Source organism: Helicoverpa zea, chromosome 10 (assembly GCF_022581195.2).
Source record: "Helicoverpa zea isolate HzStark_Cry1AcR chromosome 10, ilHelZeax1.1, whole genome shotgun sequence".
NCBI lineage: Eukaryota > Metazoa > Arthropoda > Insecta > Lepidoptera > Noctuidae > Helicoverpa > Helicoverpa zea.
This window is the reverse complement of record NC_061461.1, coordinates 1,499,937-1,612,142: the sequence shown is the minus strand read 5'-3', so window position 1 is coordinate 1,612,142 and position 112,206 is coordinate 1,499,937. Positions and strand designations below refer to the sequence as shown.

At 36.2% G+C, this 112,206-nt stretch overlaps 3 protein-coding genes across 3 annotated transcripts; 2 read left to right on the top strand and 1 right to left on the bottom strand.

The window, feature by feature from the left end:
- The first annotated feature begins 14,612 nt into the window (after positions 1-14,612).
- Positions 14,613-21,301, top strand: LOC124633898. The gene is made up of 5 exons (XM_047169268.1): positions 14,613-14,817; positions 18,921-19,107; positions 19,485-19,642; positions 19,967-20,056; positions 20,251-21,301. The coding sequence occupies exons 2-5, from the start codon at positions 18,942-18,944 to the stop codon at positions 20,332-20,334; spliced, it is 498 nt and encodes a 165-aa protein (XP_047025224.1). The 5' UTR covers positions 14,613-14,817; positions 18,921-18,941; the 3' UTR covers positions 20,335-21,301.
- Positions 21,302-32,224: 10,923 nt separating this feature from the next.
- LOC124634009 (cuticle protein 64-like) lies at positions 32,225-33,444 on the top strand. Its single transcript, XM_047169404.1, has 3 exons — positions 32,225-32,259; positions 32,831-32,897; positions 33,051-33,444. Exons 1-3 carry the CDS (start codon positions 32,242-32,244, stop codon positions 33,359-33,361), a joined length of 396 nt encoding a protein of 131 aa, XP_047025360.1. The 5' UTR covers positions 32,225-32,241; the 3' UTR covers positions 33,362-33,444.
- An 11,814-nt stretch (positions 33,445-45,258) lies between these two features.
- On the bottom strand, positions 45,259-99,320 carry LOC124633815 (muscarinic acetylcholine receptor DM1). Its single transcript, XM_047169166.1, has 4 exons — positions 98,518-99,320; positions 58,934-59,042; positions 50,333-50,508; positions 45,259-49,768 (listed from the first exon to the last, which is right to left on the bottom strand). The coding sequence occupies exons 1-4, from the start codon at positions 99,249-99,251 to the stop codon at positions 48,985-48,987; spliced, it is 1,803 nt and encodes a 600-aa protein (XP_047025122.1). The 5' UTR covers positions 99,252-99,320; the 3' UTR covers positions 45,259-48,984.
- Between the last annotated feature and the right edge of the window lie 12,886 nt (positions 99,321-112,206).

Sequence of the window (112,206 nt, the reverse complement as noted above, 5' to 3'; positions counted from 1 at the left end):
TTAGAAAATTGGCATGTGAGCAAAAAGTTCATTAAGTAAGACTTTAGTACATACTTGAATACTTGATACAAAACTGGTTATTATAGGGGGTGTGTGCAAAATACCACCTGCCTTTTCAGACCCACCCCACTAATAGGCCTTCTAGTAAATATTTATCTGAGTACACTATGTAAGAATTATCTTCAAGAGTAGCAAAAAGTGTACATTCTCGCATCTTGTATCAATATTATTGGAGCCCTAATGAAGCCTGCTTTGTATTTATTTTTACTGTACTTAAGCGTATGATAGTTTCGTTAAGTTGAAAGTAGAAGAATTATGTATTGGAGTATTTTTGTTTGGTAAAAGGCAGCTGTTTCTTAGTAAATTGTCATGATAGTGATGGTTTAATTAGTTTTTTTTTTTTTTGGAAGAGACACATTTTATGAATATTTAGGCTTGTGTGTGGTCTTCTAAATTGTATTTTCTTGAAAGCGATGTAATGAAATTGTTTTGTTGGTTAAATATGTAGCGTGAAATAAGTGTTCGTGTTTTGCTTAAAACTGCAGTTAAGTATTATGACGTTTCTTTGATGAATTGGCAGTGAGAACTTCAGGGTAAAAATTAATGTGTAATGGGGAAAAGTGGCGCCACAAATTCTAGAGCAACAAAAGCAACAGTCATCATGTAATGTACATACGGTGACAGCCAAACATTCTGACAACCAGTTTTACAGGATTGGTAAGTGATTAGGTAAGGTAATTGGTCCTTGTAGTACTCTGGTACTTAAATAGCTTCATCAGGAAACATTGGAAATCGATCCCAAGTTTGCTTTATTCACGATAATGGGGTTGAAACTCTAGAACCGCTGGATCCGAATGCTCACCTCCTTTAAAGATGAAGTGCCTTATTAACACTTCCTGTGATATAAATGTTGGATTTTGTGCAAAGTCGGATGCGCCAGTGCTGCCAATCTCTTGGATCTTGAGACTTTCGAACAAAGGCGAATTTTAACATTATCATATTTCAATCCATAATTGTTATGTTTTAATAACCTTTATGCAGTAAACAAAGCGTGTATCTGTGCCACGCCATCCCGGCTAGTCCTCACAGCTGCGATTAGCAGGCGCTCCGCAAGCAGCCCCGCGCGTGCGTCGATCAGCTTACTTTACTTTCGTCGTCCGCCGGATACGGACCGTTCGATGCATGTATGGTCTGTTGCGGTTTCCGTTGTTTTTGTTGGGGAATTTATTTTGTTCTAATAAATAAAGGTGTTGAAATTAATTTTCTTTCCTAGAATTGGGTACAAGCTCACAAGCCTTATCTTACAAGCAACGAAAACTAGGCATCCTCTTTACAATTAATCAATAAGATATGATAGATATCTTAACTCTTTCTGTTCCTCCTTACCAACTAAATAAGCTAAGGTTCAAGTTCACTGACAACATAAACGTAAGTTTTCATAAAACAACTGTTTACTTCGAAAATTGATTGTGAAAAATAGTTAGAAGTAGTCTTACGAGTATATCGGCGAACTTGAGCCTAAACATTTAAAACCTTGAACTTGAGCCTAAAAAAACATTTCCCCGTTTGGGGAAACTCATCTCCAATAAATCTCAAGACCGTCAAATCAAAATAATTTATTACCCAATAAAAAACCGCCAACCAGTAACAACCCAAAGCGGCGCGTGCGCACATCAAGATGGCGATATTGTTATGCAATTGAACTTGAGCCTAAACATTTAAAACCTTGAACTTGAGCCTAAAAAAACATTTCCCCGTTTGGGGAAACTCATCTCCAATAAATCTCAAGACCGTCAAATCAAAATAATTTATTACCCAATAAAAAACCGCCAACCAGTAACAACCCAAAGCGGCGCGTGCGCACATCAAGATGGCGATATTGTTATGCAATTGGCGCGAATGTAACTGTCAACTACCTTCCTGTGCCACCGGATATTGAAATAAATAAGTTTTAGTGCCATTATAGTGCCAATCACGTGGTAATACGTGCCCATGAATATTTGATTGACATTGAAAATTTATAATTTGGTATGAAAGTACCATTAGGTGGTGATAGGTTTGTATGTCGGTTTTATGTTGATTAGTGTAGGTAATAATAATAATAAATAATAATAAATTCGTTTATTGATCCACAGTTACATTCGCAAATCACTTCTTAATGTTATGAGGTAGATTACAATAAAGGTAAACTGTAACTATATTACGAGAGTCATTTTTATCAGTTCTGTGGTCCCCAAACTAGGCTGTGCCTGTATCTTGGGGACCTAGTAAGTATGTTATTTACTCTAAGTACTAAGGTCCTCATGGAACTTCAAGCTACAAGCACTATACACAACTTTATTTTAGGTACCAATCTGCAGATTCGTGAATGTGGAAGATAGGTTCATATCGGGTATATCTAGGACGGAGGTTGAAGGAAAACGTCTTGAGAAACCTTAGGCTTCCAAATCTGAAATCGTCAGTCTGTTTTCAGCAAGCGTAGTGGTTACAGCTCATTCTTTCTTTGTATTTGAAAAGGCCTGAGCCTTGTGTGACTGATGATCTATGATAAGCTTGGATTTATGATGTGTGATTGGCAGTACATAGGTAACTAAGAAAGAAAGAAAGAAAGAAAGAAAGAAAGAAACATTTATTTGTCGGAATCGAAATCAGTTGTTAGGTGTGGTTATAAGTTCTAACCATACTCTGCCATGATTAGGCGTACAAATTTTTATTGTTAAGTGTTTAACTTAAATCTACTCTAACAAGATACATAACTACACTCGCTGCTTATACAATTATTATATCACAGTTTTATCGTTTAAATATTCTTTCACACTATAGTAACATTTTTCTAGAAGTAAAATAAATAATTTCCGTTTAAATAGGTTCAGACTATTATTAATATGAGAGAATCTGAGCTGAATCTCCCTTTTATGAAAAGAACATGATTTTTTGGATGGAAAATCTTCGAATAATACAATACTACTTGGTGCATTGTGGTGTAGGAGAAATTGTAACGTGCAAACTGATTTAAAGTAATTTAAGTCCCTTTCTATTGTGTTTCAGAACCACGGTAAATTTTTGGAAAATTCTTCAGATACATTAGTACTGAAACCTTAACGAGTCACATGAGTACCTACAGACAGTATTTAATCAATATGAGATTATTTATGTAAAGCATATATCACGCAATCAGAGTCCGTCGCGTCGGCGACTGATCATTAGGCCTACAAATAATATTTGTGCCAATCAAATGTCGTGTGTATTTACTTAGAAGCTGTTTATACAATCATTAAATTAAAAAAATATATTTTCGATGAAAATTAGGGCCATATGAAGAAATATGAGGAAATCTATTAAGACTTAAAAAATAACCTAAAAGAACAACACCAAAGTAGGTTAAAGGTAGGGTACAAAATAATAGGTTTTGTGGTACAGACACTGATTGCACCAGATTTTTTATGACGGGTGTGGCAATGATGATGAAAATCAGGGACGCAGGCACATATTTATAAGTGCAAACTTGGTTGTGAGTAGGCCGTGTTCTAAATAAAACAAAACAAAACCATGACATTATCATAGCAGAATATCAAAAAATATTTTATTTAGCAGAAAATATTTTAACATATAAATAAAATATAGAAGAAAAACAAAAGCGAATATATCGAAAACCGCTGTAACTACCACAATTCCACTATCAAGCTTGAAACACACTACAAAAGCAAATAATTGTAATATTGACAAAACAATTGACAACTACGTCCACAGTGTCAACTGCATTTGTCAATAAACTTGAGGTTTTAGATGTAAATTATATGATAATAAGAACTTCCAAGGATAAGGTGATACAAATTATTAGTTGTTAGCATGAAAAGCTGTTGAAAAACTTTGAATGATCTTGGAACGTCACAATTTATTTTTAGGAATTTTTTACCTACTTAGCCTTTGGACAGCAACCCCGTTAACTTCAGTACTGCATGTAAGAGCTACTATGACATGACAATATTTAGTACGTAGAAATATTCAGTAAAGCTCTGACACTCTCCCGTTTGGGAGAAGGTGAGAGGGATTTTTGATTATTTCCCAGCCTAAAATAAATAATGATATAATACACCAGTCTTCTGCGTCCTTAAAACTCCACCAAATTCTTCCTCTACAAACCACAACATAACCTTTGCCCACTCCAGCAAAACAAACAAACTTTCTCATAGCAACATTTGGACAGCACCATATCTACCACAATTAACGCTCGCCATAAAACTCTGAAGACAAAAAACGTGTTTGAACTTCAGTTCATTCATAATAATATTACGTAACAGTACCTTTTGCTGTCGTACCAAAAGGAAACTCAGAGTGCTAAAAAGAGCATCTTAAGCGATCACTTTAGGTCCCTACCTTACATAGATGGATGGCTAAATATGCGCTGCTAGTGTTGGGCAAGCGTTCTTTTTTCGATTCGATCGTTTTTTTTTTCGAGGTGTTGGGTGCGAAAGAGTTTTAAGGGCAAAACGTGAGTTACCTACAGTGATTAAAACAGAACTTAAACAGTAAAGTCTGGTGGAGATAGCGAGATGTATGATTAAATTGTTGTTATTTGTAACTATAATTACATGTTTTGTCTATGTACCGTACATAACGATAAAAACATACGTTCGCCATATTCAGTCAAACAATTCAATAAATACTCACTGTTTGCACAGAAGATACACCCTCTGCGAAGCTGCAGGCTTGTACCTGAAACAACTAATTCAGAATATTTTCTTCTTTTACAGTTTTGCATTTCCACCGAACTGCTTTGTTAGAAAATCATACTTGAACTCTTTAACGAATCTCGAATGAAGCAGCCATTTCGCACTACATAATTTTCGCACACACTTCATCGAATCGCTGACTCCCCATCACTAGTCGTTACTCAGTAACTGGAGTAAGTCAGCGACTCCGTCCCCTTGGTTATGGATTGGATCCAAAATTATGGTTCGTTACTAGTATGGAAATGCACGTGGTGTCTCCCGTGGCTGTCTGGTCTTTTCTCACATTGTCCGTCATAGAACTTCGTCACAGTGAAATTAAAAGTGCCTCCCTTAACCGTATTTTTTGGAGATGTTTACATGTCGCTTATGGATCGAACTTCCTTTATTTGTCCAGTTTTATATAGATATATGGATTGCTACTTTCGATTGTATAGGCCTTGTGTAATAGTGGTTGTAAATTAAATGTAGGTCGTGGTTTTAAGGAAAACTCTGTATTTAGAACAAGCAAAACATCCAAATATATTATATTTTGTGACGCATATTAATTTTACGATATGTGATGTAATAATTTAATTTCGTTGGAAATGTGAATAATTATTAATAAGAACACAAACAAAACTGACAAAAGATTTTTCATTTATAATATTAATTAATAAAACTTACTAAACTATAATATTTATATAAAATTTCAGTGAATTGCACCAATGGAGTGGATTTTATTAATCAAATATTGATGAAAGTTAATTGAATTATTTTTTGCAGTTTGAATTGAGATAATATGGAGTTTCAGTCGAATTTCACTGTTACGTATTACACTTTTATTTAATTACTTCAGTTATTTATATAAATTATAAAGTACAAACTTGAAACTTATATTCAACCGACAGTTCGTTTGGAGTCATAAATCTATATGAAGATGAATGGTAGTGCGCACATTACAAAACCAGTTATTTTGCCTGTATCAGAGTAACTGATAACTATGATTAGAATAAAGATTTTCTTAAGAAAAAATATTTTGCTAGCCATCGGATCTACTTATCAGCAGACTATTTAAGTTTATTTGTATTTTATTGCAGTGTGGTATTCTAATTGTTTCACGAGCTTACTGTTTCACCTATATGGTCTTGGAACTTCGAAGATCATTTACTAACTTCTTCGTATGTATATCCAAAGGTTTCAGCTGTTATCAGATATTAAAGTGTACCGAATAAGTTTCCGAGATAGCGTGACAGATAACGAGTTATTTTCGTTGACTTAATACAGCTTTAAAAGTATTTTTTACTTTTCAGGTTTTTTTTTGGGAGCAGAGTTATATTTTGTATTAGTCGTTTATTTGTTTGTTTGCACGCGCTAAGCAATGTAAGTACTTGTCCCATTGGTATTTGTAAATCTTTCAGTTTCAGATATACCTTAATTTTCAAGAGAGTTTATTTTTATCCGTGAAGTAGTTCCCTCGTGTGTTATTCTGATTCCCTTGGATCGAATGATCCCTCGCCTGAAACTGTTAGCAGAAGTTGATCTATATCTCATAGCAAAGAGAAAGAAGGGAAAATCAACACATTATTCATAGCAATTAAAACAAATTGCATTAACTGAAACTTTGGCCACTTTTCCTCAAGCGTCTATTTAATAATTAACACTGTATATTCTCGTTTATTCTCCATTCTGGAAACTCGATAGCTTAATAAGGCATTTCTTTGAAATCTCAACTGCAAACTGTTGGAGCCATTAAACTGATTCATTCATCTTTTTTATTTCATAGAATTTATAACTTAATTGAACGTATGATTTATACATTGTTACATGGAAATGGACTTTCTCGAATTTAGTTGTATTAGTTAAAATTATTTGTGAACTTAAATGATTAACCATTTCTCTTAATTGCTTTTGTTGTTTTGAATAGAACGAGGATAAAAGGGAAATGCTGAAAGTTGTAATATTTATTTATAACCAAATATTTATTTTGTGGCCTAAATAGCTAGAATCCATGAAGTACGCGAAAATTATCTAAGTTCTTTTTTTGTATTTCATTTTTCGAAACAAAATATCCATGCACCCACAGTATTGTTAAACCTTTTATAAACACAACAAAAAAGTTAATTTAAATGACAAAAAAATATATACACACCTAGTACCTAATAATAATAAGGTCGTGCTAAAAGACTATCAATTTAAATACTTATCTATTGTCCACGTTTCAATGTAATTTTTGTTTAAAATGTCGCATGTCCCGTGTATATAACATTAAATTGTGAATTGATACGGTGACGAACTTACTGAAAACAATTCTATTTTTCTTTGAAATATGACAATTGGTACGATCATGTCATTTTGCCCACACGTTCTGATTTTTAAATGTCATTCATTTGTTAAATATTTTCATTTCTATGATGATTCACACAGGACATTGCACAACGGCGCAGAAAGAGGTGCTGTTAAGACTATCGATCGACCTATTTATTATTAGGCGAAATTTAAATTTGTATAGTCAATACAAATTTAAATACTGCGAAAAGGTAAACTGTGAGGATTAACAGAGGTGATTAAATTTCCATATACATACGGGAATACTGTAAATTTACATCAAAAAGTGGATGCAAAGAAAGGTTTGTCAAGAATACGGAGCGGCCAAAAGCTTGTCACTGCAGTATTTCTAACTCATTTTTCTTCGTCGCTCTTCGTTCTAATTCCAAAGTGTCATACCATAACACTAGTTTCTCAAAAACACCGTCACAAACAAACAAACCTATTATATCCTTAGCATTACGTAACAAACTTACAAACTTAACATTTGGTCACCAATTCGCGTCACCAAATAGGTAAGTTCGTCATATTTGTGTTGGTCATTTGTGGCACCTTGTGGTACCTTATATAGGAGGGTACCTTTTTGAGCCACACCACTAATTTCACTTACAATAATTATGTCTAGTTTTGGTATGTATTTGTTTGTTTTCCAGTTGACAGAGTTTATTTAAAAGTTATGTTTATATTACGTATGTAAAATAAATAACATACATGTCTACGTCACACTGTTGTATGGTTATTTTTAACTATCGTCGAATTCAGAAAAAAACATAGGTAAAAAACGTTGAAAAATGTTTTCTATTTGTTGCAATACTCTAATCTATTTTTTATGAATTTTTGATTTACCAGTAAACATTATTATAGTATTGTTTAATTAAGAAAATTCTCCAAATTTTCAGCATAACCCGCAAAAAAAAACAGTTACACTCTGATCTCATCACGCTATCAAAGACCGTTATTTATCAATCTAATTTCCCTAAAAAAGTGATTTTCTGCGACCCAGTGGTAGAAAACAATAATAAATTACCGAAAAAGGGTATCGGTGCCCATTGTCGGTAGTCCAATCAGTGAATGACTGCATAGTGATACTGTTTTGGTTATTTTAACGGTTTCTGCAACCAAGTTTTGTGGGGTAAACTGGTCAGTTGTGTGCTTAGGAGAGATTACATTATTTGCAAATCCTAACACTAATAGTTAGTAAGACGGTTATAAGGTCACGAAACAGGTATATCTAGCTCTACACGAGTTTTGTTTAAAACAATAAAAAAAGAACTTATTCTGAATCAAAACTACCTAAGTATGAATTTAAGTCTAACTTAACGAAATACTCAAACGTTACCTAAATTTAAGTTCTACTTAAAAGTATATCCGTATCAGCAAATGTAAATGTTACACAGAAAGAGTGATGTTTAAGCAGTGCTTAAAATTGAGTCGGCGTTCCAGTGTTTGGCCGTAAGAGTTTCAGTACATAATAGAAATTGCGCAATTCTAACTTGATACTTTTATTTACAAAATCAGAATTATGAGATTTAATGAAATTATCTAATTACAGATCTACTAAACTACACCATCTACTAAGACTGCAATAGTTTAAAGTGGTCTGTCATGCCCAGACCTCCTTATTACAAAACTTCTCACTCCCGAATGAGTATGACTTGAGCTGAGCTGCTGCGAACGTTGAAATTTTCACTATGAATTATACATAGAGCCTGTGAGCTCTGGTTACTTTACAAATACTGTACAAATAGAGTTTTCAGCGAGTTCGTGTTGGACATTTTACATTTTGGAGGTTAAGGAGTTTTATTTTTGGTTGGATATGAGCTACTACTGCTAGGGAAATATCGATTTAGTATTTAGAAAAGTATGATGTAATAAAATTTTTAGCTAATTGCAAGAGCGACGCAAATTCTTCGTAAACGTTGTAGCTAATTTAACGCGAAGTACGAAACTGAAGCCTTTGACGTGTTTTCATACTTCATGCCCAATACACGTTCACTGTAATTTGAAGAGTAAAATTAAAGTATATAGGAAAATTCTTCTTTTGCAAATATAAGAACAAAAACATTAATACAACGTAATTCTAAAATTGCACCTTCGGGAGATGCAACTTCAAACTTTACCTACCATCACAATAGTTCCCACAATAATTCAACCAACCAAAATATGAAAGCAGATAATTTGTGACTTCGCCCTATTATTGTCGCCGATTCACCGTTTTACATTAGTATTAATAGGCCATTGACCTCTCGTCCATGCCCACAATCGGGCTCTTTACCCCAATCTCTTCCTTTTTCGAAAATGCGTGGTCGATGTTTGCGAATCCGATTTAGCGAATCGAATAACCGAGTTTGGATTGGAATCGATTAGATCGGATCGACTACACTATCGGTTTGCGTTATCCCAGATTTAGTTTTGGTGTTCTTTTTGTGAATCGAATTTTTAATAACTGTTTCATATGAATGAAGGGCGAAATTAAGAAAAAAAAACAGTGTTTGATAGACCATTTCCTGAAGAAGGCTCTTTATATCAGGATGCGCGGAGCATTTTCCTGGGGACGCGGGTGAAACCACTGGCAAAGACTTAGTACCTAGCTAATTAGGTAAATACCTAAGTATTTTTATATGAAAGCTAAGTATAGCTGAATAATTGAAGACTAGTCATTCTTTTATACTTATTCAGACCTCATTTTTTAACACCTGTTTGCTAGCCTAGTTATAGGCTTAAAAACCTTTCCAATCATGCTAGGTCGTGTCAGTTCAGCCTAGGTCATCGGCCTGCCATTGTAGACTGAAAACCTATCAAATATATAACTATTTTCAACTTGTAATGTAGGTAAACTTTCCATGTCAATCGATTTAGTTAAGTATTTGTCCAAAAGATTTTGAAGGGTGTATTTTTAAGTATTAGATTTATTAGATGTGGGAGGTAATGAGTTTTTCCATTGGTTTTGTATCGAGGTGTTTTTCCATTTCCAGATATCGATAATGAAGCAAAAGTAGAAATCTAAATATGCAGGTAGATCTAGATATTCATGGACTCTTAAGGTATGTAGATATGTCCTAAAGTTATTTAGCAAGTTAATAATATTCGCAAAATAAAAAGTTAAATGCAATTTATTAAAACGAGGTCATAAGTTATTACGCTAAAAATAAATTAAAACAAAATACAAGGTGTTTATTTAATTACATCACTCGCGTTAATCAAGTTTATATACATATTTACAACACAAAAAAAAATCTTTCCTAGTAGAACAAAAAATATATATATATATATATATACACTATATCTAAAAGGCGTCAAAAAATTCATCCCCATCGCTGTCAACTGGGAGCGTACCCAAGAGGCTGGCAGCATTACCTCGTTGGATGGCCATGCTGATCCTTTGTCCGAGGTAATAGCCAGCCTTTTGGTCACGAGAAGCGTCAACCAGCCGCCTAGACAGGTCTTTAAATAGGGTGAGCGCATTCGGACCCCACGACCCGAGGGTTTCAACCCCAAACGGTTCGAAAATATAGTTGCCGACAAGGCCACTATATTTCCGCCGCTTGAGGTTCTCCGCAGCCGCAGCGGCAGCAGCAGCACAGCACGCAGAACTTGGAAGATGGGATGGCGCAAGAGTATCGACGCAGGTTGCGTCCCATACTAAAGGCCTACCCATCTTCCAAGGGAATAAAGACATGCCGTCTGGTCTCTTACCGTCGTCGCGTGCCAGGCCATTTGGTTCCAGTACAGCTGGCACCCCGACGGCAACAAGAGCCCGACGTATAATGTCGTTGATATTTGCGTGCCGCGCAATACGGCCCGCACTACGGCTGCACGACAGGCCGTGGTGTCCGAGGCTGGTGACAGCCTCACCACAGTGGCAGCGATGAGGGGAGCAGCACGGTGCTCCTAAACGTAAACAGGTAGCGAGGCGGAAAGTTGTGTCGTCAAACATGGTGCCAATGTTTGACGACGGTAGTGCCTGCAGCCAAAGTCCCGACTCCCATCTACCCACAGCCAGTAGGCGCGCTCGCTTAGCAGGAGTAATTGCCGTTTCTATTAAATTATTCCGGGTTACTCTGCAGAGCGGCTCATCCCACTGTCTCTGGGAAGACGGGTTGCTGGGTAGATTTTCATTCGGGCAAGTAATTTTCCATGCATCCATAGCCTCGGCTATGTGCGGCATCTCAAAGTCAACCAGTGTTGAAGCAAGAATATTCCTGGCTAACTTCTCGGTGCCGTGAACCGAGGATATGAATGCCGGTAAACTAATACTGGTAATTTTGCGGACGCCGAGACCTCCCATCCGGATGGGTAATGTGGCTTGCTGCCAGGCTCGGTCGTCCAGGGCCACATTGAGAATGGAGCTGAGGGTATGGCGGATAATATTATCAATTGGGTCCAAAAGGTGTCTATGTTTAAAGAGATGAGAAGAACGGAGGTAATATGTAAATTTAGGACCAAAACAGCAGTGTCGAATAATTGTGATGGCCGAATGCATTGTAATTTTCTGTAGGCGTACCGAAATATCGTTGAAATTATCAATTTTTTCCGAAATAAATGTAGAAAAAGATTGGTCTAGGATGGGAGCCCCAAGGAGAAAATAAATACAAGTAATAAAAATAACAAAATTAAAAGTTTGAATTGATACTAAGAGCGCCATCTATCGAGCTTTCGTATCAACGAAACACACAAAATCAATGAATCACGCACGTGTCGAATCGATGTGATTCAGCTGCAACGGTAGTTTTCACGGTCGTCGATAGATGGCTATTATATTTTATTATATTTTCAAAAACAACTTTGTGCAAACAAAAGCTTTTCACTCAAAATATTTTCGAAAATATGATTTGGTTAATCAATACATAACAATTTTACAAAGCGCGTAGGCTACTAAAAAGTTCCGACAAAAAATAACTAGAAACAAGATAACTGGGCACCAATGAATTTTCTGAAAACAATTATGACACAACCATATACAGCAGTCAGTTTCAAATTGATTACTTGCTGTTGAATAAACAATTTTCAAACAAAATAAAATCCATTTTTTGAACAGAACGTTATATTTATGTTAGGCTTTTGACGTGCATTGCTGCAAACTGGGTCAAATCTAGCAAAACCCGGATAAAACTCGATTCTATCGAGATAAAACTGCAAATTGCATGCGATTGTTTTTCTAAAATAATTGAAAACCTGACAGAAAAATGAATTAAGTTATAACTGGCTGTGAAATAGTCAAAAACAATGTACAATGTAACAAAGAATCTTTTTTTCATTAAAATTCAAGATAGATTTTCATAAGCAACACTGAAGTATATTATGTAGTCAACCAGTAGTAAGTTGTTTTATATGCCTATGCTGATGAGATTGAAGAAGAACATATTTATACCTAATTAAACTACGAAAACGCAATGGTTCTTATCATAACACTTACCTATCTGTCCTTCAATTCCATCTTAATCGCTTCGGCTGTTACTTTCCCTCAAGATTCTTCTACGGTATCGAAGTTAAGAAGGGTAAAACAAACACCCCCAAACTATTGACAATCAGCTCAAAAAAAGAGTCCAAGTGGAATCGCGACACACCCACGGGAGCTACAACCATATAATTATTAAAATCGATTCGAAATTATCGACATGCATACTACGACCAACATATCTTGATCCTTGGGCTCACCATTGTTAGGTGGCTGGTGGATTTGGGCTTCGTGGTTCGGGGGTCAGGGTAGCTGGTTGGTGGATAATTTGAGGCCAAGGGGGTGGGGTGGTGTGGGCTGTCTATGCATTATGTAGCGGCAATCAATGGTAGGTGTTGGTGATTGTTCGCCCCGATGAGTGACGACTAGGCTCATGTGGCGTGGAGTCGATTTTGGTGATAGGAAAAATTTTGTCTGCTTCAAAATCAATGGACAATTTTAATTGATAAAGGTAAGAGGTGAATTATTTTGAATGATTTTAAAACACTTGTTAGGGGGAAACTTTATTTACATAGTTATATACATAGATATTTACAACACAAAAAAAAACTATCCTAGTAAAACAATTAAAAAAAACATATATACATACACTATATCTAAAAGGCGTCAAAAAATTCATCTTGTTAGGTAATTAATTTTACTTTAATATATTTAATTAAGACAGGAGCAAATTCACTTAAAGGTGTTGCTAAGAAAATTCTAAAAGGCGCCTAATTCAAATATAGCCGTTCGCAATAATCTATCCGTCTGACGTTTGTTCTGATTACTGTAGATAGGAATTTGGTATTATTTGTACGGGGCTAATATCAAAATTGAATCTCTAGTAACCAAATTAACAGATATGCACGGTACCTACCTATTGAGCGTTTGAGTTCGTTAGATAGTTGACGACCATCATTGAATTGGCAGACATTACAAAAATATGAAATAATCTTTATAATGCTGCCCAGTATTTGCACTGACCAACCCGGGAATCGAAACCAGTCCTTTGCAAATGTTGTCAGCAATATACCGCCCACTACAGAATACATTTTTATCAGGCGCCAATGTTATTTCATTAACAAGCTTTCCACACATAAAATATTCAATCGCCTGTTTATTCATAATCAGCAAAATAAATGAACACAACACATTAATAAATTAACTTACTTTACGTATTATGTTGAGTTCCTACCACAAAACAACAATATCGGTTTTATACATATTTAAGTCGCGCTGATTTCGATTTGTGATTAATGTTTAAGTTGTATTATTTCTATATTGTGTTTAAATTATGGTACCATGTTATTAATATACTGTATTTAATTATTTGCAATTTAATTAATAATGTCTTATATTTAATCGCAATTATGTTTTTCATATTCTGAATAATCACAGAAACACTCTTGAAATTAATTTTGGTATAACTGCATATTATAGACTCTTGATATTTATCACATTCATTTACTTATTCTAATTTAAGACATGCCAATTATGCCAATTAAATGTTACAGAGGCCATATTATTATTAATACTCAGATAATTTGTCAGTATTTTACGTCCAAAAGTGCGACTCTACAGCTTTCCATAGCTGAAAGGTAAAAGGGGTTCGATGCGAGCGCCAGTAATTTCTATGTAAGCATTGTTACAGTCCTGAAACTGAGCACGGTACGTGTTTTGATACTTGACACACATAGTGTTGGCTATTAAAGTGCGATTAGTTGGTTAGCTGCTGGTCAAATATAATTATTTTCATTCATTCTGCAATTGCCGTTTTACCCGACCTTAGTTTTCAGGGTTCCTACAACCCACATCTCATAAAAAAGTCATCTCAATAGATTTAGCATAACAAACAAACCATTTTCCGCATTTATAATAGTTGTACAGATTCCGTCTATAACTGGCACTAGAAAGATTTAACTAAGCAATCAGATCAGATCACAGCCTTGTTTAGTTTTGTAACATATTTACTTTTAAGTTTAAAAAAATGCACCTAATTATTTCCTAATCACAAGTATCAAAACTATCCAGTCGCACTACATAACGTATGGAAAAAGTGTAGTAGTTAGAATAAAATTTGTATTAATCGCGCCTGATAGTAGTGTCGACGATGTGGCGGCGATCGCACGGGTCGCCCGTTCGACTCCCGGTTGAGGCTAACACATAAATAGGTTATCTAGCAATTACGATGGTCGTTGTTAGTTTAAGTGCGCCTAGGGAAGAAGAAATAACTTAAAAAAATATTACAGTCAATTAACGTTATTTTTAGTGTTGAACTTACATATTTGTGGAATTTTAATAACAAAATAATAAGTTGTCAGTTTCACTTTCTTTACTTAATAGGTAAGTATTTTGTTTATAACTAGTTTCCGCTAGCGGATTCACCTGCATCCCGTGGGAACTATTTCGCCCATCCGAACAAGAAGTAGCCTAGAGAGAATAAAAAGAGATATAGGTATGCGTTCAAACAAACTTTTCAACTTTATTTGTTTTACCTACCTAATTATTTCCTTAAAGGCATTATCAAAAGATTCTGTTTACTTTTTTAAATGAAATAATCAAGTTAACTGTGAGTGTGGTTTTTCGTAGAAACTGAACAGAAAAGCCTTTAAACTATTACAAACTTCTGATTGCTAAATATTTTAAAAGTACCTAGTTATTCTCGAGTGTAGCCGAGTTCGTGTGTAAGGAAAAACTAAAAATATTTCTACCTAAGTAATTAATATTATAAATATGAAAGTTTGTAAGAATGAGTTAGGGGCCCATTAAACGGAGGTAGTTTTAAGCTCATCTCTTTATAATCATGATCAGCCTTTTGATACCACTGTTAGGCACAGTCTTACACAGAAAAGGATTGAGTATTACTGCTCAATTATTGCTCAATGCAGTTGGTGATTTCAGGCTAAATATTAATATGTGTTCGTATCGGTGTCCAAGATATACTTAAGAAGAAGACGCATTGAGATATTGGTGCTCTATCCACCAGGCCACCATGATTTACAGCAAGTTTTTGCCGGGTGCGTAAAGTAGGCCCCAGGGAAACTACGAAAAAAAAACTATTTTATAAATGTATGATAGATAAGCATGGAACGTTCACGGCGCGTGTGACATTAATTAATATTGTGAGTAAACAAATCGATTTCCTAGGAAAACATGATGTTATAATGATGGCGTTTGGAAAGGTCTTATCAGTAAAGATCTCCACGTGGGTGTTTCGTGTTTTTACCTGTGTAATATCATGTTGACATTATTATAAAGAAACATAAAATACCCAAGTATTCCGTTCTTAACGTTTGACTATGATCCTGGTGTGCCTATTTCATACACTAACATGAGATAATGAGAAGCATAGCCTTTGAACTGTCTATATTATGTCACTTATTTCAATATCCTTTAAAATGTTTAATATACATAAGTAAATCTGTCTGTCCCAACCTCTATACACCAAAATTGTTAAACCGATATGAATGGCATTTTATATAGATAGTCTGAACTAACTGAACTGGACTTAAAGTCCTTACATGTCCTTGCTAGTCCTTGCGCTCAGGCATTAGAGTCTAGTAAGATTATTTACCCGGGTACGGGAACAATTTCTTAGGGACGCAGACGGAACGACGCGAGGGGAAACAATTAGTACCTAATATGTCTTATAATACAGGCCACACACCAAGCAAAACCCTTCCGAATTTAAAACAAATAAAAAACAAAACACAAGTGGCCACCGACAAAAAAAATCTGCTCATTTTTTTAATGCAAGCAAACGTAACGAGGCCATACAGCCTTTCATGCCTGGAGCCAACAAACGGGCGGGATATAATCAGGAAATATTGCTAGCAATCCATCGCGTTTCCCCTATCCCAGGCGCGATCGGGGTAAATAGCAACACCGAGCCCACGGTGTTACCAGATTGAAAAATTGCTAAGCATCCGTTCAACGTCCGCCATATTGATTTATTTTGCTTTTTTTCACTTAACGGATGAGTTGACATAAATATGTTTATTTTTGGTTTCCGAGGTTGGTGCGCTTTTGTGATTCTTGGTGTTCATTTGTATGTCATTAAATCTTGAAATATGCACTTTAAAATGTGCAAGTTTATTCATTGATACAGGGCATTTACCTAGTTTGTGGCTGGTCACTTTAATATATTATATATTTACATTTACAACTTTGAGCAATATTTAGATAGGTTTTGGTTTCTTTTGGATAGCTTCAAAAGGATTTTGTAAAACTTTAATATATGTTTTAATTGATAATTACAACAGAATTATTTTACTTACTAAAATAACACAGTTTTCCACACTCTAATAACACTAAGTTTATTTATTTTAACACAAATAATATTTTTGCAAAAAAGGACAGTCATCGTGACCTGTGTCACAATAAATCAATAGTACTAATTGAAAAAATACTGCCTTCCTCAGTTTTCAATGTCAAATGATGCATATTGCATTATTGTGAGAAAGCAACAGCCGTTGCAACGTATTGCAAATTAATACTTGGCAGTTCTGACTACCCAGTATGATTGGCTCGGCTGGTGGAGATACATTTTGGCTTAGTTGTAGTGAAGTTTATTCAAATGTGTCTGTTTGGACTTTAGGACAGGTGTTTATTAAGCTGAAGTGTGCTGGTTTGAAAGCAAGTTTTTTTACGTATGTGTTCTTTGAAAGTGTATTAGCGAGATTACCTACCGAGAGTACCTACGTACGTATTAGCGAGATTCCATCAAACTTTTTCGCGAACAAAATTCTGTGAAAGCGTCGCTCGGCGTGGTTGCGGTTCAAACACAATCGAACACAATCTTTTAATATGCAAAAGCATATACTATATCTATGCAGGTACTATCGAATTAAAAACAAAACATTTTTAGAAAAATACAAGTGTCGTTCACAAAAAATTATCACATTTTTTAATCCACCTGAATTCTCCCTCAATTTTATCAGAGGCCATCGGAATGCAAAAGATATTCAAATATTTGGTGACGAATTATTCCTATTAAGCGCACTTTTCAACAATATTGGACCTTTCCGATCCAGTGCTCGTTATAAAATAATAATAAATGTTCAAAATTACATTTGCTTAGTCACAATCACGACTGGGAATGAGTTCAATCCAAAAACAAACGGTTTACGAGGAACTAATGAGAGCGCATTTAATTCACGGCTTCAAATCGGATTAATATTTCGACCTCAGACAATGGATAAGTGTATTTAGAAAGGTTCACTGCAAACAGTTTGCTAAATAAATCTACAAGATCGAGAAATATTTTTAGCTTAGCACATCCTCGATGAGACCATGTATCCAGGGAGACTAAAGGTTATTTATTATCCAGGTGCGTGAAGTAGTTTCCACGGTATGCGAGTGAAACCGTTGGCAGAAGTTATCTACAAATATGTTGCCCAATGTCAATTGCAAGTAAAAATACTACGAAACCAACTTTCTTTTTTCAACTTCGTAGCCGCTCGTAGCAACCAGCTACGCCGTAGCAAACAGTTGACCTTTTGAGCTCACCTACATAGCGCCAATGTTTCTATAAGTAGCCTTTTAAATGATAAATGACCAGCTTTTATCATGCTAGACAGTGTGGCATTTCTCAAAAACCCCCTGAAAGGGCAAGGGGGGTCTAATTTGATTACAGCTAGGTTAATGGAATCGATTTATGGGAATGAGGTTAGGCCTTTGGCTGTCTTTGTTTAGTTGCCTGAAAAGGTCATTGGACTAAGTATTGGTTTGGACTAGATGTAACACAAAGGACCATTAAAGGCTAAGCAGAGGTGTACCGGATCATAAGAAATTCACACTTCTTTTAATATAATAAGAGAATAAAGGTCTTGAAGAAAATCACGGATTACCACATTTTTCATTAAGCTTCAGTAACAGATATAAAATAAATAACACATTATTTTTACAAACAACGATAAAACTTTAACCTAGTATTATTTTGAACTCTATACCAACGTGAAAAAAGTTCATATTTATTTAACACTTCCAAATCAAAGCGTATTTCGCGCGTATTCTTTACGGCTCTTCAATAGATTTGATTGACCTCAATGCCTTACTAACCTCAATCGCTATTGGCAGAATCATTCAGGTATAATTAATTGCACGAGCTATTTCATGATATTTTTTAAACAAAGATAAAACAACAATATTAAAGAAACTTGTAATACTGAATCTTATATTGTTAAGAAATCTTTATCGTTCAGTTATAATTTGATCTGATACTAACGCACTTCCCGCGGTACGTATTTTTCTTCTTTAATCATTCATCAATTTTTTTTTAATCTATCTCCAAAGTATAATTTTCTATCTATATACTCCAAACGCTTGAAAGATACGAATCATAATTTTCAGCACATAAACGCTAGTATGAGTGACCCTAAGAAAATTAACAACAACTTAATTCACCACAACTTTCATCAGCATAAATCCCAATTTTTACTTTACAGCTAAAAACATTAAAGTTCAAAATGGGTTGCGGCTCCTCAAGCACAGCCGTCCCGGTCACCGAGGAGACGTCTAACGGTGCTGCTAAGACTGCTTCTAATGGCGCTGGAGTGAAGAACCACCACCATGATGATCCTGACGATCTGCCCACTGTGGTGCTGCCTGAGACGCCGGTTATACCGAAGCCACGTGAGTTTTAATAAAAACTATTTGTTCGTCTTCGACTGAATATTTTAATTACTGAATATTTTTAATAGATTTGAAGAAACTTGCCAGGTTTATTGTATGAGAATAATACATAGGCTAGTTTTATATATCCATAAGCGGGAAGGAGCCATGAATTACAAAATATTTATTTAAACTTTGATACGTGCATTAGCAGTTAATATTTTTCCATATTGATGATTTCTAAAGTATGCGTAAAGTATAGCATTTTAAAATCACTAAAATAGTATCGAAAACCTACTAGGCCCCTTGACGACTAAACATTTCAAAAATATGTATTCAAAATTGCATAATTTGTAAACTTATAGGCACAATTATTGACCGTCCCTCACAATTTCCAGCCGTGGCCTTCGAGATACCGCTAGAAGAGTTTGACGCAGCCAAGAGGCCGTCCACCCCTCCCCCTCACTTGCAGAGGCTGCTGCAGCCAGTACAGCCGGAGATCAGCCTGCCTGACATCGAGGAGAAGTTGGCTGAAGCTGAGCAGAGGAGGCTATCTGTAAGTAGGCTTGAAATAAGTCGAACCACCAAATACATACTTTTGACAATATAAGCTGTCTAAGCTAGATCGGTAAACATTTGAAATGAATCATTTGCAATGCGAGACTTACGTAATGTGAGACATAGGAGACGCTTTTAAAAGGAAGAAGCTACCGATTATAGCATCCACTAGCATTTTAAAACATGACACCAGTTTTACAAATACAACGTAGAAATCACTAACAAAAGCGAGGAATAAAGGGTTTAAGAGTTCCGATTGCATTTTTGCGGACGTCTATACTTTTAGATATTTTTTGATATCCTTAAATTAAGTACGTTACAGATACTGCAAGCGCGAGCAGCCTCTGCGCAGAAGAGGACGCAGAAGATTATGAAGAACGTACAAGAAATGGACATACTTGACTCCGAGCATGTGAGTACCTATGGCAAACATTATTAACTAAAAACTTCATGTCGGTTCAGGAATTGATTCAGTTTTATATTATTAGCTTTTGTAGATTCTCTTGAGAACTTTCTCAGTTACTGCCCAGAGTAACTAAATATAAATTATTTATCATTAGATAAACATATTAATCACTGATTTGAACCTATTTTTTTCTGTTTCAGGAACATACGGAGCCTACAAAACACGTGACGAATAGTCTGACGATCCCTCCAGAGCCAGGGGTGTGTGAGGACAAAAATATTTGATAAGTCACTGTCGATAAATACATAAGTTAAAGTAAGCTGTGGATTAATCAATATTAAACCATTTACTTTAGGTCGAATAATGAAAACTTATACATATTTAAAGTTCAATTACTTAGTTGACTGTCTGTCTATTTTGATTTCATTAGCAAAATGATGACGAAGGAAGTCGATTACAAACCAGAAAACGTTCTGTATTTTTTTTAGAAATAATTAATTAATAAACATCTCATTCTAACGCATAAAAATAAGTTTTAACAACGAAAAATAAAAAGTGTAAATAGTTTAAACATTGTGCAACTTTCTGATTTAATTTGCTTCGAATCACATTTCATAGTAATTCGAAATATTATTAAGTTACTTGTAATTTAGCTCTTAAATAGCTTAAGTAACTGTTTAATCGAATCATAAAAGTCGTCACTAAAAAAGAAAATTTAATAAAGCCTACAAATCAAATCGCTTTCAAATACCTTAAGAATAGGTAATATTGAATAGTAATAAAGAATATTCATAGACATTTTAGCTATAACTAGACATAACGATATCATATTTTATACGAGCAATTTCATCCAAATTGGCTTTAAAAAGTGCATAAAAATTCTTTGGCAATATAATTTTAAAAGCAGAGCGCTTCTTATTGGGGTTACTGACCATTTGAAGATAGATTTTACTGAATTCAATCTGTTTTCAATTCTATTTAGTTTTGAACTGACTTCTGCCAACGGTTTCACTCGTGTACTATGGAAACTTCACGAACCCGAATCAAAAATAGTAGATATTCGTTGACAAATGAGTTATCTAAAAGACAGAGGCTTCAAATAAGTATAGGTATCGCTGTAAAGATCATGCTTCTTTTAAAATAAATCAATTCATGTAACAAATAAATAATTGTATAGGTTTCAGTGGTTTGTGCAATGTCTCATAACTTTTATGTGATACTTTGTGATTTTCAATAAAAACTTTTTAATTATTTTGTAGTTTTTTATTCATACAACCGATCATGATAATTTAAATAGATTATGTTAAATATCTCATCACACTACACCCCAACAAACACATAATTTCTTCATCCGTCCATCACACAGTACAATGATAAATCTGTTAGCACACGCTGTCAGGCTGCTACATAATTAGTTCTGTCTAACGAGTTAATTGCTCCACCGCCGGGAGAGTTGCTCGAGCTACGTCATATCTTATGCGACGGTAAGTTTGCCCGGGTGAGGGTGTGGTTATATTGAGATTTTAGCTTTAATTTTATGAAGTGTGAGTTAAATTCTTGTCAGCACACTATTCAGCCTCAACAATCACACACACAAACACATAATTTCTTCATTGTCCATCACTCAGTACGATTACATTGGTAAATCTGTTACACTCACACACACACACTCATACACACATACTCAAACAAACACATAATTTCTTCATCCGTCCATCAGACAGTACAATGATAAATCTGTTAGCACACGCTGTCAGGCTGCTACATAATTAGTTCTGTCTAACGAGTTAATTGCTCCACCGCCGGGAGAGTTGCTCGAGCTACGTCATATCTTATGCGACGGTAAGTTTGCCCGGGTGAGGGTGTGGTTATATTGAGAGATTTTAGCTTTAATTTTATGAAGTGTGAGTTAAATTATTGTCATCACATTATTCAGCCTCAACAAACACACACACAAACACATAATTTCTTCATCGTCCATCACTCAGTACGAGTACATTGGTAAATCTGTTACACTCACAAACACTAAGACAAACACACACACACTCATACACGCATACTCAAACAAACACATAATTTCTTCATCCGTCCATCACACAGTACAATGATAAATCTGTTAGCACACGCTGTCAGGCTGCTACATAATTAGTTCTGTCTAACGAGTTAATTGCTCCACCGCCGGGAGAGTTGCTCGAGCTACGTCATATCTTATGCGACGGTAAGTTTGCCCGGGTGAGGGTGTGGTTATATTGAGAGATTTTAGCTTTAATTTTATGAAGTGTGAGTTAAATTCTTGTCATCACACTACTACATCTTCAACACACACATACACACACATAAATTTCTTCTTCGTACAACACACAGTACAATGATATGACAGATTTTAAGTTTTGCTTTGTGAAGAATGAGTTAAATTCTTGTCTTCACACTACATCTTCAACAAACACACACACAAACACACAATTCTTCGTTTGTCCATCACACAGTACAATGATAAATCTGTTAGCACACGCTGTCAGGCTGCTACATAATTAGTTCTGTCTAACGAGTTAATTGCTCCACCGCCGGGAGAGTTGCTCGAGCTACGTCATATCTTATGCGACGGTAAGTTTGCCCGGGTAAGGTATGGTTCTATTGAGAGATTCTGAGTTTAACTTTATGAAGTATGAGTTTTTAAGTTTAGTGCGTTTTTATGGTAGCTACTCCTCCGAAAACATGGTCATAGTAATTATACGTAACTTTCGTATCAATCGTTAGATTTAACAAAGATTGAGCTGAGTAGTCCGTTAATGGATGACCGTCTTTGTTATGACGAGTTCCTTCGTGTTTCGGAACGCACGTAAAAATTTAAAATGAACTGTTGAGGGGATCAGATAAGGAGTACCTCCATGAGACACACAAGTACTCGTAAGTTGGGAAAAGGTAACAAATTGATTTACTTAACAGTAGTTTGGCTCCTTTAGAATAGAAATAACCAATGCTCCTTAGTTTAGAAGCGTTCAGTGAGACCACGTCCTTAAGGTGAGATTATATCATGAAGTCGGCTGTAATAAGTCAACAGGTATAAAATTATGAGGCGAAAGTTACTCTATCTGTCTGTCTCGGTTTCACGCCAAAACTACTGAACGGATTTAAACGTACGCAATTGGTACGCAAATACATAGTACAGAATCTGGGAAATGAAATAGGTTATCTTTTTTGCTGGAGCCGTTGGAAACAAGTCTAATCCAATAAGTGAAATTAGTATTAAAACGTGAGTGTCGTAGTTTAACAACCCAATAAGATATCCATTTTTAGCTATAACTGAAATACTAAAACACAATAAAGCGTTCATTTTGTGGAATTGTTGAAAAACCAGACAAATGTCAATCTTTTTACATATGGTCGTAAATTCCCTTCGATTTTAACAAACCCTGATAATCATAATATTTGCAGACATCATCACAGTTCCAACTGTGAACTTCCCACGGTTTCAAATAGAATATATTTCATGGAGACTCGTTTTAAAAGCATTTTTATTTGCGTTTCCTCGGTAATCATGCGAAATGGGGGCGATAAAGCGATCGTTGTGGAAATTACATGGCTCCATAGCGAATTAATAGTTAAGTTGGATCGTGTTCCTCGGAAATGACATGTATTCGGAATAGTAAAGACCATTAGGTATTTTCTAATAATAGTATTGAATAATAATATTAAAAAGGTTTTCTTAAATGATGGGATCGATGGTAGTTTGATTTAAAAGCTGGCACTCGTAAGCACACAGGCTGAAAGTTGGACTCATTTATCCGATCGAACTTTTAAGTCTAATACGTACCTGATTGTTATACATAATGTGGGCACTATCATTCATGTCCATACTGTTTTATGCGCCTGATATAACTATCGACCAACAGTTGATTGTGACAGTGTTCGGGCTCTCATACTACAATTGTTCAATTACATAAACATGCCTGTATTTTAGAAGGGACATAAATGTCAAAAATATTTACGCTAGATAATACTTTCAATTAAACGCCTCTTGGGATTATATCCAACTTAATAATCAGCACAAATAAGTTTATTAAAAACTTCACACGTTGCACAATTTTATTTCCTCACCTCGCAGACACAATAAAAATAAAAACTGCATCACTCTTTGTCCCGTAAGTAGCTCATAAGCTCATAAGGCTACTAATTACATCACGTGTCCATTATAACGACACTGGAGATAAACTAATGGTCCATGGTGGCTGATCTCATCACTGCATTATGGCGATCTCAACGAGTTTATCATTTATGGAAAAATGGACGCTCATTTTTGGTTCAGTATATTAGTAGCGGTGTTGATGATCGGAATTTACTTAGTTATATTATAACTTGATTTTTGCAATAAAGATACCTAGGTACATAAAAGTAAAAATATAAAGTCGGGTTAATCGGGCATTTACCTAAAGTTTACTACTACAGCCACGGGGAAAAAATAGTTACGTACGCATTACAATGCATAGCGCACGTAATATAAAAAGGTGTCTTCCGAATTGTAATTAAAACTTTTGGAAACAGTCTCAATTTGTTTACCAAACAGAAAATAATGGTGGATGTACTGGTGGCATATTGGATTTACTGGCAACAAATGAGTATATTTTTATCATTATAAAAACATATTTAAGTGACACCATGATTTTAAAAAGACAGAAAATTATACAGTTCACAATTCAGATTGTTTCACGTTTTGTATCCAAAATAGCTCTCACGAAACTATGCATACCGATTTTCCGGAGTTGTTTTCACACTTTTGAGTGCAAGCGAGGCGAGTAACAGAAAAAAACAATCGAAAAGAGAAAATGTGTGAGAAAACAAAACAAAAACAGTTGCTGCCAGGAATCATTTGCAAAAACAAAGGGAAGGAGCAAAAACTGAATGTTTGTAAAGCGAAGGATCCGGCTGCAACCGGTTATGACCAGAATTTAATGGATATTGCATTTTGGAAAAAGACTAGTTTGATCCGATTATTTGGTGAGCTGTTCATTTTTGGTTGCGAATGTTTGAAACTTTGTTCGAATGAAGATATTCAGATGTTTTTGGTGAAATTGTTTAAGCTCTTTGTTCTAATTGTTCTGATTCAGTTATTAAATTAATGTTTGCTTTGTTCGAAAAAAACATTTTATTTTTAGTTTTTATATTTTATTTTTTTTCTTTGTGCTAATCGACACAATAGTTATTTGTTATACAAGAGTGCAAAGTTGCTTTTTAACCGCGGGCTCAATTTTGATGACCGAGCAAGCGAAGGATTCTAAAATTGAAACACGAGCGTAGCGAGTGTTTCAATAATTAGAATCCTGAGCGATAGCGAGGGAATCAAAAGAGCACAAGGTGAAAAATATTTGCACTCGAGCGTAACACGTAACTTTTCATCCCACCTCATCGAGGAAATTACTAAATGCAAAAAAACAAAATGGCGCGCACATATGAGTATCAAATTAAAAAGAAGTACCTATTAATTAAAGTTCATTTATTTGAAAACTCAGTTTAAAAATGAAACGAGGTTAACAATCTATGTAAAGACAATAATAAAAATTACTTAATTAATTGAATAATTATTTTAAGCAGTATTTTATTTGTTTAATATGTATTTTTTTGAAAAGTCTTATCAAGATTGTCACAAATGGACACACGATGTTCTAAATTCAAATCACTTTGCCGCTCTATAGGATAAAAACGGCTTTTGCGCTCAAATATCAAAGGGTAAAACTACCCTTTCCGAGATGGTGGGATGAAAAATATATTAACGTGTTTAATTTAATGTGATTAGGTACGACACACCTCGTATAAGGAAGTACATAAGGGCAATACATAAGGAAGTACATAAAGGGAGTACATAAGGGTAACACATTAGGAAGTACATAAAGGGAGTACATAAGAGTAATACATAAGGAAGTATACCTATATAAAGGGAGTACATAAGAGTAATACATAAGGAAGTACATAAGGGGAGTATATAAGGAAGTACATAAAGGGAGTACATAAGGGGAGCATATAAAGGACGTACATAAGGGGAGTACATAAGGAATTTTATAGATAAGGAAATATAAAAGGAAGTACATAAGGAAGTATATAGGGGAGCACATAACGGGAGTACAGTATGTTTCAGATTAGAATTAGATGAGAATATGGAAAAGATCTAACAAACTTCTAACTTTAAAATGTTTACTTTTAATTGGTGTAAACGTTTTCATTTCATATGTATAATGTTTAAACAATTTATACATAAATATAGCATTAAATAAAATACAACCGTAAAACGACAAAATATTTCCCGAACACTCAGCATAAACAAACCGAATGCAGTTTAAAATTCCAACCGAATCCAGTTACGTACGGTTATGACCAGTTATAACCGGATACACCCGGATATTTTAATGCCAATGCTATGTTAATCTGGTTAGTGGTCGAGCTTAAATATTATTGTTTGATATTTGCTATTCGTCACTGAAGTTGCTATCTGTTTTATTGGATTTTATGACATTTTTGTATTAAAATACTGAAAATTGACAAATTGGATTTTGACAAATAATGTTGAAAAATGCCCTTTGGATTTGAACGATGAATCATTGGACAATTGTTGGTATACATTTTTTTTTGGTTCGGTGATCAAATAAAGCGCTTAGCTGGATAAAAAAATAAACTGCCCGAGTACCGAAAACCACCATATTTAAAAAAAAATCCGAGTATTTATTTGCTATCTAAAGAAATATTTACCTATTAAAAATGTTTCAAAAAGAACTTTCACATTTTAAAAACTTACATTAAAAGGCCCTTAATACTTATCCAGTCATAATTTTTTCAAATCCTCATATCCCATACACTTTATGAAAAAAAATAAGAAGCCTTGCGAGTATTTTCGCGGAAAAACACATCCACTAAATGAACAAAGTAATAACAAATACCGAGGTTATTAAACAAAGAATCGTATGTAAATGAATGACTTTAAACGCCAGCACGAAAATTAATTGTTCTACAATTATCTAATTACATACGTTTCTTCTGACACACTAAAATATTTCGCGAACTTCGAATAACTTTCATGCTTCGGTGGTTAATATTCGTGTTTTCCAACTGCACGGTTTTTTTTACACTGTGTCTATAATTTGATAGATATTGTGAGTGTCAATTACACAGTTTTTGTGTGTTTTGTTAATGTTGGAACTTGGAACATATTACAAGTGTGTAATAAAGGAGTAATCGATTCAAAATTGTTATGTAAGATTGAATGTGTTATGGATTTGTTCATTGGCCTGAAATAATAAGCATCATGGCTACTATAGGCCCCGGCTGTTATTTGCCTATCTTTGGCAGACGTTACAGGTAGTCATGAGCCAGTAAGTCTGACAACCAGTCTTACATAAGGATATTGCCCAGGTAACTGGGTTGAAGAGGTCAGGTAGGCAGTCGCTACTTGTGGAACTGCTACTCAGCTGCATCCGATAATACTGGACACCACCACAAAATAGTTGGGAAAAAACTAGGCAGATGATGATCAAGGCTGCGTCGAAAATATCGAAATCATCATTGATTTAAGTTATTCCTATATTTCAGGTAACCAGAGCCCATGGGACAAAAAAACTACAGCACCTATTTACATGAAATCTCCCTGATAGTCTAGCTAGAGCCTTCAAAAGGGCATAGGCCTTTTATCTAGACGCGGGAAGTTGTTCCTCCAGGACAGGGGTGGAACCGCGGCGAATAGCTAGTACCCGTAAGTAAACAAGCAAAAGGTGTGAACACAAAATTGATTGATTTATTAACTCGCAACCTCCGAGTGCACGCGATATTGTGATAATTGTTTAAACATAATACAAGCTGTTGATCTGCATCCGTGCCATAGTCAAGGAGGTTAAAATTAAATACGTAAATAATCGATTTGAATTACGGTAGGTGGGAAAAAGCTAATATGCGCTGCTTTTTTTGATGTTGTAATTTCATGGTATTTCAGAATTTAGCCCACGGTTAAACACAAATCATAACAGAATTGCCCCGCGGCCACAGTGTGTGCGTGATGGCAGCTATGTGTGCGTAGACAGAGAAAACTAATGTCTACGTGTGTGCGTGAGTGTCGATGTGTGAGTGTCTTATCTACGACATGACAGCGCGAGCGCGCGAGCGAGCGAGACCGAGTGATACGCGATAGCAATCATTTTACCTAAAGTTTCGAAAATCACCTTCATTATTGTCATTAACTTCGTTTTACTTTACTTACTAATTTTTGAGCATAAATTTAACACAGATATCTTATTAACTACAGTAATAAGCAATACTAGTGCGCGAAAGAAAGTTCACTAACATGTTAACAGCTGATTGATAAAATGTTCGTTTTGCTTTATCTTTCAGCATAAAGTTTTCGCAGTGATTTAGTTTTTATTTTTGAATTAAATTGGTTAATAATTAGAAATTTTGCTTCCTTCTTAACGGTCTTAGGACCTTGGAACACGGAAATCTTATTAATGACGTAATACTAGTGCGCTAAAGGAAAGTTCACTGACCTGTTAACAGCTGATTGATAACATTTTCGGTTTGCTTTAACATTCAGCGTAAAGATTTCGTAGTAATTTTGTTTTTACTTTTCGATTAAATTGGTGAAAGATGTGTTAGTTAAGTGTAGGCACGAGGTGATTCTTTCGGCTCGTAGGTATTATTGGCGTGGTTAAGAAATCAACTTATTTACACTAATAAAATTGATTAAGCTGACTACGTATTTACAAAATGTACAAATAAATAAATTACCTAGTTTAGTTACCCGGAGGTACTGTTCAAAGCTGTCACCTTCACACTCTTGGCACAATCGAGCACGACGAAGTAGCTGGTTGTCCTTCAGCTAACATAACACTATCACATTCGTTTTTAATGTGTCGAAAGCACTAAGTTAACGGTCCTAGCACATAAGTCTGTCACATGACCAGCATGACCCTCCGTGATGAGGGTTCCCGGTCGGTAAACATTTCCCGGAACATAGGTAGGTATGTACGGCTGTCATTGCACATCCTTGGCAGTCGTAACGGGTAGTCAGAAGCCAGTAAGTCTGACACCAGTCTAACCAAGGGGTATCGGGTTGCCCGGGTAACTGGGTTGAGGAGGTCAGATAGGCAGTCGCTTCTTGTAAAGCACTGGTACTCAGCTGAATCCGGTTAGACTGGAAGCCGACCCCAACATGATTGGGAAAAGGCTCGGAGGATGGATGGCTGTTAGTACACTGTTGTCACTGATCGCATACAGGCGGACCATCGCCACCAACTCGTGTTCGTGTAGTTTTCCGTCATCTCGCACTTTGTACCTACACGTCGCGGAATTCAAAGCGCACGTACGCAGCAGCGGCGGCGACATCAAACACACTGCTTGCCGTCGGCGCTTGTTTGTTCCGGCTTCAAGGGCACGCGGGGAGCGGCGAGGCGAGTGTGTGGGAGTACTCGCACTGTGATTGGGTGAATTTGGGTAGGCTGGATGATCTACGATTTTTATTGAACGATCGTTGCGTATGCTTTGTGCATGTATCGTTTGCGTTTGTGTGAGTGCGCAGCGCGGTAGTAAGGCTAGTAACACACGCGCCGAATTAAAGTACGGCTGGGTTACACTGACGGATATACGTAAATAAGAAAAAAACATGAAAAAATTACCTACCCATTTTTTCGTTGATTTGGGTCGAGAATCATTAGCATATTTACGTCCTTGACTATGGCACGGATGCAAATCAACAGCTTGTATAGATAAGTGAGGTATGCGCTTGTTTCCAATTGTTGAAGGAAATAATAAACTGCAGTTTAATAGTTGGTTATTGCTGTTGTATGCAAATCTTACCTAATAGATATGTAATTTATAGTTTATTTATTTTTTACTAACAATAGCTGTTTAAGGAGTTTCGTTTTTAAGTACTAACATTATATGGATTTTGTCTGAAATAAATGCATTTATTATAATTAATTAGCTGGTACCAATTACTTATAGGTAAGGTATTTATTTTAAAGATTTTTTTTACTAAGACACATAATAAAATGCAGAACTTACGATGTACTAAAACACAATTCATATTCAATGACGGTGAAAGGGATATACAAAAATACGTACCATTTGAGCAAAGTCAAATCATTTATTTCATTTAGGCCTTCACAAGCACTTATGAACGTCTAAAAATATAAATAAGGTTGATTCTAGTTGCCCATTCCAAAGGTAGCTTCCTATGGAGAAGAACGGGCAAGAAACTCCATAGAGCAACAAACCACCTCTTTTCTTGGAAGCCATCTGAAAAAATTAAAATGATGTCTTTAAAAATTGGAATCTATACTAATACCTCCCTATGATAAAGAAGAAACATGTTTTGTTTTGTTTGGACCCTTAAGGCTTCGAAACAACTGAACCTTTTTCAAAAATCCTTTCACTGTTTGAAAGCTATACTCTTCCCAAGTAACACAGGCTATATTTTAGTAGTAGTTTCCATGGGTTTCGGGAGAAAACCCGGGGAAACGGCTAGTTTTTCGTCAGCTAAAACCAATGTATTTAACAAACGCCTGCTTAAATTAAATCCTCCTGAATAACAAAGGAAAGCCGCTTAGCTATGCATTTGAAGTGCAACAATAAACTTTCAGTATCAGACATAGGAACTCGTTAACAGCCATCCGACCAGTTCCCAGATAACTAACTCTGGCAGCTCGCCAGACAACTGTTACTTAGCTGAGGGTTAAACTTGGGGTATGTTACTAGTATGCACGATTGTACATTCTCAGTACCTACATTCATTCGTTAAAGAACCATTTGAATAGTAATAAGGAAGTCAAGACCAATTGCCTTCTAAGGCGGCTGATCTTGAAGGAGCCAGCTGCGCAGGACATTTTATAGTGCACAAGCATTTGCGCAGACACGGGTGTTCTCTCTAATACTTCTCTCTCATAGCCCGACGGGACATAACCGACATTTACAAGCTCTCTGTTGCACGGATGTATTAATCACCAACTTTTAGACTACTTTGTAAAACTTTCTAAAACCCTCAAAGCGATTTCGATCCGACTCGGGAATCGAACCCGATTCTACGTGCACTGCAGTCCTAACTTATCTAATACCTGGTACCGTATAGCAGTATCAAAATCTTTTTTCCATTCCAGCATCCGTATTATTTTATAAAAGGTCAGCGAATCAATTCATCATCTAACCTAATCTATAAACAGCAATTTGTACGTCGAAATGATGAAGTGGTCCCTTTGTGCGAACCGGATTGAACCAGAACAAATGTTTGAGCTGCCTACAGGTATTTACTCAGTCCAATGCAAGCGGTTTGTGTAATGCTCCTTACGATACATGAACGCCTGGTATCTTTGCTCCGTGTGAAATGTTTGGTATTGGTTTTCTGTTAGGGAAAAGCTATTTGTTTTGTATTGCTTGCGTTTGGGAGATCGGGGGAAATATAAAATAGGTACTTTTAAAAATACTGGTGCAACGAACGAATTTAAATAATAAAACTATGTGCACGAATCCAAAGCACTTGTCACTCGCTACAGTCACTACCAACTAGCTACTTACCACTTTTTGGATGGTATTAGACTGCCCGCATACTACAGATTAAACAGTCGACCGAGACTAGAGAATTTCTTACTGGCAATAAAGGGTTTAAAATGTACTGAACAGATTTACTTATATAACTACCTACCTGATATTTATAACTATTAACTTTAAGTACAATTCTGTCAATGGTGTGAGAAAAGTGGCATGACAGATCTTTTTTAGGGATGGCAAAAATCATCAAATGACTCCTTTCGCAGTGGGTTAGCAGCGTGAGGGAGTGTCAGACTCTTACTACACCCTTCATGTTCCTTTGTAGGTTGTGTATATACCACGGCCGGACGGTAACTCTTTCGAACAATCCCGCAACCCCAGTAAATGACAATGACCCGAGGTAAGTATGATATACCATATAACCATATCAATGGATATACCTGAATACAGCTCTCTCTATTCTTCACATACCTTCACAGATCCCTTTCAAGACGGATAGAGGCTAATATATTCACCGTTCCCAATCCTGCAAGGATGCTCAATGCAAATGTCTGACGAAACGCAAGTGCGTGCACAGACAGGCGGTATCCGGCCATATTTCAGCGGGACCTGCTGGTTGGTATAAAACGGCTGGTTACGGCAATGTCGACAACACTTCGTCTGAAGTAACAGCCACGATGAACACCTACATAGCTGTAAGTTGTTGTTTTGTTTTTTTTTGTGTTATAGTGTTTCTTATCTTAATTCATTTGTTTTGTCTTAATTTTATCTGGCACCATTTATCATAGGTAGATAGATAGATCATAATTGTTGTCCTGTCATAATCATACCTTTTTTAGGATTCCTCTTTCCATATTTCCTATTTCTGCATTCAGCTGTACCTGTAGGTACCTGTATTATGAAGCTGAAGAGTTTATGTACTTGCTTGTTTAAACGTGCAAATCTCAAGAACTACTCACTAAAGATTTCAAACCATTTCTAAATCAACATCATTTTATAATTAGGTTCCCTGGATCATTTAAAGGGTAAAGGGAAATGTCGAATTATCCTAGTGTTGAAACAAATTAAGTCAAGCGATTGGATATTGATTTTTAATGTTGATTTATTAATGTGTGTAATAATGAACACATATTCATTGAACTATACCACTTTTTATACACCTTGTGATATCGTGTTTATTTCAACGTAAGAATTGATTAAAGGGAACACTTGGTTAGATTATTGTGTAGAGAATATAGTGAAATTAATGTGTTTTTATGTAAACAGTTGGCTTGCCTTTTGGCCGTCGCTCATGGCAGCGCCATTGGCGGTTTGGGCGGATTGGGAGGATACGGTAAGATGAAATATCTTAATTATCACTAGATTTACTGTCAAATTCGTTCATCAGTTCTTACTGTTCTTATAATGAAAGCTCACAGATTCACCGAGCTGAACCTCTGGACTCAATCTGCATTTCAAAATTTAACGATTGCATACATTTTTCCAGGCCTAGGATATGGCTACGGAGCACCCATCCTGGCAGGACCCGCGATTTCCACTGCGAACCTAGTGAAAGCCGCTCCCATCCCCGTCATCAAAACCGCTATTGCCCCCGTTGTTACTGCCCCCATTGTGACTGCCCCCGTCCTCCGCACCGTCAGTGTTGCCGCCCCCATTAACGTCGGCTACGGGCTTGGAGGCCTAGGCCTTGGCGGGTACGGGCTTGGCGGTTGGGGAGGCCTTGGCGGTCATGGACTTGGCGGGTGGGGCGGCCTCGGCTGGGGCGGATGGGGCGTCGGAGGCAAGCACATCGGCTAAACCTCAGACGAAGTTAATCTCTGTCTTTAAAACTTAACTCTTCTTCAATTGGCTCTGCACAGTAATAAAGCATTCACTCTTTATGATGTTGTTTTATTCATTTGTTTTGTGTGCAATTAAAAAAGTGGGCGCTGTTATTTTAATTGCTATCATGAACAGGCGTTTTATTTAAATGGTTTTATGACTTAGCTCTCGTATACATAAGTTATTTGAATTGCCATTGTCATCAGTAGCTGTTAAATATTTGAGTGCTTGGCTTGGGCTTTTTTAAAGGACCGCCAGCCTTTACTGGACTGTTGCTATGTTATGACTACTGCTTATGCTTTACTGACATGGTCTTACACATACTTTTACTGCTAGTATCGTCACATCAGTATAAATCGAGGCATACTAATATTATATAAGTCGTGGTGGTTAGTGGGTACCAACCTCTCGAGTATGAGGGTGTGGGTTCGATTCCAGTTCAGGCAAGTACCAATGCATTTTTTCTAAGTTTGTATGTACATACTTTCTAAGTATAACTTTAACACCAATTGCTGATAAAAAAGGTGAAGGAAAACATCATGAGGAAACCTGGACTGTAATGACTGAAATCACCAATCCGCATTGAGCAAGCGTGGTGATCAATGCTCAAACCTTCTCCGTGTGAGAGGAGGCCTGTGCCCAGCAGAGGGACGATAAAAAGGCTGTAACAGTAACAGTACCTATACTAATATTAACGGTTTATTTTTGTGTTCACTTGAGCGTGTTCAACCGCAAATAAGGAACTACTGGTCTAAATTGTAAAAATCTGTAGGCTTCTTTTTATCCAAGTGCCTGATATAGTTCGGACGGCACTAGTTCTAGTGTCTCAAACTACCTAAGATCGAACAGACCTATCAAGGAAACGTACAATCAAACGATAAACTACTAAGTTCAAAGACTTTAACAATATTGCATTTCCCTCTATAACTTCTAATTCTACTTCAAATTGATTGCTAATTTAACTTGAATATCATTGTTAATTCCACGTCATAATGCCTCCAGTGTTTGGGAGGCAAACTATTAAAGTCTAGAGATGAAACTTGGCCGCTTGGCGGAAATTTGTTGAGAACTAAATATACTAATACTTGGGTTAAGTGTGCTGCAGAAATTAAGGCTTTGGAATAAAGGGGAGGAAAATTGTATTGCATTTTGTAAGTTTAAAATGTCAATTTAATATATTGTAGCGTCAAAAACAATGCAATACACATCTTTTTTATCCAGGTTCGGGATGTAGTAATTTTCTTGAGAAATAGGTAAAACTGCGGGCTAGTAATAAACATAAGAAAGTACTTGTTATACTATAAATAACTCAAGAATTTCTGAACCAATTTTACAGTCAATTAATACGGAAGTAGCTTAGAAGCGGGAGACGAACGCAGGATACTCGTTAGCTATCCTTGTACTAGACAAAGGTCCCCAGTGTACATCATGTCACATCTTCCCCCAATACTTGCAACACCAAAAATCCCTGGATTCACACTAGAAAAAAATGTAACAATCAGGTTGTTGATAACCACAGTGAGTAAGAACAAGTGCGTCCGAGTGTCGCGACTCACTCGCTAATGCAGTTATGCTCGTCTGAGTGTCGGCGCACGACGCCTCACCAGAACGACACGCAGAAGAGGAAGTAGGCAGTAAATTAGTAACTTAAAATACATATGAGCATCGTGTTTTTCTAAATAACAAAAAAAGATTTTAATCTGGTTTGTTTCATTGAGTATTTCTTTGGTAATTTTTTAAGTGGAACAACATATTATCCCCTAAAAGTTTCTATACAAAAATCCATTGTTTTATACTTAAAAAAAAGTGTAACAATCAGGTTGTTGATAACCCCGCTTTGTTAACAGCGAGTAAGAACAACTGCGTCCGAGTGTCGCGACCCACTCGCTAATGCAGTTATGCTCGTCTGAGTGTCGGCGCACGACGCCTCACCAGAACGACATGCAGAAGGGGGAGTAGGCAGAAAGTGTGTGAATAGATAACATTGGTTTTTTAAATATAATTTCAGGAAAAATACTTAATCTAAATAAATGTTTGAAAATTACAGTTTTTAAATAGCATAATCAATCGACCAAAAGTATCAAAATACGAAAGAAAGCTATTCATACTCTAAACATTTCTAGCATATGCTAAGCTTTGTCCACATATGTCCTTCTAAGTATAAAGTAAACTTTTCGCATGTTTACAAGGATCTAAAGATACCTATTCTTAATTTTATAAAAATAGGTACATGGAATATAAGGGACTAAGTTCAGATTTAGCCACACTTCACCACCAAGAAACCTCTTACCACAATCCTTCACCTTCATCCACATTTTACCCCAAACCTTGCAAAATTTAAAAAAGAGTATCAAGCACAACGTCATCAAAAAAGGTTCGTATCTACCCATCTATTCTTTGATCAGTCCATTACGCCTTCACGAATAGGATCGCAAGAGACCCTCCGTCAGCGTTAATTGAAAAAGCAATTAAAACCTCCCCCCCCCCCTCTTCACCCCCTCTCCCCGGGGTGCCAAACATCAGCAACTATCCGGCAGATATTCGCCAATCATATTCAGTCAGTTCAAATGAGATTCTACAAGTTAACCTTAAGATTGTGATGAAGAATTCCAATTGTAAGTTGAGTTTTGATTCAAGCGTTTTGAGCAATCTTTAGATAAATGTTTTTGTTTAAAAAGTATTCTTTTTAAACCGGTGCGAACTATATTATACCTATTATGGAATAATATACTCACGACGAAAAACAGCTTATCTAAAAAGTTATCTTGACCTACTCCATATTCAGGATTTTTAAATCATTTTAAAGCTTTAAATAAGTGTTGTAAAATTGTTTTGCAAAGTCCCACGTTGGGCGCCAACACCAAACGCCGAACTTCGTAATTTTTAATAACACAATAATTACCTATAATAATAATCACATTACTGTAATTGACCACAAAATTGAAATTAATAACAGTTTCGATATTGGATCAATTTAATCAGGCTATTAATAAGATATTTAGTAAAACATCATGTTTCCTCATGTAAGTTAGTATTACAAGCTATATATTTAATTATATTTGCAGTAGGTTGAAAACTAATTAATATTGCAACATGTTAATTAATAAACTGTTTACTTTGTTATTTGTAATTATCTTTATGTAAACTTGCTTGTGTTTCCAGCTTATTCGACGTAATTACATGCTAGCATTTGCTTTTGCATCATAATGTTATATATGTTGATTCTTGTCCTATCAATATTACCCATACATGCAAAACTTTGTAAAGATGTATGTTGGTATTTTTGTAACTCTTTCACGCTAAAACTATTGGATGGATTTTAAGGCTGGCAGCAATAAAATATATGTAAAAACATATTAAACGAGTGCTTGGGTGACGCAAAAAGGAAGCTTGTTATTTAATGAATGTCATCAACCGTATCATCATCCACAAATCAAACACGGAAACCATCATTCAAAAATCCGCAAAACCATTAAAAATCGCTAAAAAATATTTAAAATTGAAAGCAAAATTCACCTCGTAATCCATCAGGAACTCTCAAGTTTAAGGTGCGCGCGCCAATTGTCGGCAGTGACAAATTGCACCGGATTGCGATCGACACTGGCAGGTAAGTTAATTATAGCGGTTAGGTGCCCCAGATAATATCGGAAATTGGCAGGATCGGTAGATAAATGGACGATAAAATTTTGAATGTTATGATGTTTTTGTAAACTGAAGTGGGACATGTCTTGAGGATTTCGTCTTGTAGTGTAATTTGCTTTTGGTTTGTTTACAAAATGTCTAATTCCAGCTAAAGTACAGCTATGTGTTTATTTTCTCTTGATCTTAATACAATATTTTTATCTTTGATCACTATTACGATGGAACTGGTTGAAATGGTTTATATAGAATTTTATATAAATATGTCAAATAAAATATCGGGAAAGACACGTGATATAGAACTATTTTCTCCATTTTCAATCATAATAAGGAAAAATAATATCGTATCAAATAAATGACGTTTCTAGTCTACGCTATTTGGTAACCCTACTAACTAAAATAGCATGTACAGGTCCACAGTAGTGGCTGTGAATTTGTCACAACTTACTTTGTAACTTCATAACTGACATAGTAGTTAGCTGCAAAAGCGACGAAACTAGCCGTTTGAAGCGACAATCTTGTTTACTTTCACACTCCGTAATACTTACGTGGAAATACAATTTTGAACAAGTAAAATGTTGGTAAAATCTATGTTGCTTTGCGTGTTGTGTGTGATTTGTGTGTGATTATTGCATCATAAATGATGCAATAATCACACACAAATTAACACACACACCTGGATGTAATATCGCTAAACATTTTTACTGATTTAATACTTTTAACCACCAGTTACCAGTAAAAGTACCAGTTAAAGTTACAAAAAGTTACCTTCCTAGAAAAACTACCAAGTTGTGTTAAAACAACCACAAAATACCTCTAAAAACGAACTATTAAGCGTCTGTCTGAATATAAATCCAGACACTTAACTTAAAGAAATATAATCAAAGCATTTACTTTAGAAGAAATTAAGAAGCGTCACGCCCCAAAAACAGTGAGGTAGGCGTCAAGTCGCCTCGTGACGTCATAATGGGTAACATAAAACCAGAAGGACGATAATTGTGGTTCGCACCTTACTTTAAAATGTCATCGTTCATTCAATAATTAAAACAATCGACCGATGTCTGCTCCTTTTTTAAAATGTCGAAATAGTAAATGCAGATAAAAAGGTACCTAGGTACTTTTTTTTGGTTACATATTTGAGAAGTGACCAAAGTTTTTTGACCGTAGGTTAATGACCTATGGATCGTGAAAATATGCTGATAAAGGTTTTGTTTTTAACCAACTTCCTAAAAAGGAGGAGGTTCTTAATTCGGATATGTATTTTTATTGTAACTTATCAACTTGGATAATATCTGCACCCGCGTCCCGTTGGCGTTGGTACTATACTGCCCTTACCGAGGTATATTATAGCCATTATAGATATGTATGTTACGCGAGAAGAGTGAAGCTTTCCAACAGTGCTAGATTAAATCAGTTCAATACACATAATTAAACAAAATAATGTTTCCTCTTCATAACTATAGAATATATTAACTATAGAAGCACAGATAACGCCTCAAAAATACTTATCTACTAAACCAGAAAACGCTGTCACATGAAAAACTTTTTACTAAAATACTTTTTGAAGCAACCGTAGCGAACGTAAATAGGTGTTTAAAAATAAAACACGGAGCTTGCTATATGTACGTGGAGGTTCCTGAGGGACGCTTCCAACGGGAATTAAATGTTTTTTACTAGACGAGCAACTTTTGAGAAACTGTTGGGCCGATTAATAGTTGTTAGGTTTTGGGTTTTAAATTTTTTGTGTTATCGGTTTTTGATTTTGGTCCGTGTACTTACAGTAATTTTTATGAATTAGATTTATCATCTCTCAATTCAATCGATATTGGTATATTCTTTATACCATATTATAAAACGCGGTATCAAAATGAGAGTAATATAAATTAATATAAAGTCGTCATATATTATTCAAGAAACTTTGCAGAACATAACTAATTATCTTCTAATTGCTGAATATAAATAATATTGTATACTCTTATATATCTTAGTATACAGTTTTGTATCAATGTTTTAAAATAATTGTAGGTTACTGTGGCTCGTCTACACCGCGCCGACCCATTTCTTAATATCCTGCCAGGCTCGTGTGAAGTACTTTTCAAAGTTTCAAAACTCCAACATTTTGAAAGAGAAGGAAGTGGGTAATCAAAGGAAAAGCCTTTATGTGTCAATGGATTACCACCTTTCTGAAAAGAAAATTGAAAAAAAAAACATTTGAGGGTAATGTAATGTTAATTTTGTTTTTTTTTTTTTTTTTTTACCATAAGACTACTTTTTATCCAGACAGTCTTTCGTTAATTTTAAACTTTTTTATTTATTTAATGTTCCACAGTTACACAGTTTCTTATTATAACCATATACATCACTCTGTAAGGTTTACTATGTTATTTAACCTCGCGAGTAATGCATTTTCACTGTAATTGAAGGAACCAAGAAAATGATCCGATGATACCTTATAAAGTGAAAAAATGTTTCACTTTTAAGTAAGAAATCTAAAATCCTATAATCACAGATAAACAAAAATAACGCCAATACAATAGGCAAAGGTCAAAATCCATACAGCCTTTATATCCAAAATAACGCAACAATTTGAGGATATCGTCGAAAATCAAACGCGTTCGGTACGTGTTACTCATAGCAATAACACGAGCCGTCTGTTTGTTTATTTTACGAACATTTTCTATCTATATAAATATTATAAAGAGGAAAATTTTTATTTTTATTTGTAATGGATAAACTCAAAAACTACAGGACCGATTTTAAATATTCTTTCACTTTTGGAAACCTTCAATCTTCCCGAGTAACATAGGCTATATTTTATCCCGGTACAGGTAGTAAAATCCGCGGGAAAACGGTTAGTTTTACATATTGTCAACTCAACGTTTTGTCGTCTCAAAATATTGTTTTAATCGTCCACCGATCCGTGGATAGGCTGTATGTACATAATATTTCCTTTGCCATTTGGTTGTTGTTATCTGTGTAATTTTGTACGCCATCTTGTGTGGCGGTAAATTTAAATAGTTTTATTAAATATAAGTATATTCATTTATCTTCGATTTTACTTTCTCTCGTCTGGGGTAGATTTTTGTTCTATTATAATTGTGTTAAAGCCAGTTACTGATTCATACTCACCTAAAAATTACTTACCTAATTATTCAAATCGCAAATTGTGGTATCTTTCCGCACCAGTAGAACTTCCTCTTTGCCCGTAGATATGGCAAGTTCACCACGTAGGTAGAAGTTGAGCCGTTAATATTCCAACTCCATGGATTTATGGGGCCCCTCTAGGGGCCTATTTCCGGGAAGATTTTGGTTTTTTAATTTAGACAATGTTGTTGTTGGGAATTGATTGAAGTAAAAGTGAGGACTGGTTTTTTACATAATTATTACTAGCTGTTTCTTTCTCCTGTGCACCGAGCAAACTCTTTCCCTTACGAGGAATAAGAGAAGATTATACATATGTTTTTTATGTAAGTTGTAAATGTTCCAAGTATCATCAAAATACAGTAGTTTTCTCGTGAAAGAATAACATACGTACATTTGTCCTTTATCGCATAAAATGTTAGTTAGAGACTGTTTTGATTCCAGCTTGATTATCTGTCGGTTTTTCAAATACTTATACATATGTGATAATGGTAATTGCATATTTACTTACGTCTTCAGTTTTGAAAATCTGAACCTTTTACTTAAGCCCTATACTTTTCACCAGCCAACATTCATTTTCACCACTCCTTGTTAAATTGTTATCCATCAGCTTTACCTAAACAGTCTTTGTTATCTCTACACAAAAGCCTTGTATACTACCATATAAAGCTACCTATATATATATAATTCAGTCAGCTATTAAGTTTGTACGTCCCACGCAAGATGCGAGCGATCTAGATAATATTCCCCAGCGAGGCGAGGCGGGCCAATAACGTAGCGATTAAATTTTCATGCTAAATGTAATTTAGAAGGTTCTGTAGGGACTTTAACTAGTATGTAAGAGTGTGTTGGTGTGTTTCAAATGTAAGGGATTTTACGGATACCTACTTAATATGCAAAGTAATAAGTATTAATATAAGTAATAAAGCATTCATAGATTCGTTTTCAGCGCTACATTCCTTCTTAACATACCTCTGACGAATTGTCAGTACTGTAGAAACTAGAGCTTATTTAAAATTCAACTTTCAATAGTTTTTAAGTTTGTGAATCCCTTCTCTAGTAATCAGTTATATTTCATTCCTTATATACTTTATTGTGTACTCCCCTTGTGTACTTCCTTATATACTCCCGTTATGTAATCCTCTTATGCACTCCCCTTATGTACACCCCTTACGTACTCCCCTTATGTACTTCCTTATATACTCCCTTATTTTCTCTTATCTATCAACTTCCTTATGTACTCCCCTTATGAACTTATGTACTACCCTTATCTACTTCCTTGTATACTTTATAATGTATACCCGTTATGTAGTTCCTTATATACTTTATTATATACTCTCGTTATGTGAGAATACCCTCTCTCTTTATTCCCTCCGTTTACCTAGTAGTAGTAGTGTCCCTCTATCGGATTTCTGTAATCCAATTGACGTGAGAGATAGGCTGATTAACCTACTACCAATTAGGTACACATCTCTAAGCTTACATCTTCCTAGATTTGATTTGGATTCAATTAACATACGAACGTTAGTGGAACGATGTCTGAATGAGTAGGAAATAATAAACAAATTGAAATAAAAATAACAATAAATTATACTCAATGATATTTTACATGTTTAATGAATTTTATTTTAATCAAATAAATCAATAATTCCATGCACTCAAAATAACAAACACAACCTTTTTTTAGTTAAATTTTTATTGTCTTTGGTTATACAAAAACATTGATTAATTTTTAAAATAACTTACAAAAAACCACATTTATTTATTTCTTTATTAATAAATACATCGTGAATGACTAAACTTGTACATTGATAATAATAAATCCTAAATTTTAAATTGCAATATTTGATTTCGTTCGTCAAACACACTTTCTGTCATATCTTCCCACTCGAGAACGACAAAGGAGTATTTGGTCGGGTTTTAAAAACAACATGTCTTAAAGACAAAATAACACTTAAAACACTAAAAACAATAATTTATATTGCACTCTTGTTACATAAATAACATGAACGAACCAGTGAACTTTGAAATTGAAGCAGTTCGTGTATTAATTGAACATTTCGAATATTAATTGAACACACAATAATTGGATTCAGCTGCGGAATATTTTAACGGAATTTATAGCGATGTTTGTCATTTCACATTAAACTTGGTAATTAGTGTCATCTAACTGGAAACTGCAAATACTACTCGATAATTTCTATTATCATTAAAATAAGATGACAACAATTATACCTAAATACAATAACCATTGAGATTATAGTGCAGCAATCAGTGCGAAATTAGGTTGAAATCTAGTAAGAATGTGAAAAATAGGATTGATTTTCAATTTATTTTAAAATATTTTCACGTCAATCAAATCGGCCACTTTAAGCCCAACATAAAATTAGGATGTTACGATCCTTCCCTTTCAAAGGCCTGGCTCGTTAAATGATTAATTAATACAATCAAGAATATATTTCATAAAGGAAAAAAATATTTCCACCATTTCTCGGTAAACGGATCCAAATTATTTTCGTCATGAATTTTTCGAATATTTCCAAACTGTTCTAAATATCTTATTTCATGCAAAATCCCATCAAATATCTATCATACTTATTTGCTGAGTTTATTTTTCATTATATTTTATTTTACAACACTACAAATATTACATGACAATACTTTTTAATTAAATATTTCAGTTCGTTTTATTCCCTTGTCATTATTTTAATGATTTTACAAAATCGACATCTAAAAATGTTTTATAATAATTACTGGATTCGTTAAAATATACGTACGTATCTCAAATATTTTTGTACTCGATATATTTTTTTGAAATCATTCAAGTATGGTACGTTCTTTATAATGTAGCAAAGCGTCTCGATTTATTTGAGTTCCTTTTTTATTCATTTTAATGTTACAGGCAGCTATCGTCAACTGTTTTCAAATTATTTTTATAATAGAATTACCTATTCTTATTTGGCAGTTTATTTGGCTTATTATAAAAATAACTAAATAACGCCACCTCACACTTTCTATAACTCATCTTCTTTTTTGACAATATCTGAAAACATGAACGTTATAATTGCAACTTAATTTGTATTTGACTGCCTCGTTGGTCTAGCTGTCGCAAGTGCGGCTGCTGAGCACGAGGTCTCGGGTTCGATTCCCGATTCGGGCCGAAATCGCTTTGTGGGTTTTAGAAGACTTTCACATAGCAGCCCGGAGCCTGGAAGGTGGTGATTGATACACCCGTGCATCGGAGAGCACGTAAATGTCGGTCCTGCGCCTGATCTCTTTCCGGTCGTGTCGGATTGCCGTCCCATCGGGCTATGAGAGTTAAGGAATAGTGAGTGCACCTGTGTCTGCGCAAATGCTCGTGCACTATAATATGTCCTGCGCAGTTGGCTAATCTCCTTACATGAGAACAGCCGCCGTAGCCGATAATCGGCTAGGAGAACATCATCATCATCATCATCATCATCAATTTGTATATGATACTTTCAAAATATTTGAGATACGTAACAGCTTACAATTACAAAAAACTTGATGAATATTAAGATAAAATACGATTTACATGACATCCATTAAATAAATTAATCACAAAATAACATTTCCATATAATTTATTCACAGCGGGCAACCGACGTATGATTCCGGGAAAATAGCAAACGTACGTACTGTATATTTAATACTATTAATTTCACTAGCTATGTACTCGTTGCGCCAAATGATAATCGCAACATGAAAACTACGTCCGTCTGTCTACATACATTTAGCACAACTTGAGCTGTATTTTCTTACTGTAAACACTGACTCTATGGCACTCAGACGTCACTAACGCATTAAGGTCACGACTGATTTCACATTTATATATTTATTTTCACGACAAAAATTTGCACAATCTGAAATACAATATAGGCAAAAAATTTAGAATCTTGTAAGTCACTATCTATTAATGTTTCTTATTAAGGTATTGCCTCAATAATTTATTACTTATATTTTATGACGGGGTGTTATTTTTTAAACATGATTAAAAATAAGTGACAATTGCAAATAAGGTTCTAACTTATGTTTTGAGATATAAAAATTATTAACATCGAGATGTAGTACTAAATTGTCTAGTAATATACAAGAAGTCTTTAAGACTCTCCTATGATAGCTGAATATGCAATTATTAACACAACACGCTGCAAAACAATCACTACTTTAAAAAATTAGAGCGACATCATAAACATACATACTGACATTTCATAGATATATTTTTTATAGGAATATTTCTTATATCAATAAAAGAAAACTAAAATGATAATTAAATAAATAATGACTATTATTTGTATTCCAAATAATAAATATAACGTCAATTTTATATGGTGTCGCTCTATACAGAATGTATAGAAATAATAACGAGACCGAGTCTAAGGTTTTTTGTTGGAATGTATGGGCTATATAGCCCGGCTTTGTACTGTCAACTATCATTATGTACACAGGGCTTTAAATGAGATGCAATATTATAATTTTGAAGACATACTCGTAAATGTCAGTTCTGATTTTTTGAAATTCAACGATCGCCGAATAGAAGGTCAAAGAAACTGAGATGAAAAATTTTCAGAAGTATAATTATAAATCATTGAGGACCTATAGATGTCTAGCTACAAGAAACGTGAAATGTTCTTTCAGGAAAATTTTACTTGAATTTAATATTTCTAAAAGGGTTATTTTTAGGTAGGTACTCTATCTGAGATTTATATTTGTAATCAGTCCCCAAAATTATAATATTGCATCTTTCATGGAATGCCAAAAGTGTTAAACTACTAAATTACCTACAAAACAATTCGGACTAGGAATCTAATTCAAGGGACATCCACAAAAAATAAATTTAAACTAATTTTACTGTGCGCATTGACAATACTTTTTAGGAATTAGAATTACTACCTACCAAGTGATTACAAATACAATTTATTTATTTTTATAATTTTATTTAACTATACTTAAACAAATCAATGAACAGGATTTAATTATATTTCGGGATATAATAATATTATTTTAAAATCAGGCAAAAAATTCTCACTTGCAAGATAGAATACGTCAGGTAATTCTTATTGGCTAAACTTATTTCTATGCAATTCTACTCAGACTATTGGTCTATTTTGATGAATTTAAAAAAAACATGTAGGTAGGTATAGTTTAGTCAAATCAATGGAAAACAAAAAATAAGCAACATTGATACTTGATCAACTAATAATTTCTAAAATAAAAACACTTTTTTAGTTCAACTTGGTGACATAATACACAAAACTTAGAGGGAATAAAAAGAATCATTAAAATTAAAAATGGTACAATTCGGAATAAACAATAATTACACGTTTATTGAATAAACAGTTTTTATTAAATAAAACAGTTTCGGTCAATAGTCACTGGTTTGTTGAGTTGCATCACCAATTGTATTTGTAATTGTATTTGTAAGTCAGTTAGTCTTGTCAGCTTGAATGATAGAATTACGCATTCTTATGTATGTTTTGTAATGTATTGTACTAAACATGCAAATGTACATTTTGCACACCTAGATCTAGAGGGTTAAGTCAAAAAAACCCTTTTCAGAAACGACGAAGAACCGATTCCTTCTGATGTTGATGTTGAAAAATGCACCCTTTTTCACGCAGTTAGAACATATTTTAAATCTGTTCTGTTGGTCGACGGGTATTCGTTTAAGGATTTTGATGGTATGTGTTATTGAAAAAACTATTTTTTTAGTTAACCCTGTTTAGATCTAGGTATTCGAGTTCTTTTTATGCCCAAGTTCATCGACAACAGAAACGTCAGTTCTTTTAAAACGAGTCTTTACTATGAATTTCTAAGTTCAAGTTTCAAAATAAACAGTTGTTTTAATAAAACCGGACATTTATGTTGTTGGTGAAAATAGGCTTTAGCATGCTGTACTGTATATAACAAAAATATTTATTAAGATAGAAGTATGTTAGTGATGTCCTTTTTTTCGTATTTTGTGATCTTACAATTTTTTTTGTGGTAAAATAGTCGCACTTTAATTTATATTTTGGAGAGCTCAATATTACTAGGTAGATTTTAACTTAATTTTATATTGTGATCACTCTAGTTTTGGCACATTTTTGGCTGTCTCGTTTTTTAATTCAGTATCAAAAGTAATCTTCACCTATTTTTATACAGAATGCTGTCCTTGGAGATTCATGGAATATTTTATTTTTCACTGTTTTAAGAAAAATGCGTAATTCTCGTCAATTTTGTATAAAATTTGGTTTTATTCAAATCTAGGACTTAAATGTAAATTGCATTGATATATAATAGATTTTCTATTTCTACACATATATAATTAATAATTAGGTTAATAAAACCTCATTCACAACAAAGGAACGTTGTACAACACTCATAGATTTGATGTATATGTTACATTACCTTAATTACACACACATTAATTGTATAATACATATATATTCCTATTTATAGTAATACTGCCGATACAAATGTCATAGACTTAATATATCGAATGTTTTATTTACAATTACATTTTATATATTTTAAAATCCATACATATATTTAGAATTCAATGAATATATCCCATCTTTATCTACTTGACACATATTTAAATATAATTTACATATATGTAGTTAAACGTTGTCGGGTTAAGATTAGCGGTGAATTAAAATTGGATTATCATTTTAGCTCACTATTCGTTTCTCACAACATTATCACAATAGTGATAGTAATTACGACATTAAAAGGAATAATAGATTCCGCAATATCCATAAAATTTTCGTAGAAGAGTGAGGTAAAATAATATATACAGTTAGAAGGGCACGTCTGACAGATCGTTGTATGAATTTAATAGTTCGAGATATGGTGTATCTCCGGTCGATTTTATGAAGTCACAGAGACGAAGAAAAACAAGTCGTTTACAAGGTGTTACAACCCTATTGTGACCCGAAAGGAGGTCAGAACACTCATCATAGTAAACTGTGGACAGAACCCTGAAATTGCGCCAATGTTTTTCGCATTCAAAATTATAGGTACCATGTTCAAAGTAGTTTACTATAAGAAGTATACGAACCTATCGAAAATGAATAAGGTTGTAACACTATGTACTGAAATACAATTAAAATGGTCTTTTAAATCTTAAAATTATCATATAAACAGTTATCCTCACAAGAAATAGATTTGAGTATTGCTCAGAGTTTTCTATAATTATAAAAATTTACTTAAATTAAAACACATGAAAACACACACAATGAATATTTTGAAAAAAAGGCCCAGGACTCTCTCTTAATACTGTTTGACATAGATAAGTTGATATATTCTAATACAAAGTGCTACGAGCCACTCATTTAGAACTCTTTTTCATCTAAAACAAAAACAAGGAATTTTTAAAACAAATGACATTAGCTTTTAAGGTTGAAAACAAAAATAAGCAGAAAAAAAACATTTTCATATTTATTTCACTTGGAAAGATTCAAGATACGAAGCACTCGACGATAAATAAAGATAAAAATTTAATAAGAAACCTTCAAAAGATTGCAAATTAAATGATCCGAGATCTAAATTCGTCGATTTTAATCCTAAAAGCTCAAACTTTATCCAGAACACCGTAGAGAAATATCTGACTAGAGTTTACACGTTCAAAGCAAACCGATATGAAAGTACGAGATAAGCTTCCTTTAGCGTTCACGATAAATCGTACAATTTATTATTCGGACTCTACTCGAATAATCCGAATAATAATGGCGAGAATTTATTTCTCTATAGCATTATTCTTTGACTGGGGAAAGGGGGAATAAAAAGTAATACTAGGTCATTTTTAATTCTATTTTTATACCAAATTAATTTAAAAGGTTCAAAAGACATCTTTTAAAATATAACATATATTAAGAGTTGGGTTTACCTAAGGTACCCAAAATGGATCAAAAGTAATGTTAACTATATCTGCATGTTTTAGTTCAGATGCTGGCTGTTTTACGGAATAAAATACCAGGACAACATAAAACTGAGGAGTTCGCTATAGTACTGTAAAATCTCGTATTTCCAAATCAGTCCCCAGACTAGATTTATTGACAACTACCAGTTTAAGCTAGTTCAGCTCTGTGATCTAACACTAACCATTCTTAATATACTCTTGGCATTTAATATTTTTGCTCTTAATTTTCCGATTTTAAATTAAATCTTTCTCTTCTTCTTATAACAGGAGAAGATTCGGACGTTTTCTGTGCTTCCATTTAATTCCATTAAATCATTATTTCATTGGATAGCATTAAAATATTTTGACTTGGTTCACAATCTAGTAAAAAGAAATCTTTCGAATTAATTTAATTTAAATTTTTACTTTACTTGGAATAAATTCTCATGCTTTGCACATCACAAAAAACGTCCGAAATAAAATATTCTTAATGAATGCAAACTAAAATCAACACAAATGTATCTAAGTCTACAAATAATATACTATGTATGGACGGGACGGTCAACTCACTAATCGAAATTAAAATTCACAACTAATCGTTTCAATGGACAAAAATAAACTTTTACTTTCACACACTAAACATGGATTTTACCACTTTTTATTAGCAGTCCATTTTAGTTCTCATTTTAGGAAGGATTAGAAATTAAAGAGTTTTTAGTTGAAACGTGCCAATGCTCGTAACAGAAACTTGAAATATTTGGCACATATCCCCATTTTCTGAAAACGAAACTCCGTTCTCCAATTACCAGCATTGTTTTGCACGACAACAAACAAAACTTAAACGGTTACCAAAATTGGGCAATTAACATTTTGGCACCGTCGAGATAAATCATTCAAAGTACGAAGCTCATCACAATTCAATTGTACACTCCCCTAGTCATTGCTTCCCTATTCCTATTGTGCCACTTGCACGTCAGAATCCGCACGTACGTTCTTCTAAAGGTGGCGTTACAGAGGGCGTAGCACACAGGGTTAATCGTAGAATTTATGTAACAAAGAGCATAGAAGAAGGACCACAGCTCGTCAGGAATGCACTTAGTGCACGCCGTCAGTGGCTTTAGCAACACCAGTATGTTGTAAGGCGTCCAAGTGATTATAAACGACAGAAGGATGGCCGACAACGTTTTCGCCGCTTTCGTCTCCTGCTTTTTCTCTTGTGTTTTCTTTTTTGGTTTTGGCTGTTTAGTTATACCCTTCCCTGCCAACTGTTTTGGTATTATTTTGGCGTTTAAGGGGATTCTAACATCTTGTATATGTGACGTTCTTCTAGTCAACGCTTGATGTCCAGCGGGATGGAGGTTAAGTTCGGAATCCCCTCTGGTGGGTCGGAAATGTGTTCTCGTGTTAGAAGGTGGAGATTCCTCTGTGATCATTTTGATTGTTGGTCTTTCAGTATCAGCATCAGGTAGTCTAATAAGGATGGTGTACACTGAGTCTGCGGACGCAGATTTGGGTGCTGGTGAGGTAGTAGCGTTGATTCTGGTGTTAGGAGGTAGAGAGCGACTGTCGCGGGCTGCGGGGATGTTTGAGGGTGGCTCATAGGTTCGGCGGAGGGGGGAGGTACCTCCGTCACCCCCTGAACCGCTAGACCCACCACCACGAGACGCATATGGGTCCCTGATGACGTTTAGTGATGTGCATCTGAGAAAAAAAATACGCATGAAGATTCTGCATGGCATGATTTTATTCCCTACTTGAACCCCTCAATTAACCTTTACAAATCAAATCTGCTCTTTCAATTTGCTCTACAATCCTTTACTAATATCGGACTGTAGCCTTCCGACCTTAAGTTATTTATATAATAACATTAGAGGCATTACCTCTGGATGGCACGGAGGGTCGTGAGCTAGGCCCTCCTTGGGGAAAACCTCCATAATGTTATAGCACTGGCGGTTACAAATGACTGATATTAAGTTGTTGATTAGATATTATACGGGAACATTATATTGATGAGCTTCCGTAATGCGATGATCATAAATATATTAATGAAAATGTTTTAACCATCTTATAAATATATAAGAATTATTTCAGTAAAATATTTATTTCTCTCAAGAATAAGTAAATTATGTACTCAAATGCATGCACTCATACGCACGCATGTACTCATGTACATAACATGCATATGAGTACATTTTCCGACACTGCCACAGCCTTTTTATTTTAAATCACAGATACATAAATAGAGATGTTGTATGTAAATCTTACCTGGACACAGAACTCTGCAGCGGCGTCTCAACGGACACTGGGGTGGCGTACCCAGGGTCTGAAGGTTCCTCCTCAGGCTCTGTGTCCTCGACATCCTCTCTGCCGGAGTGCCACCAAGCGACGCACCACGCTCTCACTGCGGCCCAGCCGCGTTGTGGACGACGCGCGTTTGCTGCCTGTTGGGGAAGAATTATCAAAGTTTAAGTACACTAATATTGTAAAGAAAAAAGATTTTATTATTTGTTTCTTTGATAAAGTCTCCGAAGCTACTTGACCAATTCAAAAACCTATGTATGTTTTACAAATAATAAATACTTTGACTTTGACTTTGAAAAACAATTTCACTGTTGGAAAGCTACACTTTTCCCGAGTAACATAGACTATATTTGATCCGGGTTCGGGCCGAAGTTCCTTAGGAACGCGAATGAAACCACAGAAAAGCAGCTTGTAGTTTATATTATAAAAGTTTAGGGTATTTTTTGTATACCATGTGCCGTAGGAATAAGTGTAAGGAAAAGGAAGCTAATTTCGGTAGATGTCACTGTGACTCGATTTTGAATGATCCGTAATTGATTTTCTCTAAAATAAAAATCCTGTGTAAATAATTAAGAGCAAAGTCATGAAAACATTTCATAAATTAATATTTTACATATTTGTCTAGTGGTCAAACCTATTTGGGAAAACCGCATGTTAACGCTTCAAGCTACCGCAATTTGTTGAATAAATATTTTCGAATTCTATGTGCTAGCTATTTAAGTCACTTAAGAACAGCTTAAATAAAATATTTATATGTCGGAGACTGTCAATAGTACGAACACTAAACGTCACGCAAGCGCGCCCTCTAGCGGCGTTTCCGGTGAAACAACATTTTGGCGCGCTTGGCAGAGTGGTGGCGGTCAGCGTGGCGTCCGCGGAGCTCAGTCTTAGCTCAGTCTTGGTCGAAGCTTCGTCGAGTCTTCGTGGAGTTGTCGCGTTACTGCCTTTCGTTACGTGTAGTGTACCTGGTGTTATTGCCTAGCGTTGTAGTACCTAAACTTATGGTAAGTCTTGTGATTTTTGAATTGTAATGGTTTTTCTATGGTATGGTATGGTATGGTATGGTATTATGGTCTATGGTATGGTTCTTGTGGTATTTGAATGTTTTGTAATGGTTGGTATGTGTTGCTGGGGAGTTTGTTCCGCCACTTCTTCTCCCCACCTAGAACACGTAGGAAGTGGCGAAGGGCGGGCGTTTTGGGGGCTGTCTTTTGTTCTGACTAATTTGAATAAACGTTTGAGTTGTGAGTGTTTGAGTTTCTTTCAGTTATCTCTTTGCTTAAATATCCTAACTGATGTCGGACGATAGTGCCATCTTGATGACGCCTCCGACATCAGAAGTGGGATGCAATCCGAATGCCCACATGCGTTTCGAATTCGCCATGCGAAGATAAATTTCTACCCACTAACAAAAAAAAAAAAAAAAGAATGTAACGTCGATAATTTGAAATGGAGTTTGTGGTGGAAGATTTATTAAGAATTTCAGCGAAGGTACAAGTATGGTAACACGGTTATGGTAATGGTATTGTTTTCCATTGTTACATGTCAAGCTAGTTATTGAAGGTATGCTAGAAAATTAACCGAATTTGTCTTTTTTTCATGTTTCAACAATGACGGTCGTTATTGAACAATATGGCGACAAAATTACTGCGGAGCATCCCAGCTGCCAGGAGCCCAACGTGTCAACGTGTCGTGTGTTATCGTGAGTTCGGAGTATTGGTGCTTGTGCATCTCCGTGGCTTCACGTCCGCGAAAGCCCCGCTGTACTGCGCGCTATAGCGATGTGCGCATTGTCACGCACGTTGAGTGGAAACCCGGTGAGACCGATCCATTTTTGGTTTATTTTTGTGGTTATTTGTCATATGACATTTATAAACTTGAGAGGCAGTTTCAGTCTCGCTGATTAGTGTTGGTTATGAACTGCCTGGGTTCGAGGAGCATTCATTGCCACAAGCGTCCTTATAAAACTGCTGTTAGGTTTGTTTTGATCCGAATGTGTCCAGGAGCAGGAGCAGGAGCAACATAATGTTGACGTGACCTTCATGAATTGCATGGTTGGGAAAATCGTCAGTCAGTGAAATTAGATTTATGCCATGATAGTAATATTGTCATAGTTGTTATGAAAATGTTGTGATAAAATTAATCGATTTCCGATTTCTTTTGCATGTGATAATCCCGTGAGCCTCTCCTGCTTCGAGTGAAAGGAGTCTAGTCTGCTAGTTCGTCGCTGTGGTGTCCGCGAGCGCGACGCCTGGCTTCTACTGCGTGCCGGATTTCAGCCTGAACATACACAAGACGCTATGCACAGAGATGTTAAGAGACGCCTGAATGATAAACATGGTGAGATCAATCCAATTTTATTGTGGCTTGTCATTGTACATTGTACTGTTTGACTGACTCGTTGGCCTAGTGGTCGTAAGCGTGACTGCGTGTCTTGGGTTCGATCCCCGGGTCGCGACGAAATCGCTTTGTGGGTTTTAGAATTTGGTCTCAAACCATATAGTGCTTGATGGAGGCACTGTGTAGAATCGCGATATGTGTTGAGATGTTGATGTGTGATGGTAGGTTTTTTTAATTAATGAAATCGTAGATGATGAAAGCTAGGTTCACAGGGTTGTGTGTTGCGCTTTAATCACAGGGTTGATTGACTGTTAAGTTGGAAGTCACAGAGATGACTGCCGTTGAGCACTTGTCACAGGGATGGCTGAAGTGTGTATCTTATGTTTGGTCACAGGGATTACCTGGTTTATGTTTATTAACTAAAACTTCAAATTAGAATATTTCAGTTTTGCGACATTTGATTGAATTGTGCATCTTGACTATAGATTTTTGGTAAGGTGTTACGTTCACCTACTCAGTAATTTCATTGTGTTAATTTGTACTAATTTGTACCAGTGGTGGATACCGGGGTGACTTGGAAAAGACCCGTTGGCCTGTGTGATGGCATCGGGGTGACCAAGAAGAGACCCGTATACATCAGTGGTACAGTTGGTGTCATATCACTGTGGTTGTGGTCCCTAGGAGGCCAGAATGTGCTGAGGGCTCGGCTAAGGGACAACGGTCACGTGAAGCCTAGCGATTTAGTAATTTACAAGTTGAGTCTGATTAGCAATTCGATCTTTGATTACGTGCTTAGCTTTTAAGGTAGGTATCTAGTTTCTTCATTTGAATAGTGATTGCTATTCTTTAAATCTTTAACATGTGTGTAGGTCTTACTATCTTACGAAACGAGAAGGTTTGTTGCTGGCCCATATGTTGTCAATATTTGATGCCTAAGCACTTTCTTTTTCTGGCTTAACATATATCATCTAAGGTGAACCGAGCCTGGAGAACAGGACGAGGTCTACTAGTCAAGCGGCAGGCGAGGTGCGCTGCAGTTGCTGTTTGGAGCGTCATCCTGCCCCAGATTCGTCGTGGAGGCCGTATGAGTTGCGACAGGCCAGGACATCGCATGTCATCGCACAAGGTGAAAGCATTCTATTGCATTGAAAATGTTTAGATTGATCAGACGTATGCCAAGTGGTCAGGTACCAAATGAAGTTAATGAGGATGAGTCAAATTGTGAGATTTAATCTGTTCCAAGCTAGATACTCTAGTTGCAGACCGGGTCAAGTGTGACCGTATGTGTTGACCGCACCAGTAGTGTCATTGTAGCCGTAGTTCGTTGAAATCGGTATGTGCGCTCAGCCTCTGGGTAGTACACCGTGAGCCCGCGGTATTGCAATGAACACTGGCGGGGGTCGGGTCTAAAAGGTTAGACCGTAGAGTCATGGGAAGACTCGGTGATCCTGGTAGATGGATTGCATAACGTAGAGTCATGGGAAGACTCGGTGATCCTGGTAGATGGATTGCATAAGCATGAGTTGCTGGGCTAGCAGAGCCGTATAGGTCTAATTGGTGTGTGTGCTTGGATACAGATTACCTAAAAGTTTGTTGTGTTACGATACTTGCCTTTGTTACCTGATCAATTGGGTTTTACATGAACTGAACTGGTATTTGATTGATTTTTAGAAATAATATAGAGCCGGTACTCAATTCTATGTCTTTATGATGAAATGTAATTTTGTGTAGACTCGGCGTTCCTATGTGAGGTTCGCAGTAAAGAGTAAAGAGTAACTGGAGGTTACTGGGCTAAGTGTAGCCATGGTCACATGTTGTAGAGCTTAAATGTTTTGTTTTAATTTATCAATTTAGAGTTTATTGTCTCTTGTAAGAGGCAGTGATCAGTTTTACTTTGAAATTCCTAATTTTGATTCTGAATTATTGTAATGAAACGATTATTTTCTTTCTTTTCATTGATCATTTCCCAACTAAATGTAGAGTTTGTTTTGTTGCTTGTGAGAGAGTTTAGTACTCGGTTGCTCAGGGTATAGCTTTTGAGAACTAGTTGTCACCTAAATTGTTTGTTAAAGACCTAATTGAGGCCATTTGAAGTTTTTCTTCAATTTCCTTGAGAGAAGTAAGAGAGTAAAACGAAGATCGAGAGTTACTGTTGTGGTCAGGAGTGGCCGAGGCTGTATTGTGTATACTGTGCTGTGTTTGTGTTGTTGCAGATTAACACACGAGGACGTGTGTCCTGACAGAATGGCCGTGTCGGAGACTGTCAATAGTACGGACACTAAACGTCACGCAAGCGCGCCCTCTAGCGGCGTTTCCGGTGAAACAACATTTTGGCGCGCTTGGCAGAGTGGTGGCGGTCAGCGTGGCGTCCGCGGAGCTCAGTCTTAGCTCAGTCTTGGTCGAAGCTTCGTCGAGTCTTCGTGGAGTTGTCGCGTTACTGCCTTTCGTTACGTGTAGTGTACCTGGTGTTATTGCCTAGCGTTGTAGTACCTAAACTTATGGTAAGTCTTGTGATTTTTGAATTGTAATGGTTCTTCTATGGTATGGTATGGTATGGTATGGTATTATGGTCTATGGTATGGTTCTTGTGGTATTTGAATGTTTTGTAATGGTTGGTATGTGTTGCTGGGGAGTTTGTTCCGCCACTTCTTCTCCCCACCTAGAACACGTAGGAAGTGGCGAAGGGCGGGCGTTTTGGGGGCTGTCTTTTGTTCTGACTAATTTGAATAAACGTTTGAGTTGTGAGTGTTTGAGTTTCTTTCAGTTATCTCTTTGCTTAAATACCCTAACTGATGTCGGACGATAGTGCCATCTTGATGACGCCTCCGACATATATATACAGACCGAGCAACTAATTTGGACCCGAAAAAATGATAATTCCTGTAAGGAATTTTGGTACAAACAAAATTCATAGACTTCTAAAGAAAACATCCTGCCGGGTCATTGTTAAAAAGGTAGATTTCATTTCACGAATAACAAGACAAACTTTATTCAATTATTACATCACTAAAGAGAACTTCTGTGGAAATCTTTTGCAGTCCAAATGCATCCTAAATGACTGTAATTTAGTACTCCGTAGCTACTAGTTGGCAGACTATCGTTGAAGAGCAGTTATTATGCTCCTCTCGTCTCATAACACTGGTCCTCTTAAGTAATGCTGCTACCCTAGTACAATTTTGCAAGGCAGCCATTTTGAAAACAAGGAAATAAAGGAAAATTATCATATTTTTTCTTCAGAAATAACATCTTTTAATACAGTCTTTCGTATTGCTTAATGAGGTAGCTTCAAAGGAATTTTAAAATCGCTCTTCCGGATATTTTATTTTGTTCAATCGTTATTTTTTATTTGGGGTAAATAAATTGATTTTTTTATCAGACACGTGTGCATTTTCCTGGAAATAAATTTTATTGACAAAGGATTATTAGAAGTAGGATGCATCCATAATGAGATTTATGTTATCATTGATGTTTTAAAAATAATCCTTGAAGGCTGGACAAGACGTAACAAGCGGTCTTGTGTCTGTTCCAAGTAAGAAAAAGTCAAATTCGAATTCAACTATACTTTTTGGCTTAAAATATACATACCATTTAACCAAGCTTAGCTGTCACATTTGTAGCGGCTAGAGTCACTCACACACACTCACAAAACCACAATATACTAAATTGTAATGGCAAACATTCGATATGCATGTAAATTTTCTATCACCAAATAAATTGATGAAATAGCCAAACCCAAAATCGGTTACAATCGGTTTTGACGTCTCGTGCCAAATAGTCGCCCCTAGTGTTGCAGTTGGCACCTACCCAACATCATAAGCTTAGACCAACTTATATTTACCTTTTAATCAAGCTAAAATCAACCTTAGCACTTAAACATAAGGGTGGTAGTAACTGTATTCTATTTTATTTGGTTTTCGTTCCGGTTGCTGCATTAGTACAATAGGACCATTGTGATGCATAGGAATTTCTAACTGCATTCGTAGAAATCTATAGTACCTAATGTTAAATGGCATACATTATATAGCTTAATTCTGGGATACTATTTCATTTGCCTAGCCTTTTCTCATTTATGTTCGCATTGAGTACCAGTGTTTTACTTGAAACGACTGTCTGTCTGATCTCCTCAACCTAGTCGCCTGGGTAACCGTATACCCCCCGATAAGACTGGTTGTCAGAGTTTCTGTCTTTTCACTGCCTAAGATGTTCAAATAACCAATTTAACGTGTCTCCCGAAACACGGAGAAATTCTTCATGTAAAGATAGAAACCCTTTCACGGATCAATAGCACCAAGCATTGCTTAGGGTCCTTAACCTTAGGATCGATGAATCGATCGTCCCGTTTGGTTCTTACTTAGCCACCAACCCCTCGTGGAACTAATACTAGGAACTATTTAGAGTTTTAATCGTAGAAACGTTATGTTATCTCGGGAAAGCCGTTAAAGTCAGTACGGGTTAGACAGTAAATTACTAGTGGGTTGGCTATCTATCAGGTAGTGGTAAGTATATCTATAGCTTTGGTACTTAATTTAACTGACTTATTACTATCAGTTTAAGGTAAATGGATTTAGGAAGTAAGATCACTAGAACGCCCTAAACTATTTGTGTTGATAATTTGTTTACCCAATAAATAAGTACCTACCCGGATAGAATTTTTTTTTTGGTTGAGATAAATGGGAGAAAGGGTCTTTATTTCCAAGTGTAAATATGAATGCTTCTTTAGGACCCGAAACTCCCCACCAATTTTCAGCCAAACTGTTCAGCTGTTCTTGGGTTATAAAGACTTAACGCCTCTTTTTTTATTGACATAGGTAGATACTACTGACATAGGTACATACTACTGATCTAGACTAAAGACTAAACTACTATAGTGATAAACATAGAATAGAATTACAGAGTGAAAATAGGTACTGTCGGCGTTAGCTTCCGAATCACATATATTCAGTTTTACAGCTAGCTTCCGACTACACCGTCAGACAGCCGTAATTGTGTATAATTAAACTGTTTCATTTAGAAATTTAATATCTAAACTGTATGACGCGAAATGTGTGCAGAATTACATCATTGGTTAACTCTATTACTTTACTGGTAAATGATGGTTTAATTTGAATGGCCAATAATTAGGATATTTATTTTTGGAATAGACAGTCCTATACTGAATTGTATTAGTAGTATTATGTACATCCCGGCAGCCAAAGAATTTTGAAAATCAACCGTATTGAATTTGAAATTTTGAAAAAAAAAACCTGTATAATGTTGTATAGGTTATCAATAAATATTGTGTTAAAAACTGAAATATTACTTTTATAGCAGTCTGTCTACAATTAATTCCAGCAACATTTTCCTCAGTGAGAAAACAATTAGTAAAACCCCTAGCAAACTCTACGGGAAACTTCATGTTTTCTTAATGAACCCGTTACTAGTCACTTTAAGGCGTTAATCTTTTTGATAAAGGACTTGATAAAAATGGTAAAATCTATACAAATCTTTCTATGTATATCTTTTTCTATCTCATTGTGTTCAGTCATTCTACAAACAACAAAAAAAATGTCTTGGAATACTCAAAACCACAAAAAAATTTGAGAATCTTTACATGGATTTTATAAGCCACGACCCATTACACACTCAAAAATTCAACAAAACTTAAAAGTAAAATGTATCACGTATGTATTTCCATTCAAAGTCGGAGTTTTCATTTAAAATGCAGTAGCGTTCACGCCGGTAATTTGACCGAGCAACTTCTGACACCCGCTATCTCTTCGGCTGCCTGCTAGCCTAGTACAATTCAATTTATTCAGCGCAGATTCCGTTTTATACACGTCCTATTATTTTAGTTTCAAATCTTCATTGTATGAAATGTTCTGCTTATTCAGTTTTATGCTTTCCTGATGTTTTGGTGAAGATTGTTTTATTTGAGAAGAGGTTGATGGGTTTTGTTTGTATGAGTAAATAGAATTTGATTCGTGTAGTATGAATTAATAAGCTATTTTGATGTGTAGGTTTTAGGTATTTTTTTATGAGCACACTTCGTTTTTCTGCCTGACCAGTTTATGTGTGTTTGGCTGTGCCCACTTGCCAAATAAGCATTTATACAAAAAATACATATGTATATCTTGCACTAACCATACCCGGACAAAATAAAGCCTTGTTGCTTGGGGATAGTGTAGCTTCTCAACGGAGAAATATTGTTTTAAATGAGTTGACTAGTAGTATACATAGATTCCTCACCTGGTTATCTCTCCACCTCTGGTCGTGGAGTGCGCCTCGCACGTGATACACGGAATCCGCATCACCAGACTCGGACCTCGTGCGCCCGTCCACTTCTCTCGTCTCGTCACTGGTAACAAATAACATAGATATAAGCATGACATTTGCATTGACTGACTAGAATGTTTGTGTTCGAATTTCAAACTTTGCAAAAAACATAGGTAGTCTTTTTACTTGTGGATTATGAATACATACTTCTTGGTGTTCGAATTCCAGATTCAAAACAGAATTTTAATTCTAAGTTTAAAATAATTACTTATTACATTAAAACAAAGGTAACGTAAGCAGTAGTATAGAGGTTACACGGATAATAGTAATCTACTCATCCCGATTAGTATAAGTATGGAAATAATCTCACAAACCTAATACTAATATCTAGTTCTAAAAGGAAGTAACTCCCACTACTAAATTCCGTGTAACAAACGACTCTATTACCAAGCCCATAACAATCATATCCCATTACATTTTTTATAAGACAATTTAGTGTTCCTAGTATATATATTATGTTGTAACTACAATAATAATGGGTTATGAAGGAAATGTTATGTTATTTAATGGTGTATGTGGTTAATCAAATGCTCATGAGTGTGCTATGAGAGGTTATTCCTGGCACTAGGCCAATGCAACGGGTTAGCCCGCATTTAGTGTGGCTGTGGCATAAGTTATAAAGATATTTCTTTTCTTGTACCGTTAATGTGGAAAGAGTTATGTGTAGCTGTTCTTATTTTGGGGTTTAAATAACTTAGGGCCGAGTTTTCAGTCATCAGTTAACTTGTATCTGAGGAATAAATTTAACATTTTGACATATTTTCTTTAAAGCTTTCAAACCGTCAAACATATTCTTCAGATATGAATTACATATCTGCATATCTAGCGATTGAAAACACAGCCCTCAAAGAAATGAAACTGGTTTTGAAACAAAATATTTTATAATAGGCCTCAACTCATGAAATGAATTATTTCAGCAAAATGAACTATTGCCATCTTTGCTAAAATAACACCGCAAACACAATGGGTATAAACTAGTGCGAGATAGGAATGATAGAATTCATCGGTAGACATTTATATAAAAAAATAACATCATAAAACAAAGTTCTATTTGTTACCCTCGTGTATAACAATAAAAATAGGAAGAAAACTATGGTTTCCTGGTAAAAATGTAACGGTAACAGTAATAAAATTCATCTTTCATTTCCGTATTTTTATGACTCTGATAGGAACGCCCTATAGAAGGGGTGACTGACTTACCAAGGATTATCGGCTTGCCCAGGTATGTACTTGGGCAATAAGATAGCTCTTAGTAATACAGGTTGTCAGTCGATTTGGCTTCTGACTACCCGTCATTAGCCTTTTCTTAACTATGCAGCTTAGCAGCAGTGCTTTACAAGGAGCGTCGACCTATCTGACCTCGTCAACCAGCTATCCAACCTGGGTTGGTAAGACACGTTGTCAGACTTTCTGGCTTCTGACTATCCTTACGACCGGCAAAAATGTTCAATTGACAGCTGGGTCCTGCAGTTTATCGAGCAGTTTATAAGACCTCGCAATGACAAGATGGCCACCCCATCCACGGACTGACTTCACCGTTGCTTAATCTTACCATCAATGGACCCGTGCGGCCGATATTTACTCACGACTTCACGGGCTGCACTCAAAATAAGTTTACGTTATTTTGTACGCTACCTAGTGCAGATTGGTCCACAGTGCAAGTTTCATTTGTCTGTGACACTTGACTAGTTATTTACAGTTTGGAACGCCACTAAAACTGTCGCGGCCATTTAATTGAGTTGGGCCAATTGGATTTTGTATTGCACCCAATGTGCGGTCGAGTTGTCTGTGTTGGTAATTCGGCTTTTAGTATGTTTTTATGGGTTAATTAGATTTTTTTGTTGTGTTTTGATAAGATTACTAGCTTTTCTCCACGGTTCCAATTGCAATCAAAGGGTAGATACCACTTCCATTAAAAAAATAGTAATATAATTAATGTGAAAAAAATTATGTCTGTCTGTCGGTCATGCTTTAGGGCCTTATCATACTAGCGGATTGCAAGCGTCTCCAAAGCGGAGCGGGCGAATAGCGAATGCGACGCGAACACGCTGCGGTTGCTCAGCGAAGACGTCGAGGACATACGGCAAATTCGCAACGTTTTCGTCGCGTGTTTGTAGCAAAGTAACGACGTACAATACACTCAGTAACAAAATGGATTCAAACAATAATCGAATGGAAGAGAGCGACTACTTTGTGTTTTCTTGCAAATGAATAAAACACTGCTTTTCGCGACGAATTTGTTGCGCGTCCGCAATGAATTCGCTGCGCATGCGCGGCGTGTTCGTTGCGCGCCCGTAACGTATTCGTTGCGCGTCCGTTCCGCTTTGAAGACGCTGGCAAACCGCTAGTATGATAAGGCCCTTAATGCTGAAACTGATTTAAATGAAAGTTAAAAAGTAGTGTCATAAATGCTTAGAAAGAACATACTACTTTTTGTAACAGTGCGGGAAATATTTTTCACAGGATGAATGTGTAACCGTGGGGAAGAGATAGTAAGAACATATTAGACGTCGTATGGTGTAGGGCAAAAAAATGACATCTCTTTTTTTAATCTGGTTCAATCCAAACTATATTACTATCCAATGTGTAAGAGACATAAGCATACGCGAGTTGTGATTAAGGACCTTCACACACGCAGTCGTGGCGTAAGCATATCGTGTGTGTCAGACACTATCACGTCTACATCGCATCAGCACTTCGGTACTTCTGTATGCTTACACAACACTTAGGTATTATGACAAAGATGAGATATTACACACTCTGCATATGCCGAACAAACATGAAGACATAGTACCTACTAAGTGATCCGCCTGTAATATGTACATTACATTGATTTGTTAGAATCCCATGTTAGATGCAGTCAGATTTGAGAAAACTCTGACACTAGGGCTTGTTGATAAGAAGAAGAATTGATTTGATTACAAGTGACATATGTATGTACCCATATGATAGGTATTGTAGAACACTTAGAAACCTTTTAGTCTATATTCGTTGTTTGGTCCCTGGCTGAACTACCATTTAAATATGTTAGAAATAGAATAGGTTTTTATATTGAAGTTGTCACTTCTCTGCCATCAGTCAATAAACGTAAAATTAAAGTTCCTATTTAATGTTTTCATTGAAATATCCTGAAGATCCCCGGTCCCTAGCGCGCCACGCGCTACAGTATATGTATAAGATATCATGAGGATAGGATTACATCGTTTAGTTGTTATAGTAAAGTTTATTCAAGGATCTAAGAATGTAATAGTATGATTGTAGTTTACAGAGGATGCTCTTTTGAAACGCCCACAATCTATACATATAATAAAATGATAGGAAAGTCAAAACTGTACATTGAATATTTTTTAAAAAGAATACTTGGGGGGTGATCTATTATCGATTCTGAACCCAAATATATAGTTTTTAGAATTTTTGTCTGTTTGTCTGTTTGTCTGTTTGTCTGTATGTTTGGTCTCACTGAACTCGAAAAGTACTGCATAGATTTAAATCAAATTTTGCATGAATATTACCTGGGAGCCTGTTCAACATATAGGATATATATTATCACGCTATCACCTACGGGGGATGAGCAATGAACGATAATTTCTGTTAACGTTTCTGCAACAGCGGGTGCAATAATGACACATATTTGAATGTTGAACTTTGTAAGTTTATCGGCCTATTATCTATCTTTACATAGAAAATAACGCTTTTATAAGTAACTTGAGCAAAAAACTGAATTTAAAGAAATGATATCCTAAAATTATAGATGAAGAAAATCATGCAGAAACAGATGTGCCATAAAACTGGTAGTAGGTAAAATATCAATGAAAACAGACTTCACTTTGTCATGGTATGTTCTTACTTTCAAGAAAAAAATATATGACAACTTGTGTATTTTGCTACTGTAAAAACACTACAAGAAATATCAGCGCATCATCAGGGACATTTTTATAATTCTTTCACCATTAGAAAGCTACATTATCTACGAGTAACATAGGGTATATTTTATCCCGGTGCGGGCAGTAGTTCCCATGGGAAGCGGTACCCACGTCCCGAAGAAATTATGAACTTCCCCACATTCTTAAAAAGTCTACATATGTTGTTCTGACATAATATAAGCTATACCTCTCATAAACATGAATATCCATTCATCTCATCCAATAACAAACATGCATCACACTGAAAGTGCATTGCGAGTCTAAGATTTTATTATTATAAAAAAAACATTGTAATTAATATTCAAACATCCTTAAAAATAAGTTCCTGGTTTTAATATATTACATTATTTTGAATTCACTTACATATAAATAGAAGGTCCTTATTAATATACTTTTTGAGTAATAAAGAATGTAGGCAAAATATGACCGAAAACATTGTGTCACTTCTAAAATTAACATCAATGGGAATAACTAACTACCTGTCACAATACGTCAACAAGATGTCAACAGAAGACAAGAGTTCGTTCGTTCTGAAAACGTACAAATTACGCGTCGCAGGCCAGAGACATACTTGCTTTCAACTCCTGATCACAAATCATCGAGCTAAGAATTATATCACAAATACACCGTTTACAATTACGAACAGTCACAGTCAGACCCACGGACTGAGTCAAAAAAAACATCTTTTATATAGCTACGTTTATATCATTTATATTATTCAGTTACTAAGACAGAATTACTATCAAACGTGTTTTTGCTAAATGTTCTATTAGTTTTTGCAAACATACATTCCCAACTCTGATCTCATGGAGGTGGCGCCCGGATCTCACCACTGTGCGGACTGTGCGACCTATCGCACCCGGCCCCGGTTTAAACCATGATCTGGAGCGAGAAGAAATGGGATGACAAAGAATGAGGCGGCGGAGCGACTGAAAATTCCCAACTCTCATTCCAGCCACTGCGGTAAGACACCACGAAAGCCGGATGTCGAGAGACGACTCCCGGCCACCGTAGGCGTGAGCGATTAGTTTTGAGTGGGTCATCGACCTTCCGGCTTCTGGGAGACCCGTTATTTCACGCGCCCCTCGAGGAGATTCAGCAAACCCCTGTGAGGCCCACTAGGGCCAAAGCCTGACACTCCCTCACACTGCTCAAACTGATGGCTGAGAATTACGTAACTTTCCAGGATGCCATGCAACGTGTTTCAAATGCCCAGACCTTTGGGAGCTTGGTAATCCTTTTCTCCACCTTAACTTGAGTTTTGTGGTACATGAACAAATTAGAATAGTAATGAATTAGGTCATCATCATCACGTATTTACCAACTCTTAATGTTCATCATGCACACCCGCTTCTCTAACTTTATTGAAGGATCACTAAAATTGTTTCAGTTAGTTTAACTACGCTACTATAGCCCGTTGTCAAACCTTTTAATATCAATTCTGTAGAAGTGTGAATATCGAATGTGTAGTATATCGAATTTCCGTTTGTGCATTGCACAAAAACCATCGTTATGATTTTCGAGAAGTCAAAAGAGTCGGCTGGCTAAGAATTATATTCATCGTTGGTTAATTGAATACATTTTCAGAAACCACAATAGCAGTAGGAATCAAAGCGAATGATCGCTTCATAGAGCTCTGATTTTCTCGAGGCGATCAAGTCAGTTCATATTCATATTCATATTTATTTGCATACCATAAAGTTATAAAGATGTTACAAGGGGCTTAAAGCTAGGTACATATTATGGACCCTGTTAGGGCACAGCAAAAGAAGGCTAGAAAGTCTAATTACAGTAGTAGATGCAATAGTAGATTAGGAAAACACAAGTTATTCATTCGACTATCTTTTTATCGTCAAGGTATTCTTTGACGCTATAGTAGCATTTGCTTAGGAGAAGTTTTTTCAATTTGTTTGCAAATATATGTGTCTTTTTTTTTCTTCTGGTTCTGGTCTGTTCGCTCATCAGATCTTTGAAAGCGGTTCGATGATAATATACTGTTGTCCTGTTTACCTACGTGTGACACATAATATGGTATTTAAACGTCCTCCGCAAGAGAGCGAACGTTTGTGCTATTTATAAAGACGAAATTTTACCGTTGTGCAGTAGTGACGCACAGTATACACAGCACTTATGTTTCTTCTGATCTGCTGGCTCCACCAAGAAATGACAAATTGCGAGCGTACATTTTGAAAATCTTGGAAGAACTGCAGGCTTCAAGTGCCAACACACGAATTGGACTTACTCTCTCGGACGTATACTTTACCTGATCGTGAACTAATGCAAACATTTCGGTGGAATTCCAACATAACATAGTGAGTGAGTGCACAGAAAATCCCCAAAATACAAGTAGTGAAACTATGCGCTTGCCTGATGACTCAGTCATCAACCACCCAGCTATTCCTCAATTGTGTGGGTGTTGGCTTCCAGTCAAACCGAATCTTTTTGAGTACCAATGTTTACTTGGAGTGCCTATCTGATCTCTTCAACCCAGTGAACTAGACACCGCGTTATCCGTGGTAAGTAAAACTGTTTGACAGACTTTCTGGCTCCTGATTTGTCGCAGCTGCTGCAGAAAATGTACAAATGACAACTTTGTCAGACCTTTGTTTTATGTGAGAATTACGTAATAATTTTCCAAAACCTTGATTGATCAACCCGTGCTGCTGCTAAGTGGTAATCCTAATTATATTGTTATGTAAAAGAATACACCTACGCTACGGCATAAGTAGTATTTTGACAATTCCAAATTGCCCACGCAGACGAAGTCGCGGGCAACAGCTAGTCAATGTCAATAAAGTTAAAACAACGGTGTTCCGTAGATACATTTGCCTCTAGAAAGAGTTACTGTATTTACCAGGATAATACATGTCTAGAATTTTCTATCTAACGTTATTCTAATGCGTAATTAACTCAGTACCACCCTGAAAGCTAGACGTACTTTTTATCTAAATACAATGAGATAATAGCGTTTCAGCAATTCGTAATAGTCATAGTACAATAACACAGTAGGTAGTGTGCGGGGGCTCTAAAGCGAAAAAAAAGAAAAGGCTTATCACTTCCATAGAACCTTTCTCACAAAAACAAAAAACTAAAGCCTTAGAGGCAAAAAACTTACAACTTTCAACCAAGAATAGGACTAGCCTCTCTCTCTCTTTCTCTCTCTGAAATAATTATTAATTTAACACCATTGAAGATATAATCCGCAGCTTATGAGAGGTGAAACTTCGACGGTCATATTGTTTAATTTAACCCTAGTAAATAATAAATCTATTATTCTGTGACAGCAACATAACACCAACAATGTTGAACAATAACCCACTAAAAGACCAAACGGGTCACCAAACTTGAGACTTCAACAATACAACACAAAACAATGGAAAACAAAGATGCAAAAAACATTTAGATGAATCGTCTTATCCGAAAAACGATTTCAGTCTCACTGAAAAACAGAGCCAATGCAATCCAAAACAGGATAAACGCCATCACAGTTGCACGCCAAAATATTTTTAAGCACCTTACCAATACGAATGTAAATCGCTTGTATATCGAGAAATAAACAGATCTCGCGAAATAGGAGCTTCGTAATAAGTACTCTCGCGGATTCATCTCGAAAGGCACGATCCGAAACGTTAACACTACACGAAAAGCTCCAAGCGATTATGAATCTTCCCTCGTTAACTGTAAGTTGATATTTGATTGTTGAGAGTACAACCGGGATTGTTTTATTTTGTAAAAGGTAGTAAGTGGTACTTCGTGCTGTAGGATTTTTAGGTCTTTTGTTGGTGAATACAATTGGAATTGCTTTAGCGGGGTAGTTAATGTTAACTTATTGAGAAAGAAAGCGCCGTCATAAATAGTGTACGGTAGGAGCTTGTACATTTTCCGGAGGGCTGTTCCCTCCCCCCGCCCGGGTTGGGGTAACATGTGGCAGCCGGGCCCGGATAATGGGCGCGGTGCCCGTCACCCGGATAAATTGATAAAGTTGACGTGCGTTAACCTAATTCGTTGTTTAAGATTTTTCTCGAGTGCCATATTATGTTGTTACGGAAACTTATTAAGTGGGTAATGCATTGCTTTCGTCATGGTAGTGCTTTCATATAAATAATGGTATAATCTATTTATATTGTGAGTTATGGACCTAATGAATCTTATGTTTATATGGCAGAAAATTTTACTAAAAATTCTTTTTGAAGTTTATACAAGTCTAAAACCTCACCTCTATTTACTTGTCCCAACCTCATTTCACCATGTCAAAAGAACAATAAAACCCTATTTCTTCTTTGAAAACATATCTCCTTTAGAACGCGAAGGTCAAACGGTAATTGCTTCTATGAAACTGAACCTCAACCATTAGGATAGAGCCTTTTGTAGTATCGCGAGATTCTTATTTCAAATCCATGATAGCTATTTTGAAAAAGGATTATAAAGCTTTTTTTTATTGGTCTTGTGAAGATAGAAATCTGACTACCAGACTTATCAAGGGGTATCGTGTTGCTAAAGTGACTGGGTTGAGGAGGTCAAACAGGCAGTCGCTCTATGTAAAATACTATTACTAAACAAAAATATATCGATATTTGCAAATACACATCATCATCATCCTCCGAGCTTTTTCCCAACTATGTTGGGGTCGGCTTCCAGTCTCCAGTCCAGTCCAGTCAAGCCAGTAAGTCTGAACTTACTGGCTTCTGACTACCCGTAACGACTGCCAAGGATGTTCAATGACAGCCGGGACCTACAGTTTAACGTGCCATCCGAAACATAGTCATTGGTGTCTAAGATATACTTAGAAAGTACATACAAACTTAGAAAAGTTGCATTGCTACTTGCCTGACCTGGAATCGAACCCGCGCCCTCATACTCGAGAGGTTGGTTCTTTGCCCACTAGGCCACCACGACTTTTTACAAATACACATGTGGCGATAAATAAATCAACATTTTTCAATACAATAAAATTTTCAATAAATACAAGTCCCGGGAATTCTACAAACCACAGAATTTCTCTGTTTGTAAAATCTTAGCTATAAAAAGATTACATTGTATCCAGTAAATTAAGTTTTATATAAAACTAGACTGGAATGCATTGCTCATATAAACTTGCATGGCTTTACTGTTATTTATTTATGTAGTGCGTCCAAAAGTACCTACTTCCTGAAACCGGGTAAATACATAGTAACCCATGTCCTTTTTCAGGCTTTAGACTATCTGTTTATCTTTCTATCGGTCCCGAATTTTTTGCGTGAAAGACTGTGATAAAATTTTGATTCTTTAGAAAACTAAACAAGTAAGAGAATGACTGCTCAAGTACATAGCAGACGCAACAGTAAGTTGAAAGTTCCATATAAAGAAAATCTTACAAACCTCACTAAACTGAAACGCAGGTGTCAAATAACGTAAAGAAAAATCTTTCAGCACAAATAAATATGACGTAAAAATAGAAAAAAACAGAGCGAAATAGTATATCGTAAAACCAACACGTTGTACTAGGCGCGCAGACATAAAAGGAGTTTCCTTTCTGCATACAAAGTTCTAACAATCGAAACGCAACACAATGATACATGTCTCTCCCTTACAGTCGTTAGACACGGGTATAATGCTGTCTCGCTCACTGACACGTCCTTCCTGAGACTATAATGGACATCGCGAGGGACGGTAGAACTGATAGTATCGGATCTGAGGGTTGTCAGAGAATGTCTCTGCTTTGTGAATAGGTTCGCTGTCAATGAATAATATATCTTCATCACAGTGTTTAGCCAACACGAGATATCATATGAAAGGAATTGATGTTGAAAGTGTCACTAAGCGACGAACAATAGTGGAAGATGAACGCGAAAGAGATAGCCCACATTCATGTTCCAAAATTATTGACGGGAATAAAAATTCCATCTAAATCACTTCCATTAATATATTTAGTGATAAATACTCAATAAATTGACCAATAAAATAAGTTTACGGCTTCATTTTCATATTCAGGCAACAAAGCATTTGTTATTGGAAAAATATGGGATTTAATATTCATAAGATCTGAGTGGGTATTGCAATATAAATTATACATATTGCCAATTCGAGATTGCAATTTTAATGAGCGATTACAGAAAGTGTTTATTTGAAAGTAGTACAAGATAATTTAAATCCTTATCTAATATTTAAACAAGGTTAAGTGGGATTTTATTAACCTAACTAGCTGTTGCCCGCGACTTCGTCTGCGTGGGCAATTTGGAATTGTCAAAATACTACTTATAGGTGGGGTAGGTGTATTCATTTACATAACAATATAATTAGGATTACCACTTAGCAGCAGCACGGGTTGATCAATCAAGGTGGTGTCGACGGTGTGTGACTATTTATCTAAACAAAAGAAGTAAAGTTTGTGACGTTGAGGAAATCTCTGGATCTAGTCAACCGATTTGGAAAATTATTACGTAATTCTCACATAAAACAAAGGTCTGACAAAGTTGTCATTTGTACATTTTCTGCAGCAGCTGCGACAAATCAGGAGCCAGAAAGTCTGTCAAACAGTTTTACTTACCACGGATAACGCGGTGTCTAGTTCACTGGGTTGAAGAGATCAGATAGGCACTCCAAGTAAACATTGGTACTCAAAAAGATTCGGTTTGACTGGAAGCCAACACCCACACAATTGAGGAATAGCTGGGTGGTTGATGACTGAGTCATCAGGCAAGCGCATAGTTTCACTACTTGTATTTTGGGGATTTTCTGTGCACTCACTCACTATGTTATGTTGGAATTCCACCGAAATGTTTGCATTAGTTCACGATCAGGTAAAGTATACGTCCGAGAGAGTAAGTCCAATTCGTGTGTTGGCACTTGAAGCCTGCAGTTCTTCCAAGATTTTCAAAATGTACGCTCGCAATTTGTCATTTCTTGGTGGAGCCAGCAGATCAGAAGAAACATAAGTGCTGTGTATACTGTGCGTCACTACTGCACAACGGTAAAATTTCGTCTTTATAAATAGCACAAACGTTCGCTCTCTTGCGGAGGACGTTTAAATACCATATTATGTGTCACACGTAGGTAAACAGGACAACAGTATATTATCATCGAACCGCTTTCAAAGATCTGATGAGCGAACAGACCAGAACCAGAAGAAAAAAAAAGACACATATATTTGCAAACAAATTGAAAAAACTTCTCCAAATGCTACTATAGCGTCAAAGCATACCTTGACGATAAAAAGATAGTCGAATGAATAACTTGTGTTTTCCTAATCTACTATTGCATCTACTACTGTAATTAGACTTTCTAGCCTTCTTTTGCTGTACCCTAACAGGGTCCATAATATGTACCTAGCTTTAAGCCCCTTGTAACATCTTTATAACTTTATGGTATGCAAATAAATATGAATATGAATATGAACTGACTTGATCGCCTCGAGAAAATCAGAGCTCTATGAAGCGATCATTCGCTTTGATTCCTACTGCTATTGTGGTTTCTGAAAATGTATTCAATTAACCAACGATGAATATAATTCTTAGCCAGCCGACTCTTTTGACTTCTCGAAAATCATAACGATGGTTTTTGTGCAATGCACAAACGGAAATTCGATATACTACACATTCGATATTCACACTTCTACAGAATTGATATTAAAAGGTTTGACAACGGGCTATAGTAGCGTAGTTAAACTAACTGAAACAATTTTAGTGATCCTTCAATAAAGTTAGAGAAGCGGGTGTGCATGATGAACATTAAGAGTTGGTAAATACGTGATGATGATGACCTAATTCATTACTATTCTAATTTGTTCATGTACCACAAAACTCAAGTTAAGGTGGAGAAAAGGATTACCAAGCTCCCAAAGGCCTGGGCATTTGAAACACGTTGCATGGCATCCTGGAAAGTTACGTAATTCTCAGCCATCAGTTTGAGCAGTGTGAGGGAGTGTCAGGCTTTGGCCCTAGTGGGCCTCACAGGGGTTTGCTGAATCTCCTCGAGGGGCGCGTGAAATAACGGGTCTCCCAGAAGCCGGAAGGTCGATGACCCACTCAAAACTAATCGCTCACGCCTACGGTGGCCGGGAGTCGTCTCTCGACATCCGGCTTTCGTGGTGTCTTACCGCAGTGGCTGGAATGAGAGTTGGGAATTTTCAGTCGCTCCGCCGCCTCATTCTTTGTCATCCCATTTCTTCTCGCTCCAGATCATAGTTTAAACCGGGGCCGGGTGCGATAGGTCGCACAGTCCGCACAGTGGTGAGATCCGGGCGCCACCTCCATGAGATCAGAGTTGGGAATGTATGTTTGCAAAAACTAATAGAACATTTAGCAAAAACACGTTTGATAGTAATTCTGTCTTAGTAACTGAATAATATAAATGATATAAACGTAGCTATATAAAAGATGTTTTTTTAGACTCAGTCCGTGGGTCTGACTGTGACTGTTCGTAATTGTAAACGGTGTATTTGTGATATAATTCTTAGCTCGATGATTTGTGATCAGGAGTTGAAAGCAAGTATGTCTCTGGCCTGCGACGCGTAATTTGTACGTTTTCAGAACGAACGAACTCTTGTCTTCTGTTGACATCTTGTTGACGTATTGTGACAGGTAGTTATTCCCATTGATGTTAATTTTAGAAGTGACACAATGTTTTCGGTCGTATTTTGCCTACATTCTTTATTACTCAAAAAGTATATTAATAAGGACCTTCTATTTATATGTAAGTGAATTCAAAATAATGTAATATATTAAAACCAGGAACTTATTTTTAAGGATGTTTGAATATTAATTACAATGTTTTTTTTTATAATAATAAAATCTTAGACTCGCAATGCACTTTCACTTTCTTTCCTTCTATGCTGTCCACTATGCCCCGACAGCTGCATAGTGGAGGACCTTTACAACGCTACTGACAATGCCGTATGCGTAGCGAAATATTGGGCCTCCAAAATTTAAGTTGCCATCGACTCGCCAAGAAGAAGAATGCACTTTCAGTGTGATGCATGTTTGTTATTGGATGAAATGAATGGATATTCATGTTTATGAGAGGTATAGCTTATATTATGTCAGAACAACATATGTAGACTTTTTAAGAATGTGGGGAAGTTCATAATTTCTTCGGGACGTGGGTACCGCTTCCCATGGGAACTACTGCCCGCACCGGGATAAAATATACCCTATGTTACTCGCAGATAATGTAGCTTTCTAATGGTGAAAGAATTATAAAAATGTCCCTGATGATGCGCTGATATTTCTTGTAGTGTTTTTATAGTAGCAAAATACACAAGTAGTCATATATTTTTTTCTTGAAAGTAAGAACATACCATGACAAAGTGAAGTCTATTTTCATTGATATTTTACCTACTACCAGTTTTATGGCACATCTGTTTCTGCATGATTTTCTTCATCTATAATTTTAGGATATCATTTCTTTAAATTCAGTTTTTTGCTCAAGTTACTTATAAAAGCGTTATTTTCTATGTAAAGATAGATAATAGGCCGATAAACTTACAAAGTTCAACATTCAAATATGTGTCATTATTGCACCCGCTGTTGCAGAAACGTTAACAGAAATTATCGTTCATTGCTCATCCCCCGTAGGTGATAGCGTGATAATATATATCCTATATGTTGAACAGGCTCCCAGGTAATATTCATGCAAAATTTGATTTAAATCTATGCAGTACTTTTCGAGTTCAGTGAGACCAAACATACAGACAAACAGACAAACAGACAAAAATTCTAAAAACTATATATTTGGGTTCAGAATCGATAATAGATCACCCCCCAAGTATTCTTTTTAAAAAATATTCAATGTACAGTTTTGACTTTCCTATCATTTTATTATATGTATAGATATTGCTTACTAGAGATATGAATTTGTCGTTTCTGGTATGGGTCTTTTTTCCAAATTCCAAGTATGTCTTGTAAGCAAATCAACAGATAAGTGGGTTACAAAATCCTGTTAAATAATAACATATCATCCTATCACCATGGATGCTTTTCCATTATTTTCGCGGATTCAAAAAAGCATAACCTTATTGCTTATATTGCTTAAAGATAAACCTTCGACAAGTCACATAAGCGAACACCCCATTTTCCCCGCCAAATATGAAACAGTATAACATTGACATCATGTTATTGAATTTGGTTATCTGTCGATATCTTCAGATTTATCCTAACCATGTTACACACTTGATACTTGGAAATATCTCTCGTATATTTTTCTGTTACCAATAAATAGCTTTGTCGAGAAAGTTAAGGAAAACGTCGGTGGTAAACATGTTTTTCTTTATGGAAAGTTTTTCAATGCTTGATTTTTGTGTGCGTGACTGAGGGACTGGTGGCAAATTTTACCTACTGTTAGTGATATGTTTTTCTGAATGTATGTTTGAAGGTGATATTAAGGTTGTGATTTTTGATGGGTATAGGAACTTTATCAACTTGACACATGGTCGTAAAAAGAGTATCGTTCCTATATTTACCTAATTTGTTTTCTAACCTTTAGAAGATCAATCTTAGGCAATCTTTCAAAACGTAACGGATTTTAATCTGCATTTTTGCCATAAGAAGACGATGTGTTAAAAATAATAGATTTATTAAATTTTTATCAAGACAATAAAGTACACCCAGACATGACACCAGGAAAATTCGTGGAGAAATAATTTCTATTCACCTTTTTAATTTAATCTATAGTACCGCCTTTATGTTCTGTGAAGCGAGTAGGTACGATAAAATAACGCATTCTTTCCTTATTCCATTGAAAATAAAACCGTAACAAAAAATATATTTTTTCACAAACGTGTGCATTATGAATCACGCGGAAATTCATTTCGCATTCATCTCTCTTTCGAGATAAGCAAAAAACAGACGGATAAAAAACATTGAGACCTATTTTTCGAATGTTTTCAGATAAAAAACCAATACGCGTTCTACTTCTAACTGAAGGGATTCTCTTTGCGGAGAAAAATATACATCCTTCTCAAAATTAGATTTCTTTTCACACAGTTTATGTATATTTTTTTCGCTCCTTATCAAAATTGATCTCTTTTGGAGTTTAGTTAAAGTGGATGCGGGTGGGAGGTATTTAATGAAGACTATGCTATGTTTTATGGTTTTGCGAACTACTAGTTTTGGATACCATTCGCTTCATTACTATATCTTAATTTATATGTTCGCGCACAAAATTCGCCTACAATTTGTTACAAGAGCGAGTAGACCATGAGAAACATTTGTGTGCGAAACAGTGCCATACATAGGTGGTATCACACCATCCCCTATAAAAATCAGCCCCTTTTTACCATGCAACCCTTGTACCTACTACTCGTTGAAAAACCTATAGCATCTCCAAAGGCACGTCTTCCAGCCTGAAATGACGTTCTCACTCCCTTGGGAAACCTTTCAGCTACCCTTTAAGTGGGAGCCTAGCTCCGTGATAACATTCGTCCCATCTGTGACCAACACCTATTTCCTGATCCCCTGGTATCCTTATCCGATATTATCGGAAACTGTTACTGTGAAAGCAAGTAGTAACAATAGTATTGTGTGCTGCTGTTACCGCGAAATTGACTTGTGGATAAACCGAGTTTTCTTAAACTTTGTTGTTTGTTATGCAGAGTGGTTACACGTGCCATGGAATCATTTATAGTACACATTATTCTGAACTAATTTTACTATGAAACCTTGTGTTATAAACGAGTTATAATAACGTCAGATTTATACTATTTGTTTATTTATTTATTACATTAAAGAAATAAGGCTTACAGACTAACAAAAAATATAATAATATAATGACTGTAATATACTACTGCAATAGCTATTTACATGCCTCCACACATAATATACATCAAAAGAAATACACTTGTTAATGCGATTAATTTCTTCATCATTCGAAGAAAAAATATCCTTACAAAAGTCGTGTACAAAGAAAATATAAAAACAAAAACTAGACATATTAGAACAGTACCCGCAACCCTTCAAGCCTAGATTTTTTGTTTCTAGAATATACGACTAAAACGATTCCGATTAGAAAACGGTTCGAAGTATATTAGAAAATCGCAACGACCCACACAAATGCGGCTTAGTTTATATACAACACGAACCCTTCTCAATGGAATATAATCTTCACGAAATTCCCGGGAGGCCCTCGATATATCGAGTGTGAGAATCGGTAATCTCGAGCTCTCGATTCGTGCTCGATGCTCGATGATGCATCAGCCATTTCAGCGGCCAACTTTCGAGACTCTTCAAACGATATTGATCGATTTAAAATCGACAAGTTTAGTATTCGAAATTTTAAAATACAAAAGCGGTGATTAAAAATTATGAAGCTTTTATGAGAATCGATTATTTTTTATTACATCGAATCGCTAAGGGACTCGGTGCTTAATTAAAACTTTGACCAGAAAGCTTAGTCTCGGTAATTGCTTGATTATTGGTTCATTCATATTTCCACTACTAACCTAGTTTTCGAATAAAGTTTTAATCGCTTTTCGTTTTTGCATTGACTTAATTTCTCGTTTTAAAACCCGCGTGTCTGTTTATTTGTACTTTGTAATTTTATGAGAAAACTATTATTTTTATTTAGGTCAAAATACTTTAAGGAAGGCTTCTTATGAAAACAAAGCAATCACTTTACTCCGAGTAAGCTCAATAAAGGACACCGCCTACCTATCATCAAAACTTGGACATCCCGCAAGATTAAATTATAACATACACTAATCTTCTATCCCATCATTACACCCAGTAAACACGGTTACAACCCACTCAATTCTCCATTTCCACCTACACAAAACACAAAATTACACTACAGCAATAATTACTACACTATAGATATAATTACTATTACGCAGGTATACAAAATATCGTCTGTCACGCCAATTAAGGTACTTTAAGTACGTAAACTAGCTCTCTAAGAGCGTGACAAAGACTCAATGGGACGGTTATGGGCCCCTCACGAGCATAGCGTGTTGTTAAGCACTCCAATTATACTATTTGTACAAACTATCGTTGTAATTAGCGGTGATTATGGTGTTATTATAGAGTTTGTGGTGTATATGTGTAGGAAGGTAGACTACTGTGATAAAGATACATGTGTGTGGATTATTTATTTTGTTCGTCGTATCCGTTGTTATATGCTGGTCAGCTGACCTGAGAGAGCTTACATTTTAGATTTTCTTCACGTTGCATTTGTAACTACTAAACCGATTTCAATGGGTAAACAAATAGCCTAAAACCTTTTTTGTTAGGTAGCATTAACTATTAGATAACTAACTGACACTAACAGTCTTCAGCAAGCACCAACACAACAGCACAAACATGAGTGTCAGGTAAACAAAACGTGACGTGTCACGATTAGCGCTCAGCCGCCGTGACACACAATGGGTTAATTTACCCTAGACACTTTTAATAAAGCCACTTTTTACTTAATTGTCGCCTGCATACTTATTATTTGGTAACACACTATGAAACTACCGCAATTGCTAATATCTTCTACCTCTTCATACAGCACAAACATGAGTGTCAGGTAAACAAAACGTGACGTGTCACGATTAGCGCTCAGCCGCCGTGACACACAATGGGTTAATTTCCCGTGGACGCGTTTAATAACAAAGGCAGCATTGTGGTGTTTGCTTTGTCCTTGAGCGAACTAACCTGTGTTCTAGTGTAGCTGAAGTGTGTGATCGCTGTTTCGGTAACTCGATTCGGATGCAGTAAGGGGTTTTGATGGTAATTGGTAATGTAAATTGTGTTGTACTTGGTTGCATTTAAAGAAAATGCTGGGTAGATGATGAGTCTCAACAAGGGTAATATGCTTGTAGGTCTAAATAGTCAGTGCAAATTATCTTAATTCAGGGACGTAAATATGGCTATGGATTTCTGTGTTGGCTACAATTTAGATTAACTACCTTTTATCCCATTGAATATTTTGGAATTCACTAAATAAATGAGAGCAACAACTATACCTATTAATCTATCATTAACTTATATTTTTCAACAGCATATACACGACCGTAATAGCGTGACAACAGCCATATTTGATGACGTCACGCTGACAAACACGTGATCACAGCACATGTATTCCGTCCATGGAGGAAGGAAAGATAGTGGAGGTGCCAAAAGGAAGATAGGTCAGGCGCCTCCTTGTAGGTCAATGAAACATACGGTGGGTGATTTCTGTTACTAGAAGTAACGAAGCGTTCGGGTTCCTTGTCAATTCAAAACCAATCTGTCAAAGATTACTCTTGATTGATTCGTGATTTTATTTTGAAAATAATAGGTGAGTTCCATAGAAGGTGTGTAAGGACGCAGAGCTAACGTTCCTCGTCCCTCGCACACATGCACTGGCGCGCTACTTTCTTAGGGGAATTTTCGTTATGGTACCTCCGCTAGTCATTTTGTTCTCCATGATTCTGTCATTGATCATGAACATGGCATTAAAATTCAGCGGAAACAGCGCTGTAAATATTTACGCTTAATTGTGATGGAAGCGCTTTTATGTACTGTTGGTTTTTTAATGGATTGTGTTGTTGTATTGAAATCCATTAAAGAAATATGGAAATCCATAAATGATTGCACTGAAATTATGAATTGTTTTACAGGTCAATATCAAAAAACGAACAATGAAAATGAACATAAATTCAGGCTGATTTTTTAGTCACTTTTAACACTAGTTTTTCTCCCATATTCAATAGGAGCTACTTTGTGCACCCGGGTAACAAGCAGGTGTGAGTTTTCATGAGTTACCTAACAGTGAAATATTTTTTTCAAATCAGACTAGCGCATGAAAGCAAACAAATAAAATACTCCTTCGCTTCGTTATACACTTAGTGTGTAGGTTACAATTGCCTAAACAGTCTACATTAAAACAAGCGGATCACACACTACCACACATCTACAACAACTCATCGAAAAAGCTTGCCTGTTCTTTACAAACTAAAGTAAAACTCTAAGTCAATGTGTGGACTGTGGTAGTCTGGTACCCCCTTAACCGACATTTATCGTCAAGTCCGACACGGCACCAATACTTCGAAGGGATAAATGTATTACGTCCGATGTCGGCACAAAGTTATTTTTTACGAGCCAGCCTAACAAATCGATAGCCTGAAATATAGGCCGTAAAATGCAGAATGGTCGAAACTGACTTGTCAATGGGAGTTATAGAGTTATTTCAACCGTATTTGTTACGTAATATGTATGCGTTGAGCAATTTTATGTCTGTTTTGTAAAAAATATATATTTCTAAATTATAATATAAAAGGCTTTTATAGGTGAAATGTTTTGTAGGTGAAATGTTTGTTGCTGGGAAGTAACAATAATGTTTAAAATGCAGTACTTAACCAGTTTATTTTTATATCAAAATGCAATAGCTTATTTTCTATTCAAATTGAATTTCCAATTTTGATTCTAGATATCACGTAGTACATATTATATGTAATACTATGTGTAAGGTAATTTGAGGTTTAGCATAGGAGCACCGTTCTGTTCTCTGTGAAGACTATTGGGTTCTGTCCAAGCAAGCAAAGGAAACATTCGCTCAAAGTGACCCACCAAAATCACATTAAAATACGGTTTACGCTGCACTCGATTCAAAGCACAGACCCTTTCAGCATCGACAGCGCAAAATTAACCTTATTTCCATCCACTAAAGATTGTAAATCTATTGTGTGTATGCTAGTAAAAGCGCATACACAGAAATTCATAACTGCGTCCTCGCAGTCGAATGTACACGACTACGTAACCTTGCGACTACGCGCGTAGCAACAGTACTACGCCGCGTAGCCACGGTTACAGCTCTAAAGAACTTAGGAGCAAAAAACTTTCTAAATAACAGCTTTCACTGACTCAAATTGATACTAATCTTTTGTCTTTCCTTGTAAGAGAAAAAGGTAATAAATACAAATAAACTTTCCTAGTGCCCTTACTTGTCCTTGAATGTCACCGCAGATGTTCAAACGAACTTTTCTCATACATTCCTATCGGATCTGTGAGAGTTTCCCCAATAAATTTGTAGGGGGCGGCAAGATCGCAAGTCAGGATCATCCATCTTTGTCAGAAATGCACTTAGCAGGCATCTCCGTTCATTGTGGATGTAATTTGCCTTCTATGTAGTTTTGAGTTAACGGTTCCTGAAGTTAAATGAAATTTCAGCACTTATGTTTGTTTTTGCCTGAACAAACTTGGGGAAGATTGTTCTCTGTTTAGTTGTGTTCGTATTTTTGTTGCTGTGAGATCGATGAATCTAGGGGAATCACGATAGGAGTTATAGAGTGAAAAGTACAAAATAACGCGTACTGTGTACGTTTTTACGTTAATTTAAGTACGAAATAAGTAATGAATTAAAAAGTCATTGGAATTCTTTCGCAAACGCGACAATTTTGAGGATTAAGAACACAGTATTATTTTCTAAAGTTTACCTTCAACAAAGCCAAAAAAAGGCAAAACAATTAGAGTTCCAAGGAAATTATTCAAATGTTTTATCACGTAATGTAATTAAACAAGAAGAGGACATAGTTCCTGCTCAAATTACCTGCAAAACCCCGTCCACTAATAAACAAGATTCTTACACTTTGTTTAATATAACATCAAAAGCCTAAGGCCCAAAAATACCTGGGATCCGATTAAAGGGTGAATTTTTATTTTGGCCCAAAGGACCGCGTCGGGTCCATTGAATCGAAGTTAATTTTGAATATCTATAGCTGTCCCTTTGAAGAGATCGAATGACGCAAGAAATGCGAGGACTTTGGCCTAGGTGTGGCCCTTTTGTGGGCTTTTTATATTAAGTTTACTGGAGGTCAGTGAGGGATGGGGTAGTGTGAATCTTATGTAGTTTGAAATAAAGTTTATTAGACTACTGAAATCTGTCTGCAATAACCTTTGTTCCCGACTCCACACCGTAAAATTATTACAAATAATTAAAACCTTATTTTTCTGTTATCCTTTTTAAGGAAGGTTTTAAGGTCTAGCAGAAGGAAAGAGCGTTCCAATTTTCATTTAAATCGATTTAGATAACGTCAAAAATAAAACTAAGAACTAGTAAGGATAGTAGAGAGTGCATAAAAATCTCAAGATATCTATCATAGATAATTTGCTTAAATATCAAAGATAATAATAAATAAACCAACACTCTTGATAGTTATACATTTCACTAACCCAGTCCCTTTCATACATCCACGTAAACTTATGATAGCTTCAGAGAGTTAGAAACAAACTGCACTCGACAGACTTGAAGATATATTTGAGGAACAACACCTAACTCATACACAGGAGTCAGGAGTTTACTTGCTAAAGAGCTGTTAAGGGACCTCACTGTTTCTGTGACCGTGCAGTATATCTGAAAGAGAAACTTTAGCAGTGTTATAACGAAAAATATACACGGCGTTTTAAGTATGTTTAAGAAAAAAAATCGGATACAACATTTTTAACACGGATCTGACGTCTGTTTAACTTTTTATAATATTATAACAATAATCATAACACAAAAAAAGTGATTTAGATGATGTACTTTTCGATGTAGTTTGTCACGAATGAATGATATTCAATAATGCTACACCTAAGGACCTTCGATACATGTTGTATCGTCATACATACAGTTTTTTTTTGGAAACAATTAAAACGATCACCTTTGCTTTCTTTTTAATCCTAAAGATTACTCTATGTAATTTCTACCTAAAAGAAGTAAAAAATATAGACGCCCAGAATGTGAACTCAATCTAAAATTCCAACGTCACATATGCTTTTTCAAATGCAAGAGCATTTTTTATCACAGTCTAATGCACTTTGCTGCGTCCCATAGTCGTCACGTGTATGCAATTATATTTGCCAACAGCACTTACGATGGTGCTGAATGAAAACCTCATTAGTGTATGAATGTGTGAGATCGGGATGTGAACAAAAACTGAGGTTTTATGACTCATCGGTAGTTCTGACGTGTGTCATTGGAATACCGCGGTTTTTGAAGTCTTGTTAGTATGGTATTGGAAGAGTGTTTTAGTTTACTCTTATAACTTAGCTTAAACTTCTATATTTATGATGGTATGATATATGGGTGGAAGTCATTCTTATGGTCGACAATTAAGTTGAACTGAAGAAATACTTTTCTCTCTAACTTTAGAAACAATATAAATAAAACAGTTTCTTTAGATAATAACACAAATCTTTTTTATTGATTTTTGACTTACGACATTATTGGTTAATACCTATTGATAAGTTCATAATTTAATATATCCACATTACACACAATTTCTCTATACATAGTTAATAGCACCAAACGAAATACGAGTAAAATCGATATTTTGAAACCGTTCCATTCTTAAAACCGCGATATTTGGTTATTCGGTAATTCATCGATCACCCACATTTCCACCTGTTCGGCCATTCAGAGAATGCGTTCCTGACACGTCGCGATTGAACTGACGACGTAATAACATTCATTGATTATTGATATAATAATGTTGTTTTAATGCTCCTCAATTGTTAAAACGGTAAACAACCAGCAAAAATATTTTTATCGTAACTGCAACGCCATTGCAAAGTTACGTCGTCAGTTCAATCGCGACGTGTCAGGAACGCATTCTCTGAATGGCCGAACTATATTCATTTAAATGTATGAACAATTGACCAAATAGCAAATAGTTTGTTTGCTTTATCATTTTGTAGTTATTTGTTGTTCAATTAGACTAATTGAATGGTTTGGGAGTTTCTCTTCGAACTGCTAACGTAATTGAGTGTTCACCAATAATTTGTATTTTAATATTGATTTGAAGTGATTCAATTCAAAGAAATCATTTTGCTAAATGTATGGAGAATTTTGGCAAATCAAGCATTTATACCAATCAACAAGATAAATTGTGATTTGTTTATAAATATGGATAGCAACAAAGCATCTCCCAATTCAAATGTGTTTGTGATTGGGAATGTAATAGCTGAAATACGTAAGTTTGCGTATACAAAAATCATAACATTTACGTGCACATACAAAGCTTAATTTTCTAATTACAAAAATTTATTATTGTCATCTACATAATTCGGTTATTTTTACCAAACAAATGAGACACAATTCAAGAGACTAACGAGGCATCATCACTCATTACCAGGACAGCATAAGCCCGCAGCGGTAACAATATGAACTCTCAAATTAAATTTAAATTGCTCCACAATTCCACATACAAATATGTATCAAGGAACGTTCTCGATACACATAAATCCAGACGCATCTAAGAGTAATGTCTTTCACTTCGCCGTAAAAGGGGGAGTGTCCCCCATTCCCCCAGTTCCCCTACAAAATGGGTGCCTCCAGAGGTGTACGGTCGATGAAATTTTTAAAGGCTTTCAGACGATAGGTATTTTTATTGGATCTTCGAAGGGTTGAAATATGAGTGCACGGGTTGGAAGCGATATATTTTAGCTTCTAATATGTGTTGGGGTATTTTAGATTGTAGAACTATCTGGTTTAACAGATTTGATTTTCTCATAAAACATAGTCTTTAATTAACTTAGAAAAAATAACGAAAATAACTGTTTTTCTCTTCCGCTCGGTAAAACGACTGATCTGATTAAGATTTTCTATAGACACTTTTCCATCTAATCAATTGAGAAATTAATTAGAATAGTTTTATTCGCTTACAGAAGTTCTATCTTAATGCGTTGAAATGCTTAATCAAATTCCAAGGAAAAGCATTGAGCATATTGTAATTGACCAAGAGAGGGATGAAAATTTGTAGAATATAAAAATACCTACACTCATGCTATATAGAATGTACTATGTGGTCCTATCAACCTAAGCATATTAATATTACTTCATGACGTGTGTATTTTATTTCTTCTTGTCTTCAAAATCTCATCATAATAATGAATCATAATAAAATTCCTTCACATAATGACTTTATAACCTAACTTACAAGCTACAAGGCCATATTTGTAAGATGCAGGTGATTCATTGCCTCCATTTATTTCCAGACATTTGACCTAATTCTTGGAGACTTTGCCACCTTCTGCTACATAGTTATTCTTGTTACATTAACTAGTAAGTATGTTGCCTTTCTGCGGAGAATATTAACGGGTGCTAATTAAACAGGCTTCTTTTTAATATCATTATTCGCCCCCAAAAATGTATATTGCCTTCTAAATTACTAAGTCAGCCACAATTAATAAAGCGTCGAGCATCTAAATAACACTATCTTAGCCACGAGTTATCTTCCACTCTAAATACAACACAGCATGATAGTTATTTTTTAGCACCTAAATTTGTAGCATGCATTCTAACAGTAAACTTCTTAAATACTATTAATTGACATCATAAAAATATTTATTTAGCTTCTAATTTTTTAACTCGTACTGAGTTTTTTGTTTAAAATTTAACAAATCTCATATTAATTGACCCAGCATGGAAGTAAGCATGCAACATGCAGCAAGCATGGCTTCTGTCACGGCTCCGGCGCTGCGTGGCTCCGGCGGTCCCATGCGAGCTTATCGTCGCAGATGGTTTTCACGCTCATCACCGGGCCGCCTCGCCACTCCGCGCCTACGCGGTTTTGAATTGCACTCTAGGGGTAGGGCAGACAAGACTACGTGGAGTCGGTTTTGCAGCAATTCATTTTCGTCACTAACTTCAATTTTTAATACAATGTTTTTTAATTGTAGGTTATAAATGACAATATGCTAAATAAAACGAATCCAAATTAAATTCTACCATCAAAAAAAAACGAGCCAAGAAAAACGTTTTTGGAAAAATGTGGCCGAGTTAGTAAATTAGATGACAATGTATAAATAAGAAGGACAAGTTACAATAATTGATGATCTTCTATTGAAGCTCTCTAGTAGTTGGCGTTGTAGAAAAGACGAATTAGTTTATTAGATGCTATGTCATTTCCCCGTTGCTTAGTTATAAAATTAGAAGTTTAATGATGTGTCCAATAAATAATTTTGTGGCTAGACTTATAATTTCCCAATATTAACTGAAGAATGGCAACAAGACGCAATCATTTCGATTTTTAGAGTGCAAAAGATTTAGCCAATATGCGAATTCCGTGAAATATTAACATATTCTTCGGAATTAACAGTCTCCAATAAATCCGTCCTATTTTTTTGCGTGTTTTGACGAGAAAACATAACCTTATTTACAAAAAGCACATAAAACAACAACAGAGATAAATCCATATGCCACGTATAAAAAGACCATTTAGATCCATAAAGAACGCCGTTTAAATAAATCCAGGCTCAAAATCCCATCGGGCTAGCCTCTTCATCATTTGAGGATAAAAGTTGGTTGTGCCAGGCAGATTACCAGGAGAGCATAACGCTATTACACGTATGCAGGCCGAGGCTTAGACAAGACAAAGTGCGACACTTTGATCAATGTTGCTGACTGGAAGCAATGTAGGGGAATGGGTGAGGTTTTGTGTTGCAATGGGAATTATTACCTATTATAGACCCATTGAAAAAATAATTAAGAAATGTTTCTAATATAGTACACTTTGTGAATTGTGCATAAACTTATACGAACATGACGTCAATATTATTTAGGAAGAATATTGTATGAATATTTGAAAGTAAAACTATATCGGGTGTGTTGTTCACAATCACATTAAATCATATCGCATATACTTTATGATATTCTATGGCGAATTGTAAAAAAAATAACGTAGTCCATTCAGTGGTTTAACCACAGGAGTCATTTTTCGTTTTTATAATTTACAACATCATGTGTAAAGCAGAGATAAAGTTAGTAGTAGCGTATGTTTTGATCAGTTGACAGCTGTCAGTTTTCAAGGGAGAATTTCAGTTGTTTGTAATGACTGACTTTTATATGGTGTTCTAATTTTTGCACATTTTGATTCCATTTACTTTGTTTGAAAAATACATTTTTTTATTTTTACGTATTTTTCTTTTATCTTTGTGTTAATCGACATATATTAACCAGTTTATTAACGCATTTCATTTAATGTGATTATGAACGACACACCCGATATAACTCATTGCTTAAAAAACGACTTGACTGTAGTCCATGTCCATGGTCCATTTTTACATATATTTCTGAAGAGCAGCACAACATCTTAGCGGAAATGTCTACTTTGAAATTTATGATGAGATGTGGTTGAAGCAAAACGGTGCACTTATCAAAGTGGCGAAGAAACATTAGGAAGCTGTTCTGATGTACACTTGAGGGAAGTAAACTTGGGTCAGTCAGAAAACGTTGTCAATACTAAAAGCAAACTACGCTCATTAGTTCTATGAAAAACAAAACACGACGGCTTTTTTAATGCCACTCCATTTTGATTCACCCCAATCTGAACAAAAACATCCCCGTGTTATCTTCGAACTGTCTTGGTTTTCCCCAAACTTTCTAATTCACCCAAAAATATTCTCTTCACATACAAATCGTAGTTCCCAAGCGGGCAATGCGTATGATCGCGATTTCACGCACCCTTCGTCAAACGTCGACAAGCGAGTACAAAGGCGAACTCGCACAAAGGACGCGCGGCAGCCGAGCGAGTACTAGGCACTCATGACATTGTTGGAGATGGTATACAAGGACTATTAGTGTTAGATAAGACTGGAGTGCTAGATAGTTTGATGACGATCTTCTCAACTTGAGTTTTAAGATTTTGAGAGACATATGCAAATAAAATCAATGAGCAATGATACATTGTAGGACTGCATAATACTTTCAAGGTGATGAAGATGGTTGTGCGCAATGGATGGATTCGGGCTGCCCGGGATGGTTGACGCTCATTGGACAGGAATTACCTGATATGATGATGTTTTACTATTGCTATAAGTGAAGACTTGTCACCCCTGTTAACTAAACTTGTGTTATTCCTAGTTATTTTAGCTGTAAGTCTTCCATGTTACTACATAAATAAATAAATATAATATTCACAGTTAGCTACAAGGTATCATTTCAATATTCAGGTAGATTTGTTACATCGGGTTAATAATAATAAAAAAAATAGGGATGGACTTCCAGTCAAAATAAATGCAGCTGAGGATCAATTTCTCATAATATATTCTATGCCAGACATAGCCCTTATAAAGTAATCAGTATGGTTATTAAGCTTCTGAATAAATCTTGTAAGTAAACATTCTAGATTCTCAGAATTTTGTCTGGAGACAAACCTGAGATACAATTCTCAGAAACAAATGCAATCTTGTGTTACAAAGAAAATGAACGCTGAAAGAATTGTGGTTTGTGAGACAAAATAAAAGTATTTTCTTTACCAACCGCCAGTAAGTTGTCTGACTAGTGTCTGACATTCAAAGGAGATCTATTGTTTGTCTTCATCCTTATATTGTCAAATGCATTCGAAGAAATGTATGTTTGTGTCTAACATATAAAATGGCTGAATGAAGTTACGGGATTTGAAATGTTTTTTCATGTTGAGGCTACAGTTTGCAAACAATAAAAACTAACTTATAAAATTGATTTTTTCTGACATTTTTATTCAGTTTTAATCCCAGCTCAAAAACAAAATTCCGAACTGTATAGTACAGGCATTAACAACCGTTAATACCATTCTTAGTTTCAGTTTTCCAAACAAACTGCACAAAACATTTTAAAAATTTCCAATGAGCGAAGAAGAAAAGTTTGCGTTTCTTATATTTTTCTTATATTTACACGACGTTTCTCTTAGCGGGTTCGGATATTTGATTCGTGCCCTACTTTCCCGATATTCGGGCGAGCGAGAATTTTGAACCTGTCCAATTTTCAAGATATACGACTGAATAAAGTAGTTGCGTGCTGGCAATTTTGGCAAACGCTCGCAACCTAGCCACTTGTAGTGGTGAATGTACTGAAAAACTTAAAAGTATTTATTTGTAAATGTAAGTTACTACAAACAGAATACCTACAAACTTTAGGTACCATTATTTCAAACACAAAAAAAAACTAAATACTTTTACTTTTAGAAAATGTTTATCAATTACCTAACTTCATTATGCAATAAATTGAATGTAATAGTACATTCTATCCTTATAGGCAACTTTTTTCACTCCCGGATCAGAAGTAGCTATCTGTGTACCGAATTTCATTTAAATCAATTTGGTAATTTTTCAGTTCCTTTCGACTAGAAAGGATTATTTTTACATAAAACTTATTCCCACAAACCAGCACTTGATTCACTACATCTCAAACGAAACTTGTCCTCATAAAATAAAATATATGAAAATGTACCTTCAAGCGCTTGAATCGCTCAAGCAGCCGTGACTTAAGTCCTTTGAAGGCTTGTATCAAAGCGTATTGTGATGCACAATGAATAACAGGTCCTGTGACATTGCTTACAGCGCTTTGTGCTGGATTGTAGCTAGAAAGATCATTTTGTTTATTTTATTTTGATGGTGGTGGAAGTTTGCGTAAATGTTTTAGTTACATTTGAAACACTATAGACATTTAGTTTTTTCTTAATTTTTAGTTTTTAATAGATTCGTAATTTCTCCACCCAGAAAGAAAGGCGTACCGGAAGAAAGAACTACTATTAAAAACCCACCAATAGAAACCTCCTTCATTTTTAATACATTTTATCCAACGTTCAGTCTTCAAAACCATTTATTTAATTAACTTACAAGATAAGTAAGTAATAAGTCGTGGTGGCCTAGTGGGTAAAGAACCAACCTCTCAAGTATGAGGGCGCGGGTTCGATTCCAGGTCAGGCAAGTACCGATGCAACTTTTCTAAGTTTGTATGTACTTTCTAAGTATATCTTAGACACCAATGACTGTGTTTCGGATGGCACGTTGAACTGTAGGTCCCGGCTATCAATGAACATCCTTGACAGTCGTTACGGATAGTCAGAAGCCAGTAAGTCTGACACCAGTCTAACCAAGGAGTATCGGGTTGCCCGGGTAACTGGGTTGAGGAGTTCAGATAGGCAGTCGCTTCTTATAAAGCACTGGTACTTACTCAGCTGAATCCGGTTAGACTGAAAGCCGACTCCAACATAGTTGGGAAAAAGGCTCGGCTCGGCTTATAAAATAAGTGCTTTAATCTTCAAGTAAGTTTAAACTATGCTGAAACTGGGATATAATTTCAATTTCCTCACATATACTAACAATTCCAGAACACGGACAACAATATACGTTATTTGGTGAGAAGCACGCATGCATAATATAACTAGGTATATGTTCACACGTGCCACACTTGATGTTGCTAGGCTAATTTAATAATGTAGGCTTGCACGGTTCCAGAATATTCTATAGGATAAGAAGTAGTAGTATAAATACGGAAATTGGTGACAATTAATGGTTTACTTTTGCTTATAAACAGGGGAAAGAATTGGTTATATTTCAGCGCTTTTAAATGATTAAAAGTATTTGCAATGTCTGATTGTCCGCGGAGTTTACTTCCCGAACCTGGATAAATGGAAGCTTATAGGCTGATTCGTTTTGTACTTTTGCGTGAATGTGTAAAAACTGAATTCCATTCATCACACAATTACGAGTATATCGGGTGTGTCGTTCACAATCACATTAAATTCTATCGCATATACTTTATGATATTCTATGGCGAATTGTGAAAAAAATAACCTAATCCATTCAGTGGTTTAGCCACAGGAGTCATTTTTCGTTTTTATAATTTACAACATCATGTGTAAAGCAGAGATAAAGTTAGGAGTATCGAATGTTTTGATCAGTTGACAGCTGTCAGTTTTCAAGGGAGAATTCATAGATATAATATTACTAAACAAGATTGCGCACGCTCAAAATATATATTTACGAAAATGAACTCTATTCTAACGCAATAAGGTACTAAATTGGTTGCATAATACACAGAGGCAAATCCGAGCCGAGAGGGATAGTTCGAACGGAGGCTGTTTGTCTCTTTCTAACACCTTGCCAGCATAAAAAAATGTTGTGATCAAAAGTTTTGTCTTCCCAAAAACAATTGAATCACTTATATTTTTATCTTATTTTAACAATTGTAAGTCAACAAATTAATAACAATCGCATTAATTTATTCGTATTTATTATTAAAACATAAACAACATAAATTTTTATTTTGCTTTTTTTTATTTTCTAGCGGTAACCCTGAACATTCTTGGCGCGTAATCAGCATTTAAAATTTTGTTTATATTTTTTTTGTATTAAATCAATTTAAACTATTAAAATGGTGAAAAAGTGTTGCGTTTCTACTTGCAAAAGTAAATCCTATGGTGGTTGCAATATATCGTTCCACAGGTTAGCTAATAATAACATTTTCGTAAACCAAACAACTAGGGTGCCCATGAATTCTTGTAACGAGTCAAAATATGGGTGATGGATTTTAAAACTGTTGTACTATTGTTATAGCTTCCCAAAAAATGAAGAAAGGCGACATAAATGGCTCAGCAGTCTATATATGAAGTAGAAATACAAAAAAAACAGTCTTCACTTCGAATCTTCCTGCTTTTATACTGCTAATTTCCGCTAATTATTAAAAGCCTTTATTAGTATCTTAAGGTCACAAACTGCGTAAGTTAAAACTTCAATACTAATCTGTGTTTAATAATCTTAGCAAATTCGGATTTGTCTCACATAGCTTAATCTCATAGTCACCCTATTAGAAAGGGACAGACAGCCTCCGTACTAACTATTTCACTCGGCTCGTTTTTTGGGTTAATATGCGCAGTCCTGTTTACTAATATTATGTCTATGGGAGAATTACAGTTGTTTGTAATGACTGACTTTTATATGGTGTTCTAATTTTCGCACATTTTTATTCTATTTACTTTGTTTGAAAAATTCATTTTTTATTTTTAAGTATTTTTCTTTTTTCTTTGTGTTAATGGACATATATTAACCAGTATATTAACGCATTTCATTTAATGTGATTATGAACGACACACCCGATATTTATTTGCTGACCATAAAAAACTTGGTATTTTGAAATTCAACATTCGTTTGCCATCGTTAAGTTTTCCCACACACTACACCTCACAACGAGTGCTAACCAGAGTTTTCCTATAAACAAAACTGGATTATTCCGAAAGGCTAAATGAGTAACCAATCGATATTAACCAACAAGGAAATGCTTTTAAAGGTTAAGCAGTTAATCTGAGTTCCTCAGACAGGTGTGGAGCAGATCTACGTCTATCTTGAACCATTAATATCAATCTCGCTGTGATAGAATTGAAATTTATGGCGACTCATACGATGTCAGTTTGAGCAGAAATAAGGTCGTTTTGTGACAGTCCTGCAATTAATGGAGATGCTGAGTTTGAGAGTTGGTTGGTTAATAAATATGTTTGTGGGTCTTCGGATTTTAAAGTGGTTACTGTTGAGTTTGCTGTCTTAACAGTGTTTTGACGCCGCCCGTATAGAACCGAGCAATGTCACTTGGAAAACCGAACAGAAAATCCCCTACTGTGCTATATGCTAATAGCGCTGAAAATTAGATGAGCGTGGTGAATGAAAAAAATAATAAATCTGTCTTTTTTCAGATAAATCTAAAATAATGGTACGTATTTTATTTTTTTGCCCACTATCATACATATAACAACGAAGATACAATCCTACAACACAGTTGAATTTTGTGTAACGTCAATTTTAGGTAAAGCATAGGTAATATTATATTCATCCCGTGTAGTTCTACCTCTATACCCGAAATCTTTTCTCAGGTTTCAATGTCTAATAGTTACAACATTTCTCCGAGAAATCGAAACAGAGGTACATTTTCCTCTTAATTCCTTACATCACAAGGATAAGTTTCAATTTGCTCTTCGAGAATCACAACACCGATTACTCAAAGCATATCAATGTATCGACGTGTTAATAACAGTACGATTACCGAAACTGATTGATTACCAGTTCCGAGCGAGTACCTGCGCACGCTTTGTGTTAAATCGCTTGAGACCCGATCAACTATGACTGGTAATTAGATAATCTAATCTATACTTAGCAATATTATAAAGCTCAAGAGCTTGTTTGTTTGAACGTGCTAATGGCAGGAACCACTAACCCGATTTGGAAAAATCTATTAGTGTTAGATTTTTGGTTAGAGAGAGATATATTGAACATAAAGTATTTATTTTAAGCTGTAATATTATCTAACTAGCTGTTGCCCGCGACTTCGTCTGCGTGGGCAATTTGGAATTGTCAAAATACTACTTATGCCGTAGCGTAGGTGTATTCTTTTACATAACAATATAATTAGGATTACCACTTAGCAGCAGCACGGGTTGATCAATCAAGGTGGTGTCGACGGTGTGTGACTATTTATCTAAACAAAAGAAGTAAAGTTTGTGACGTTGAGGAAATCTCTGGATCTAGTCAACCGATTTGGAAAATTATTACGTAATTCTCACATAAAACAAAGGTCTGACAAAGTTGTCATTTGTACATTTTCTGCAGCAGCTGCGACAAATCAGGAGCCAGAAAGTCTGTCAAATAGTTTTACTTACCACGGATAACGCGGTGTCTAGTTCACTGGGTTGAAGAGATCAGATAGGCACTCCAAGTAAACATTGGTACTCAAAAAGATTCGGTTTGACTGGAAGCCAACACCCACACAATTGAGGAATAGCTGGGTGGTTGATGACTGAGTCATCAGGCAAGCGCATAGTTTCACTACTTGTATTTTGGGGATTTTCTGTGCACTCACTCACTATGTTATGTTGGAATTCCACCGAAATGTTTGCATTAGTTCACGATCAGGTAAAGTATACGTCCGAGAGAGTAAGTCCAATTCGTGTGTTGGCACTTGAAGCCTGCAGTTCTTCCAAGATTTTCAAAATGTACGCTCGCAATTTGTCATTTCTTGGTGGAGCCAGCAGATCAGAAGAAACATAAGTGCTGTGTATACTGTGCGTCACTACTGCACAACGGTAAAATTTCGTCTTTATAAATAGCACAAACGTTCGCTCTCTTGCGGAGGACGTTTAAATACCATATTATGTGTCACACGTAGGTAAACAGGACAACAGTATATTATCATCGAACCGCTTTCAAAGATCTGATGAGCGAACAGACCAGAACCAGAAGAAAAAAAAAGACACATATATTTGCAAACAAATTGAAAAAACTTCTCCTAAGCAAATGCTACTATAGCGTCAAAGAATACCTTGACGATAAAAAGATAGTCGAATGAATAACTTGTGTTTTCCTAATCTACTATTGCATCTACTACTGTAATTAGACTTTCTAGCCTTCTTTTGCTGTGCCCTAACAGGGTCCATAATATGTACCTAGCTTTAAGCCCCTTGTAACATCTTTATAACTTTATGGTATGCAAATAAATATGAATATGAATATGAACTGACTTGATCGCCTCGAGAAAATCAGAGCTCTATGAAGCGATCATTCGCTTTGATTCCTACTGCTATTGTGGTTTCTGAAAATGTATTCAATTAACCAACGATGAATATAATTCTTAGCCAGCCGACTCTTTTGACTTCTCGAAAATCATAACGATGGTTTTTGTGCAATGCACAAACGGAAATTCGATATACTACACATTCGATATTCACACTTCTACAGAATTGATATTAAAAGGTTTGACAACGGGCTATAGTAGCGTAGTTAAACTAACTGAAACAATTTTAGTGATCCTTCAATAAAGTTAGAGAAGCGGGTGTGCATGATGAACATTAAGAGTTGGTAAATACGTGATGATGATGACCTAATTCATTACTATTCTAATTTGTTCATGTACCACAAAACTCAAGTTAAGGTGGAGAAAAGGATTACCAAGCTCCCAAAGGTCTGGGCATTTGAAACACGTTGCATGGCATCCTGGAAAGTTACGTAATTCTCAGCCATCAGTTTGAGCAGTGTGAGGGAGTGTCAGGCTTTGGCCCTAGTGGGCCTCACAGGGGTTTGCTGAATCTCCTCGAGGGGCGCGTGAAATAACGGGTCTCCCAGAAGCCGGAAGGTCGATGACCCACTCAAAACTAATCGCTCACGCCTACGGTGGCCGGGAGTCGTCTCTCGACATCCGGCTTTCGTGGTGTCTTACCGCAGTGGCTGGAATGAGAGTTGGGAATTTTCAGTCGCTCCGCCGCCTCATTCTTTGTCATCCCATTTCTTCTCGCTCCAGATCATGGTTTAAACCGGGGCCGGGTGCGATAGGTCGCACAGTCCGCACAGTGGTGAGATCCGGGCGCCACCTCCATGAGATCAGAGTTGGGAATGTATGTTTGCAAAAACTAATAGAACATTTAGCAAAAACACGTTTGATAGTAATTCTGTCTTAGTAACTGAATAATATAAATGATATAAACGTAGCTATATAAAAGATGTTTTTTAGACTCAGTCCGTGGGTCTGACTGTGACTGTTCGTAATTGTAAACGGTGTATTTGTGATATAATTCTTAGCTCGATGATTTGTGATCAGGAGTTGAAAGCAAGTATGTCTCTGGCCTGCGACGCGTAATTTGTACGTTTTCAGAACGAACGAACTCTTGTCTTCTGTTGACATCTTGTTGACATATTGTGACAGGTAGTTAGTTATTCCCATTGATGTTAATTTTAGAAGTGACACAATGTTTTCGGTCATATTTTGCCTACATTCTTTATTACTCAAAAAGTATATTAATAAGGACCTTCTATTTATATGTAAGTGAATTCAAAATAATGTAATATATTAAAACCAGGAACTTATTTTTAAGGATGTTTGAATATTAATTACAATGTTTTTTTTATAATAATAAAATCTTAGACTCGCAATGCACTTTCAATGTGATGCATGTTTGTTATTGGATGAGATGAATGGATATTCATGTTTATGAGAGGTATAGCTTATATTATGTCAGAACAACATATGTAGACTTTTTAAGAATGTGGGGAAGTTCATAATTTCTTCGGGACGTGGGTACCGCTTCCCATGGGAACTACTGCCCGCACCGGGATAAAATATACCCTATGTTACTCGTAGATAATGTAGCTTTCTAATGGTGAAAGAATTATAAAAATGTCCCTGATGATGCGCTGATATTTCTTGTAGTGTTTTTACAGTAGCAAAATACACAAGTTGTCATATATTTTTTTCTTGAAAGTAAGAACATACCATGACAAAGTGAAGTCTGTTTTCATTGATATTTTACCTACTACCAGTTTTATGGCACATCTGTTTCTGCATGATTTTCTTCATCTATAATTTTAGGATATCATTTCTTTAAATTCAGTTTTTTGCTCAAGTTACTTATAAAAGCGTTATTTTCTATGTAAAGATAGATAATAGGCCGATAAACTTACAAAGTTCAACATTCAAATATGTGTCATTATTGCACCCGCTGTTGCAGAAACGTTAACAGAAATTATCGTTCATTGCTCATCCCCCGTAGGTGATAGCGTGATAATATATATCCTATATGTTGAACAGGCTCCCAGGTAATATTCATGCAAAATTTGATTTAAATCTATGCAGTACTTTTCGAGTTCAGTGAGACCAAACATACAGACAAACAGACAAACAGACAAACAGACAAAAATTCTAAAAACTATATATTTGGGTTCAGAATCGATAATAGATCACCCCCCAAGTATTCTTTTTAAAAAATATTCAATGTACAGTTTTGACTTTCCTATCATTTTATTATATGTATAGATTACTAGCTGTTGCCCGCGACTTCGTCTGCGTGGGCAATTTGGAATTGTCAAAATACTACTTATGCCGTAGCGTAGGTGTATTCTTTTACATAACAATATAATTAGGATTACCACTTAGCAGCAGCACGGGTTGATCAATCAAGGTGGTGTCGACGGTGTGTGACTATTTATCTAAACAAAAGAAGTAAAGTTTGTGACGTTGAGGAAATCTCTGGATCTAGTCAACCGATTTGGAAAATTATTACGTAATTCTCACATAAAACAAAGGTCTGACAAAGTTGTCATTTGTACATTTTCTGCAGCAGCTGCGACAAATCAGGAGCCAGAAAGTCTGTCAAATAGTTTTACTTACCACGGATAACGCGGTGTCTAGTTCACTGGGTTGAAGAGATCAGATAGGCACTCCAAGTAAACATTGGTACTCAAAAAGATTCGGTTTGACTGGAAGCCAACACCCACACAATTGAGGAATAGCTGGGTGGTTGATGACTGAGTCATCAGGCAAGCGCATAGTTTCACTACTTGTATTTTGGGGATTTTCTGTGCACTCACTCACTATGTTATGTTGGAATTCCACCGAAATGTTTGCATTAGTTCACGATCAGGTAAAGTATACGTCCGAGAGAGTAAGTCCAATTCGTGTGTTGGCACTTGAAGCCTGCAGTTCTTCCAAGATTTTCAAAATGTACGCTCGCAATTTGTCATTTCTTGGTGGAGCCAGCAGATCAGAAGAAACATAAGTGCTGTGTATACTGTGCGTCACTACTGCACAACGGTAAAATTTCGTCTTTATAAATAGCACAAACGTTCGCTCTCTTGCGGAGGACGTTTAAATACCATATTATGTGTCACACGTAGGTAAACAGGACAACAGTATATTATCATCGAACCGCTTTCAAAGATCTGATGAGCGAACAGACCAGAACCAGAAGAAAAAAAAAGACACATATATTTGCAAACAAATTGAAAAAACTTCTCCTAAGCAAATGCTACTATAGCGTCAAAGAATACCTTGACGATAAAAAGATAGTCGAATGAATAACTTGTGTTTTCCTAATCTACTATTGCATCTACTACTGTAATTAGACTTTCTAGCCTTCTTTTGCTGTGCCCTAACAGGGTCCATAATATGTACCTAGCTTTAAGCCCCTTGTAACATCTTTATAACTTTATGGTATGCAAATAAATATGAATATGAATATGAACTGACTTGATCGCCTCGAGAAAATCAGAGCTCTATGAAGCGATCATTCGCTTTGATTCCTACTGCTATTGTGGTTTCTGAAAATGTATTCAATTAACCAACGATGAATATAATTCTTAGCCAGCCGACTCTTTTGACTTCTCGAAAATCATAACGATGGTTTTTGTGCAATGCACAAACGGAAATTCGATATACTACACATTCGATATTCACACTTCTACAGAATTGATATTAAAAGGTTTGACAACGGGCTATAGTAGCGTAGTTAAACTAACTGAAACAATTTTAGTGATCCTTCAATAAAGTTAGAGAAGCGGGTGTGCATGATGAACATTAAGAGTTGGTAAATACGTGATGATGATGACCTAATTCATTACTATTCTAATTTGTTCATGTACCACAAAACTCAAGTTAAGGTGGAGAAAAGGATTACCAAGCTCCCAAAGGTCTGGGCATTTGAAACACGTTGCATGGCATCCTGGAAAGTTACGTAATTCTCAGCCATCAGTTTGAGCAGTGTGAGGGAGTGTCAGGCTTTGGCCCTAGTGGGCCTCACAGGGGTTTGCTGAATCTCCTCGAGGGGCGCGTGAAATAACGGGTCTCCCAGAAGCCGGAAGGTCGATGACCCACTCAAAACTAATCGCTCACGCCTACGGTGGCCGGGAGTCGTCTCTCGACATCCGGCTTTCGTGGTGTCTTACCGCAGTGGCTGGAATGAGAGTTGGGAATTTTCAGTCGCTCCGCCGCCTCATTCTTTGTCATCCCATTTCTTCTCGCTCCAGATCATGGTTTAAACCGGGGCCGGGTGCGATAGGTCGCACAGTCCGCACAGTGGTGAGATCCGGGCGCCACCTCCATGAGATCAGAGTTGGGAATGTATGTTTGCAAAAACTAATAGAACATTTAGCAAAAACACGTTTGATAGTAATTCTGTCTTAGTAACTGAATAATATAAATGATATAAACGTAGCTATATAAAAGATGTTTTTTAGACTCAGTCCGTGGGTCTGACTGTGACTGTTCGTAATTGTAAACGGTGTATTTGTGATATAATTCTTAGCTCGATGATTTGTGATCAGGAGTTGAAAGCAAGTATGTCTCTGGCCTGCGACGCGTAATTTGTACGTTTTCAGAACGAACGAACTCTTGTCTTCTGTTGACATCTTGTTGACATATTGTGACAGGTAGTTAGTTATTCCCATTGATGTTAATTTTAGAAGTGACACAATGTTTTCGGTCATATTTTGCCTACATTCTTTATTACTCAAAAAGTATATTAATAAGGACCTTCTATTTATATGTAAGTGAATTCAAAATAATGTAATATATTAAAACCAGGAACTTATTTTTAAGGATGTTTGAATATTAATTACAATGTTTTTTTTATAATAATAAAATCTTAGACTCGCAATGCACTTTCAATGTGATGCATGTTTGTTATTGGATGAGATGAATGGATATTCATGTTTATGAGAGGTATAGCTTATATTATGTCAGAACAACATATGTAGACTTTTTAAGAATGTGGGGAAGTTCATAATTTCTTCGGGACGTGGGTACCGCTTCCCATGGGAACTACTGCCCGCACCGGGATAAAATATACCCTATGTTACTCGTAGATAATGTAGCTTTCTAATGGTGAAAGAATTATAAAAATGTCCCTGATGATGCGCTGATATTTCTTGTAGTGTTTTTACAGTAGCAAAATACACAAGTTGTCATATATTTTTTTCTTGAAAGTAAGAACATACCATGACAAAGTGAAGTCTGTTTTCATTGATATTTTACCTACTACCAGTTTTATGGCACATCTGTTTCTGCATGATTTTCTTCATCTATAATTTTAGGATATCATTTCTTTAAATTCAGTTTTTTGCTCAAGTTACTTATAAAAGCGTTATTTTCTATGTAAAGATAGATAATAGGCCGATAAACTTACAAAGTTCAACATTCAAATATGTGTCATTATTGCACCCGCTGTTGCAGAAACGTTAACAGAAATTATCGTTCATTGCTCATCCCCCGTAGGTGATAGCGTGATAATATATATCCTATATGTTGAACAGGCTCCCAGGTAATATTCATGCAAAATTTGATTTAAATCTATGCAGTACTTTTCGAGTTCAGTGAGACCAAACATACAGACAAACAGACAAACAGACAAACAGACAAAAATTCTAAAAACTATATATTTGGGTTCAGAATCGATAATAGATCACCCCCCAAGTATTCTTTTTAAAAAATATTCAATGTACAGTTTTGACTTTCCTATCATTTTATTATATGTATAGATTATGTTTATAATAGAATGGCATACACATAACATAAAATTAATACTATTATTTTAGAATTATAAATAGACCCAATATTGTATTCTACAGGCAACTCGCCAATTATGGAATTAGGGCTGAATTTAATAGACAATTTCTGTAAGTACGTTTTCATCAGGCACCGTTCCAACTGCAAGCATTATGCAGAAAACAACCTAATTACCTACCATTAAGATACACATTCCTGTAATGTATACTGCTTTAATTATTTTAATTATTTCTCTAATTTTACCATAGGTACTTATATGACAGATGCCCCAAAGAACTTACTTACATTCCATATTGCATTCTTTCTATCTGATTCGTCATATCACTACTACATATCATCAAAATTTCCTAGGAACTATTTCTCAGCTGGCTTTGGGGAATAACCATAAATATAGCGCACATCAAAATGTCGTTTGGAATACTACAAAATATGCAGTATGCAGGATATTTTAAAGGCACAATCTTTTCTAGAGACAAATATTTTCTGTTAGCAATATTTCCTCAGGGTTCATCTCGGTATTAACTCCGCGGATTTTTATGGCTAACTATAACTTAGTTGATAAGAAAATTAAATAGTAGAACTTACCTAGAATTAGATCTCTTAGAGGAATCGTGTTTCTTCCCTCCTTGCAGATTGGGCAGATCCTTCTGCCGTTTCTTGGTCTCCCTCCATATCCTGTAGTAGAGTATACACATGACAGTCACTGGCACATAGAACGCCGCGATGGCTGTCCCGAACGTAATGAACTGGTTCGTCTCTATGAACTGAATGTAACACTCGTGCGGCGGCACTTTCCTCTCGCCGTCGATGTACGGCCACGCGTAAATCCACGGCGGCCACAACAGCAAACTGAACCCCCAAGCTCCCCCTATCATCATCGTCGCCCTTCGTGTAGTCCTTTTAGCCCTATAGGTCAACGGCCGCGTCACACTGAAGTACCTATCGAAACTTATGATGAGCAAGTTGAGCACCGAGGCGTTCGACGCGAGGTAGTCCAGCGCGAGCCACGTATCGCACACGTGAGGCCCGAGAGGCCAGTAGCCGTAGATCGTGAACATGGTGTAGAGCGGCATCGAGATCAGGCCCACTGCGAAGTCAGCCACGGCGAGCGAGAACAAGAAGTAGTTGCTAATGGTCTGTAGCTGCTTGTCGATCTTGAAGCTGATCATGACCATGGAGTTGCCGACGACAGTGAGCACGGAGAGCACGCTGGCTATGATGGCGATGATGATCTTCTGCGCGAGGCTGTAGGGGCTGGTGGGCAGGTCGGGGCCGAGCGCCAGGTCAGTGAGGTTGGAGTCGTTGAGCGCGATGAGCATGCTGTCAACTGGGCGAACCGCCGCCCGCGCCGACACCCGCGCCCCGCCTCCAGCGGCGACCGAGCGCGCGCTCGCCTGCACACACAAACATACATGTTATACATAATGTACATCAATACATACAAGTAAATAGAATACGGGTGTCTATTTGTAGCGTAAAAGTAACAGACTTCATAATACACATGAACTTTCACGTCGTGGTAAAAACGTACCCTAAAACTGATACACCTTTATAGTAACTACATTCTCACGTAAAAATCTGATCTACTTTAGAGCTATATAGAGTATGCTACAAAATAAAAAATATACACCAAAGGATTCCGTGGATAAAATTAAACCCTTGTAAAATACAAGTAACGCTGCGGGGTCCACCTAGTCGTACACACACATACAAACTTGTCACATAACAATAGAAGGTCACACACACACGCACATAATGGCACGGGAAAATTGCTGAAGCGTGCAATTTGTGAGTGCAGGCCGAGGCTACAACTATTATGTTCCATCGCGATACTGTGGTACAGACAGCACACCAACCATGGAGAACAAAATAACTAGCGGAGATGTCATAACGCAAAATCTCCTAAGAAAGTTGCGCGCTAAAATGCGGACGAGCGAGGGACGAGGAAAGTTACTAGATGTACCCTTACACGCCTTCTATAGAACCTGCCCATTATTTTCAAAACAAAATCACTAATCAATTAAGATCAATCTTTTACAGATTGGTTTTAATTTATCAAGGATCCCAAACGCTTCGTTAGTTCTAGTAACTGATCATGCCTATCGTGAATTACATTGACCAGCAAGAAGGCGCCTAATCTACCTTCTTTAATGCATCTCCGCTATCTGTCTTTTCAACGTGACATCAACCTACCTCAATTTGTCTTTTTTCAATAGATTTTCAACCTTATTACAATATCATCCTCCTGCCCTTATCCCAATTTTATTTGGGGTCGGCGCAGCATGTTTTCTTCTTCCATACTCTTCTATCTGCCGTCATCTCACAAGTAACATTCTTTCTTACCATATCTACTTTCACACAATCCATCCATCGTTTCTTTGGTCTTCCTCTTCCACTATATCCGTCCACGTTCATACTCATCACCTTCCTCACAACATGACTCTCATCCCTCCGCATCACATGCCCATACCACGACAGCCGGTTTCCACGCAGTTTTTCTGATACCGGCGCTACTTTCAAACTTCCTCTTATATACTCATTCCTCACTCTATCCATTCGCGTAACTCCACACATACCTCTTAACATTCTCATCTCTGCCGCATGCAATTGTCTTTCATTCGTCGCTTTTGTGGGCCAGCACTCTGATCCATACAAGACAGCAGGCCTGACCATACTCTTGTAAATTTTCCCCTTAACTTTAAGGGGAATACGAGGGTCACAAGTTGTTCCCGTTACCTGCCGCCATTTCATCCATCCTGCGTTAATTCTGTGCGTAACTGTCCGATCTATTTCGCCATCGCCCTGAATAAGCGAACCGAGATACCGGAAATCGGAGCAGACTGGAAGAAGTGCGTTATCCAGCGCTATGGCTTCAGGACTGGAGAGACCGCCGAAATCGCAGAACATATATTCGGTCTTGGTTCTCCTGATTTTTAAGCCAACATTCTCCAGTCTCTGTTGCCAACTCCCCAATCTGCTCTGGATCTCAGGTCCGTCTTCACTAACCAGGACGATGTCGTCGGCAAACAGCATGCACCAGGGTGCCTCCTCCTGTATGTCCGCCGTCAAGGCGTCCATAATAAGCAGGAAGAGGTAAGGACTTAAAGCAGACCCTTGGTGCAGGCCCACAGCCACACTGAACTGGTCAGTATTGCCGGCCGACGATCGGACATACGTACAGGACTGCCTGTACATCGCACGAACTAACTCCACATACTTCCCAGGCACACCTTTCTCTTTCATGGCCCACCATAACACTTCCCGAGGCACCCTATCATACGCTTTCTCAAGGTCAATGAACACCATGTGCAGATTCCTGTGCACACGTCTGTACTTCTCGCACAATTGGCGAAGTGCGAAGATGGCGTCCATTGTTCCTCGACCTGGCATAAACCCAAATTGGTTTTGGGTAATTTCACTCTCTTCTCGCACTCTTTTCTCTATCACTTTCTCCCATACCTTCATAGTATGCGACATGAGCTTTATCCCCCTATAGTTGCCGCAATCTTGCACATCCCCTTTATTCTTGAAGATGGGCACTAGCGAACTACTGCACCATTCTTGCGGGATGACTTCTTCATGCAGCAACTTATTGAAGAATAAAGTCAGCCACATACATCCGTTCTTCTTTAACACCTTCCACACCTCAGCTGGTATATCATCAGGGCCCAAGGCCTTTCCATTCTTCATACTTCCAAGTGCTCTTTCTACCTCATCCATGCTAATTTCTCTTACCAATCCCTTATTTACTTGTGCCTCTTGGAGTATTCCATTCCAAACATTCTCTTCATTCATAAGCTTTTCAAAATAAACCTTCCATCTCTCTTTTATTTCTTCATCATTACACAAAACCTTGCCAGACTCATCTTTTATGCATTTTATGTAGGTTATGTCCCTCGATCGTCTCTCTCTCTCTTTCGTAATTCGGTAGAGCTCTTTTTGGCCTCTTGGACTGTCCAGGGAGTTGTACAACCTCTCCTGCGCCTTAGCTCTGGCAACTGCTACCGCCTTCTTTGCTTTTCTCTTCCATTCCATGTATATTCTCTTTCTGTCATCCTTCAGACTTGCATTCGCTATTTCAACATTCTGCCATTCTTTGAATGCTACTTTCTTTTCTTTCAAAACCTTTTGTACTTCATCATTCCACCACCATGTATCTCTATCTATCAAACCTTTTCCTCTCGACTCTCCGCACACGTCTTTTGCGACTTCCCTTATATGGCTTGCCATTTCACTCCAACATTCATTCACACATCTACCTTCCATCTCCTTCATTTCTGTCATTTTTTCCACAACCTGACCCCTTACTCAACCTTATTACAATAGTAGAAGGTTAATGTTCGATTGGTAAAATTTGACATTTGGTTCTCCATTGAACAATATTGTGCGTGGGTCAGTATGTGTATCACACAGTTAATGGTATGTAAGTGAGCGTAATGGCGATTTAACCAAGTGCTTGAAAATAACTTCCTGAAAGATTGGAGTTATGCCCAATTCGTCATTTTAGTGATTTGGCATCCATAAAAAACGTGTCCCGATTTGTCATTCGATAAAATATTTTATTTTGTTTAGTCTCAATTCGTCATCCGTACTTTATTTTGTAAAAAGTACTGTCAACAAGAAAAGCTTTACACAACGCACGGCCAAAATCAAAATACCAGGATCGCATAAATCAGATGAGTAATATACTTACCAATCAACGAGTGTCCATGGAACTGTCCACCATGTACTAGGACCGCATAACTTACAGGAGTATAGCAGTCAAGAGTGTCACGATTTTACGATATATAAAATCTATACATATAATAAAATGATAGGAAAGTCAAAACTGTACATTGAATATTTTTTAAAAAGAATACTTGGGGGGTGATCTATTATCGATTCTGAACCCAAATATATAGTTTTTAGAATTTTTGTCTGTTTGTCTGTTTGTCTGTTTGTCTGTATGTTTGGTCTCACTGAACTCGAAAAGTACTGCATAGATTTAAATCAAATTTTGCATGAATATTACCTGGGAGCCTGTTCAACATATAGGATATATATTATCACGCTATCACCTACGGGGGATGAGCAATGAACGATAATTTCTGTTAACGTTTCTGCAACAGCGGGTGCAATAATGACACATATTTGAATGTTGAACTTTGTAAGTTTATCGGCCTATTATCTATCTTTACATAGAAAATAACGCTTTTATAAGTAACTTGAGCAAAAAACTGAATTTAAAGAAATGATATCCTAAAATTATAGATGAAGAAAATCATGCAGAAACAGATGTGCCATAAAACTGGTAGTAGGTAAAATATCAATGAAAACAGACTTCACTTTGTCATGGTATGTTCTTACTTTCAAGAAAAAAATATATGACAACTTGTGTATTTTGCTACTGTAAAAACACTACAAGAAATATCAGCGCATCATCAGGGACATTTTTATAATTCTTTCACCATTAGAAAGCTACATTATCTACGAGTAACATAGGGTATATTTTATCCCGGTGCGGGCAGTAGTTCCCATGGGAAGCGGTACCCACGTCCCGAAGAAATTATGAACTTCCCCACATTCTTAAAAAGTCTACATATGTTGTTCTGACATAATATAAGCTATACCTCTCATAAACATGAATATCCATTCATCTCATCCAATAACAAACATGCATCACATTGAAAGTGCATTGCGAGTCTAAGATTTTATTATTATAAAAAAAACATTGTAATTAATATTCAAACATCCTTAAAAATAAGTTCCTGGTTTTAATATATTACATTATTTTGAATTCACTTACATATAAATAGAAGGTCCTTATTAATATACTTTTTGAGTAATAAAGAATGTAGGCAAAATATGACCGAAAACATTGTGTCACTTCTAAAATTAACATCAATGGGAATAACTAACTACCTGTCACAATATGTCAACAAGATGTCAACAGAAGACAAGAGTTCGTTCGTTCTGAAAACGTACAAATTACGCGTCGCAGGCCAGAGACATACTTGCTTTCAACTCCTGATCACAAATCATCGAGCTAAGAATTATATCACAAATACACCGTTTACAATTACGAACAGTCACAGTCAGACCCACGGACTGAGTCTAAAAAACATCTTTTATATAGCTACGTTTATATCATTTATATTATTCAGTTACTAAGACAGAATTACTATCAAACGTGTTTTTGCTAAATGTTCTATTAGTTTTTGCAAACATACATTCCCAACTCTGATCTCATGGAGGTGGCGCCCGGATCTCACCACTGTGCGGACTGTGCGACCTATCGCACCCGGCCCCGGTTTAAACCATGATCTGGAGCGAGAAGAAATGGGATGACAAAGAATGAGGCGGCGGAGCGACTGAAAATTCCCAACTCTCATTCCAGCCACTGCGGTAAGACACCACGAAAGCCGGATGTCGAGAGACGACTCCCGGCCACCGTAGGCGTGAGCGATTAGTTTTGAGTGGGTCATCGACCTTCCGGCTTCTGGGAGACCCGTTATTTCACGCGCCCCTCGAGGAGATTCAGCAAACCCCTGTGAGGCCCACTAGGGCCAAAGCCTGACACTCCCTCACACTGCTCAAACTGATGGCTGAGAATTACGTAACTTTCCAGGATGCCATGCAACGTGTTTCAAATGCCCAGACCTTTGGGAGCTTGGTAATCCTTTTCTCCACCTTAACTTGAGTTTTGTGGTACATGAACAAATTAGAATAGTAATGAATTAGGTCATCATCATCACGTATTTACCAACTCTTAATGTTCATCATGCACACCCGCTTCTCTAACTTTATTGAAGGATCACTAAAATTGTTTCAGTTAGTTTAACTACGCTACTATAGCCCGTTGTCAAACCTTTTAATATCAATTCTGTAGAAGTGTGAATATCGAATGTGTAGTATATCGAATTTCCGTTTGTGCATTGCACAAAAACCATCGTTATGATTTTCGAGAAGTCAAAAGAGTCGGCTGGCTAAGAATTATATTCATCGTTGGTTAATTGAATACATTTTCAGAAACCACAATAGCAGTAGGAATCAAAGCGAATGATCGCTTCATAGAGCTCTGATTTTCTCGAGGCGATCAAGTCAGTTCATATTCATATTCATATTTATTTGCATACCATAAAGTTATAAAGATGTTACAAGGGGCTTAAAGCTAGGTACATATTATGGACCCTGTTAGGGCACAGCAAAAGAAGGCTAGAAAGTCTAATTACAGTAGTAGATGCAATAGTAGATTAGGAAAACACAAGTTATTCATTCGACTATCTTTTTATCGTCAAGGTATTCTTTGACGCTATAGTAGCATTTGCTTAGGAGAAGTTTTTTCAATTTGTTTGCAAATATATGTGTCTTTTTTTTTCTTCTGGTTCTGGTCTGTTCGCTCATCAGATCTTTGAAAGCGGTTCGATGATAATATACTGTTGTCCTGTTTACCTACGTGTGACACATAATATGGTATTTAAACGTCCTCCGCAAGAGAGCGAACGTTTGTGCTATTTATAAAGACGAAATTTTACCGTTGTGCAGTAGTGACGCACAGTATACACAGCACTTATGTTTCTTCTGATCTGCTGGCTCCACCAAGAAATGACAAATTGCGAGCGTACATTTTGAAAATCTTGGAAGAACTGCAGGCTTCAAGTGCCAACACACGAATTGGACTTACTCTCTCGGACGTATACTTTACCTGATCGTGAACTAATGCAAACATTTCGGTGGAATTCCAACATAACATAGTGAGTGAGTGCACAGAAAATCCCCAAAATACAAGTAGTGAAACTATGCGCTTGCCTGATGACTCAGTCATCAACCACCCAGCTATTCCTCAATTGTGTGGGTGTTGGCTTCCAGTCAAACCGAATCTTTTTGAGTACCAATGTTTACTTGGAGTGCCTATCTGATCTCTTCAACCCAGTGAACTAGACACCGCGTTATCCGTGGTAAGTAAAACTATTTGACAGACTTTCTGGCTCCTGATTTGTCGCAGCTGCTGCAGAAAATGTACAAATGACAACTTTGTCAGACCTTTGTTTTATGTGAGAATTACGTAATAATTTTCCAAATCGGTTGACTAGATCCAGAGATTTCCTCAACGTCACAAACTTTACTTCTTTTGTTTAGATAAATAGTCACACACCGTCGACACCACCTTGATTGATCAACCCGTGCTGCTGCTAAGTGGTAATCCTAATTATATTGTTATGTAAAAGAATACACCTACGCTACGGCATAAGTAGTATTTTGACAATTCCAAATTGCCCACGCAGACGAAGTCGCGGGCAACAGCTAGTCAGGTAATAAAACAGAAGGCTTTTGTTTTCTAGAAAGAGACAAAATATAGAAGAAGGGGTAAAGTATGGTCCGGTTTCTATTGTTTTATGTTAGTAACTATTTACTATTATCGGTATTAGCAAAAAAACATGTGGTGTAAATGCATTATTCGTTGATTTTTGAGGTAGTAAAAATGAATACCAGAAAAACAGTAAATAGCACAATTTGTGACCAAAACTTAAGCACATTTAAATAAATAAAATAAAATAAATATATTTTCTTAATTGTGTATGGATGGTAATTGTCTATTTCACCACCACCCTTAGGTAGACTGGTAGAGAACGCCTAAGGCGTTAAGTCCGCCGTTGTACAATGTGCAAAAAGTATTTTAAATAAATAGTAAGAACAAGAAGTTTAAGAAGATAATTGAACTGAAACGTTCTGTTTATACGAACAAGGTCCAATAAAAAAAACTGCAGTATGTGCAACACAACTGCTGACTAGATTCAAATTGTTTTTGTTAATTAAAGATATTTATTTTCTTGTTTGTTAATATTTTTATGTATACAATCTCTTTGCTAGTTATGGGCTCCTGGTACTTTTGTTACCGGTACAAAAAGTATCGAGTCACATTTTCGGGTTTATAAAATGCCCATGTTGACGTCTTCACCTGTGTTTTAATTTAATGTTATTATTTTATTATATTTATATGAGAGTTATTAAAACCTCTACCTACATCGAAGATTTTCATTTAAAATTTCTTCTAACACTTTTATTTCTGACGGTACTCTGCTACGTGAAATTTTATGCGGGTGACGAAACGAAACTCAAAATAAAATATTAAATTATATATTTTGCTCGAATGACCAATTGGGATTTGGTGTATGGAAAAAATAGTTGGTGACCAATCGGTACTAATGACAAATTGGGAATAACTCAAAGATTGTAATCGGGGATTTTATGTTGAAGTGTCACTTACGATGTAATTTTAATACTAATTGGTACGTTTTAGAATTATTATTTTTTTTATAATGTAACCGAAATCTTTTTTTTTCAAGCAAAATTCAAGCCTCGAAAATAAAATAATTTGATGCAAATTAATCAATAGCAGAGTGCGTAAACATTTTACCATTTTTTGTCGCCGTGTAAGTACTTCATAACACATTTTATACAAATACATAAGTAGCTTACTAAATTATATCTACTAAAGAAAAAATATGTTTAGTTTTACAAGTATAAAGTATAGAGAGATTACCACAGCACAGTTTCGGAGAGATCAATCACATTTTGACAAGCCAGGCATTATGATACCGCTGACCCAGTTAGCTGAACGTTTATATTCTCCATCACTTGAGCTGTGAATATATAGTGTAAAGGACGATTATAGAACACTTACTGTGGATTGCAATAATCTAACCATCCGTTCTTTTACGATTGAAAATTTAATTTTGACCTAAGCTTCATATAAATTATACAATTAAATCTGCAGTTAAAGAAAGGTTCACTTATCGGTCCCATGATTTTTATTTGTCACTACTATTTCCAGAGGTTCTATAGAACTTATTCCCGTAGTCTGATAAAAAGATACCTATGCCTATGGACATTTTAACTCTGTGTACGAAATTAGTTCAGTAGTTCTGGCTTGAAAGCCGGACAGAAATCTGAGTTATGTCAACTTTCTTCATGGTACATCTCAACAATTTACAAACCATGCTAGGTTTTTACCATAAAATATTGTTACGGTAAAGAAAATTCTCTAATATATAATTTACACATTCAGCTGAATTCAGCATTCGACCCCGACATGGTTGGGAAAACGCTCGGAAGATGATGCGGAGAGACACTTCAATATTTTTAAAAACACTCTTGATCAAACAAGTGTTAACTAGGTCAATAGTTCATACAAATTGGACTAACTTCAATTTGTTTGGGACAATTTTGTTTGAAACTAAACTATAAACAGACCTTGCAAAACAAAAGATTAGCATACAAAGGAATCCGTGTGAGATTTGAATCCGTTTACTGCTAACTAAATGAGAGTTTAGTTACAGTTGGAAATGCAAGAGTCCCTTTTAGACAATAATCAAACCTGACCATTCTGTATGAAATCATTAAATGACCCCAACCCCTGGACTATTTGGTCAACCTTCCTGGACAACTTTCTCTAGCCTATGTTCCTTCTAAGGTCCTTCGCGTAGCAGGGTTCGCGATATCCTATCGAAAAAATTCTGCATCCAGAAAAAACTAGTATCAGGATTTTCTCAAAACCATCTGACAGCCTCTAATGTGAAGTATATTGTTATCGTTACCCTCACAGTCATAGTGATTAAACACCTTTAATTACTTCGGCAACTGGCTATCGAATACATGATCCGATTTGCAGCATCCACATTTACAACTTCTGCACAACCAGTGACCAGAGATAAAGAATTAGATCAGAAACAGTCCGTTAGAATACAATTTCCATATATTCCCTTCTTTCCAGTTAATTTTATTGTAATAGGATTTATTCGATACACGTGGACGAGAACGACCTTAATTGGGACTGAAATGTTTTGTTCAGCTTGCTTTTAATCTATATTGATTTCGAAGTGTTAAAGTCTGTCTGTTTGTTACATTGTTGAGCTATGAACTTTGGAACAAATGATATATTTTGAGATTGCTGTCAGTTTTGGATTCAAATTGAGCTAAGATAGGTCAAAAATATGGGTACTAGTCTTATGAACACTAAAGTTTGTATGTACTTTTATACATCTACTAGCTGTTGCCCGCGACTTCGTCTGCGTGGGCAATTTGGAATTGTCAAAATACTACTTATGCCGTAGCGTAGGTGTATTCTTTTACATAACAATATAATTAGGATTACCACTTAGCAGCAGCACGGGTTGATCAATCAAGGTGGTGTCGACGGTGTGTGACTATTTATCTAAACAAAAGAAGTAAAGTTTGTGACGTTGAGGAAATCTCTGGATCTAGTCAACCGATTTGGAAAATTATTACGTAATTCTCACATAAAACAAAGGTCTGACAAAGTTGTCATTTGTACATTTTCTGCAGCAGCTGCGACAAATCAGGAGCCAGAAAGTCTGTCAAATAGTTTTACTTACCACGGATAACGCGGTGTCTAGTTCACTGGGTTGAAGAGATCAGATAGGCACTCCAAGTAAACATTGGTACTCAAAAAGATTCGGTTTGACTGGAAGCCAACACCCACACAATTGAGGAATAGCTGGGTGGTTGATGACTGAGTCATCAGGCAAGCGCATAGTTTCACTACTTGTATTTTGGGGATTTTCTGTGCACTCACTCACTATGTTATGTTGGAATTCCACCGAAATGTTTGCATTAGTTCACGATCAGGTAAAGTATACGTCCGAGAGAGTAAGTCCAATTCGTGTGTTGGCACTTGAAGCCTGCAGTTCTTCCAAGATTTTCAAAATGTACGCTCGCAATTTGTCATTTCTTGGTGGAGCCAGCAGATCAGAAGAAACATAAGTGCTGTGTATACTGTGCGTCACTACTGCACAACGGTAAAATTTCGTCTTTATAAATAGCACAAACGTTCGCTCTCTTGCGGAGGACGTTTAAATACCATATTATGTGTCACACGTAGGTAAACAGGACAACAGTATATTATCATCGAACCGCTTTCAAAGATCTGATGAGCGAACAGACCAGAACCAGAAGAAAAAAAAAGACACATATATTTGCAAACAAATTGAAAAAACTTCTCCTAAGCAAATGCTACTATAGCGTCAAAGAATACCTTGACGATAAAAAGATAGTCGAATGAATAACTTGTGTTTTCCTAATCTACTATTGCATCTACTACTGTAATTAGACTTTCTAGCCTTCTTTTGCTGTGCCCTAACAGGGTCCATAATATGTACCTAGCTTTAAGCCCCTTGTAACATCTTTATAACTTTATGGTATGCAAATAAATATGAATATGAATATGAACTGACTTGATCGCCTCGAGAAAATCAGAGCTCTATGAAGCGATCATTCGCTTTGATTCCTACTGCTATTGTGGTTTCTGAAAATGTATTCAATTAACCAACGATGAATATAATTCTTAGCCAGCCGACTCTTTTGACTTCTCGAAAATCATAACGATGGTTTTTGTGCAATGCACAAACGGAAATTCGATATACTACACATTCGATATTCACACTTCTACAGAATTGATATTAAAAGGTTTGACAACGGGCTATAGTAGCGTAGTTAAACTAACTGAAACAATTTTAGTGATCCTTCAATAAAGTTAGAGAAGCGGGTGTGCATGATGAACATTAAGAGTTGGTAAATACGTGATGATGATGACCTAATTCATTACTATTCTAATTTGTTCATGTACCACAAAACTCAAGTTAAGGTGGAGAAAAGGATTACCAAGCTCCCAAAGGTCTGGGCATTTGAAACACGTTGCATGGCATCCTGGAAAGTTACGTAATTCTCAGCCATCAGTTTGAGCAGTGTGAGGGAGTGTCAGGCTTTGGCCCTAGTGGGCCTCACAGGGGTTTGCTGAATCTCCTCGAGGGGCGCGTGAAATAACGGGTCTCCCAGAAGCCGGAAGGTCGATGACCCACTCAAAACTAATCGCTCACGCCTACGGTGGCCGGGAGTCGTCTCTCGACATCCGGCTTTCGTGGTGTCTTACCGCAGTGGCTGGAATGAGAGTTGGGAATTTTCAGTCGCTCCGCCGCCTCATTCTTTGTCATCCCATTTCTTCTCGCTCCAGATCATGGTTTAAACCGGGGCCGGGTGCGATAGGTCGCACAGTCCGCACAGTGGTGAGATCCGGGCGCCACCTCCATGAGATCAGAGTTGGGAATGTATGTTTGCAAAAACTAATAGAACATTTAGCAAAAACACGTTTGATAGTAATTCTGTCTTAGTAACTGAATAATATAAATGATATAAACGTAGCTATATAAAAGATGTTTTTTAGACTCAGTCCGTGGGTCTGACTGTGACTGTTCGTAATTGTAAACGGTGTATTTGTGATATAATTCTTAGCTCGATGATTTGTGATCAGGAGTTGAAAGCAAGTATGTCTCTGGCCTGCGACGCGTAATTTGTACGTTTTCAGAACGAACGAACTCTTGTCTTCTGTTGACATCTTGTTGACATATTGTGACAGGTAGTTAGTTATTCCCATTGATGTTAATTTTAGAAGTGACACAATGTTTTCGGTCATATTTTGCCTACATTCTTTATTACTCAAAAAGTATATTAATAAGGACCTTCTATTTATATGTAAGTGAATTCAAAATAATGTAATATATTAAAACCAGGAACTTATTTTTAAGGATGTTTGAATATTAATTACAATGTTTTTTTTATAATAATAAAATCTTAGACTCGCAATGCACTTTCAATGTGATGCATGTTTGTTATTGGATGAGATGAATGGATATTCATGTTTATGAGAGGTATAGCTTATATTATGTCAGAACAACATATGTAGACTTTTTAAGAATGTGGGGAAGTTCATAATTTCTTCGGGACGTGGGTACCGCTTCCCATGGGAACTACTGCCCGCACCGGGATAAAATATACCCTATGTTACTCGTAGATAATGTAGCTTTCTAATGGTGAAAGAATTATAAAAATGTCCCTGATGATGCGCTGATATTTCTTGTAGTGTTTTTACAGTAGCAAAATACACAAGTTGTCATATATTTTTTTCTTGAAAGTAAGAACATACCATGACAAAGTGAAGTCTGTTTTCATTGATATTTTACCTACTACCAGTTTTATGGCACATCTGTTTCTGCATGATTTTCTTCATCTATAATTTTAGGATATCATTTCTTTAAATTCAGTTTTTTGCTCAAGTTACTTATAAAAGCGTTATTTTCTATGTAAAGATAGATAATAGGCCGATAAACTTACAAAGTTCAACATTCAAATATGTGTCATTATTGCACCCGCTGTTGCAGAAACGTTAACAGAAATTATCGTTCATTGCTCATCCCCCGTAGGTGATAGCGTGATAATATA

Coding starts and splice junctions, on each gene's coding strand:
- LOC124633815 (XM_047169166.1), bottom strand. CDS start 99,251: ATGCTCATCGCGCTCAACGACTCCAACCTCACTGACCTGGCGCTCGGC. Junction 59,043..98,517: donor TCTAAGAGATCTAATTCTAG/GTAAGTTCTACT, acceptor ATTTGTTACCAG/TGACGAGACGAGAGAAGTGG. Junction 49,769..50,332: donor CTGCAGAGTTCTGTGTCCAG/GTAAGATTTACA, acceptor TTTTTTTCTCAG/ATGCACATCACTAAACGTCA.
- LOC124634009 (XM_047169404.1), top strand. Junction 32,898..33,050: donor GGGCGGATTGGGAGGATACG/GTAAGATGAAAT, acceptor ACATTTTTCCAG/GCCTAGGATATGGCTACGGA.
- LOC124633898 (XM_047169268.1), top strand. CDS start 18,942: ATGGGTTGCGGCTCCTCAAGCACAGCCGTCCCGGTCACCGAGGAGACG. Junction 19,108..19,484: donor GCCGGTTATACCGAAGCCAC/GTGAGTTTTAAT, acceptor CACAATTTCCAG/CCGTGGCCTTCGAGATACCG. Junction 19,643..19,966: donor CTGAGCAGAGGAGGCTATCT/GTAAGTAGGCTT, acceptor AGTACGTTACAG/ATACTGCAAGCGCGAGCAGC.